The 144,179-nt window shown below is 42.6% G+C and overlaps 9 protein-coding genes and 2 non-coding genes across 13 annotated transcripts in view; 8 read left to right on the forward strand and 3 right to left on the reverse strand.

The window, feature by feature from the left end:
- The first annotated feature begins 22,445 nt into the window (after positions 1-22,445).
- Positions 22,446-64,583, forward strand: LOC129093176 (uncharacterized). Its single transcript, XM_054601094.1, has 11 exons — positions 22,446-22,521; positions 23,080-23,141; positions 53,002-53,066; positions 53,157-53,305; positions 53,396-53,406; positions 62,763-62,827; positions 62,974-63,158; positions 63,528-63,838; positions 64,102-64,163; positions 64,244-64,392; positions 64,495-64,583. The coding sequence occupies exons 1-11, from the start codon at positions 22,446-22,448 to the stop codon at positions 64,581-64,583; spliced, it is 1,224 nt and encodes a 407-aa protein (XP_054457069.1).
- Positions 64,584-67,719: 3,136 nt separating this feature from the next.
- On the forward strand, positions 67,720-71,197 carry LOC129093665 (claudin domain-containing protein 1-like). Its single transcript, XM_054601751.1, has 4 exons — positions 67,720-68,018; positions 69,380-69,487; positions 69,807-69,944; positions 70,963-71,197. Exons 1-4 carry the CDS (start codon positions 67,727-67,729, stop codon positions 71,181-71,183), a joined length of 759 nt encoding a protein of 252 aa, XP_054457726.1. The 5' UTR covers positions 67,720-67,726; the 3' UTR covers positions 71,184-71,197.
- A 1,959-nt stretch (positions 71,198-73,156) lies between these two features.
- On the reverse strand, positions 73,157-76,511 carry LOC129093177 (N-acyl-aromatic-L-amino acid amidohydrolase (carboxylate-forming) B-like). The gene is made up of 8 exons (XM_054601096.1): positions 76,480-76,511; positions 76,070-76,162; positions 75,864-76,015; positions 75,564-75,759; positions 75,314-75,407; positions 75,112-75,219; positions 74,900-75,012; positions 73,157-73,402 (listed from the first exon to the last, which is right to left on the reverse strand). The coding sequence occupies exons 2-8, from the start codon at positions 76,160-76,162 to the stop codon at positions 73,157-73,159; spliced, it is 1,002 nt and encodes a 333-aa protein (XP_054457071.1). The 5' UTR covers positions 76,480-76,511.
- A 1,629-nt stretch (positions 76,512-78,140) lies between these two features.
- LOC129093558 (oxysterol-binding protein 1-like) lies at positions 78,141-89,957 on the reverse strand. Its single transcript, XM_054601607.1, has 17 exons — positions 89,618-89,957; positions 88,479-88,651; positions 87,977-88,185; positions 87,687-87,855; positions 87,145-87,256; positions 86,777-86,960; positions 86,304-86,421; positions 85,930-85,987; positions 85,527-85,691; positions 83,832-84,077; positions 82,945-83,065; positions 82,571-82,674; positions 82,150-82,245; positions 81,498-81,682; positions 80,389-80,624; positions 80,222-80,260; positions 78,141-80,106 (listed from the first exon to the last, which is right to left on the reverse strand). Exons 2-17 carry the CDS (start codon positions 88,613-88,615, stop codon positions 79,964-79,966), a joined length of 2,322 nt encoding a protein of 773 aa, XP_054457582.1. The 5' UTR covers positions 88,616-88,651; positions 89,618-89,957; the 3' UTR covers positions 78,141-79,963.
- Positions 89,958-90,559: 602 nt separating this feature from the next.
- Positions 90,560-90,648, reverse strand: trnar-ucu (transfer RNA arginine (anticodon UCU)). Its single transcript is given in 2 exon segments — positions 90,560-90,595; positions 90,612-90,648. It is a non-coding gene; the product is annotated as a tRNA-Arg (tRNA).
- A 3,525-nt stretch (positions 90,649-94,173) lies between these two features.
- coro1b (coronin, actin binding protein, 1B) lies at positions 94,174-103,951 on the forward strand. The gene is made up of 12 exons (XM_054600952.1): positions 94,174-94,377; positions 94,467-94,599; positions 96,186-96,391; positions 96,661-96,783; positions 97,764-97,893; positions 99,536-99,717; positions 99,865-99,984; positions 100,761-100,865; positions 100,979-101,124; positions 101,699-101,756; positions 101,933-102,271; positions 102,365-103,951. Exons 3-12 carry the CDS (start codon positions 96,188-96,190, stop codon positions 102,485-102,487), a joined length of 1,530 nt encoding a protein of 509 aa, XP_054456927.1. The 5' UTR covers positions 94,174-94,377; positions 94,467-94,599; positions 96,186-96,187; the 3' UTR covers positions 102,488-103,951.
- Positions 103,952-106,178: 2,227 nt separating this feature from the next.
- Positions 106,179-108,955, forward strand: si:ch211-119e14.1 (uncharacterized). Of its 2 annotated transcripts, XM_054601618.1 has the most exons (4): positions 106,179-106,373; positions 106,818-106,928; positions 107,196-107,335; positions 107,810-108,955. In XM_054601618.1, exon 4 carries the CDS (start codon positions 107,812-107,814, stop codon positions 108,430-108,432), a length of 621 nt encoding a protein of 206 aa, XP_054457593.1. In that variant the 5' UTR covers positions 106,179-106,373; positions 106,818-106,928; positions 107,196-107,335; positions 107,810-107,811; the 3' UTR covers positions 108,433-108,955. The 2 variants fall into 2 exon arrangements, with proteins under 2 accessions (XP_054457593.1, XP_054457594.1); XM_054601619.1 differs by lacking the exon at positions 106,818-106,928.
- A 780-nt stretch (positions 108,956-109,735) lies between these two features.
- trnaa-cgc (transfer RNA alanine (anticodon CGC)) lies at positions 109,736-109,807 on the forward strand. Its single transcript has one exon. It is a non-coding gene; the product is annotated as a tRNA-Ala (tRNA).
- Positions 109,808-110,132: 325 nt separating this feature from the next.
- On the forward strand, positions 110,133-121,530 carry dtx4a (deltex 4, E3 ubiquitin ligase a). The gene is given in 11 exon segments (XM_054601388.1): positions 110,133-110,336; positions 110,419-110,633; positions 110,862-111,076; positions 112,756-113,606; positions 113,608-113,930; positions 118,328-118,389; positions 118,691-118,852; positions 118,970-119,031; positions 119,173-119,493; positions 119,603-119,692; positions 119,804-121,530. Coding segments are annotated over 9 exon segments (2,310 nt in total). The 5' UTR covers positions 110,133-110,336; positions 110,419-110,633; positions 110,862-110,868; the 3' UTR covers positions 120,035-121,530.
- A 2,997-nt stretch (positions 121,531-124,527) lies between these two features.
- On the forward strand, positions 124,528-127,517 carry msantd1 (Myb/SANT-like DNA-binding domain containing 1). Its single transcript, XM_054601792.1, has 3 exons — positions 124,528-124,950; positions 125,044-125,340; positions 126,376-127,517. Exons 1-3 carry the CDS (start codon positions 124,697-124,699, stop codon positions 126,665-126,667), a joined length of 843 nt encoding a protein of 280 aa, XP_054457767.1. The 5' UTR covers positions 124,528-124,696; the 3' UTR covers positions 126,668-127,517.
- Positions 127,518-127,942: 425 nt separating this feature from the next.
- Positions 127,943-144,179, forward strand: part of rgs12a (regulator of G protein signaling 12a) — a 34,650-nt gene continuing 18,413 nt past the window's right edge. Inside the window, exons 1-3 of one of the 2 annotated variants that reach the window (XM_054601393.1) lie at positions 127,943-128,066; positions 129,550-131,424; positions 133,500-133,592. In XM_054601393.1, the coding sequence (XP_054457368.1) occupies positions 129,634-131,424; positions 133,500-133,592 (1,884 nt within the window). In that variant the 5' untranslated portion in view covers positions 127,943-128,066; positions 129,550-129,633. Of the gene's footprint in view, positions 128,067-128,396; positions 128,506-129,549; positions 131,425-133,499; positions 133,593-144,179 lie in introns of those variants that run through there. The other variant, XM_054601392.1, reaches the window with a different exon arrangement.

The following is a 144,179-nucleotide window of genomic DNA, read 5'->3' on the forward strand; positions in this document are numbered from 1 at the left end:
ATTTTCATTAGAATTGTTATGGTGAAGTTTTGGAAATAGGAGACAACACTAATCTGGCATGAATCAACATGTAAGTCTAACGATTGTCAACACTGTTTAAGTGACGGGTGATTATGAGGAAATGCAATTCAAAAATCACAAAGGGATTGACTATGAAGCCAAAGACGTCACTGAAACTAAAAGCTATGCAACCTGACATAAACATGAAGCAGAAAACCTGAAGTTGTTGCATACATGTTCATCTTTAACCTCGACTGCAAGTGGAAAATGAATATAAAATAATTATCATGATAAACAAATCACTGGCTGTGTCTCAAAGTTGTAAGGTTAAAATTAAAATACTCAATCCACTTTTGAAACATCTGAATGTTCAAAAAATGGCAGTGTAACTTGGTATCTGCAGGCCTTGAAAAGTCTTAAAGAGCCAGTTGAAGAATACCAGTTGATATTAACCATGTATTAAATATGGGGACTTCTTGCTTGAACATAGATATGTAATGAACTGTCACCTACTAAGAAACATATTAGGAAACAAAGCTTTTTTTTTTTTTTTAAATGTGTCCATATGAACATTATTGTTTTGTACTTTAACTGTATTGTGGCATATATATGTATGTATAATTCATCCAATGAATCTATATTTTTTTGTTTGTTCTCACCGACTGTCATATTTGTGGAACTTCCCTTTACATTTATGAAGGTGGAATGCACCAGCAACTTGTTTCACTGGACAAAGGAGGGAATGTGCCGGGACACTAAGCCAAGAAACTAACAAAGTGACAACTAATATCATTTACCACGGTTTGGTTTTGGTCAATGAGATTCTTATCAACTTGTGTTGCAATGAGTCACGTCATTAGCCCTTCAGTATAAAGGCCTTGTTAGATGTAGACCATCACATAACATGTAAGGTTTGCAATATCACAGGCGTGAAGTGGACTAAATTCATAGACACTGAAATAGTTTTAAACATCGAAAGCAGATAGAAAGGGACATTTAGAACTTCTCATCTCATTTCTTTTTAATTTCGGTGAGTACATTTTTAAGTCAATACATAGATTTCTGTAAATTTTTACACTGTGCATGTGTGAGAAAGAGAGAGAACGAGAGAAGGTATGCATGTTTCTGTTTAATAATTGTATGTTTATATATTTTATGTTTAGTACCAATGCATCTTAATAATAACCTCTGCTCTACTTTTAGGAAATGTTCATGCTTTTCATTGCATTAGACATTATGTGTCTATATATTTAAAATTCCTTCCTTCATTTATGGCACATGCATTTTTCTTCTTTTCTTAGTATTGTAAATAATGCACTGCTTTAGTTACAAACACAAGCTTCCTATAATCAAATTCTGATTGTAGATGTTTAAAAATTGTGTTATATTTTATCCTTTGTATCAAAGAATAAAATCTACATGGTTCAAGGTGAGGATTGTTATGAGGTGGACGAATAATGATTTATCGCTGTTTTTGGATGAAAAATGTAACATTTCCATTTGAATGTTGTTTTAAAAACCTTAAATTACTGCTGTATTAAATACTGAAATTTGAAGGTGGAATACTGAGCGCAACTTAAACAGTAATTATAGTGAAAACTGTTGCAAAATCACTTTCAACATGCTGCCTCTGTGACTAAGTCCCTGTATTGTTCAATTTATAGACATTCAAAAGAAAAAGGATGGATGTCGGACGGATCATATCAATTTTCCTGATTATAATTGGTAAGCTGAGTGATGTTAAGCAGATTGCCTGCACTTCATCAAATGTTTCTTTCACAACACACACATCAGTCTAGTATCAGCTATGAATCAAAATGAGTCATCGTAGGTAGTCTGTGCTTTCTTAATCCTTTTAAATGTTACATTTTATAATAGCTGCAGCACCTACGACTGCAGCAACCTCTACTGCAGCACCTACGACTGCAGCAACCTCTACTGCAGCACCTACAACTGCAGCACCGACTACTGCTGCACCTACAACAGCAGCACCGACTACTGCCGCACCTACAACAGCAGCACCTACAACAGCTGCAGCTACAACTGCTGCAGCTACAACAGCAGCACCTACGACAGCTGCACCTACAACTACCGCACCTACGACAGCTGCACCTACAACTGCTGCACCTACAACTGCGGCACCTACAACAGCAGCACCGACAACTGCTGCACCTACAACAGCACCACCGACTACAGCTGCACCGACTACTGCTGCACCTACGACAGCTGCAGCTACAGCTGCTGCACCAACTACTGCTGCACCGACTACTGCTGCACCGACAACTGCTGCACCTACAACAGCAGCACCGACTACTGCTGCACCTACAACAGCTGCACCTACAACTGCCGCACCTACGACAGCTGCACCTACAACTGCTGCACCTACAACAGCTGCACCTACAACTGCTGCACCTACAACAGCAGCACCGACTACAGCTGCACCGACTACTGCTGCACCTACAACAGTTGCACCTACAACTGCTGCACCTACAACAGCTGCACCGACTACTGCTGCACCTACAACTGCCGCACCTACAACAGCTGCACCTACAACAGCAGCACCGACTACAGCTGCACCGACTACTGCTGCACCTACAACAGTTGCAGCTACAACTGCTGCACCTACAACAGCAGCACCGACTACTGCTGCACCTACAACAGCAGCACCGACTACTGCTGCACCGACTACTGCTGCACCTACAACAGTAGCACCGACTACTGCTGCACCGACTACTGCTGCACCTACAACAGCAGCACCAACTACAGCTGCACCTACAACTGCCGCACCTACAACAGCAGCACCAACTACAGCTGCACCTACAACTGCTGCACCTACAACTGCTGCACCTACAACAGCAGCACCGACTACAGCTGCACCGACTACTGCTGTACCTACAACTGCCGCACCTACCACAGCTGCACCTACAACAGCAGCACCGACTACAGCTGCACCTACAACTGCTGCACCTACAACAGCAGCACCGACTACTGCTGCACCTACAACAGCAGCAGCGACTACAGCTGCACCTACAACAGCAGCACCGACTACAGCTGCACCCACAACTGCCGCACCTACAACAGCAGCGCCTACGACAGCTGCACCTACAACAGCTGCACCTACAACAGCAGCACCGACTACTGTTGCACCGACTACTGCTGCACCTACAACAGCTGCACCAACAACAGCTGCCCCTACAACAGCCACACCAACAACAGCTGCACCAACAACAGCGGCACCTACAACTGTAGCACCTACAACAGCTGCACCTACAACAGCGGCACTTACAACAGCGGCACCTACAACAGCGGGTCCTACAACTGCTGCACCTACAACAGCTGCCCCTACAACAGCTGCACCAACAACAGCTGCCCCAACCACAGCTGCACCTACAACTGCCGCACCTACGACAGCTGCACCTACAACTGCTGCACCTACAACAGCAGCACCGACTACAGCTGCACCTACAACTGCTGCACCTACAATAGCAGCGCCTACGACAGCTGCACCTACAACAACTGCTGCACCTACAACAGCTGCACCGACTATTGCTGCACCTACAACTGCCGCACCTACAACAGCTGCACCTACAACTGCTGCACCTACAACAGCAGCACCGACTACAGCTGCACCGACTACTGCTGCACCTACAACAGTTGCAGCTACAACTGCTGCACCTACAACAGCAGCACCTACAACTGCCGCACCTACGACAGCTGCACCTACAACAGCTGCACTGACTACTGCTACACCTACGACAGCTGCACCTACAACAGCTGCAGCTACAACTGCTGCACCTACAACAGCAGCACCGACTACTGCTGCACCGACTACTGCTGAACCTACAACAGCAGCACCAACTACAGCTGCACCTACAACTGCCGCACCTACAACAGCTGCACCTACAACTGCTGCACCTACAACAGCAGCACCGACTACAGCTGCACCGACTACTGCTGCACCTACAACAGTTGCAGCTACAACTGCTGCACCTACAACAGCAGCACCTACAACTGCCGCACCTACGACAGCTGCACCTACAACAGCTGCACTGACTACTGCTACACCTACGACAGCTGCACCTACAACAGCTGCAGCTACAACTGCTGCACCTACAACAGCAGCACCGACTACTGCTGCACCGACTACTGCTGAACCTACAACAGCAGCACCAACTACAGCTGCACCTACAACTGCCGCACCTACGACAGCAGCACCGACTACAGCTGCACCTACAACAGCAGCAGCGACTACAGCTGCACCTACAACTGCAGCACCTACGACAGCTGCACCTACAACAGCTGCACCGACGACAGCTGCACCTACGACAGCTGCACCTACGACAGCAGCACCTACAACAGCAGCACCGACTACAGCTGTACCTACAACTGCTGCACCTACAACAGCAGCACCGACTACTGCTGCACCTACAACAGCAGCAGCGACTACAGCTGCACCTACAACTGCAGCACCTACGACAGCTGCACCTACAACAGCTGCACCGACTACTGCTGCACCTACGACAGCTGCACCTACGACAGCAGCACCTACAACTGCTGCACCTACAACAGCAGCAGCGACTACAGCTGCACCTACAACTGCCGCACCTACGACAGCTGCACCTACAACTGCTGCACCTACAACAGCAGCACCGACTACAGCTGCACCTACAACTGCCGCACCTACAACAGCAGCGCCTACGACAGCTGCACCTACAACAGCTGCACCTACAACAGCAGCACCGACTACTGCTGCACCGACTACTGCTGCACCTACAACAGCAGCACCAACTACAGCTGCACCTACAACTGCCGCACCTACGACAGCTGCACCTACAACTGCTGCACCTACAACAGCAGCACCGACTACTGCTTCACCTACAACTGCTGCACCTACAACAGCAGCGCCTACGACAGCTGCACCTACAACAACTGCTGCACCTACAACAGCTGCACCGACTACTGCTGCACCTACATCTGCCGCACCTACAACAGCTGCACCTACAACTGCTGCACCTACAACAGCAGCACCGACTACAGCTGCACCGACTACTGCTGCACCTACAACAGTTGCAGCTACAACTCCTGCACCTACAACAGCAGCACCGACTACTGCTGCACCTACAACTGCCGCACCTACAACTGCCGCACCTACAACAGCTGCACCTACAACTGCCACACCTACGACAGCTGCACCTACAACAGCTGCACTGACTACTGCTACACCTACGACAGCTGCACCAACTACAGCTGCACCTACAACTGCCGCACCTACAACAGCAGCACCAACTACAGCTGCACCTACAACTGCTGCACCTACAACAGCAGCACCGACTACAGCTGCACCTACAACTGCTGCACCTACAACAGCAGCACCGACTACTGCTGCACCTACAACAGCAGCAGCGACTACAGCTGCACCTACAACTGCAGCACCGACTACAGCTGCACCCACAACTGCCGCACCTACAACAGCAGCGCCTACGACAGCTGCACCTACAACAGCTGCACCTACAACAGCAGCACCGACTACTGTTGCACCGACTACTGCTGCACCTACAACAGCTGCACCAACAACAGCTGCCTCTACAACAGCCACACCAACAACAGCTGCACCAACAACAGCGGCACCTACAACTGTAGCACCTACAACAGCTGCACCTACAACAGCGGCACTTACAACAGCGGCACCTACAACAGCGGGTCCTACAACTGCTGCACCTACAACAGCTGCCCCTACAACAGCTGCACCAACAACAGCTGCCCCAACCACAGCTGCACCTACAACTGCCGCACCTACGACAGCTGCACCTACAACTCCTGCACCTACAACAGCAGCACCGACTACAGCTGCACCTACAACTGCTGCACCTACAATAGCAGCGCCTACGACAGCTGCACCTACAACAACTGCTGCACCTACAACAGCTGCACCGACTACTGCTGCACCTACAACTGCCGCATCTACAACAGCTGCACCTACAACTGCTGCACCTACAACAGCAGCACCGACTACAGCTGCACCGACTACTGCTGCACCTACAACAGTTGCAGCTACAACTGCTGCACCTACAACAGCAGCACCTACAACTGCCGCACCTACGACAGCTGCACCTACAACAGCTGCACTGACTACTGCTACACCTACGACAGCTGCACCTACAACAGCTGCAGCTACAACTGCTGCACCTACAACAGCAGCACCGACTACTGCTGCACCGACTACTGCTGAACCTACAACAGCAGCACCAACTACAGCTGCACCTACAACTGCCGCACCTACAACAGCTGCACCTACAACTGCTGCACCTACAACAGCAGCACCGACTACAGCTGCACCGACTACTGCTGCACCTACAACAGTTGCAGCTACAACTGCTGCACCTACAACAGCAGCACCTACAACTGCCGCACCTACGACAGCTGCACCTACAACAGCTGCACTGACTACTGCTACACCTACGACAGCTGCACCTACAACAGCTGCAGCTACAACTGCTGCACCTACAACAGCAGCACCGACTACTGCTGCACCGACTACTGCTGAACCTACAACAGCAGCACCAACTACAGCTGCACCTACAACTGCCGCACCTACGACAGCAGCACCGACTACAGCTGCACCTACAACAGCAGCAGCGACTACAGCTGCACCTACAACTGCAGCACCTACGACAGCTGCACCTACAACAGCTGCACCGACTACTGCTGCACCTACGACAGCTGCACCTACGACAGCAGCACCTACAACAGCAGCACCGACTACAGCTGCACCTACAACTGCTGCACCTACAACAGCAGCACCGACTACTGCTGCACCTACAACAGCAGCAGCGACTACAGCTGCACCTACAACTGCTACACCTACAACTGCCGCACCTACAACAGCTGCACCGACTACTGCTGCACCTACGACAGCTGCACCTACGACAGCAGCACCTACAACTGCTGCACCTACAACAGCAGCAGCGACTACAGCTGCACCTACAACTGCCGCACCTACGACAGCTGCACCTACAACTCCTGCACCTACAACAGCAGCACCGACTACAGCTGCACCTACAACTGCCGCACCTACAACAGCAGCGCCTACGACAGCTGCACCTACAACAGCTGCACCTACAACAGCAGCACCGACTACTGCTGCACCGACTACTGCTGCACCTACAACAGCAGCACCAACTACAGCTGCACCGACTACTGCTGCACCTACAACAGTTGCAGCTACAACTCCTGCACCTACAACAGCATCACCGACTACTGTAGCACCTACTACAGCTGCACCTACAACTGCCGCACCTACAACAGCTGCACCTACAACTGCCGCACCTACGACAGCTGCACCTACAACAGCTGCACTGACTACTGCTACACCTACGACAGCTGCACCTACAACAGCTGCAGCTACAACTGCTGCACCTACAACAGCAGCACCGACTACTGCTGCACCGACTACTGCTGAACCTACAACAGCAGCACCAACTACAGCTGCACCTACAACTGCCGCACCTACGACAGCTGCACCTACAACTGCTGCACCTACAACAGCAGCACCGACTACAGCTGCACCTACAACTGCTGCACCTACAACTGCAGCACCTACGACAGCTGCACCTACAACAGCTGCACCGACTACTGCTGCACCTACGACAGCTGCACCTACGACAGCAGCACCTACAACTGCTGCACCTACAACAGCAGCAGCGACTACAGCTGCACCTACAACTGCCGCACCTACGACAGCTGCACCTACAACTGCTGCACCTACAACAGCAGCACCGACTACAGCTGCACCTACAACTGCCGCACCTACAACAGCAGCGCCTACGACAGCTGCACCTACAACAGCAGCACCGACTACTGCTGCACCTACAACAGCAGCAGCGACTACAGCTGCACCTACAACAGCAGCACCGACTACAGCTGCACCTACAACTGCCGCACCTACGACAGCTGCACCTACAACTGCTGCACCTACAACAGCAGCACCGACTACAGCTGCACCTACAACTGCCGCACCTACAACAGCAGCGCCTACGACAGCTGCACCTACAACAGCTGCACCTACAACAGCAGCACCGACTACTGCTGCACCGACTACTGCTGCACCTACAACAGCAGCAGCGACTACAGCTGCACCTACAACTGCCGCACCTACGACAGCTGCACCTACAACTGCTGCACCTACAACAGCAGCACCGACTACAGCTGCACCTACAACTGCTGCACCTACAACAGCAGCGCCCTACGACAGCTGCACCTACAACAACTGCTGCACCTACAACAGCTGCACCGACTACTGCTGCACCTACAACTGCCGCACCTACAACAGCTGCACCTACAACTGCTGCACCTACAACAGCAGCACCGACTACAGCTGCACCGACTACTGCTGCACCTACAACAGTTGCAGCTACAACTCCTGCACCTACAACAGCAGCACCGACTACTGCTGCACCTACAACTGCCGCACCTACAACAGCTGCACCTACAACTGCCGCACCTACGACAGCTGCACCTACAACAGCTGCACTGACTACTGCTACACCTACGACAGCTGCACCTACAACAGCTGCAGCTACAACTGCTGCACCTACAACAGCAGCACCGACTACTGCTGCACCGACTACTGCTGAACCTACAACAGCAGCACCAACTACAGCTGCACCTACAACTCCTGCACCTACAACAGCAGCACCGACTACTGCTGCACCTACAACTGCCGCACCTACAACAGCTGCACCTACAACTGCCGCACCTACGACAGCTGCACCTACAACAGCTGCACTGACTACTGCTACACCTACGACAGCTGCACCTACAACAGCTGCAGCTACAACTGCTGCACCTACAACAGCAGCACCGACTACTGCTGCACCGACTACTGCTGAACCTACAACAGCAGCACCAACTACAGCTGCACCTACAACTGCCGCACCTACGACAGCTGCACCTACAACTGCTGCACCTACAACAGCAGCACCGACTACAGCTGCACCTACAACTGCTGCACCCACAACAGCAGCACCGACTACAGCTGCACCGACTACTACTGCACCTACGACAGCTGCACCTACAACAGCTGCACCGACTACTGCTGCACCTACGACAGCTGCACCTACAACAGCAGCACCGACTACTGCTGCACCGACTACTGCTGCACCTACAACAGCAGCACCAACTACAGCTGCACCTACAACTGCCGCACCTACGACAGCTGCACCTACAACAGCAGCACCGACTACAGCTGCACCTACAACTGCCGCACCTACGACAGCTGCACCTACAACTGCTGCACCTACAACAGCAGCACCGACTACAGCTGCACCTACAACTGCCGCACCTACAACAGCAGCGCCTACGACAGCTGCACCTACAACAGCAGCACCGACTACTGCTGCACCTACAACAGCAGCACCGACTACAGCTGCACCTACAACAGCAGCACCGACTACAGCTGCACCTACAACTGCCGCACCTACGACAGCTGCACCTACAACTGCTGCACCTACAACAGCAGCACCGACTACAGCTGCACCTACAACTGCCGCACCTACAACTGCCGCACCTACAACAGCAGCGCCCTACGACAGCTGCACCTACAACAGCTGCATCTACAACAGCAGCACCGACTACTGCTGCACCGACTACTGCTGCACCTACAACAGCAGCAGCGACTACAGCTGCACCTACAACTGCAGCACCTACGACAGCTGCACCTACAACTGCTGCACCTACAACAGCAGCACCGACTACAGCTGCACCTACAACTGCTGCACCTACAACAGCAGCGCCTACGACAGCTGCACCTACAACAACTGCTGCACCTACAACAGCTGCACCGACTACTGCTGCACCTACAACTGCCGCACCTACAACAGCTGCACCTACAACTGCTGCACCTACAACAGCAGCACCGACTACAGCTGCACCGACTACTGCTGCACCTACAACAGTTGCAGCTACAACTCCTGCACCTACAACAGCAGCACCGACTACTGCTGCACCTACAACTGCCGCACCTACAACAGCTGCACCTACAACTGCCGCACCTACGACAGCTGCACCTACAACAGCTGCACTGACTACAGCTACACCTACGACAGCTGCACCTACAACAGCTGCAGCTACAACTGCTGCACCTACAACAGCAGCACCGACTACTGCTGCACCGACTACTGCTGAACCTACAACAGCAGCACCAACTACAGCTGCACCTACAACTGCCGCACCTACGACAGCTGCACCTACAACTGCTGCACCGACTACAGCTGCACCTACAACTGCTGCACCTACAACAGCAGCACCGACTACTGCTGCACCTACAACAGCAGCAGCGACTACAGCTGCACCGACTACTACTGCACCTACGACAGCTGCACCTACAACAGCTGCAGCGACTACTGCTGCACCTACGACAGCTGCACCTACAACAGCAGCACCGACTACTGCTGCACCGACTACTGCTGCACCTACAACAGCAGCACCAACTACAGCTGCACCTACAACTGCCGCACCTACGACAGCTGCACCTACAACAGCAGCACCGACTACAGCTGCACCTACAACTGCCGCACCTACAACAGCAGCGCCTACGACAGCTGCACCTACTACAGCTGCACCTACAACAGCAGCACCGACTACTGCTGCACCGACTACTGCTGCACCTACAACTGCTGCACCTACAACAACTGCTTCACCTTCAACAGCTGCACCGACTACTGCTGCACCTATAACTGCCGCACCTACAACTGCTGCACCTACAACAGCAGCAGCGACTACAGCTGCACCTACAACTGCCGCACCTACGACAGCTGCACCTACAACAGCTGCACTGACTACTGCTACACCTACGACAGCTGCACCTACAACAGCTGCAGCTACAACTGCTGCACCTACAACAGCAGCACCGACTACTGCTGCACCGCCTACTGCTGCACCTACAACAGCAACACCTACAACAGCAGCACCTACAACAGCAGCACCTACAACTGCTGCACCTAAAACAGCACCACCTACAACTGCTGCACCTACAACAGCAGCACCTACAACTGCTGCACCTACAACAACAGCACCTACAACTGCTGCACCTACTACTGCTGCACCTACAACAGCCGCACCGACTACTGCTGCACCTACAACAGCAGCACCTACAACAGCAGCACCGACTACAGCTGCACCGACTACTGCTGCACCTACAACAGCCGCACCGACTACTGCTGCACCTACAACAGCAGCACCTACAACTGCTGCACCAACAACAGCAGCACCTACAACTGCTGCACCTACAACAAATGTAGCACTCACCACATCAAGAGTGTCTTTCACATCAGTTCGAGACACATTTACACCTGAATTGTCGGATCCTTCATCACCAGCTTTTAGAGGGCGAGCGGCAACGATAAAAAGAGAGGTAAGTCTCACCTATGCAATAAATTCTGCTGGTACAAGTAGTGAATTGTTTTATAGAAGATGTCGAGCCCCCACTCAAATAAATTAAACTTACTTGTCCATTATATCTGAATAATTGATGACAGACACATAAATGGGAACATATTAAGAGAAGAATACTACACCACCAGCTCAGGATGACCTTGAATCGTCTGCTATTTTACAAATCAATCTCAATTGATTGAATTGCCTGATTTTAATCTTGGCAGCGCCAGAAAAAATGTGATCAAGCAACAAAGGGTAGTTGCATTCGGGCTTGAATTCCCAATAAGTCATGATATATAGTATATTTTGGTATAAATGTATTTCTATTAATGATGCTGTTAATAAAAATGTGAAAATATTGTGTTTCAATCAATCTCCTTTGCATAATTGAATATGTCACCATGTAGACTAAGATGCACTATCCAAATGTCAGAAAGGCTTAATAATACCAACATAAGGCAACTTGCTTAAGAACGTATCAGAGAGCTAAATATATCTACAATTTTTGAAAGATTCTCTAAAATTAGAAAGACGTTTAGAAAAAGCTGTTCGCCTACAAGGCTGAAGTTAAAATAACTGCTTAAATACAACTTAATTTCTGTTTTTGCAGCTTGAACCTTTCTACCGAAGTGGATTCCTTCCTCCTTCAGGTCCTTGAACGTGGTGTCATTCAGGTATTGTGTTGAGAGCTACAGTGTTACAATCTAAGAAAAGTGGCCTTAATCTAATATTTCAAACAATGTTTTTTGTTTCTCCTTCTGCAGAAGTGGATCAGTCATCGCCAACATAGACCTTCAATTTGTGAGCACATTGGTTCCTAACGACAATCAGATAGCAAATGTTTTGATCAACGCAGCCCCAACCGTCACTGGCTTCGACATTGAAACCAGCTCCATCAACGCCTTACAACTGCGGCACCTACAACAGCAGCACCGACTACTGCTTCACCTACAACTGCTGCACCTACAACAGCAGCGCTACGACAGCTGCACCTACAACTGCTGCACCGACTACTGCTGCACCTACAACTGCTGCACCTACAACAACTGCTTCACCTACAACAGCAGCACCGACTACTGCTTCACCTACAACTGCTGCACCTACAACAGCAGCGCCTACGACAGCTGCACCTACAACTGCTGCACCTACAACAGCCGCAGCTACGACTTCAACACCTACAACAGCAATAACAACCACTGAATCTCCCCAAACTGTTGTGGCCCTCTCAGCAACCCTTGAAGAACCATTTGTAGAACAATTAAATGATAGAAACAGCCAGCAATTCAAGAATCTTGAGGCAACAGTTGTAGCTGTGGTTAGTACTCACTCTGATTATTTGTCTGTGTATTGCTTTTGCAGTTCTTCATTTCATTTGGAGAATACTGTATTTTTAATTTCTTCATATTTTCTATTTTCTTTATTCCCACAGTGTGATTTGATCTACAGCACCAGATTTGGCTTTCTTTTCATCCGCACATTTATCATTGTGTTCAGGTACCATTGAAATGTCAAGGGTCCTACTCACTTCATTCACAATGTTTAAACTTAATAATGTCACACAAAAAATAATATTACACATATGGATAAGTTTTCAATGTTAATAAAATTTGATAATTATATGTTCTTTTATCATCATGCAGACCAGCTACGGGCCGCAACCGAATGACTAATACTGAAGCAGAGGTCGGGATTGAATTCAATCGAACTGCTTCCGCTGGACCAATCCCACAGTCTGATGATGTTGCAGAAGTCTTAGTAGACGCTGTGTCTAACCCCAACAGTACCTTCAACCTCACTATTGATGCTGCTTCAATCACTGTAGTTAGTAAGTAAACACTAGGTCTCCATTTCACTCCAATGGTTGTTAAGCAGAGACATATACCCAATGTGATTTGTAATGTATCTATCAAAGTCTATGAGTGAGTATATTAATTGTCCATGGATGATTTTCTGATATAACTGACACTACTATCAAAGTTACTATGGATCCTGCTCCTGATCCTTTTTTCACAAATTGCTGGGTTGACAAAGAGCATACACAATCATATTTACCATGAAGTCCACTGGGACATTAGCAGGACTTCTTGAGCTGTGACTTACCAAAAATAAACTCATGTTGTCATTTTTATTTTTGTTTAAAAGAAGGCCCTCTGGCTACCATTATTTATTTTTCATCTTTATTTGTTTTTCACAGAAATGACAACTGCATCTCCCACTTTAAATATTACAACTACTGCAATCTCAACTGCTGCAAGTACAACAATTATCCCTGCCACCAGTGCTGCAACCACAGCTCCCAGTGCTGCAACTACAGCTGCTAGTGCTACAACTACAACTCCTACAACCACCAGATCTACTACCACTGCTGAGACAGTCATAGCAAGGCGTGTGACTTTCAGATCTGTTGGAGAGACATTTACAAGTGACCTGCAGAATCCGTCATCTGCAGCGTTTAAAAACCGAGCCTCATTGACAAAGACGACAGTAAGTTATAGATTGTTTCTCCTTTCATAACGGACAAAAAAAGGGGTGATAACTTTTCAAAGACAAAACTATTTCAATCATCTTTCCATATACAGTTAATAGGACACAGATAAATTATCTGTTAGTCATTGAAAAAAAATGGAATAATGTTACTACTTGCAGTAAGTGCCAAAGAAATACCATAATTAAAAAGACAATGCACAAGTAATAAAAACACAAGCAAATAAAATAATTGTACTTACAAATGATTTGCTTGTATTCCTGCAGCTTGAACCTTTCTACAGGAGAGCATTTCCTTCATTCCGCACCATAACAGTGCTTTTGTTCAGGTAATTTGTTTATGTTATGAAGATAGAATCTTAAGAGCACTGATCATGAATTTATAGGAATAAAACAATATTTTTTGCAGTAATGGATCAATCGTCACACACATGGATGTTGGATTTTCATCCACATCTGTTCCTAATGGCACTGAGATTGGAAATGTTTTGGTCGGAGCAGCTTCAAGCATCACAGCCTTCGACATTGACACCGCCTCCATTTCTGTGGATGGCACACGTAAGCAATATTGAATAATACCTCATAAAATGTTTTGAATATTACAGATTTTTTTGTTCTTTGTTAAAGCAATGTCTTGTTTCCTTTTCTCAACTATTACAGAGGTTTCAAGTGGAGTAAGCCACAAGATCAGTCTCATCACTGCATCCTTCCTGGTGCTGTTGTCATGGCTACTGTCAAGCCCGCAATAGCATCATTGCTGATTACCGTTTTAATAGGCATTATTGCATGACTGCCATCAGTGGTATGAAAAATGACTTCTTGATTCTTTAAGAAGAAGCCTTGTATCAGATTAATTTACTATCAAATTAAATGTTTCATTGACTGCACATATTAATGACAGTTAGGTATGTCTTTCGATCTATACGCGTTTCTGGGTGGGAATGTCAAGGATCCTTGACCGATCAGAATGACATAAACAAGAGTAATAAATCCAACAAAATACCATGAATCCCTGAGATGTCAAAAAGCAATGTGTTCTATGCTTTTTGTTTGTCATGACAAAACGTAAACAAGTAAAAGTAGACAATTAAAATCAGCCACCCTGGAAAGTAAAACCGCCAAAACACGCTTACCATTGTCTGAATGCAGTTTTAGCTCCAGATATCACATTGGACTTTTTGTGAAGTTAGTCTTTTCCGTCTTCTTCTGTCGTCTCAAAATGCACGTCAAATTAATGTTTAGGTTTCACTCCATACCATAGCATTACATACAATTTCAATAATTCCATAAAATTAGTCCTAACCCCATAGCAATATCAGAGAGCATAATTAATTGAAGGAACAACACTGCGGCTCACCATGAGCTGTGTATCCCAGCCCTAAACCAATACATAGGCCGAGAGTTTTATCCTCATGATGGCATATATGTCAAAACATTGCACTGTCAAGTTTCTTATTTATACAAGGTGTATTTATGTATTCAGGCATGGATGTATTCTGTGAGATTTCTTGTTGTTTGTATAATTTTGTCAGAAACTTTACAATGATCAGAATACAAAATCTTTGAAGAATTAAAACTGTCTCTCGTGTCATGTTTTGCAATTTTGGTGGGAAAAGAGAAAGTGTATCAGGGAATGTTTAATGTCTACCAATGAGCTTCAGCTTTTTCTGTGTTAGTGAATCCAGGTTTGTTAAGAAAGAGAACTGGGAGGGGTTCAAAGTTAACTTAGTCTTTGAGATTCTTCTATCTATTCAAACACCACCAAACAGCCCGTGAGACACATTATTATCAAATCACCTTAAAGTAAAAACCAGCAACAATAATTTTTCCTTTTCTGAAATTGCTCTCACAAATAAGAAGCATTTTAATAGTCAGATATGTTGTTAAAGACTTAAGGCAACGACATTTAGATAATCTTTACCATAAATCTTCTTCTTCTGCAGAAAAGCCAATAAATTTGGGAGTTGATCGATTTTGATCATCTTTAAGTCATTTTTAAGGAAGGACGCCACGAACGTTCTGGTTCTGTGCTTAAATTTGAAAATATATTTCTTTACTTTGCCTTATAGTGCCATAAATAAATGTAAAGAGTGATAAGAGACAGATAAGGAAATAAAGGAAATGATCATATGACTGAGCCGCAAAATCGGATAGGATAGAGCCCTCAAGTGTAGGAGCATGTAGTATGGGCCGAGTAAAACCTGGAACGACATCTTATGGTCAGTTTAATAACTGGAGAGTGTAGAATCACAATTCGATTGACTGTTACCACTCTGACATTTGCTGACGAACGGTGTCTGATGCAGCCTCTCATCGAATATCTACATCTCAGAGGTAGCATACATTTTATGAGAAAAAGTAAGGAAATAGCGGCAATAAGCATGCTGTATGAATGAAGGGATCTAAAACTGGTGAAGAGAATGAGTGTGTGTGTTTACTTTGGGATGAGAAGAAACTGGGGAGAATGGGTGTGCGTAGGAGTGCTGAATGTGTGTGAAACTTGGCTGCTGATGTGTTCCAGCTGTGTGCCATAAAATGCATAGGAAGAGAATAGATGTGTTAAAGTTAAAAGAAAGAAAAAAACACATTATGATTGAATAAACATATATATAGGTGGTGATTTGAGAGCGGGACATTTAATAATTTGTAAGGATAGATATGTGGCCCGATGTATTGTATAAAACCATGAGCTTCTTTTGAGAAGACGTAATGAATTGAATAAGGTATGGTATAAAACCATGAGCTTCTTTTTAAAAAAGACGTAATATAATAAATGAGCTGTTAAATGCACAATGAACTTCGTTTAAGAAGGGTAGCGTTTGAAACCCCCCCCCTCACTCGTCTCAAAATCAATCTACTAAAGGCCGGTACAAATTTATCCACAGACTCTGTAGCAAAAACAAAACCTGAATTTTCCATATTTGTATGTGTTTTCAGTCGTAGGTAATATTGATGGTACACATATAAACCTGCTTTCATTTATAAGCCTAAGAGGATACTGACCTGCTCCTATACACATGAAAGAATACATGCTCTAGGCAGTCAGGAGAAATAAATAAATAGAAAACTTGGCAACTGATTGACCAGTTAATGCATTTAATTAATTAATGGCATATGATTGTTTGGTCTAACCTCTGCTGACAATTACAGATGTCCATTTTTGTTATTGTGCGTGGTTTGTTCTGATCTGTGCTGTGGTGGACATTCAATATGGTGTCTGTTTGACGATTTGAGCTGAATATTGGTTAATTGGATAATTGGTTAATTTGTTGATTGGTTAATTGGGTAATTGGGTAATTGGGTTTTTTTTTTTTTTTAAAGGGGGAAGTAATCTAAATAGCCTTGAGTAGTTTTAATTTTAGCAATTACTTCTTAAAGTACAATAACGAAACATAAGGAAGCCGTTATAATGGGGAAAAAGAACACTAAAAATCCAAAAGTAATCACTCCTGTTGATATAGTACAGAAGAATAATCCTTTAATTAGAGGCATCGCAAACATTGCAAAAATATCGGAAAAATGGCACAAACGCTGGCCTGAAATTGACCAACCATGGCCAGTGGAGGGGACTCTTAACCCAGATGTAATTAAAATAATGCTGGTACTTGTATCCACATACAAGGCAGAGCAAAAGAAGGGAAAAAGGGGAGAAAACGCAAGGAGAAGAGGCAAGTGGAGCTTGGCATTCTCCAGTTGTTTGAAAATGAGGGACAGAAACTGATCGAAGCTGCAAACGATAAGAGGGATAAAGATGCAGAAGAAATAAAACAAAATACAGAACAAACAGAAAAACTGATGAAAGACACCAATTCATTGTTCTCACATATGAACCCAGTGAAGGGACCGCCACCTTATGAGGTAGGGACGAAGTCTAAGAAAATCTATCCTCAGATCCCAGTGATCAGTCAGGAGGGTGACTACCGTATCAGAAACGAGGAGGACATAATAATAGAAACAGGACGAGCGGAGTCAACTATAACGATGTATCCAAGATCCAAAAGTAAGAAGAAAGCAAGGTTTGGATCTGGGAAGCAAAGGCGGGACCATGGAAACGAGAGTGACCAAAGCGATCAGGAAGGGAGCAGGGGAGGATATGACCCTGCAGTCAGGCGGATGCTGGCCAGAGCGGAAAGGAAAGGAAATACTATCACTGATGACAGTGAGGATGAAGAGAGCCATGGAGAGGAAGCCCGGAAGAATTTGAGAAAGGTCGAAATAAGCATAGACCGATGCCGCCGTGACCGACAAAAAACTGATAGTCCAGAAGAATTAAGAGAACTAGAGTACCAGCTAGAGGAATTGCGGTTTCGGAAGGAAGAGTTTGAGAATGAAAACTCCAAACAATCGGCCACGACAGATAGAGTGCGCTCTAGAAAACAGTCGAGCTTGACGGGGCCTTTGAGAGCTATGATTAAAAGTACTGGGAATGCTAAGCTACACTGTAATCTGTCCTGGACACACAATGGCCTTTTGGCATTTGAAATGACAAAAAAGAAGTTGCAAGAGGCTCCGGCGCTAGCAATTCCAGACTACTCTAAGAATTTTGTGTTATATGTATCTACTTCTACTGGGGGTAAACATGCATGTGCAGTTCTTTGTCAACCAACGGGTACGGGGACGAGTCCTCAACCCATTTCATATTACTCCACGGCTTATTCAGAAGTGGAGCTAGGGTTACCACTGTGTTACAGAGCTATGGTGGGAGTTTCTCTAATGTACAATAAAGCATCATCTGTAACAATGGGTTATCCAGTGACAATTCTTACACATCATAGTCTCAGAAATCTTTTGAATTATGGTAAGAACAACTTGACTATGTCTAGGCTCAGAGACTATCATAGGCTCTTAGAGCAGGAAGATGTTACCCTAGCAAGGTGTGTTACGGTAAATCCAGCTGAGAATTTGCCAACTCCAGAAGATGGTGAGCCACACGATTGTGTTCAAGAAGCAGAGAAATACTCTAGGCTTAGATCAGATTTACAAGCTCTCCCATTGCATGTGGTGGACCTGGAGTATTGGACTGATGGGTCTTGTTATCGTGTGGGCGATAAATTAAGTGCTGGCTATGCGGTAGTAAAAGCCCAAGGAACTGGATTTGCAGTTGAGAAGGCTGAAGGGATACCACAGCCTGCATCTGCACAACTTGCTGAGCTGGTGGGGCTAACTGAAGCGTGTTTGTTGGCAGAAGGGAAGCGAGTGACGATATATACCGACTCTGCATATGCACATAATGTGTGCCACTTGTTTGGAGCAGTGTGGAAGAACCGAGGGTTTAAGAAAACGGATGGTTCGCCGATACAGCATCACGCCCAGATCATGAAATTGCTGCATGCTATGATGAAGCCTAAAGAAATAGCAATAGCTAAATGTGCGGCACATAAGAGGGATGCATCAAGGGTTTCACAAGGGAATAGAGCGGCTGATGAAGCTGCAAGAGCAGTCACAGGAGCAGATAAATTGGGCAAAGTTCTTCTCGTCACGCATGAAGTGAACTTGGAAGACAAAATTACGCTCAAAGATGTGATTTTAATGCAGGAAGCTGCTCCTGAAATGGACAAACAGTTGTGGCTAGACCGAGGTGCCACCCGAGATTTTACTGGACTTTGGAGAAATCATGAGGGGCTGATACTATCACCTCCAGACCTGTTGGGTCTGATGATTCAGGAGGCGCATGGTTTAGCTCACGTTGCAAGGGGGGAAGTTAAGAGAAAGATTACAAAAGAGTATGGTTTTTGGGCACCATGTTTGCTTGAACAGATTGATTATGTCATAGGCAGGTGCACTATCTGTCTGAAAAACAATGTTCGGAGGGGAGTGACGGTTCCTCCTGGCCACATCCCAACTCCAAGGGGTCCTATGCGTGAACTAGTTGTGGACTATGTTGACATGATAAAACCGATTGAAGGGAAAAGATATATGCTAGTCGTTGTGGACAGATTTTCACGATGGCCTGAGGCTTGTCCAACAAAACGGAAAGATGCTCAATCGGTTGCCAAGTTCTTATGTAGAGAGGTCATAAGCAGGTGGGGACTTCCAGATCGAATATCCTCAGACAATGGGAAAGAGTTTGTGGATAAGACGGTGAAATTGATTTTGCAAAAACTAGGAATTAAACAGCGTCTTGGTGCAGTCTATCATCCGCAAAGTCAAGGGATGTGCGAAAGAATGAATGGTGTTCTGAAAAATCGTATTGTCAAAATATGCCAGCACACGGGGTTAAATTGGATAGCAGCGCTTCCATTGGCGTTAATGGTATGTCGCTCTAGTGAGCTCCGCGATTTACATATGACACCTCATGAGTTGGTTACAGGAAGACTGATGCCAATGCCTTGTCTGCGGACAAGTGGGAAAGGTCCAAGTCTGGCCCTTTTAGAAGATGAAATGCAAACATATGTCACATACATGGTTAATCTACATAAAAGAATATCCACATATGTGTCTGACAGGCAAACTAAGGAGGAGGTGCAGGAGAAGCTCAATGAGCAAAAAAGGATCACAGTGCAACCTGGAGACAAGGTGTTCGTGAAGGTATTTAGACTCAACTGGTATAACGAACGCCGTGAGGGACCATTTGAAGTAGTTCGCAGTACTGGAACCGCGGTCCAGGTTAAAGGGTCTCCCACGTGGTATCATTTATCACATTGTGTCAAAGCGCCAAGTGAAGAGGCGCCACATTCACCGATCCAAGATGTTGAAGGCTCAAGAGAGCCCGAAGAACACACACCAGAGAGGGAGATGCATGAAAATCCCCAGAGTCAGAATTCAGAAGGAGAGATCGTCCAAGTTGTGGACAATGTTGATGTTTCTGTACATATTCCTGATGATGTCAGAAATGACTCGGCAGTTGATGGACAGGAAAGAAGATTTAGAGACATTGTCTTTCAACATGTCCCAGACCCAGCAGGACCTATTTCAGTTGCCTGCAAAGCGCCAGAGATATCAAAGGGCGGTGACTCCGCTGCAGGACAACCCAGGGATCCAGTTAGACAAAGGAGCCCGAGACCAGTTAGGAGAAGAGTCAAACCAAACCGTTACTAGAACCAGGGTTGAAGCAACCTTGGGGGAGTCAGTTCGGCTTCCATGTCAGTGTACAGAAGAAAATAGTGGTAAAGGGAAACTCAGAGTTCAAATTAAAGATGATTGTTCCCTTGTCCTGCGTAACGTTACTCGGGAAGACGAAGGAGAATACATGTGTACTTATGTAGAACCGGAGTTTAAATTTGTTCCATATCAAAATTATTGGATCGAAGGTCGTGTAACTCGTAGAGTGTCACTCCTGATAAGAGACTTGGGGCCTATTGGAGTTTCTACGAATACTAAAGGGGTTCAGAAACAATTTACTACAGTAACTACTCCAAAGGTGATTAGTACACAGATGAAGCTTGTTACGTTAGTTCCAGAAACAACTAAGAATGTTCATACACCTACTCAGGCTACTACTCTAGCTATGACTTCAAAGGGGATGAATGCTACAACAGTGACGACATCTGTGGCATCTACGACATTTGTAAATATAACGCAGACATCTAATATGACATCTTGGACATTTAAGGATGTGATTAATGCAACCCAGAAGCTAATGTCAAAAATAGAGCCTAGCGTGAACAGCAGTAATGACATTGTTGAAGTTAGAGAACAGAGGATAGAAGAGAGGTATGTAGAGTCATCTATGACAGCTCAGAGGACTATTTCAAACGTAGATAATAACTTTGTTGACTCTGATCAGACACCAGAGTACATGATGGATCAATACCATACAGTACGAAAGAGAGACACTAAATGGAAGGCATTTGGGTTTGATCCTTCAGTGTTACAAATCGCAGACCCTTGGGCAGGTAGGAACTTATGGTTCCAGCAAGTAACCCACTCCGTAAGATCGGTTGTGAAAACGGATGGTCCATGTCTGGTGAAAGTCCTATCGCCGAACTCATGGCCTTCGATTTTAGAGACTATACCAGAACCACTAACCACTAGGTGTCAAGATAATGCATTATCATGGCTGTTGTATCACCAGCAGTCAGCAGGAGATGTACTGATGTCTTGGTCAGTGCATCTGTTTTGGCCTAGATTTACTTGTTCTTGGTTGATGGAATTATCATATGTAAATTTACTTGATCAGCATGAAGATATCAGAACAGCGTTCCCTGATATAATGGAGGTGACAGCAGTGGGAGCTACCAGCTGTTTTTGTTCAAATACAACTTATGATGGGCCGGGAACGTTTATGGGGTTATCAGATTGTGATAAATATATGATGGACTTGGGTAAAATGGAACATGGGAATAGTAATGATTCGTATGAAGCATCTTTTCAGGTACCACAACACAAAAAGAAGACAATTTTAAGGGTACATAACCAGATATTGCCGGGGAATGTGACTATAGGGAATTTCAAGGATATTTGGTGGGTCTGTGGTAACAAGGCATACATATTTCTACCATATGGGTGGACAGGATGCTGTTATATGGCACTGTTGAGATTAAGTCTCATGCTCTACCGACTGAGCTAGCCGGGCATCGCACCACAAGATGTCCGCGGAAGACGACCCACAGACCTTCCTAGAGATGTTCGAGGGGACGGCGGCGGCGTGTCGGGTGGCCGGCGGTGGGTGGCGTGGTCCGTGCGCCTGCTCCCCTTGCTGTCAGGGGAGGCCCAAACTGCGGCGCTCGGCCTGCCAGCGTCCTCGCGGGGAAATTTCCAGGACATAAAAAAAGCCGTCCTTGATAGGACGGGTTTCTCCCCGAGGACCACCGTCGCCGGTTCCGGGGCACGAAATGGACACCCACCGACCGTCCTTTCGTGTATGCCCAGAAGCTGAGGGACGCAGCTAACAGGTGGCTACAGCCAGGGGAGTCTGATGGTGAGCAGAAGATGCTGGAGAGGATCGTTAGTGAACAGTTTGCGGAGGGCCTCCCGACTGGGATGTCGGAATGGGTGCGGTGCCACCGACCTGGGGACTTGGGGGCGGCCATTATCCTCGCGGAGGATCACCTCGCCGTCCAACCCCGGGGACAGGGAGCAGAGGGGTGGACATCAGCGCCTGTCCGACCGACTCCTGCTCCTCGCAGGAAGTTCCTCACCTCAGCCTCCCTCCATCGGCCCCCACAAGCTCATGCACTTCAACCTCGCAATAACCCTCCCTCTGTTTCCTCCCATCACCAGGCTCCAGGCGCTGTTCCCAACCCACAGGGGGCCCCTCAGGCGTCAGAGCAGGAGTGTTGGAGGTGTGGGCAGCCCGGTCACTTCCGCAGAGAATGTCCACTGATGGAGGTCGGCCAGGTGATCCGGGTTGCCGGCCCGCCAGCACCCTCCTCCGGTCCGGGGGACATACAGCGTTCCGGTAAGGATTCAAGGGGGTGTACACCAGGCTATGGTGGACTCGGGCTGTACACAGTCCATGGTCCACCAGAACTTGGTTCGGCCCGGGGCGTTGGTAGAGGCAAAGTGGGTGGAGATAAGGTGTGTGCATGGGGATGTTCACAGATATCCTGTTGTGTCAGTCGAAATTAAACACAGGGGCAAAACGCATAGAATTAGGGCTGCGGTTAGCTCCCGCCTTGCACACCCACTGATTTTAGGCACGGATTGGTCTGGGTTCCATACGTTAGTGGGGCAATGTGTGGGTGTGCGATCGCGACCGGCAGGGACATGTGGGATGTGTGCTGTGCTCAGTGGTGATGCGAGGTTGTCCGACGCTGCTGAAGGGGAGGGGGAACCGGTGGTGCCCTCACAAGGGGCCCCGCAGGTTCCCGAAATACACTCCATGGAAGATTTTCCACTGGAGCAGTCTCGTGACAATACTCTACGCTTTGCCTTCGACCAAGTGATACAAATTGATGGTCACATGGTACACCCTGACACACCACCGACATACCCACACTTTTCATTGGTTAGGGATAGACTGTATAGAGTGAGTCGTGACACTCAGACTGGTGAAGATATTACCCAATTGTTGGTGCCGGAAAGCCGTCGAGAAATGGTTTTCCGGGCGGCTCATTATAACCCAATGGCTGGTCACATGGGGTATGACAAAACACTAGACCGGATAATGGCCCGATTCTATTGGCCTGGGATTCGGGGAGTGGTGCGCCGTTGGTGTGCCTCTTGCCCTGAATGCCAACTGGTAAACCTACCGGCCATCCCAAGAGCTCCATTGTGCCCATTGCCACTAATGGAGGTCCCGTTTGAGCGCATTGGCATGGACCTCATCGGGCCATTTCACCGGAGCACTCGAGGATATCGCTTTGTGTTAGTTCTGGTGGACTATGCAACGCGATATCCTGAAGCGGTGCCGCTGCGCACTATCTCTGCAAAGAGTGTTGCGCAGGCACTGTTTCAGGTCATCTCCCGAGTTGGAATCCCGAAAGAGATTCTGACCGACCAGGGCACCTCGTTTATGTCACGCACATTAAGGGAACTATACGGTTTATTGGGCGTCAAGGCAATTCGGACTAGTGTTTACCACCCACAGACCGATGGCCTTGTTGAGCGCCTGAATAAAACCTTGAAGTCCATGATCCGTAAGTTCATACACGATGATGTCGGAAATTGGGATAAGTGGCTTGACCCTCTGTTGTTTGCAGTGCGGGAGGTGCCCCAGGCCTCCACAGGATTTTCTCCCTTTGAGCTGCTGTTTGGCAGAAAACCACGTGGGGTTCTGGACCTAGTTAAGGAAAACTGGGAGGAGGGTCCGAGCCCAAGCAAAAACGAGATTCAATACGTCCTGGACCTGAGAGCAAAACTCCACACACTGGGGCAATGTTCACGGGAGAATTTGCTCAGGGCCCAGGAGCGTCAACAACGCCTGTACAACAGAGGGGCTAGGCTGAGACAATTTGCACCGGGAGATAAAGTACTTGTATTACTTCCCTCTTCCAGCTCCAAACTGCTCGCTAAGTGGCAAGGGCCCTTTGTGGTCACACAGCGAGTGGGCGATGTAGACTATGAGGTTGTGCGTTCTGACAGGGGAGGGGCAACACAAATTTACCACCTCAACCTCCTCAAAGCATGGAGAGAGGCAGAGCCTGTTTCTCTGGTGACTACCGTGAAAGAGAGGGATGAGTTGGGGCCTGAGGTGCCAAATTCCACCAATCCAGCCTCGCTCCGTTGTGAAGACCATCTCACTCAGTCCCAGAGAGCAGATGTGGCTGCGTTGCAGCAGCGCTTTGCTGATGTGTTCTCCCCTCTGCCAGGACGCACCAACCTTATACAACACCATGTTGAAACTCGCCCAGGCGTGACAGTACGATCACGGCCTTATCGGTTGCCTGAACACAAAAGAAAGGTAGTTCAGAAAGAATTGGAAGCTATGCTGGAGATGGGGGTAATAGAAGAGTCCAATAGTGCCTGGTGTAGCCCCATCGTTCTGGTTGTCAAGAAGGATGGGGCTATACGGTTCTGTGTGGACTACCGCAAGGTGAATGACGAGTCACGGTTTGATGCCTATCCAATGCCCCGGGTCGACGAGCTCCTGGACCGGCTCGGCACGGCTCATTTTTTCACGACACTGGATCTGACCAAGGGCTACTGGCAGATTCCCTTATCTCCAGAGTCCAGGGAAAAGACGGCTTTCTCCACTCCGTACGGATTGTACCAATTCGTCACACTTCCTTTCGGGCTGTTCGGTGCCCCAGCCACATTCCAACGTCTCATGGACCGGGTACTGCGTCCACACGCTGCTTATGCTGCCGCCTACATGGATGATGTGATCATCCACAGCAACAGCTGGGCGGAGCACATGCAGCGGGTGTCCGCGGTGCTTGAGTCTATGAGACAGGCTGGGCTCACCGCCAACCCGAAGAAGTGTGCGGTTGGACGGAGGGAGGTACGGTATCTGGGGTACCACTTGGGTGGAGGGCAGGTTCGTCCCCAGGTCGACAAGACAGCAGCGATTGCAGCCTGCCCGAGGCCCAAGACCAAAAAAGAGGTGAGGCGGTTCTTGGGGCTGGCAGGGTATTACCGGCGGTTCATCCCCAACTTCGCCGACCTAACTAGCCCCCTGACTGACCTGACTCGAAAGGGTGCCTCAGATCCGGTCCAGTGGACGGAGCAGTGCCAGCTGGCGCTTGAGAGGGTAAAACAGGCCCTCTGTGGGGAACCTCTTCTCCACACACCTAACTTCTCTCTCCCTTTTATCCTGCAGACTGATGCCTCGAATAGGGGGCTGGGGGCCGTTTTGTCCCAGGAGGTGCAGGGGATCGACCGCCCAGTGCTTTACATCAGCCGGAAGCTGTCTGAGAGGGAGTCTCGCTACAGCACAGTGGAGAAGGAAGGCCTGGCGATCCGGTGGGAGGTCGATGCCCTGCGTTACTACCTCCTGGGACGCCCATTCACCCTCTATTCGGACCATGCCCCTCTACAGTGGCTCCACCGCATGAAGGATGCCAACGCCCGGATCACTCGGTGGTATCTGGCGTTGCAGCCTTTTAAATTCAAAGTGGTCCATAGGCCGGGGGTGCAGATGGCTGTGGCAGACTTCCTTTCCCGCTCACAGGTGGGGGGAGTAGGCTAGGCCGGACAGCTCCCCGGCCTAAGTCGGGCGGTGGAGGTGTGTGGCAGTGGGCGTGGTCTGCAGCGCTCAGCTGCAGGGGAGAGAGGTGTGGGAGTGGTTCATGGGAACAGTGCCGTGGTGAGTTCAATCATGACAGCTGTAATGTGGTGCTAATTAGGCTGAAGCTACTTAAGCAGGAGCAGACGGGAGTTCGGGAGAGGAACAGTCACACACGCAGAACGAGGACTGAGACGGGAGCGTGAAGCCATCAGAGTGGTGGCGTTCCGGGAACGTTGGACCGAGTGCGCCCGAGAAGCCGGGCAGCGAAGCGGAGCGCACGACGGTCCGCATTGTGTGTTGTATTTTGAATGAAATAAATATACCTTGGTTAAACTTACCCACTGAAGCCGTATCTGTGTTGGGGAGAACCTACGGTAGTCGAGAGTCGGCTACAGCCATTATTACACGAAGCTGACACGGACGTGGATGAGGATGACGCGATAAAGATCGAATTGGTGGAGGAATATCCATTATCTCATATGATTATAATCCTATTATTTACCTCTGTTATTGCTTGCGTAGTTTGTAGTGTTGATTTTGTTTTGCTCTTTCGAGACTTTGTTTAGTCTCGAAGGGGGGGTATGGAAACAAATGAACAATATGATTAATGGACAATATGATTTATAATTTCACATTTTTACTTATAGAAGTGTTCTTATTCTGTGTTTGATGTTTTAATTTGTATCTGTTCTGTATGCAAAAGATACTGGTTTTCTTTTCTTTCATTCTAGAACATATTGGGGGAAGACCACTGTGAGGGTGGTGGATTGTCAGGGACTCCGATGGGCTGAATGGATTCAGACACTTCAAACATGAAAATACGAATGGTCTGAAGGACTCTGAACGTGGACTGGCGATACAACATCCAGATTCAAGACGTCATCGACACTACACCTGAGTCAAGGCTGCTGAGAAACTGCAGCGTTATACAGTCTTATGTCTTCTCTTAGATGTTACATTAGTATTATTAAAAATGAATTTTCTTCTTTGTGTATTAAATGCTTGGGAAATGATGGTTTCTAAATATAATGGGACCTCGGATGTTTTCTTTTTCTCGATGTTTAGGGACAGTGGGGTAGGCAGGAAAAGGTCCATAGAAAGGTGCGATGGGTCGACCAGCCTGGCTTTGGACATTGTTTTGTTTTGATTTACTGAGAGTTCCATATGTATTTGCTTAAGTCATTTCCTTACACAAATTGCTAAAATTCCTCATTTCAGTGTTATGGAGTACTGCGTATGGTCGCCTTGGCAGAGGGACCGTGAGGGAATTTTCCTGTCTACATTGTTTAATGGATATTTCAAGAAAGATTAGCTGCCTGACAGGTTTTTCACTCTCACTTTTATACTCCGTACAGTTGCTCTAATGTTAAAAAGGACGGGTTGTTAAGTTTGTCATGATTATACACCTGTATGTCTCTTCTTTTCTTTTTTTCGAGACTTTGTGTAAGTCTCGAAGGGGGGAATATGTGGTATATTTTCAGGTCTTGCACAATACAGCGAAGGCCCCAAGTGTCTTTGTCTTATATGGGAAGCAAATGTGTAGAATGACGGAGCCCCATACATGGTCTTGACTTCAGCCCAAATGTGTAGAATGACGGAGCCCCATACATGGTCTTGACTTCAGCCCAAATGTTGAATAACATGTACCCTATATAAGGAGGTGCGAGAGCCCGAAAGGCAGGGCTTTCAGATTCGACTCGAGACCTCCGGGCGCTCTAGACGTCCGTCATGACATGTGTTGCTTGTTTGTAATAAACTTTATTATACCAGCAAGAACAGTGTCCGCGGAGCATCCTTCCTCATCACTTCAACAGCACTGTCGCATGAAAGATACGACAGTTGCCCCTGCAACTGCAGTACCAACAACAGCTGCACCAACAACAGCTGACATTGAAACCGTATCCATAAGTGTGGAAGCCACAGGTAAGCAAACTAAGTGCTACTTCATCAAAAACTTCAAAGGTTTTACAAATGTTTGTCAAACTAATGGTTTGTTTCACTGCCGCACCATCAACAGCAACCTAGACTGCCGCACCTACAACACCGGCACTACAACAGCTGCTCCTACAACAGCGACACAACTACAACAGCTGCTGCCTACAACTCCCCCACTACTGCAGCACCTACAACTGCATCAAATGGAGTAAGCCACAAGATCAGTCTCATCACCGCATCCTGCCTGGTAGTGTTGTCTTGGCTACTGTCAAGCCAACAATAGCATTAGTGCTGAATTTCCATCAATGGTATGACTTGTCAGTAAATATCTAAGAATCTTGTAGTGGAAGACTTCGGATGAACTTACTATCAAATTAATAATTTGAAATAAGTGGACACTTTAATGACAGAGGATATTTGTCTGTCTAACTAAATATGTTTCTCTGTGGGAATGTCCAGAATCATTGCCGGGACAAATGATAAAGCCAACTTTAAGCACCAGATCCATTTGAATTATTACTATAATAATAATCTTAACAATATAATCGTAAGCCCTGGGATGTCGGAAAATAATTGCACTCTTACTATTAAAATTACTTTTGCTTTTGTGAGCACTGAGCTTTAGCAATATTTAACATAATGACAGTTAATAATGCTGTCTTGTTTTGGCTAATTTGCCAAAACAAGTAAAACTAGCCACACAGGAAAGTAACACCATTAAACCACTGTCTGAATTAAGTTTTTTTTATATATATATATATATATATATATATATATATATATATATATATATATATAATAATGGTATACATATATCTGAAAATCATGCACCGTTAATTTTCTTATTTATACCAAGTGTATTTATGTAATCATGCATAGCTGTGAGTAGAATGGTCTGCAATAATAGACGACCTAGGCTGAAACACCTTTAGCCGCCGATTCCTCCATACCTGCTCCTTTTGAAAAGGGGCCCACGGCAGACCAACCTCTTCCCTCAAACCAACCAAGCATAGCCCGTGTAAGTATGTCAGTACCCCAATTAACGTTAACGGTCTAGCACGGGTCCTCATTTAGCTTCCACCCAGGTTTGCAGGGTAAGTCGGGGTCCTCCTTCACAAGTGTAAAAATATATATATATATATATATATATATATATATATATAAATAAGTGTGATTTAATTTGGGCAAAACAAAACCATAAAAATGCTCAGCAATATAATTATTGATTTTCAACCAATTCATGAAGTTACAATATAGCTTAACTGAGAGCCTACAGCTCCACCTGCCTGTGTTGGCGTAAACAGCTGCTGCTACCAGGAACCTGATATTTTGTTTCACTTTGGTTCCTTGCAGAAGACACTCAAACATGGCAATTTGCCGTGTATTGGTTAATGATAAAATGATAAGATGGTTAAAACGTTGGTAGGTAATATTCAGTGGCACAACTGACTGAGAAACCTTATCACCTGTTGCAAAATCTACACCACTGTTTTGAAGAGTTCTTTTGTTTTGTTTGTAAACTGTATTGATTAAAGTATTGAGCTTTAGAACTTGAAATTATGTTTTTAGATTTAAATTGTAAAGAAAGATTAATTCATTGTGAAAGCATCTTTTTTATATATATTAACAAACGATTTGCCCGAGAGGCTGATTAGTTTGAGAATTTATATATATCCAGTAAAAATGTGTTGGAGAGGGTTAGACTGTAAATTGAATAATCTTGTGATTTCTATGGACTAGAAAAAAGACATTTGTCATCTGCTCTTATATTGTATTTACACACAAATATTCTGGATAGATACTGAGCATTTTAACTACACAACAAGGACGTTTATTTAGTTTAAAAATCAGAACAGAATAAAAAAACATGAAATTTTCTCTGTACAGTTGGTCTTCTTAAATGGAGAAATTACACAAACATAAAGATAAACAGGCTTCTAAAGTGATTTTAAATGTTCATAAGAACTCTTGAATCTCCAATTTTATTTCCTACATTAAAGTTTTGTTAAATGTTGTGAAATATTTGATTTATCTATGTTCCTTTGTAGTCACACAAAATTTCAAATAAATTGAAAGAAAACAAAAACATCGGTGTCTTCAATTTTATGTTTCCAGCGCTTAATGTCAGGACTTTTTCACATATGACGGTAGTATAAAACATCTAGTAGTGACCTGCATCATAGTATATTTAGGTTTCATTTATTTAAAAATTAGAATTGTTATGGTGAAGTTTTGGAAATAGGAGACAACACTAATCTGGCATGAATCAACATGTAAGTCTAACGATTGTCAACACTGTTTAATTGACGGGTGATTATGAGGAAATGCAATTCAAAAACCACAAAGGGATTGACTATGAAGCCAAAGACGTCACTGAAACTAAAAGCTATGCAACCTGACATAAACATGAACCAGACAAACCTGAAGTTGTTGCATACATGTTCATCTTCAACCTCGACTGCCACTGGAAAATGAATATAAAATAATTATCATGATAAACAAATCACTGGCTGTGTCTCAAAGTTGTAAGGTTAAAATTAAAATACTCAATCCACTTTTGAAACATCTGAATGTTCAAAAAATGGCAGTGTAACTTGGTATCTGCAGGCCTTGAAAAGTCTTAAAGAGCCAGTTGAAGAATACCAGTTGATATTAACCATGTATTAAATATGGGGACTTCTTGCTTGAACATAGATATGTAATGAACTGTCACCTACTAAGAAACATATTAGGAAACAAAGCTAAGATGCTTCTTTTTTTTTTTTTTTAAATGTGTCCATATGAACATTATTGTTTTGTACTTTAACTGTATTGTGTCATATATATATAATTCATCCAATGAATCTATATTTATTTGTTTGTTTTTACTGATATATTTTTTTTACTGTCATATTTGAGGAACTTCCTGCTACATTTGAGGTGGAATGCACCAGCAACTTGTTTCACAGGAAAAAAGAAGGGAATGTGCCAGGACACTAAGCCAAGAAACTGACAAAGTGACAACTAATATCATTTACCAGGGTTTGGTTTTGTTCATCAAGAATGTTATTCAACTTAATTATATAGTGTTGCCATGAGTCACGTCATTAACCTTTATTCGCCTTCAGTATAAAGGCCTTGTTAGATGTAGACCGTCACATAACATGTAAGGTTTGCAATATCACAGACGTGAAGTGGACTAAATTCATAGACACTGAAATAGTTTTAAACATCGAAAGCAGATAGAAAGGGACATTTAGAACTTCTCATCTCATTTCTTTTTAATTTCGGTGAGTACATTTTTAAGTCAATACATAGATTTCTGTACAATTTTACACTGTGCATGTGTGAGAAAGAGAGAGAACGAGAGAAGGTATGCATGTTTCTGTTTAATAATTGTATGTTTATATATTTTATGTTTAGTACCAATGCATCTTAATAATAACCTCTGCTCCACTTTTAGGAAATGTTTATGCTTTTCATTGCATTAGACATTATGTGTCGATATATTTAAAACTAAAAATGTTCTTCCTTCATTTATGGCACATGTATTTTGTCTTCTTTTCTTAACATTGTAAATAATGCACTGCTTTAGTTTCAAACAAACTAGCTCCCTATAGTCAAATTCTGTTAAAAAAAAAAAGTGTATAAAACGTATGTTGCATTTCATACTTTGTATCAGAGTATAAAATCTACATGGTTCAAGGTGAGGATTGTTATTAGGAGAACACGTATTGTTTTATAGATGTTTTTGAATGAAAGATTTAACAGTTCCATTTGAATGTTGTGTTAAAAGAAAAAATACTACTATACTAAATACTGTCATGCTATGGTTGATTACTCTGCGCAAATTAAATGGTAATAATTGTTGTGAAAACTGTCGCAAAAATCCCCTTGAACATGCTGCCTCTGTGACTAAGTCCCTGTATTGTTCAATTTATAGAGATTCAAAAGAAAAAGGATGGATGTCGGACGGATCATATCAATTTTCCTGATTATAATTGGTAAGCTGAGTGATGTTAAGCAGATTGCCTGCACTTCATCGAATGTTTCTTTCACAACACACACATCAGTCTAGCATCAGCTATGAATCAAAATGAGTTATCGTAGGTAGTCTGTGCTTTCTTAATCCTTTTGAATGTTATATTTTATAATAGCTGCAGCACCTACGACTGCACAAATCACGACAGCAGCACCAACAACTGCTGCACCGACTACTGCTGCACCTACAACTGCAGCACCTACAACTGCTGCACCTACAACAGCAGCACCTACAACAGCAGCGCCTACCACAGCTGCACCTACAACAGCAGCGCCGACTACAGCTGCACCTACTACTGCTGCACCTACAACAGCCGCACCGACTACTGCTGCACCTACAACAGCAGCACCTACAACTGCTGCACCTACAACTGCGGCACCTACAACAGCAGCGCCTACCACAGCTGCACCTACAACAGCAGCGCCGACTACAGCTGCACCGACTACTGCTGCACCTACAACAGCAGCACCTACAACTGCTGCACCTACAACTGCCGCACCTACAACTGCTGCACCGACTACTGCTGCACCAACAACAGCAGCACCTACAACTGCTGCACCTACAACTGCCGCACCTACAACTGCTGCACCTACAACTGCCGCACCTACAACTGCTGCACCGACTACTGCTGCACCAACAACAGCAGCACCTACAACTGCTGCACCTACAACTGCCGCACCTACAACTGCTGCACCTACAACTGCCGCACCTACAACTGCTGCACCTACAACTGCTGCACCTACAACTGCTGCACCAACAACAGCCGCCCCAACAACAGCCGCACCGACTACTGCTGCACCTACAACAGCACCACCTACAACTGCTGCACCAACAACAGCAACACCTACAACTGCTGCACCTACAACAAATGTAGCACTCACCACATCAAGAGTGTCTTTCACATCAGTTCGAGACACATTTACACCTGAATTGTCGGATCCTTCATCACCAGCTTTTAGAGGGCGAGCGGCAACGATAAAAAGAGAGGTAAGTCTCACCTATGCAATAAATTCTGCTGGTACAAGTAGTGAATTGTTTTATAAAAGATGTCGAGCCCCCACTCAAATAAATTAAACTTACTTGTCCATTATATCTGAATAATTGATGACAGACACATAAATGGGAACACATTAAGAGAAGAATACTACACCACCAGCTCAGGATGACCTTGAATCGTCTGCTATTTTACAAATCAATCTCAATTGATTGAATTGCCTGATTTTAATCTTGGCAGTGCCAGAAAAAATGTGATCAAGCAACAAAGGGTAGTTGCATTCGGGCTTGAATTCCCCAATAAGTCATGATATATAGTATATTTTGGTATAAATGTATTTCTATTAATGATGCTGTTAATAAAAATGTGAAAATATTGTGTTTCAATCAATCTCCTTTGCATAATTGAATATGTCACCATGTAGACTAAGATGCACTATCCAAATTTGAGTTTTCATTGAAGCAGTGTCAGAAATGCTTAATAATACCAACATAAGGCAACTTGCTTAATAACGGATCAGAGAGCTAAATATATCTACAATTTTTGAAAGATTCTCTAAAATTAGAAAGACGTTTAGAAAAAGCTGTTCGCCTACAAGGCTGAAGTTAAAATAACTGCTTAAATACAACTTAATTTCTGTTTTTGCAGCTTGAACCTTTCTACCAAAGTGGATTCCCTTCCTCCTTCAGGTCCTTGAATGTGGTGTCATTCAGGTATTGTGTTGAGAGCGACAGTGTTACAATTTAAGAAAAGTGGCCTTAATCTAATATTTCAAACAATGTTTTTTGTTTCACCTTTTGCAGAAGTGGATCAGTCATCACCAACATGGACCTTCAATTTGTGAGCACATTGGCTCCTAACAACAGTCAGATAGCAAATGTTTTGATCAACGCAGCCCCAAACGTCACTGGCTTCGACATTGAAACCAGCTCCATCAACGTGAATGGCACATGTAAGCTATGTTGAGCGCAAATTGATCAAACATTCCAAAAGTTGTACAACTGTTTTTTAAATGAATGTTTTGTTTTTATTTAATTTACAGCTTCCAGTGGAGTAAGCCACAAGATCAGTCTCGTCACCGCATCCTGTCTCGTACTGTTGTCTTGGCTACTGTCAAGCCAACAATAGCATCAGTGCTGATTTTTTTGGATGAATTTCCAACAATACATGAATGCCATCACTGGTATGAAAAATGACTTTGTTGTCAGTAAAAATCCAAGATGATTGTCTTGTACCTGCAGCTTAAGACTTACTACCAAAGTCCCATTTAATCATTGCAAGAAAAATAAGCCCACAATATGACATGAATCTGTTGGATGGCAGAAAATAATTGCGCTTTTAATTCACAAATGAATCTTGCTTCAGTTAGCATTGTCCTCTAGCAATATTTAACTTAATAATAATTAACTTAATGACAGTTACTAATGCTGTCTTGCTTAGTCTTGTGCTACACAAGTCAAATCTGCCGCACTATAAAGTATAACTGAGAAATTATTCTCAACATTTTCTGTTACAGTTGGGAACATGAGATAAAGGTAGCACATTGTAAAGTGAACAAATGTCTGGAATTAAATGAGATACCCATCCAAGTCCCAACACTGATCCAATACATAGTTTTATCATCCCTGTATAAATTATATATGTGTTTGCATAAATATGCACTGCAAACAAAGTGAATTTATGTAATCATGTAAAGCTTTCTTTTAGTTTGGACAATTTCTGTCAGAAACATTACAATGATCGGAACAGTCTTTGAAGAATGTAAATGTTCTCTGTTTAAAAAAAATTTGATTTGTGCGTGGGTAAATAGAAAGACTATCAGGGCATGTTCATGTCAGGAACTTCAATTAAAGCACAAGTGAGATTTGCATACAATCAGCCCTGCCGTGAAATGTTCTTTGATTAAGTTCCACAGTAGCTTCTTACAATCAGCCGGTCTTAGAAGTTGTTGTGTCAGTGAATCAGGTTTGTCCAGGAAGAGAGAACTGGGAGTGGTGCATAGTTTACATTATGGGATTATTGTATCTATTCAAACACTGCCAGGCAGCCTGAGAGATATATTGTCCTTAAATCGCATCTAGCTCAAAGTAACCAACAGCTTTGAAACAACCACCCATGGTCAGAGTAAATCTTCCATTATGTCTCTCACGAAAAAAAAGGATTTTAGCGTGTTTTTCGTGAAACTATGATTAATTCTATGTCCCAGCAGTGAAATTGTGGAATTATTTTAAAATGTGTCATATTATGCTTGATAAATATATAGACAGTGTTGTTACAAATCTTGTCATAAAAAGTAATTACTAAATAATGCATTTTATGTACCCAAAATCCGCTTTTGTTCATGTCCCACTACTTCTTCTCAATGTTGATATATGTAAAATGAGATGATTCAATGACAATTTCAAATAAAATTGTTGTAAATAATGATGAATTCACACCATATTAAAAAAAATTTGTTTTGATAATGACATTTATATGATTTCTTTCATCTAAATGCACCTTTCTCACCTTTCTGAGTCCTTAGCGTGACACTGAACGAATCCCATATTAAACTTTTTTTTCAAAGTCAAACAGATGTAGTTTCTATAGAAACAGAGGGTAGTAAGTGAGTACATGAATGACCATATTGGGCCAGCCGCACTTGAGGTGGTTCTCAAACCCAAGTTTGCAAAGAACGGACTTGTGTTCTTAGGGAAGAATTGACTTCCAAGGTCACGACCACACAGAACACTGTTGACAGTGGAGACGATGTGATCTTTCTGGTATTGCCCAATACCCCTTGCCTGGCTCCACACCTTTAAATTCACCCGCATCATCGAGCAAAACCCCAAACCTCGACTTGAAATGAATTGACAATTCTGTCTGATATCAGGCAAGAATACCCCGGCACAGAGCCAAAAAATACAAAAACAAAAACATCGGTGTGTTCAATTTTATGTTTCCAGCGCTTAATATCAGGACTTTTTCACATATGACGGTAGTATAAAATGTCTAATAGTGACCTACATCGTAGTTTCTTTAGGTTTCATTTATTTTCATTAGAATTGTTATGGTGAAGTTTTGGAAATAGAAGACAACACTAATCTGGCATGAATCAACATGTAAGTCTAACGATTGTCAACGCTGTTTAATTGACGGGTGATTATGAGGAAATGCACCTTTCTCACCTTTGTGAGTCCTTAGTGTGACACTGAACGAATCCCATATTAAACTTTTTTTTTTTTTTTTTTTTTTTTTTTTTTAACACTTTATTTTTGTTGCTTTTTCCATCATAGGTAGATCACATACATACAAAAGGGTAGGAAAAGCAAACAAAACAAAAACAAAAGGGCTCCGGATTGCTCTGTTCCTTCAAAAGTATAAGTCTTGAGATATATTCAGGGTTTTTTATCCTGTCTTATCGTTGAGATGTAAACATTGTCCATTTCTCCCAGTTCTCGTGACATCGCTCCTCTTGGGATCTTATCCTGTGAGTTAACAGTTCCATATCATATATTTCCTTCACAATTAACAGCCAACCATCTTGTGATGGTGGTTCTTCCTTGTACCATCTCTTCGTGATAGCCTTCTTACAAGCTGCTAACAAGATTTTCAGCAGATACCTGTCTTCTCTTAGCACAATATCTCCAGTCATATTACCAAAGTAAAGCAGCATACATGACTTAGGTATATCATATCCCAGAATTTTGACAGTAACCATATGGACATTTCCCCAAAACTGTACAATTTTAGGACATAACCAAAATACATGAGAATGATCTACATTTACTGGCCCACATTTCCTCCAACATGGTTGAGCAATAGACAGATATTTGCTCTTGATTTGGGGGGTGATAAAGAATCTAATGACATTCTTCCAACAATGTTCTCTCCAAGTTCGCGAGGATGTTGAGGACTGTTGTGTCCTACAAATATAGAGCCATTCATCTGTTGTAATATTCACATCAAGTTCTTTTTCCCATTTCAGTTTTCCAATCTGTAATGTTTCATATTTGACTCTCGGCCTTTGGCCATTCCATATAAACCTTGATATAGTTTTATCCCAGGCTCTAAATTGTTTCTCAGGTATCTCGATTGGTAGTGACTGAAAGAAATAAAGGAGTCTTGGAAGGATGGTCATTTTTATAGTGTCTATTCGTGAACTGAGATCGAGTGGAAGAATAGCCCACCTCTCCATATCACTCCTAATGTCCTGATCCACTTTGATATAGTTAGCTCTATATAGATTATCAATACCTTTTGTTATTTTAACCCCAAGATATGTCATAGTTTTGGAATTCCAATTTAAGTTAAGTGTTTGTCGTAGGGTTTGGGATGGTTTGTAATTCAGTGTTAAAATCTCTGTTTTCGACAAATTTAATTTATACCCAGAGTAAGAGCCGAACATTTCAAGTAGGTTGATTAATATGGGGAGGCATGTGTCTGGGTCTTCTAAATAACAAATTACGTCATCGGCAAAAAGCCCAATGATGTGTTCTTCATTCCTGACTTTTATCCCTTTAAGGTCCTTATTCTGCCTAATTGCTTGTGCCAAAGGCTCTATAAATATTGCAAATAAAGTCGGTGAAAGACAACATCCCTGCCTGGTAGATCGTTCTAATACTATACTATCAGTCAGACTCCCATTTATTTTTATCCTTGCTGTTGGGTTTTGATAAAGTGTTCTAATACATTGAATCGCTTTTTCATTTAGTCCAAATTTCTCAAGTACCTGATACAGAAATGACCAGTTTACACTGTCAAATGCCTTTTCTGCATCAAGACTTATCAGGGCTGCACTGATATTTTTGCTGTTGATATGTTCAATTATATGTAGGGTTCTCCTTATGTTATCTTGGGTTTGACGTCCCTTGATAAAGCCGGTCTGGTCTTCCTCTATAATGTCATTCATAAAGTGTTCATACCTTTTTGCAATAATCGAGGTATATAGTTTATAATCTATGTTAAGTATTGATATGGGTCTGTAGCCAGAGCAGATATCACTGTTTTTTCCTTTAGGAATCACTGTTATTACAGCTTCCTTCCAGGATGGTGGGAGTTTACCATGGTCAAGCGTATAGTTAAATGACGACTCAAGTAGTGGTACAAGTTGTTCACTGAACGTTTTGTACCACTCCGCTGGTAGACCATCACTGCCAAGGGATTTGTTTGTTTTCAGTCTACCCATGGCTTTCTCTATTTCTAGTTTTGTGATGGGTGAAGTCAGAAGGTCATTCTGCTCTTTCCCAATTGCTGGTAGGTCGAGCGTCTCTAGAAAGGCTCTAATCTGATCAGCATCAGCGGATGGAGGTTGACTATACAAATTTTGATAATAGTTCCTGAAGATGGTTTCAATCTCTTTCGGTTCAGAGGATACCTGATTTGTGACAGTATCCCTTATCTTATGAATGGTCCTATCTGCCTGTTGTTTTTGCAGTCTTTTTGCCAGTAATTTATTTGCTTTGGGTCCCACTTCATAGTAGGATTTTTTAAGAAATCTTGTTTTCTTTTCTATGTCAGAGGTTAATAGTTTATCTATATTGTCTCTAATTTCTTTAATTTTTGGTAGCAATGTCGAGTCTCGAGTATATTTGTGTTGTTTTTCAATTTCCAGTAATTTTTCCTTTTCCTTCCTGTATGCTGCTTCTTTAGATTTCTTGATAGATGCCGTCTTCGCAATGAGTTTCCCTCTCATAACTGCTTTAAGAGCATCCCACAAGATTACAGCATTAACCTCTCCGTTGTCGTTTTCTTTTTGATATGTTATAATCTCTTTTTTGATCTCCTCAACAACAGATTTACTATTTAGTAATCCAACATTTAACCTCCATAACGTCTTTTTCTCGTGTGGTTTTAGTTTGACTTTAAGATAAACTGCACAGTGGTCCGACACGTCTGCTGCTTCGATTTTACACTCCATAACTCTGTATATGTCCTTTTTATTCATAAAAAAAATAGTCAATTCTGGCATAACTTTTATTAGGTGCTGAGTAGTGTGTATAGTCCCTTTTAGAGGGATGAAACTCCCTCCAAATATCAACTATCCCAAATTCTTTAAATAAGGTCTTGATCATTTTTGTGACATGGTTGGTATTTTTCCTATTGTTTGTTGTGTCTAGACTACTATTCATGACAATATTAAAGTCACCTCCACATATTAGTACTCCCTCCATTTCAAGGATATTGTCCAGTAGAGTTTTAAAGAAGGGCTTTTCACTGTTGGGTGGGGCATAAACATTGACCAATGTTACTTCTTCGTTTTCCAGTTTTCCTTTCACAATAATATATCTACCTTCTTTATCACTGATTTCTTTAATACATTCGAATTTCACCGAGTTAGAGAGTAGTATAGCCACACCTCTTCTAAAACCCTGGTGGAATGAACTATAAAATGTATTTGCATAGCCAAACTTCTTAAGCTTCTCATGTTCCTGCCTAGACAAATGTGTCTCCTGTAGATATATAATCTGTACCTTGTCCTTCCTTAATTTTGTCATTATTTTCCGTCGTTTAACAGGGTTGTTTAAACCGTTCACATTCAACGACAGTATCTGAATATTATTCTCTATCATTTGTGTTTATGAAGCCGAGTTGCAATCCGTACCCAAACAAGAGAAAGGAACATGAACCATGGAAAAACAATCGAACACAGAACAGTGTGACTTCAGAGAGAAAGGATGCTACTTGCCATTCCTTATGTTCCCTGTTGGTGGGAGGAGGGTAAAGTGCCTCTTTGCTAAAGGGGCCCTCCCTAGTAGTGAGAAAATACCTACAAACTGGTATTCCACCTGTACTAGAAATGTCCAACATTTAGCGCATACATAAAGTGCTCCCTCCATCGGTGTGTTCAATTTTATGTTTCCAGCGCTTAATGTCAGGACTTTTTCACATATGACGGTAGTATAAAACGTCTAGTAGTGACCTGCATCATAGTATATTCGACTGCCAGTATAAAAAGAATATAAAATAATTATCATGAAAAACAAATCACTGGCTGTGTCTCAAAGTTGTAAGGTTAAAATTAAAATATTCAATCCACTTTTGAAACATCTGTATGTTAAAAAAAAAAGGCAGTGTAACTTGGCATCTGCAGGCCTTGAAAAGTCTTAAAGAGCCAGTTGAAGAATACCAGTTGATATTAAGCATGTATTAAATATGGGGACTTCTTGCTTGAACATAGATATGTAATGGACTGGAATGAATACCTATGTTGAATACACTTCCTGTAAGTCGCTTTGGATAAAAGCGTCTGCTAAATGACTGTAATGTAATGTAATGTAATGGACTGTCACCTACTAAGAAACATATTAGGAAATAAAGCTAAGATGCTTCTTTTTTTTTTTTTTTAAATGCGTCCATATGAACATTTTTATTTTGTACTTTAACTGTATTGTGTCATATATATATATAATTCATCCAATGAATCTATATTTATTTGTTTGTTTTTACTGTTTTACTGTCATATTTGTGGAACGTCCCGTTACATTTATGGAGGTGGAATGCACCAGCAACTTGTTTCACAGGACAAAAAAAGGGAATGTGCCGGGACACTAAGCCAAGAAACTGTCAAAGCGACAACTAATATAATTACCAGGGTTTGGTTTTGTTCATCGAGAATGTTATTCAACTTATCTGAATAATGTTGCAATGAGTGACGTCATTAGCCCTTCAATATAAAGGCCTTGTTAGATGTAGACCGTCACATAACATGTAAGGTTTGCAATATCACAGACGTGAAGTGGACTAAATTCATAGACACTGAAATAGTTTTAAACATCGAAAGCAGATAGAAAGGGACATTTAGAACTTCTCATCTCATTTCTTTTTAATTTCGGTGAGTCCATTTTTAAGTCAATACATAGATTTCTGTACAATTTTACACTGCGTGTGTGAGAAAGAGAGAGAACGAGAGAAGGTATGCATGTTTCTGTTTAATAATTGTATGTTTATATATTTTATGTTTAGTACCAATGCATCTTAATAACCTCTGCTCTACTTTTAGGAAATGTTTATGCTTTTCATTGCATTAGACATTATGTGTCTATATATTTAAAACTAAAAATGTTCTTCCTTCATTTATGGCACATGTATTTTGTCTTCTTTTCTTAACATTGTAAATAATGCACTGCTTTAGTTTCAAACAAACTAGCTCCCTATAGTCAAATTCTGTTAAAAAAAAAACGTGTATAAAACGTTGCATTTCATACTTTGTATCACAGTATAAAATCTACATGGTTCAAGGTGAGGATTGTTATTAGGAGAACACGTATTGTTTTATAGATGTTTTTGAATGAAAGATTTAACAGTTCCATTTGAATGTTGTGTTAAAAGAAAAAATACTACTATACTAAATACTGTCATGCTATGGTTGATTACTCTGCGCAAATTAAATGGTAATAATTGTTGTGAAAACTGTCGCAAAAATCCCCTTGAACATGCTGCCTCTGTGACTAAGTCCCTGTATTGTTCAATTTATAGAGATTCAAAAGAAAAAGGATGGATGTCGGACGGATCATATCAATTTTCCTGATTATATTTGGTAAGCTGAGTGATGTTAAGCAGATTGCCTGCACTTCATCGAATGTTTCTTTCACAACACACACATCAGTCTAGCATCAGCTATGAATCAAAATGAGTCATCGTAGGTAGTCTGTGCTTTCTTAATCCTTTTAAATGTTATATTTTATAATAGCTGCAGCACCTACGACTGCACAAACCACGACAGCAGCACCAACAACTGCAGCACCGACTACTGCTGCACCTACAACAGCAGCACCTACAACTGCCGCACCTACAACTGCTGCACCTACAACAGCAGCACCTACAACAGCAGCACCGACTACAGCAGCACCTACAACTGATGCACCGACTACTGCTGCACCTACAACAGCAGCACCTACAACTGCTGCTCCTACAACTGAGGCACCTACAACAGCAGCGCCTACCACAGCTGCACCTACAACAGCAGCACCGACTACAGCCGCACAGACTACAACTGCACCTACGACAGCTGCCCCTACAACAGCTGCACCGACTACTGCTGCACCTACAACAGCCGCACCTACAACAGCAGCGCCTACCACAGCTGCACCTACAACAGCAGCACCGACTACAGCCGCACCTACAACAGCAGCACCGACTACTGCCGCACCTACAACAGCAGCACCGACTACAGCTGCACCGACTACAGCTGCACTGACTACTGCTGCACCTACGACAGCAGCACCTACAACGGCTGCACCGACTACTGCTGCACCTACAACAGCCGCACCGACTACTGCTGCACCTACAACAGCAGCACCTACAACAGCTGCACCGACTACTGCTGCACCTACAACAGCAGCACCGACTACAGCTGCACCGACTACTGCTGCACCTACAACAGCCGCACCGACTACTGCTGCACCTACAACAGCAGCACCTACAACTGCTGCACCTACAACAGCAGCACCTACAACTGCTGCACCTACAACAGCAACACCTACAACAGCAGCACCTACAACAGCAGCACCTACAACAGCAGCACCGACAACACAGCCGCACCTACAACAGCAGCACCGACTACAGCTGCACCGACAACAGCCGCACCGACTACTGCTGCACCTACAACAGCAGCACCTACAACTACTGCACCTACAACTGCTGCACCTACAACAGCAGCGCCTACCACAGCTGCACCTACAACAGCAGCACCGACTACAGCCGCACCGACTACTTCTGCACCTACAACAGCAGCACCGACTACAGCTGCACCGACTACTGCTGCACCTACAACAGCCGCACCGACTACAACTGCACCTACGACAGCTGCCCCTACAACAGCTGCACCGACTACTGCTGCACCTACAACAGCAGCGCCTACCACAGCTGCACCTACAACAGCAGCACCGACTACAGCCGCACCGACTACAACTGCACCTACGACAGCTGCCCCTACAACAGCTGCACCGACTACTGCTGCACCTACAACAGCTGCACCTACAACAGCAGCGCCTACCACAGCTGCACCTACAACAGCAGCACCGACTACAGCCGCACCTACAACAGCAGCACCGACTACTGCCGCACCTACAACAGCAGCACCGACTACAGCTGCACCGACTACAGCTGCACTGACTACTGCTGCACCTACGACAGCAGCACCTACAACGGCTGCACCGACTACTGCTGCACCTACAACAGCCGCACCGACTACTGCTGCACCTACAACAGCAGCACCTACAACAGCTGCACCGACTACTGCTGCACCTACAACAGCCGCACCTACAACAGCAGCGCCTACCACAGCTGCACCTACAACAGCAGCACCGACTACAGCCGCACCTACAACAGCAGCACCGACTACTGCCGCACCTACAACAGCAGCACCGACTACAGCTGCATCGACTACAGCTGCACTGACTACTGCTGCACCTACGACAGCAGCACCGACTACAGCCGCACCGACTACTTCTGCACCTACAACAGCAGCACCGACTACAGCTGCACCGACTACTGCTGCACCTACAACAGCCGCACCGACTACTGCTGCACCTACAACAGCAGCACCTACAACTGCTGCACCTACAACAGCAGCACCTACAACTGCTGCACCTACAACAGCAACACCTACAACAGCAGCACCTACAACAGCAGCACCGACTACAGCCGCACCTACAACAGCAGCACCGACTACAGCTGCACCGACTACAGCTGCACCTACAACAGCCGCACCGACTACTGCTGCACCTACAACAGCAGCACCTACAACTACTGCACCTACAACTGCTGCACCTACAACAGCAGCGCCTACCACAGCTGCACCTACAACAGCAGCACCGACTACAGCCGCACCGACTACTTCTGCACCTACAACAGCAGCACCGACTACAGCTGCACCGACTACTGCTGCACCTACAACAGCCGCACCGACTACTGCTGCACCTACAACAGCAACACCTACAAAAGCAGCACCTACAACAGCAGCACCTACAACAGCAGCACCTACAACAGCAGCACCGACTACAGCCGCACCTACAACAGCAGCACCGACTACAGCTGCACCGACTACAGCTGCACTAACTACTGCTGCACCTACGACAGCAGCACCTACAACAGCCGCACCGACTACAACTGCACCTACGACAGCTGCCCCTACAACAGCCGCACCTACAACAGCAACACCTACAACAGAAGCGCCTACGACAGCCGCACCGACTACTGCAGCACCTACAACAGCAGCACCAACAACAGCCGCACCTACGACAGCTGCCCCTCCAACAGCTACACCAACAACAGCAGCACCTACAACAGCGGCACCTACAACTGCTGCACCTACAACAGCCGCACCGACTACTTCTGCACCTACAACAGCAGCAACTACAACAGAAGCGCCTACGACAGCCGTGCCTACAACAGCTGCACCTACGACAGCAGCACCTACAACAGCCGCACCGACAACAGCCGCACCTACGACAGCTGCCCCTACAACAGCTACACCAACAACAGCCGCACCTACGACAGCTGCCCCTACAACAGCTACACCAACAACAGCAGCACCTACAACAGCAGCACCAACTACAGCTGCACCGACAACTGCTGCACCAACAACAGCAGCACCTACAACTGCTGCACCTACAACTGCTGCACCTACAACAGCAACACCTACAACAGCAGCACCTACAACTGATGCACCGACTACTGCTGCACCTACAACAGCAGCACCTACAACTGCTGCTCCTACAACTGAGGCACCTACAACAGCAGCGCCTACCACAGCTGCACCTACAACAGCAGCACCTACAACTGCTGCACCGACTACTGCTGCACCTACAACAGCAGCACCGACTACTGCAGCACCTACAACAGCAGCACCTACAACTGCTGCACCTACAACTGTTGCACCTACAACAGCAGCGCCTTCCACAGCTGCACCTACAACAGCTGCACCAACTACAGCCGCACCTACAACAGCTGCACCAACTACAGCCGCACCTACAACAGCAGCTCCGACTACTGCTGCACCTACAACAGCAACACCTACAACAGCAGCACCTACAACAGCAGCACCGACTACTGCTGCACCTACAACAGCCGCACCTGCGACTGCTGCACTTACAACTGCTGCACTTACAACTGCAGCACCTACAACTGCTGCACCTACAACAGCAACACCTACAACAGCAGCACCTACAACAGCGGCACCTACAACTGCTGCACCTACAACAGCCGCACCGACTACTTCTGCACCTACAACAGCAGCACCTACGGCTGCACCTACAACAGCAGCACCTACAACAGAAGCGCCTACGACAGCCGTGCCTACAACAGCTGCACCAACTACTGCTGCACCTACAACAGCAACACCTACAACAGCAACACCTACAACAGCAGCGCCTACCACAGCAGCACCAACTACAGATGCACCTACAACAGCAGCACCGACTACAGCCGCACTGACTACTGCTGCACCTACAACAGCAGCACCGACTACTGCTGCACCTACAACAGCAGCTCCTACAACTGCTGCACCTACAACTGTTGCACCTACAACAGCAGCGCCTACTACAGCTGCACCTACAACAGCAGCACCGACTACAGCCGCACCTACAACAGCAGCACCGACTACAGCTGCACCGACTACAGCTGCACTAACTACTGCTGCACCTACGACAGCAGCACCTACAACAGCCGCACCGACTACAACTGCACCTACGACAGCTGCCCCTACAACAGCCGCACCTACAACTGCAGCACCTACAACAGCAGCACCGACAACAGCCGCACCTACGACAGCAGCCCCTACAACAGCTACACCAACAACAGCAGCACCTACAACAGCAGCACCAACTACAGCTGCACCGACAACTGCTGCACCAACAACTGCTGCACCTACAACTGCTGCACCTACAACTGCAGCACCTACAACTGATGCACCGACTACTGCTGCACCTACAACTGCATCAAATGGAGTAAGCCACAAGATCAGTCTCATCACCGCATCCTGCCTGGTGGTGTTGTCTTGGCTACTGTCAAGCCAACAATAGCATTAGTGCTGAATTTCCATCAATGGTATGACTTGTCAGTAAATATCTAAGAATCTTGTAGTGGAAGACTTCGGATGAACTTACTATCAAATTAATAATTTAATAATATATATATATAAAGATAATGGTATACATATATCTGAAAATCATGCACCGTTAATTTTCTTATTTATACCAAGTGTAGAATGGTCTGCAATAATAGACGACCTAGGCTGAAACACCTTTAGCCGCCGATTCCTCCATACCTGCTCCTTTTGAAAAGGGGCCCACGGCAGACCAACCTGTTCCCTCAAACCAACCAAGCATAGCCCGTGTAAGTATGTCAGTACCCCAATTAACGTTAACGGTCTAGCACGGGTCCTCATTTAGCTTCCACCCAGGTTTGCAGGGTAAGTCGGGGTCCTCCTTCACAAGTGTAAAATATATATATATATATATATATATATATAATAATATATATATATATAAATAAGTGTAATTTAATTTGGGCAAAACAAAACCATAAAAATGCTCAGCAATATTATTATTGATTTTTTTCAACCAATTCATGAAGTTACAATATAGCTTAACTGAGAGCCTACAGCTCCACCTGCCTGTGTTGGCGTAAACAGCTGCTGCTACCAGGAACCTGATATTTTGTTTCACTTTGGTTCCTTGCAGAAGACACTCAAACATGGCAATTTGCCGTGTATTGGTTAATGATAAAATGATAAGATGGTTAAAACGTTGGTAGGTAATATTCAGTGGCACAACTGACTGAGAAACCTTATCACCTGTTGCAAAATCTACACCACTGTTTTGAAGAGTTCTTTTGTTTTGTTTGTAAACTGTATTGATTAAAGTATTGAGCTTTAGAACTTGAAATTATGTTTTTAGATTTAAATTGTAAAGAAAGATTAATTCATTGTGAAAGCATCTTTTTTATATATATTAACAAACGATTTGCCCGAGAGGCTGATTAGTTTGAGAATTTATATATATCCAGTAAAAATGTGTTGGAGAGGGTTAGACTGTAAATTGAATAATCTTGTGATTTCTATGGACTAGAAAAAAGACATTTGTCATCTGCTCTTATATTGTATTTACACACAAATATTCTGGATAGATACTGAGCATTTTAACTACACAACAAGGACGTTTATTTAGTTTAAAAATCAGAACAGAATAAAAAAACATGAAATTTTCTCTGTACAGTTGGTCTTCTGAAATGGAGAAATTACACAAACATAAAGATAAACAGGCTTCTAAAGTGATTTTAAATGTTCATAAGAACTCTTGAATCTCCAATTTTATTTCCTACATTAAAGTTTTGTTAAATGTTGTGAAATATTTGATTTATCTATGTTCCTTTGTAGTCACACAAAATTTCAAATAAATTGAAAGAAAACAAAAACATCAGTGTCTTCAATTTTATGTTTCCAGCGCTTAATGTCAGGACTTTTTCACATATGACGGTAGTATAAAACGTCTAGTAGTGACCTGCATCATAGTATATTTAGGTTTCATTTATTTTCATTAGAATTGTTATGGTTAAGTTTTGGAAATAGGAGACAACACTAATCTGGCATGAATCAACATGTAAGTCTAACGATTGTCAACACTGTTTAATTGACAGGTGATTATGAGGAAATGCAATTCAAAAATCACAAAGGGATTGACTATGAAGCCAAAGACGTCACTGAAACTAAAAGCTATGCAGTAGACATAAAAGATGCTTTTTTTTTTTTTTTAAATGCGTCCATATGAACATTATTATTTTGTACTTTAACTGTATTGTGTCATATATATATAATTCATCCAATGAATCTATATTTATTTGTTTGTTTTTACTGATATATTTTTTTTACTGTCATATTTGAGGAACTTCCCGTTACATTTGAGGTGGAATGCACCAGCAACTTGTTTCACAGGAAAAAAGAAGGGAATGTGCCAGGACACTAAGCCAAGAAACTGACAAAGTGACTAATATCATTTACCAGGGTTTGGTTTTGTTCATTGAGAATGTTATTCAACTTAATTCGATAGTGTTGCCATGAGTCACGTCATTAACCTTTATTCGCCTTCAGTATAAAGGCCTTGTTAGATGTAGACCATCACATAACGTGTAAGGTTTGCAATATCACAGGCGTGAAGTGGACTAAATTCATAGACACTGAAATAGTTTTAAACATCGAAAGCAGATAGAAAGGGAAATTTAGAACTTCTCATCTCATTTCTTTTTAATTTCGGTGAGTACATTTTTAAGTCAATACATAGATTTCTGTAAATTTTTACACTGTGCGTGTGTGAGAAAGAGAGAGAACGAGAGAAGGTATGCATGTTTCTGTTTAATAATTGTATGTTTATATATTTTATGTTTAGTACCAATGCATCTTAATAATAACCTCTGCTCTACTTTTAGGAAATGTTTATGCTTTTCATTGCATTAGACATTATGTGTCTATATATTTAAAATTCCTTCCTTCATTTATGGCACATGCATTTTGTCTTCTTTTCTTAACATTGTAAATAATGCACTGCTTTGGTTTCAAACAAACTAGCTCCCTATAGTCAAATTCTGTTAAAAAAAAAAAGTGTATAAAACGTTGCATTTCATACTTTGTATCAGAGTATAAAATCTACATGGTTCAAGGTGAGGATTGTTATTAGGAGAACACGTATTGTTTTATAGATGTTTTTGAATGAAAGATTTAACAGTTCCATTTGAATGTTGTGTTAAAAGAAAAAATACTACTATACTAAATACTGTCATGCTATGGTTGATTACTCTGCGCAAATTAAATGGTAATAATTGTTGTGAAAACTGTCGCAAAAATCCCCTTGAACATGCTGCCTCTGTGACTAAGTCCCTGTATTGTTCAATTTGTAGAGATTCAAAAGAAAGAGGATGGATGTCGGACGGATCATATCAATTTTCCTGATTATATTTGGTAAGCTGAGTGATGTTAAGCAGATTGCCTGCACTTCATCGAATGTTTCTTTCACAACACACACATCAGTCTAGTATCAGCTATGAATCAAAATGAGTCATCGTAGGTAGTCTGTGCTTTCTTAATCCTTTTGAATGTTATATTTTATAATAGCTGCAGCACCTACGACTGCACAAATCACGACAGCAGCACCAACAACTGCTGCACCTACAGAACCACCACCTACAACTGCTGCACCTACAGAACCACCACCTACAACTGCTGCACCTACAGAACCACCACCTACAACTGCTGCACCTACAGAACCACCACCTACAACAGCAGCACCTACAACAGCAGCACCTACTACTGCTGCACCTACAACTGCAGCACCTACAACTGCTGCACCTACAACAGCAGCACCTACAACAGCAGCGCCGACTACAGCTGCACCGACTACTGCTGCACCTACAACTGCAGCACCTACAACTGCTGCACCTACAACAGCAGCACCGACTACTGCTGCACCTACAACAGCCGCACCTACAACTGCTGCACCTACAACAGCAGCACCGATTACACCTGCACCGACTACTGCTGCACCTACAACAGCAGTGCCTACGACAGCTGCACCTACAACTGCTGCACCTACAACAGCTGCACCGACTACTGCTGCACCTACAACAGCAGCACCTACAACTGCTGCACCTACAACTACAGCACCGACTACTGCTGCACCTACAACAGCCGCACCTACAACTGCTGCACCTACAACAGCAGCACCGACTACTGCTGCACCGACTACTGCTGCACCTACAACAGCAGCGCCTACGACAGCTGCACCTACAACTGCTGCACCTACAACAACTGCACCGACTACTGCTGCACCTACAACAGCAGCACCTACAACTGCTGCACCTACAACGGCCGCACCGACTACAGCTGCACCGACTACTGCTGCACCTACAACAGCCGCACCTACGACTGCTGCACCTACAACTGCTGCACCTACAACTGCAGCACCTACAACTGCTGCACCTACAACAGCAACACCTACAACAGCAGCACCTACAACAGCGGCACCTACAACTGCTGCACCTACAACAGCCGCACCGACTACTTCTGCACCTACAACAGCAGCACCTACTACTGCTGCACCTACTACTGCTGCACCTACAACAGCCGCACCGACTACTGCTGCACCTACAACAGCAGCACCTACAACTGCTGCACCTACAACTGCTGCACCTACAACAGCAGCGCCTACCACAGCTGCACCTACAACAGCAGCACCGACTACTGCTGCACCTACAACAGCAACACCTACAACTGCTGCACCTACAACAGCAGCACCGACTACACCTGCACCAACTACTGCTGCACCTACAACAGCAGCGCCTACGACAGCTGCACCTACAACTGCTGCACCTACAACAACAACACCGACACTGCTGCACCTACAACAGCAGCACCTACAACTGCTGCACCTACAACGCCGCACCGACTACAGCTGCACCGACTACTGCTGCACCTACAACAGCCGCACCTACAACTGCTGCACCTACAACAGCAACACCTACAACTGCAGCACCTACAACAGCAGCACCTAACTACAGATGCACCTACAACAGCAGCACCTACAACAGCAACACCTACAACTGCTGCACCTACAACAGCAGCACCTACAACTGCTGCACCTACAACAGCAGCACCTACAACTGTTGCACCTACAACAGCAGCACCTACGACAGCTGCACCTACAACAGCAGCACCAACAACAGCAACACCTACAACAGCAGCACCCACAACAGCAGCACCTACAACAGCAGCTCCGACTAGCTGCACCTACAACCTAACAGCCGTGCCTACAACAGCTGCACCAACTACTGCTGCACCTACAACAGCAGCACCGACTACTGCTGCACCTACAACAGCAGCACCTACAACAGCAGCACCTACAACTGTTGCACCTACAACAGCAGCGCCTACCACAGCTGCACCTACAACAGCAGCACCAACTACTGCCGCACCTACAACAGCAGCACCTACCACAGCTGCACCTACAACAGCAGCACCAACTACAGCCGCACCTATAACAGCAGCACTGACGACTGCCGCACCTACAACAGCAGCTCCGACTACTGCTGCACCTACAACAGCCGCACCTACAACTGCTGCACCTACAACAGCAGCTCCGACTAACTGCACCCTACCTACAACAGCAGCACCTACAACTGCTGCACCTACAACTGTTGCACCTACAACAGCAGCGCCTACCACAGCTGCACCTACAACAGCAGCAACGACTACAGCCGCACCGACTACTGCTGCACCTACAACAGCAGCACCTACAACTGCTGCACCTACAACATCAGCACCTACAACTGCTGCACCTACTACTGCTGCACCTACAACAACAGCACCTACAACTGCTGCACCTACTACTGCTGCACCTACTACTGCTGCACCTACAACAGCCGCACCGACTACTGCTGCACCTACAACAGCAGCACCTACAACTGCTGCACCTACAACTGCTGCACCTACAACAGCAGCGCCTACCACAGCTGCACCTACAACAGCAGCACCGACTACAGCTGCACCTACAACAGCCGCACCGACTACTGCTGCACCTACAACAGCAGCACCTACAACTGCTGCACCAACAACAGCAGCACCTACAACTGCTGCACCTACAACAGCAGCACCTACAACTGATGCACCGACTACTGCTGCACCTACAACAGCAGCACCTACAACAGCAGCACCGACTACAGCTGCACCTACAACAGCAGCACCTACAACTGCTGCACCTACAACAGCAGCACCTACGACTGCTGCACCTACAACTGCTGCACCTACAACAGCAACACCTACAACTGCTGCACCTACAACAACTGTAGCACTCACCACATCAAGAGTGTCTTTCACATCAGTTCGAGACACATTTACACCTGAATTGTCGGATCCTTCATCACCAGCTTTTAGAGGGCGAGCGGCAACGATAAAAAGAGAGGTAAGTCTCACCTATGCAATAAATTCTGCTGGTACAAGTAGTGAATTGTTTTATAAAAGATGTCGAGCTCCCACTCAAATAAATTAAACTTACTTGTCCATTATATCTGAATAATTGATGACAGACACATAAATGGGAACATATTAAGAGAAGAATACTACACCACCAGCTCAGGATGACCTTGAATCGTCTGCTATTTTACAAATCAATCTCAATTGATTGAATTGCCTGATTTTAATCTTGGCAGCGCCAGAAAAAATGTGATCAAGCAACAAAGGGTAGTTGCATTCGGGCTTGAATTCCCCAATAAGTCATGATATATAGTATATTTTGGTATAAATGTATTTCTATTAATGATGCTGTTAATAAAAATGTGAAAATATTGTGTTTCAATCAATATCCTTTGCATAATTGAATATGTCACCATGTAGACTAAGATGCACTATCCAAATTTGAGTTTTCATTGAAGCAGTGTCAGAAAGGCTTAATAATACCAACATAAGGCAACTTGCTTAATAACGTATCAGAGAGCTAAATATATCTACAATTTTTGAAAGATTCTCTAAAATTAGAAAGACGTTTAGAAAAAGCTGTTCGCCTACAAGGCTGAAGTTAAAATAACTGCTTAAATACAACTTAATTTCTGTTTTTGCAGCTTGAACCTTTCTACCGAAGTCGATTCCCTTCCTCCTTCAGGTCCTTGAACGTGGTGTCATTCAGGTATTGTGTTGAGAGCTACAGTGTTACAATCTAAGAAAAGTGGCCTTAATCTAATATTTCAAACAATGTTTTTTGTTTCACCTTTTGCAGAAGTGGATCAGTCATCGCCAACATGGACCTTCAATTTGTGAGCACATTGGCTCCTAACAACAGTCAGATAGCAAATGTTTTGATCAACGCAGCCCCAAACGTCACTGGCTTCGACATTGAAACCAGCTCCATCAACGTGAATGGCACAGGTAAGCTATGTTGAGCGCAAATTGATCAAACATTCCAAAAGTTGTACAACTGTTTTTTAAATGAATGTTTTGTTTTTATTTAATTTACAGCTTCCAGTGGAGTAAGCCACAAGATCAGTCTCGTCACCGCATCCTGTCTCGTACTGTTGTCTTGGCTACTGTCAAGCCAACAATAGCATCAGTGCTGATTTTTTTTGATGAATTTCCAACAATACATGAATGCCATCACTGGTATGAAAAATGACTTTGTTGTCAGTAAAAATCCAAGATGATTGTCTTGTACAGCTTAAGACTTACTACCAAAGTCCCATTTAATCATCACAAGAAAAATAAGATCACAATATGACATGAATCTGTTGGATGGCAGAAAATAATTGCGCTTTTAATTCACAAATGAATCTTGCTTCAGTTAGCATTGTCCTCTAGCAATATTTAACTTAATAATAATTAACTTAATGACAGTTACTAATGCTGTCTTGCTTAGTCTTGTGCTACACAAGTAAAATCTGCCGCACTATAAAGTATAACTGAGAAATTATTCTCAACATTTTCTGTTACAGTTGGGAACATGAGATAAAGGTAGCACATTGTAAAGTGAACAAATGTCTGGAATTAAATGAGATACCCATCCAAGTCCCAACACTGATCCAATACATAGTTTTATCATCCCTGTATAAATTATATATGTGTTTGCATAAATATGCACTGCAAATAAAGTGAATTTATGTAATCATGTAAAGCTTTCTTTTAGTTTGGACAATTTCTGTCAGAAACATTACAATGATCGGAACAGTCTTTGAAGAATGTAAATGTTCTCTGTTTTAAAAAAAAAAAATTGATTTGTGCGTGGGTAAATAGAAAGACTATCAGGGCATGTTCATGTCAGGAACTTCAATTAAAGCACAAGTGAGATTTGCATACAATCAGCCCTGCCGTGAAATGTTCTTTGATTAAGTTCCACAGTAGCTTCTTACAATCAGCCGGTCTTAGAAGTTGTTGTGTCAGTGAATCAGGTTTGTCCAGGAAGAGAGAACTGGGAGTGGTGCATAGTTTACATTATGGGATTATTGTATCTATTCAAACACTGCCAGGCAGCCTGAGAGATATATTGTCCTTAAATCGCATCTAGCTCAAAGTAACCAACAGCTTTAAAACAACCACCCATGGTCAGAGTAAATCTTCCATTATGTCTCTCACGAAAAAAAGGATTTTAGCGTGTTTTTCGTGAAACTATGATTAATTCTATGTCCCAGCAGTGAAATTGTGGAATTATTTTAAAATGTGTCATATTATGCTTGATAAATATATAGACAGTGTTGTTACAAATCTTGTCATAAAAAGTAATTACTAAATAATGCATTTTATGTACCCAAAATCCGCTTTTGTTCATGTCCCACTACTTCTTCTCAATGTTGATATATGTAAAATGAGATGATTCAATGACAATTTCAAATAAAATTGTTGTAAATAATGATGAATTCACACCATATTAAATTTTTTTTGTTTTGATAATGTCATTTATATGATTTCTTTCATCTAAATGCACCTTTCTCACCTTTCTGAGTCCTTAGCGTGACACTGAACGAATCCCATATTAAACTTTGTTTTCAAAGTCAAACAGATGTAGTTTCTATAGAAACAGAGGGTAGTAAGTGAGTACATGAATGACCATATTGGGCCAGCCGCACTTGAGGCGGTTCTCAAACCCAAGTTTGCAAAGAACGGACTTGTGTTCTTAGGGAAGAATTGACTTCCAAGGTCACGACCACACAGAACACTGTTGACAGTGGAGACGATGTGATCTTTCTGGTATTGCCCAATACCCCTTGCCTGGCTCCACACCTTTAAATTCACCCGCATCATCGAGCAAAACCCCAAACCTCGACTTGAAATGAATTGACAATTCTGTCTGATATCAGGCAAGAATACCCCCGGCACAGAGCCAAAAAATACATCACAAAATGTTATTAATATTATTTTGTTAATAAATGACTGAAATGACTTTGTACATGGTTATTTATCGTTTTGTTTCTTAAATACACACCTAAAAGAAGTAGGCATGACACATTTGATGGCTGTCTACAAATAAATAAATAAAAAGTCCTGGTTCTGGATCTTCCCTGCCTCCCTTCCTTCCAGCACGCCCTGCAATACAGCCAGCCCCTCCAGCAGCATAATGTAGGTGTTGGCTCCCAGAGCAGCAAGGCAAAGATCTCCTCTGTACCACTGCTTTTACAGAAATAGCCCATCTTCTCACTGATGGTCTCGTTTAGGCTTCTTTGAGACTGTTTCGTAAACAGTTAGAAGTTCCTAACAGTCATTTTAAAGCTACCACATTAATACCGTAAAAACAGAATAATGAAGTTACCGAAATTAAGGTGCGTAGTAAAAGATTGGAAGCATTTCGATTGACTCTCAACAGCTCTCAACACAGCGACGCCTCAGCCGGTAGCTCGCCTAGGTATCAGCGCTAAAAGTACAAACTACGGTAAACCAGCTGAAAGAGCTAACATTGTTTACCCGAAGGGGGAACCGTTTTTTTCGAAATATATATATAGATATGTAAAAATCGTGTGTGGAGCTTTAGAGTGGATATTTTTTTTAAAAACATAGATAAAAATGATTATACAGGATTATATAGTTTAGTTAAATGTTGTGAAATATTTGATTTATCTATGTCACCCAATATTTTAAATAAATTGAAAGAAAACAAAAACATCAGTGTCTTCAATTTTATGTTTCCAGCGCTTAATGTCAGGACTTATTCACATATGACGGTAGTATAAAATGTCTAATAGTGACCTACATCGTAGTTTCTTTAGGTTTCATTTATTTTCATTAGAATTGTTATGGTTAAGTTTTGGAAATAGGAGACAACACTAATCTGGCATGAATCAACATGTAAGTCTAACGATTGTCAACACTGTTTAATTGACGGGTGATTATGAGGAAATGCAATTCAAAAACCACAAAGGGATTGACTATGAAGCCAAAGATGTCACTGAAACTAAAAGCTATGCAACCTGACATAAACATGAACCAGACAAACCTGAAGTTGTTGCATACATGTTCAGCTTTTTTTTTATATGTGTCCATATGAACATTATTGTTTTGTACTTTAACTGTATTGTGGCATATATATGTATGTATAATTCATCCAATGAATCTATATTCTTTTGTTTGTTCTCACCGACTGTCATATTTGTAGAACTTCCCTTTACATTTATGGAGGTGGAATGCACCAGCAACTTGTTTCACTGGACAAAGGAGGGAATGTGCCAGGACACTAAGCCAAGAAACTGACAAAGTGACAACTGATATCATTTACCACGGTTTGGTTTTGGTCAATGAAATTCTTTTCAACTTATCTGAATAGTGTTGCAATGAGTGACGTCATTAGCCCTTCAGTATAAAGGCCTTGTTAGATGTAGACCATCACATAACATGTAAGGTTTGCAATATCACAGGCGTGAAGTGGACTAAATTCATAGACACTGAAATAGTTTTAAACATCGAAAGCAGATAGAAAGGGAAATTTAGAACTTCTCATCTCATTTCTTTTTAATTTCGGTGAGTACATTTTTAAGTCAATACATAGATTTCTGTACAATTTTACACTGTGCGTGTGTGAGAAAGAGAGAGAACGAGAGAAGGTATGCATGTTTCTGTTTAATAATTGTATGTTTATATATTTTATGTTTAGTACCAATGCATCTTAATAATAACCTCTGCTCTACTTTTAGGAAATGTTCATGCTTTTCATTGCATTAGACATTATGTGTCTATATATTTAAAATTCCTTCCTTCATTTATGACAAATGCATTTCTCTTCTTTTCTTAGTATTGTAAATAATGCACTGCTTTAGTTACAAACACAAGCTTCCTATAATCAAATTCTGATTGTAGATGTTTAAAAATTGTGTTATATTTTATCCTTTGTATCAAAGAATAAAATCTACATGGTTCAAGGTGAGGATTGTTATGAGGTGGACGAATAATGATTTATCGCTGTTTTTGGATGAAAAATGTAACATTTCCATTTGAATGTTGTTTTAAAAAACTTAAATTACTGCTGTATTAAATACTGAAATTTGAAGGTGGAATACTGAGCGCAACTTAAACAGTAATTATAGTGAAAACTGTTGCAAAATCACTTTCAACATGCTGCCTCTGTGACTAAGTCCCTGTATTGTTCAATTTATAGACATTCAAAAGAAAAAGGATGGATGTCGGACGGATCATATCAATTTTCCTGATTATAATTGGTAAGCTGAGTGATGTTAAGCAGATTGCCTGCACTTCATCGAATGTTTCTTTCACAACACACAAATCAGTCTAGCATCAGCTATGAATAAAAATGAGTTATCGTAGGTAGTCTGTGCTTTCTTAATCCTTTTGAATGTTATATTTTATAATAGCTGCAGCACCTACGACTGCACAAATCACGACAGCAGCACCAACAACTGCAGCACCGACTACTGCTGCACCTACAACTGCAGCACCGACTACTGCTGCACCTACAACAGCAGCACCGCTACTGCTGCACCTACAACAGCAGCACCTACAACAGCTGCAGCTACAACTGCTGCAGCTACAACAGCAGCACCTACGACAGCTGCACCTACAACTGCTGCACCTACAACTGCGGCACCTACAACAGCAGCACCGACAACTGCTGCACCGACTACTGCTGCACCTACAACAGCTGCACCTACAACTGCTGCACCTACAACAGCTGCACCTACAACAGCTGCACTACAACTGCTGCACCTACAACAGCAGCACCGCACTGCTGCTACAACAGCTGCACCTACAACAGCAGCACCGACTACAGCTGCACCGACAACTGCTGCACCTACAACAGTTGCACCTACAACTGCTGCACCTACAACAGCTGCACCGACTACTGCTGCACCTACAACTGCCGCACCTACAACAGCTGCACCTACAACAGCAGCACCGACTACAGCTGCACCGACTACTGCTGCACCTACAACAGCAGCACCGACTACTGCTGCACCTACAACAGCAGCACCGACTACTGCTGCACCGACTACTGCTGCACCTACAACAGCAGCACCAACTACAGCTGCACCTACAACTGCCGCACCTACAACAGCAGCACCAACTACAGCTGCACCTACAACTGCTGCACCTACAACAGCAGCGCCTACGACAGCTGCACCTACAACTGCTGCACCTACAACAGCAGCACCAACTACAGCTGCACCTACAACTGCTGCACCTACAACAGCAGCGCCTACGACAGCTGCACCTACAACTGCTGCACCTACAACAGCAGCAGCGACTACAGCTGCACCTACAACTGCTGCACCGACTACTGCTGCACTGACTACTGCTGCACCTACAACAGCAGCACCAACTACAGCTGCACCTACAACTGCCGCACCTACGACAGCTGCACCTACAACTCCTGCACCTACAACAGCAGCGCCTACGACAGCTGCACCGACTACTGCTGCACCGACTACTGCTGCACCTACAACAGCAGCACCAACTACAGCTGCACCTACAACTGCCGCACCTACGACAGCTGCACCTACAACTGCTGCACCTACAACAGCAGCGCCTACGACAGCTGCACCGACTACTGCTGCACCTACAACTGCCACACCTACAACAGCTGCACCGACTACTGCTGCACCTACAACTGCCGCACCTACAACAGCTGCACCTACAACAGCAGCACCGACTACAGCTGCACCGACTACTGCTGCACCTACAACAGTTGCAGCTACAACTGCTGCACCTACAACTGCTGCACCTACAACAGCAGCACCGACTACAGCTGCACCTACAACAGCAGCACCGACTACAGCTGCACCTACAACTGCCGCACCTACGACAGCTGCACCTACAACTGCTGCACCTACAACAGCAGCACCGACTACAGCTGCACCTACAACTGCCGCACCTACAACAGCTGCACCTACAACAGCTGCACCGACTACTGCTGCACCTACAACTGCAGCACCGACTACAGCTGCACCGACTACTACTGCACCTACGACAGCTGCACCTACAACAGCTGCACCGACTACTGCTGCACCTACGACAGCTGCACCTACAACAGCTGCACCTACAACAGCAGCACCGACTACTGCTGCACCGACTACTGCTGCACCTACAACAGCAGCACCAACTACAGCTGCACCTACAACTGCCGCACCTACGACAGCTGCACCTACAACTGCTGCACCTACAACAGCAGCACCGACTACAGCTGCACCTACAACTGCTGCACCTACAACAGCAGCACCTACGACAGCTGCACCTACAACAACTGCTGCACCTACAACTGCTGCACCTACAACAGCAGCACCGACTACAGCTGCACCGACTACTGCTGCACCTACAACAGTTGCAGCTACAACTGCTGCACCTACAACAGCAGCACCGACTACTGCTGCACCTACAACTGCTGCACCTACAACAGCTGCACCTACAACTGCCGCACCTACAACAGCTGCACCTACAACTGCTGCACCTACAACAGCAGCACCGACTACAGCTGCACCGACTACTGCTGCACCTACAACAGTTGCAGCTACAACTGCTACACCTACAACAGCAGCAGCGACTACAGCTGCACCTACAACTGCCGCACCTACGACAGCTGCACCTACAACTGCTGCACCTACAACAGCAGCACCGACTACAGCTGCACCTACAACTGCCGCACCTACAACAGCAGCGCCTACGACAGCTGCACCTACAACAGCTGCACCTACAACAGCAGCACCTACAACTGCTGCACCTACAACTGCTGCACCTACAACAGCTGCACCGACTACTGCTGCACCTACAACTGCTGCACCTACAACTGCTGCACCTACAACAGCTGCACCGACTACTGCTGCACCTACAACTGCCGCACCTACAACAGCTGCACCTACAACTGCTGCACCTACAACAGCAGCACCGACTACAGCTGCACCGACTACTGCTGCACCTACAACAGTTGCAGCTACAACTGCTGCACCTACAACTGCTGCACCTACAACAGCTGCACCGACCACTGCTGCACCTACAACTGCCGCACCTACAACAGCTGCACCTACAACTGCTGCACCTACAACAGCAGCACCGACTACAGCTGCACCGACTACTGCTGCACCTACAACAGTTGCACCTACAACAGCAGCACCGACTACAGCTGCACCTACAACTGCCGCACCTACAACAGCAGCACCGACTACTGCTGCACCTACAACAGCAGCAGCGACTACAGCTGCACCTACAACTGCAGCACCTACGACAGCTGCACCTACAACAGCTGCACCGACTACTGCTGCACCTACGACAGCTGCACCTACGACAGCTGCACCTACAACTGCTGCACCTACAACAGCAGCAGCGACTACAGCTGCACCTACAACTGCTGCACCTACAACTGCTGCACCTACAACAGCAGCACCAACTACTGCTGCACCTACAACAGCAGCAGCGACTACAGCTGCACCTACAACTGCAGCACCTACGACAGCTGCACCTACAACAGCTGCACCAACTACTGCTGCACCTACGACAGCTGCACCTACGACAGCTGCACCTACAACTGCTGCACCTACAACAGCAGCACCGACTACAGCTGCACCTACAACTGCCGCACCTACAACAGCAGCGCCTACGACAGCTGCACCTACAACAGCTGCACCTACAACAGCTGCACCGACTACTGCTGCACCTACAACTGCCGCACCTACAACAGCTGCACCTACAACTGCTGCACCTACAACAGCAGCACCGACTACTACTGCACCTACGACAGCTGCACCTACAACAGCTGCACCGACTACTGCTGCACCTACGACAGCTGCACCTACAACTGCTGCACCTACAACAGCTGCACCGACCACTGCTGCACCTACAACTGCCGCACCTACAACAGCTGCACCTACAACTGCTGCACCTACAACAGCAGCACCGACTACAGCTGCACCGACTACTGCTGCACCTACAACAGTTGCACCTACAACAGCAGCACCGACTACAGCTGCACCTACAACTGCCGCACCTACAACAGCAGCACCGACTACTGCTGCACCTACAACAGCAGCAGCGACTACAGCTGCACCTACAACTGCAGCACCTACGACAGCTGCACCTACAACAGCTGCACCGACTACTGCTGCACCTACGACAGCTGCACCTACGACAGCTGCACCTACAACTGCTGCACCTACAACAGCAGCAGCGACTACAGCTGCACCTACAACTGCTGCACCTACAACTGCTGCACCTACAACAGCAGCACCAACTACTGCTGCACCTACAACAGCAGCAGCGACTACAGCTGCACCTACAACTGCAGCACCTACGACAGCTGCACCTACAACAGCTGCACCGACTACTGCTGCACCTACGACAGCTGCACCTACGACAGCTGCACCTACAACTGCTGCACCTACAACAGCAGCACCGACTACAGCTGCACCTACAACTGCCGCACCTACAACAGCAGCGCCTACGACAGCTGCACCTACAACAGCTGCACCTACAACAGCTGCACCGACTACTGCTGCACCTACAACTGCCGCACCTACAACAGCTGCACCTACAACTGCTGCACCTACAACAGCAGCACCGACTACTACTGCACCTACGACAGCTGCACCTACAACAGCTGCACCGACTACTGCTGCACCTACGACAGCTGCACCTACAACAGCTGCACCTACAACAGCAGCACCGACTACTGCTGCACCGACTACTGCTGCACCTACAACAGCAGCACCAACTACAGCTGCACCTACAACTGCCGCACCTACGACAGCTGCACCTACAACAGCAGCACCGACTACTGCTGCACCTACGACAGCTGCACCTACAACAGCTGCACCTACAACAGCAGCACCGACTACTGCTGCACCTACAACAGCAGCACCAACTACAGCTGCACCTACAACTGCCGCACCTACGACAGCTGCACCTAGCTGCACCTACAACAGCAGCACCGACTACTGCTGCACCTACGACAGCTGCACCTACAACAGCTGCACCTACAACAGCAGCACCGACTACTGCTGCACCTACAACAGCAGCACCAACTACAGCTGCACCTACAACTGCCGCACCTACGACAGCTGCACCTACAACAGCAGCACCGACTACTGCTGCACCGACTACTGCTGCACCTACAACTGCTGCACCTACAACAGCCGCAGCTACGACTTCAACACCTACAACAGCAATAACAACCACTGAATCTCCCCAAACTGTTGTGGCCCTCTCAGCAACCCTTGAAGAACCATTTGTAGAACAATTAAATGATAGAAACAGCCAGCAATTCAAGAATCTTGAGGCAACAGTTGTAGCTGTGGTTAGTACTCACTCTGATTATTTGTCTGTGTATTACTTTTGCAGTTCTTCATTTAATTTGGAGAATACTGTATTTTTAATTTCTTCATATTTTATATTTTCTTTATTCCCACAGTGTGATTTGATCTACAGCACCAGATTTGGCTTTCTTTTCATCCGCACCTTTATCATTGTGTTCAGGTACCATTGAAATGTCAAGGGTCCTACTCACTTCATTCACAATGTTTAAACTTAATAATGTCACACAAAAAATAATATTACACATATGGATAAGTTTTTAATGTTAATAAAATTTGATAATTATATGTTCTTTTATCATCATGCAGACCAGCTACGGGCCGCAACCGAATGACTAATACTGAAGCAGAGGTCGGGATTGAATTCAATCGAACTGCTTCCGCTGGACCAATCCCACAGTCTGATGCTGTTGCAGCAGTCTTAGTAGACGCTGTGTCTAACCCCAACAGTACCTTCAACCTCACTATTGATGCTGCTTCAATCACTGTAGTTAGTAAGTAAACACTAGGTCTCCATTTCACTCCAATGGTTGTTAAGCAGAGACATATACCCAATGTGATTTGTAATGTATCTATCAAAGTCTATGAGTGAGTATATTAATTGTCCATGGATGATTTTCTGATATAACTGACACTACTATCAAAGTTACTATGGATCCTGCTCCTGATCCTTTTATCACAAATTGCTGGGTTGACAAAGAGCATACACAATCATAATTACCATGAAGTCCACTGGGACATTAGCAGGACTTCTTGAGCTGTGACTTACCAAAAATAAACTCATGTTGTCATTTTTATTTTTGTTTAAAAGAAGGCCCTCTGGCTACCATTATTTATTTTTCATCTTTATTTGTTTTTCACAGAAACGACAACTGCATCTCCCACTTTAAATATTACAACTACTGCAATCTCAACTGCTGCAAGTACAACAATTATTCCTGCCACCAGTGCTGCAACCACAGCTCCCAGTGCTGCAACCACAGCTCCCAGTGCTGCAACTACAGCTGCTAGTGCTACAACTACAACTCCTACAACCACCACATCTACTACCACTGCTGAGACAGTCATAGCAAGGCGTGTGACTTTCAGATCTGTTGGAGAGACATTTACAAGTGACCTGCAGAATCCGTCATCTGCAGCGTTTAAAAACCGAGCCTCATTGACAAAGACGACAGTAAGTTATAGATTGTTTCTCATTTCATAACGGACAAAAAAAAGGGGTGATAACTTTTCAAAGACAAAACTATTTCAATCATCTTTCCATATACAGTTAATAGAAAAAAATGGAATAATGTTACTACTTGCAGTAAGTGCCAAAGAAATACCATAATTAAAGACAATGCAATTCAAGCAATTTAATTTAAGACAATGCACAAGTAATAAAAACACAAGCAAATAAAATAATTGTACTTACAAATTTTGCTTGTATTCCTGCAGCTTGAACCTTTCTACAGGAGAGCATTTCCTTCATTCCGCACCATAACAGTGCTTTTGTTCAGGTAATTTGTTTATGTTATGAAGATAGAATCTTAAGAGCACTGATCATGAATTTATAGGAATAAAACAATATTTTTTGCAGTAATGGATCAATCGTCACACACATGGATGTTGGATTTTCATCCACATCTGTTCCTAATGGCACTGAGACTGGAAATGTTTTGGTCGGAGCAGCTTCAAGCATCACAGCCTTCGACATTGACACCGCCTCCATTTCTGTGGATGGCACACGTAAGCAATATTGAATAATACCTCATAAAATGTTTTGAATATTACAGATTTTTTGGTTCTTTGTTAAAGCAATGTCTTGTTTCCTTTTCTCAACTATTACAGAGGTTTCAAGTGGAGTAAGCCACAAGATCAGTCTCATCACTGCATCCTTCCTGGTGCTGTTGTCATGGCTACTGTCAAGCCCGCAATAGCATCATTGCTGATTACCGTTTTAATAGGCATTATTGCATGACTGCCATCAGTGGTATGAAAAATGACTTCTTGATTCTTTAAGAAGAAGCCTTGTATCAGATTAATTTACTATCAAATTAAATGTTTCATTGACTGCACATATTAATGACAGTTAGGTATGTCTTTCGATCTATACGCGTTTCTGGGTGGGAATGTCAAGGATCCTTGACCGATCAGAATGACATAAACAAGAGTAATAAATCCAACAAAATACCATGAATCCCTGAGATGTCAAAAAGCAATGTGTTCTATGCTTTTTGTTTGTCATGACAAAACGTAAACAAGTAAAAGTAGACAATTAAAATCAGCCACCCTGGAAAGTAAAACCGCCAAAACACGCTTACCATTGTCTGAATGCAGTTTTAGCTCCAGATATCACATTGGACTTTTTGTGAAGTTAGTCTTTTCCGTCTTCTTCTGTCGTCTCAAAATGCACGTCAAATTAATGTTTAGGTTTCACTCCATACCATAGCATTACATACAATTTCAATAATTCCATAAAATTAGTCCTAACCCCATAGCAATATCAGAGAGCATAATTAATTGAAGGAACAACACTGCGGCTCACCATGAGCTGTGTATCCCAGCCCTAAACCAATACATAGGCCGAGAGTTTTATCCTCATGATGGCATATATGTCAAAACATTGCACTGTCAAGTTTCTTATTTATACAAGGTGTATTTATGTATTCAGGCATGGATGTATTCTGTGAGATTTCTTGTTGTTTGTATAATTTTGTCAGAAACTTTACAATGATCAGAATACAAAATCTTTGAAGAATTAAAACTGTCTCTCGTGTCATGTTTTGCAATTTTGGTGGGAAAAGAGAAAGTGTATCAGGGAATGTTTAATGTCTACCAATGAGCTTCAGCTTTTTCTGTGTTAGTGAATCCAGGTTTGTTAAGAAAGAGAACTGGGAGGGGTTCAAAGTTAACTTAGTCTTTGAGATTCTTCTATCTATTCAAACACCACCAAACAGCCCGTGAGACACATTATTATTAAATCACCTTAAAGTAAACACCAGCAACAATAATTCTTCCTTTTCTGCAATAGTCAGATATGTTGTTAAAGACTTAAGGCAACCACATTTAGATAATCTTTACCATAAATCTTCTTAGAAACTTGCCATTCACTTATTATTTCCAAAATTCTCCATTTTAAATTTGGCAAAGAAGCCACTTCTATTATCTTAGAGGCAACGCCTAAACACACTTTATAGGAGCAAAGAATGTTGCAGCGGTCAATAAAGAAGAAATGAAGGTGCAGATGACTTTGTAATTGTAAACTTTCAAACCAAAAAAGACCTTTTCGTAAGACAACAAAGTCCATGGGCTAGAATTGTAGTGTACAACAAATCAAGTCCTTACAATCTTGACTGATATTTTTGAACAGGGACTACATCTGCCCAAGAAACAGTAACCACAGGCCTATACTCAACTGCACCAGTTCCTTCTACCCTCAAAACAGCCTTAAAACTATTCAAAACGCATATCCATACGCAATATCTAAGTCTGATAACACTAGCTAATGGTTATGCCAACCAAGGAAGGCTGTAGCTGAGACTATGGAGTTTTAGCAAACTGGTGGAATTCTACAGTCAAATATATCACGCATGGGATGATGATTTAAGTATTTTTCTTTCATTAAATACAATTTATTGACATATTTTTGAAACAGCATCTAGAGCTTTGTGTTGGAAATGCTATTTTTCCGAAATACAATTCATTATTTGAATCCATAAAATATGAACAATCCAAATAATGTTTAGTATTTGGAGACCATGGAATTCTAAAATCCTGGCTTTAGCCCTTTTTATAGTGTATTGAACAAGGGTGCTTTATTGCTTATGAATTCAGCTTTTTATCATTGAGATGACGAAATTAACGTTTCTTTACAAAATGATGTCTTGCTTTCTGTGGTCACCTTCAATCTAGGTTAGATTGTTTGTCCAAGGCTCTGGAATGAATATTGAAATGACTTTATTTATATTAAAATGCAGAAAATCCCAATTAATTTGGGAGTTGATCGATTTTGATTATCTTTAAGTCATTAAGGTCTCAGGAAGGAGGCCACGAACGTTCTGGTTCTGTGCTTAAATTTGAAAATATATATTTTTTTTTTTTTTTTTTTAGGTATTATTATTTACTTGTGATTTGTTTTTTATTTGTTTTATATGTGAATATTTGTATTTGTCTGTCTATTTGTTGAAAAATTTGAAAAGCCAATAAATATATTTCTAAAAAAAAAAAAAAAAAAAAAAAAAAAAAAAATTTGAAAATATATTTCTTTACTTTGCCTTATAGTGCCAGCTTTTTGGTTACTTTGTTTAAAACTTTTGTCTGGTTAAATAAAGCATCTTAAGTAGTCACAATTTGCTCTAGGAGCTTGTGATGGGCCTTTTTAACACATTTTTTTTTTCCATTTTCGAGATTAAAAATAATCATTAGATCTAGTTGCAGCCTTATGAATTAGTTCATTAATAATAATGCCTTTGAAGACCTTATCAAGTTTTATTATGATAATGCTACTGGGTTGCTCATCTCGATCTCTTGTTTCACTGCTCTCTCTGTAACATTTACAGAAAAAAAAAAAAAAAAAAAATGAAAAGAGGAAAAAAAGCTTTCCTGACTGAGAAAAAGGTTTTTTTTTTACTGCTCATCAGCGGCACCGGAAGAGGAAAACGCAGGGATTAGAGTAGCATCTCTATCATCCCGGCTGCTGCACACTGCCGTCCAAAACAAACCCCATGCAATTAGCATTTCCATGCTGGAATAACGACCTATAATACAGCCGCTTTACTGGGAGTACTGGGATACTGGGTTGTTGTTGTTGTGACCACCATCTGTGGATGTGGGACATGGGGACAGATGGAGCATCCGAGCCGGCCTGCAGGGACACCGACTATTAGGACAACACTGGAGATGAGTACTGCTCAATAAAACACCCAAAAAAAAGGTGTTTTTTTTTTTCTTTCTTTATTTTTGCTGACTGGACGATGCCAGAGTGATTGGATGCGAGTGTTTGACAGAAAAGCAATCCAGGTTGACCAAATAGATGCGTCGACCTTAATCCCTTTAGGATTTGTCTCTGGCTCAGTGAACAATGGTCGACAACCGCTACGCCACAGCTCTGGTCATCGCCTGTGTGCTGAGCATACTGGCCACCGTGTATCTGTCGGTGGCTGTGGGGACGCAGCACTGGTACCAGTACAGCAGTCCCACCGTGCGAGGGGAGGCCAACGTGTCCGAGCTGCACACCATGTATGAGGAGTTCATGGACGGGGAGTTTGATGAGAAAACATACAGCGACACGTTATTCCGCCTGAACGGGACCGTGGGCCTGTGGTGGAGGTGTGTGCTGGTTCCTGCCAACCAGCACTGGAACAAAGAGACAGGTATGCCAGCCGACCTAACCTGCTTCATCACACTTGTACATCTTATCCAAAAGATGAGTCAAGAGCTCAGTTGTCTTCAGGTCAGGGCATAGTTGCTGTCATAACTGTGAGCCACACCTTGTCTCAGGTACATGTCACCAGGTGTGGCTCATTCTCCGGATGAATTGTATGTGCCACTCCATGCCTCTCATGTATCATTATAATTATAATCATTACATAACAAGTGGCATTATTATAGTAAGAAAACAAACCAAAATATACCCGTCTTCTTTGGAAAAAATATTGGGGGTCCTCTGAGGTAAAATAGTTTATTGGAGGTGGTAAGCCACCCCAGATCCTGTCAGATCTGTCTCATTACATTACATTACATTACATTACATTACAGTCATTTAGCAGACGCTTTTATCCAAAGCGACTTACAGGAAGTGTATTCAACATAGGTATTCAAGAGAACTACTAGTCACCAGAAGTCATAAGTGCATCTCCTTTCTTAAACAAGCATCTTAAAGCATAAGCCAGAGCAAAAGTATAGTGCAGAGGCAAGTTACTACGAAAACAATAATTGCAACAGACTAATCCGAATATAGTAAGTGCTACAAACTACTGCGAATAGGATAAGTGCAGTAAACAAATACAAATTCAATAAGTGCAGCGAACTGATACAAATACAGTAAGTGCAACAACTAATACGAGTGCAATAAGTGCTACGAGGAAGGCTCAGGGTAGTACTTCTCATGATCAAGGCAGAGTTATCAACGGGTCAAAGCAGACAACTGCCCCGAAAGCCTCAGGTTTACTCCATATCACTCCTGTCTACACAATCTGGTCGACTGCAGAATTTTGGGGAAATTTGCACCACCGGCGTACAAGATCAACAATGAACAGTCCTCTGTTTTGTGGCCCTGGTCTGCAAATCATACAGAACATAGAAATGATCTGTTATCATCACAATCAGAATAAGCTTTTTTGGCCATGAATGCGTATACATGGAAGGATTTTGATTCCGGTTTTGTCGTTGATCTGAACCTACATACACAGAAAAAGAGCTATAAACAAAAAACAAGTACAAAAAAGTAAAACAAAGGTATCAGAAAGCAATGAAATAATTAGTAATTTGTCATCTTGTGTCCTTAAATAGTTAATGCATGGGAGTTTCTTCTTATCCAAGCTAAATGTGAATTACTTAATTATTAACAAGTTATTTTCAATATAAAACCATTCCTGCGTCTCTGTAAATTGGCTTTATTTTTCTGCTGCAGTATGTCAACAAAAGTTAGAAAATACACAATAGTATTAATGTATATGTGACTCGAAGTATATTGTAAATGCTCAGTCACAGCACTGTCAATAAACTCTTTCAGATTCCAAGATGATGTTGGAGTGTCGAAGCTTCACTCCGTCTCAGCAGTTCACTCCCAAGTACAAAGAGCCGGGCAACCACAACAGTGGAGAGGACATGCTGCGCACCTGTAAGTTCAGTCACAACGCCCTTATTAATACTTCCTAAAACTTTATTACAATCATCATATACGTACAGGTACATGGATGAAAATTTGACCACATCGACCGCATTTCACCCATACTAAGAATTTAGGAACAGTGGGTTTAATAATATAAAAAAAACTAGACCAAGCCTCTTCTCTGCATAGTGCATTAATTATGACCAATATGTGATGTTGAACAATACATTTCTCCCAATAAGGGCTGGTTCCTCTGCCGTACATAAGGTGAATAAATGAAGACATAAGAGACTCATTCCTTTCTGTGTCTGTGTGCATGTCTGTATAGATTTGTGGAGGAGCCAGTTTCTGCTGCCACTGGTTTCCTTGAGTCTGGTGGTGTTGGCAGGCCTGACTGGTTTCTGTGCCTGCCTCTGCAGAAGCCTCACCCCCACACTTGGCATTGGAGTTCTTCACCTGCTGGCTGGTAAGACAGGTTTAGCCGCAGAAAACCCTGTACAAGTAACTTGCAGACTGCTTCTTATTAATCACCCAAATGGTTAATTAGTTTTATTGTTACAGTTATTTGTGCTGGAACTGATTTCCAAGGAATTGGTCTTGAAGTTCTAGTTACAGGGACTCCTGTTTGAGTCCAAGTATCCTTAAAGTAATATTGGCTACAAAAAAAGCCTTTTGAGAATTTAACACATCCAAAACAGAATTAATTTAGTTTTATTCTAAATGATACATTCAGGCATTAACATACAGCAAATCAAAACTGAAGGATGCAGGTAATTTCCCTTAATTAGTTTGAACACACCTGCTAAAAGAGCAAACACGGTTTATTCCTAAAGGGTTTTTTTTTTTAGGATAAAGAGGAAACAAGACTACGGGCCAATGCCATTTCTTATTTTCACCCCTCCCTTTTCAACTTGCCCCTCTGGACAGTTACAGAGTTACAAGGGGTAGTGGTTGGAATCTTCTGGGCTCCGTAATGTCAAATTCCATAACTAGACAATAAAGTTGTGTGCACAGACTAGACAGTATGTTGCAATTGACATGTTTACCTGGTGCATCTGCAGCAAGGGTGCTCTGGACACACCCTGAGTTTGTTTGTCTGGCGCCGCAGCAAGAGAAAAAACCTGATACACATCCACAAGATTATTATGACTGTATGATTGTTCTGTGATTACAAAAAGAATTGCATCCCTTTTTTTAACTTAAGTGGCATCTATTTATTCATGGCCATTAGTGTTGATGTTTATAATTTGTTTACTCAATGATTTGTTTTCTGTTTTTTAAACATTTTGACAGATTTTGTAGGCTTTGGCAGGAAAGATCAGTTTTTTCACCATTTTGTGTTTTGTTTTGTCGCCCTAACATGCTCTTATAAATTGTTTTTTTGGGGCAGATGCTTTAATAATATGCTTTTATTAATAATAAGAGTTTTTTTGTTTTATTGCAAAAAAACTAAAAAGAATAAACCCTGATTTTGTGCCCTGCAGGCCTCTGTACCTTAGCCACAGTGTGCTGCTACCTGGCTGGGATGGACCTGCTCCACAGGGTGTCCATGCTGCCTGATAAGGTGGACGGCTCTCTGGGCTGGTCCCTCTACTTGGCCCTCATTTCCTCGCCACTCCACATGATGGCCGCTGCGCTGCTAGTGTGGGCGGCACGCAGTCACAGTCAGAACTACTACCGCATGAGCGCCTACCGGGTGGCTTAGACTAAAGTAAATGTACGCCCTCCTCTGTCACCAAGGTGCATCTTAATATGATCTCAGAGCAACGTGATGTGGGTTAATCTGTACGTTTTGCCCTCTGATGGATTAAGTGCATGTAGTAATGACCCCTATCTGCTGCATTAAAAGATTAGATTTGTATCTCTCTACGGGTAACAGAATTGGTTTGAAAAAGGTCAACTAGAAAGATGTGTATAGTGCAACATATGTTTGCTGAAGAGTAACTTAACACCAAGCTGGAAAGAATTAGCTGTGTCCCAGTTTCATAACATAGGTTATGAATATGTAGTGCGTTCATATGGAGAAGTGAAAGAAATGAAATGGTGAATACATTACTCACCAAAGGAATTGCTGACATTTAGGAGTGCAGCAACATCGCTTAAAAGACAAGTTGGACGGGCCGAGAAACATGAGAAGTATAATTTGAAAGTAAATTCTCAGTTTATCCAAATTTATTTGAAAGAAACTTAAGGCAACTAATTATAATATAACTGAAACTGGTTCAACGTTTACCCCTAAGAATGTGGTTGACTATTGTCCTACGATGTTATGCATGAAGCAAAAGTACAAGATATTGTCTATTCTCTCGGAAGACAACATTTTAAATATTTTAAGACACAACTCTTGAATTAGCACAACAATTAATTATATCAATGTTTTCCCTGCTATGTATGACATGTCTAAATGGTTGCTGCGAAAATGGCCTATAATATACAGTAGTGCATAATATGTACTAGAAATTGTTCTGGTACTGAATTGGGAGATCACATTCGTTTCACAGATCCTTCCTTGTTGACCTTTTCAACTCCATTGCACCTCTGTACAAACCCGAGATCCACAGGCGGGTGTTGTGACATTTCCCCTTTGTTGCACTTGTAAAAGTACCTGGCAGCAAGGGTGCTCTGGACACACCCTGAGTTTGTTTCTCGCAGCAAGAGAAAAAACCTGATAGACATCCACAAGATTATTGTGACTGGTTCGCTAATGTGACTGGAGACGATGGCTATTGTGTGTATATATTGTTCTGTGATTACAAAAAGAATTGCATCCCTTTTTTTAACTTAAGTGGCATCTATTTATTCATGGCCATTAGTGTTGATGTTTATAATTTGTTTACTTTGTTTTCTGTTTTTTAAACATTTTGACAGATTTTGTAGGCTTTGGCAGGAAAGATCAGTTCTTTCACCATTTTGTGTTTTGTTTTGTCGCCCTAACATGCTCTTATAAATTGGTTTTCCTTTGTGAATTCAGTTGTTTGTGGTTATGTATTTAATTTATATTTGTTTGTTTATTTTGCATTCATTTGTTACCACCATTTAAATTCAACAGGATTTAACGGAGACAGCGTTTCCCTGTTAGGCATTATGAATGTAATTTAAAGGCCATATTGTGATAAACTATTTGCACTTAAATTATTTTTTAAAACATATCCTGAATATTGCTGTAATGGTCGGGTGTGAATTTCTATTTTTTTTGTGTCCCAAAAATTGTCCCAAGTGTCCAAAAAATAAACTAATTTTAGAAAAAAAATCCTACCCTAAAAACTATAGTATATGTTTGAAGATATATATAAATAAAAAATAAATAAAATGAAAGAATATCTGCGATATGAAATATGTGTCTGATGGATTTCATGATAAATCAGATTGTATTTTGCAGACTCAACCCTTTAATTCAACAAATGGTTCCATCCCTGAATCCACTGTAGCGTAAATATAACATCCAATGTCCGTGTATGACTGTGCTTTTGTGAATCCACAGTGACTGTGTTGTTCACTCTCCCGTTGTGAGCTGAAACGCTTAATAATTGTACACTTAAATATCATGTGCGAGTGTCACCGAGCGTACACCTGCGTGTTCCAATCAACTGCTGTTGTTTCAATAAAAAGCTTTTTTTGTAAAATTTATTTCACGGTTACATCAGTCTCATCATGTCGGCTGTGTTTTAAAGTCCATCCTCACTCCTCTTCCTCTGACGCAAATCCCTTCACGTTAGCCAGTTGTTCCTGCTCTGTCTGCACCCGGATTGCTGGAATCATCACACGCCTTTTCCTCGCCAGGGACAGAGCAATGCCCTTCTCGTAATAAGCGCATTCATTGATGAAGAAAGGGTAAAGGGGCTCCTTTCCTTTGTACCTCAGAGTTTCACCCGAGAAAGTCTGGAACAGTGGGTCTTCTGGGTGGAGCAAGCAGAAGTCTCGGTCCTGTGTGGAGGGACAGCCAATTAGGTTGATTGCTTACTAGCAAAACCTGTGAGATTTAACATTTGCAAAGCAATCTTAAAGCAGCTGGGCAGCAAACAATGGTCCTAACAAGCTGTTTACTTTAGTTGTTGGAGCAGTGGTCACAGAAACTGCCAAATGATTAAAAGATCATTTTTAGTTTCAAACATTTTTTTAGAAAGTTGCTAGAGTTAGATGAAAAGTCAGATAAATATTGGGAGCCACTATCATATCTGGATGCTAAATGTGAAGCCGGTGTGCAAGTAATCAGCCCATTTGAATCCATAGTTGGCTAGTAATGGCCCCAATGGTCCTTCATGATTGTGTGTCCTGATAAGAAAATCATGAAACTGCCGTGACACTTCAAATGTCACTGACTCACAGGATTCCTGCAGAACACCACGTACGTAAATACTGACCATCCCTAAAAATTATCACAGATCTCGATCAGTCCTTATGTTTCATTTTCAAAAGAAACCACGATGTAAAGTTCACAGAGCTGGTTATTAATGGAAAGGCTGCCTTTAGTGACAAAGCATTATCATGAGGCACTATCATACTTTGAACTGAACCCATTCCGGTTTTCTTACTGATAACATCAAATACCAGCTGCATTGTGATCAACACATCACTATCACTGCCATTTTTTCATTTTTCTTTCTGTCAACATTTATAGTTTCACTATTACACTTTTTTTATTTAACTTGATATATTCGATGCATAGCAATATCAGTACAGGACAACGTATAAACTGTACAATTAACCCAAATTGAACACAATAACTGCAGGAAGTTTATGTAAAACAAACCAATTTGGTTTACCTTTGATTATGGCAATAGTGATGAATTTACCTGTTATTTTTAGGAACTTTTTATACAATTCTCTGTATTATGGTGGGTTTTTTTGTATTCTTTTTTTTTTTTTTTACAATCATGTATATTTTTATATTTTTGCAATAAGCTGTCTTACACCCCTTAAAACCAAGGCCTCCCGACCCCCAGGTTGGAAACCAGAGGACTAAAAGTAATTACAATTACAATTAGTTCTATCACCCTTTAAGGAAATGAATCAGGAAATTACAGACTTTTAAAATAAAGTGTGATGAGTCATTTCTGATAAATGTACTGGCAATTCTCATTTCATGTCAATTGTCAGCTGATAATTACAGTTTACTTGTTGGTATGTAAACCATGTTGTCGACGTCATACGCTTACACAAAGACGCCCCACCCTGTGTCACGATAAATGTTAACAACAAGGTGGTATTTTCTTTGTAGAATCTGCAGCTGCCACCACCCACACACACAACTGATTATTTAAAAAAGGCTTTGCTTCTTTTTTGATAATTTGTTTAGCTGTCATGTAATGTTAGGTAGTTTATATGCATTAAATGTTGACATAATAAAGCTAGCATTTAAATCTGACAAAGGGCAATGCCTATCAGTAAAGCTTGGAGCTACAAATAGGTTTCACACTGCACCTGGAGCTGAGGATGAATGGCTGCTGTGATGTTGTGAGTCTCTCTGTCTCTTGGGTAGTCGATGTGTTTAATCATGGTGAACACATCCACGTATTCTCCTTCAAAAATGGTACCTGAAAATAAAAGAAGGGTTTAAAACAAGACCAAAAAGAGGCTTTAAGATGCACAAAGTTGATAAGCTTTTTTTAGCAGGAAAAATAGTCAAATTGTACCTGAGTTGAAGAAACAAACCCAATCGAGCATGTACTGCACGCCAGCTTTCATGGCCGTATAGATGTTTGACCTCACTACACCGTGGGGCTGGGGGCCGATTTCCATGGCTGCAGAAATTTTATATGACAAATATAACAGATTATCCAGCATGCGATTGCTTTGGATTAGTTGCGTTATTGTAAATATATTAAAAAAACTCACCAAAGCCATGCTTCCCCACTGAATCAAGGGAATATGATTCTTTGCTGGAGACTTCAAAATGAATGTACCTCATTGGTATATCTGGCATCTTCCTCTGAAAATGACAAGTCACTCTTAACTTTTTCTTTCTGGCATTACCGATCTAAGTTCATTGTTCAAAATTTAAGTGTACCCAAATCTGTAAAGTTCCTCAAACATGCAGGGTGAATTGATTTCCCCTTTAGTGTGTGGGAACAGTTTGAGGCCTTGCCTGCAGGTGTCTGAATATGTGCATGCAGATCCAGTCGCAGTCGGAGTACGCGATGAAGCACAGGCCCATGTTGGCAGTGGTGTTGTGGAGGTCGCAAACCAGATCTACCGCCCCAGAACTCCCTTTGGGACCCAGGAAGGCGTTCAGTTCTCGGGATCTGATGATCTCGTAGGGGTCATCGCCTGATCTGGGACCACTGGGAGACAGAAAAAACAATCTGATCATCATCATCATCATCATCATCGTCGTCATCGTCCCAACAGCGACCACGTGTGGCATCACCTCTCCCCCCCGCCTTACTTGAGGGTGGCGTGAGTGAAGCAGCGGTTGAGGTCAGTGTCGACGTATCTGCGGCACTGCTGCACGGCTCGCGGGTTCGACAGCACCATCATCACTGACAGAGGATCTTCCTCCTCCTCCTCCTCCTCCTCCTCCTTCTCCTTCTCCTCCATCTCCTCCTTCTTCTTCTCCATCACTTCCTTCTTCACCTTCAGCAGCTCTCTCACCAAGTACACCCCGGACAGCTCGTTGCCATGGGTACCGCCGCACACAGCAACCCGGGTCAACCTTGGCAAACACACCAGCTCGTCCACCTCCATCTGAGTGAATTAAAGGATTAATGCAACAAGAAGTTTATTTTGAAGTCCTCCACTATTACTTTATATTTTGCATCTAGTTTTGAGCGACACATGCACAGATTAATCTGAATTTTCTCTGCTCGTAAACTACTTGTATCTCTTTTTATTCTGACTGAATAAAATATATATATCAAATGATATAAAATTACACATGTATTTTTTCATTTCCCTGGTTTCACGCAGTGGGAGGTATCACTTACTCCAGTGTTGATGTGACTGTGCACATTCAAGACAGCAACTGCATTACAATGAAGAGATATTGATTTTTGAAACCTTACCTCGCTGTTCGGGCTTTGCTAGAAACTCTAAAGGGGCAGTTCCGGCTTTACAGTACTCTCACAGCAGCACTGAGATTAAAAGTCTATTTCAAGTCCGGTAACTCAAGGTAAAACAGGGTGAACCGTCAGCTCCACATTCACAAATAAGAGGTGAGATGAATGACGAGGATTCGTACTGTACATCTTACCCAGTCTACCCTGTCCCGACCCTCTCTCTACCCTCTCCCACCCTCTCCCAGGCTTTCATGCAGTTTCACTGATTCAGCATTCCCATCCCTCCCTGTGAACAGGCTGCAGCTGCCTGTTATGCAAACTCTCACCGTCTCTCTACCCCCTCTTGTCCACTGTAGTTTCACTGTACTATGCTCTATGGTCCGCAGGGTGTTTCCTGGGTGTGATGTGATGCATCGGTTGCTTCCCTATTGGTCCAAACAGCTGTAACAACACACACCCCCCTCTAACCCCCCCCAATTCTCTCTGCCCCAATGTATAGGATGGTAGGTTCCAGAATCTGGCTTTCAGAGAAATTTGGCTAAAAATAAATCTGCTGGCATGACACAGCAGGTGAGGCGCCTGTGATGTTTACGGGGAAAAATAAACAGCGGCTGATTTAAAGACATGGATTTGATCCTAGACTTTAAATACAAGGAGGTTGGAAGCTGAAGAAACACTTGGAATAGAAGGTTTAATCTAGTTTTCACACCCATTTTTCAGAATGAAAATATTTGAATTTTTTCTTGACAATTTTAAAGGCCTTATTTCTGTATTCAGTGAGTTTTATTGACTCACATTTCATTCATCTTTTTGTATTTGATTATGTTGTCTAATTGTTTGCTGCTACCAATACTCTTTTTTAAAGGCCAGTACCATCATCAATGCGTGGTAAATGCATTAGTTCTAATCTTCCAACACTCAAAGAGCTTCACACTACATTCAACATTCACCCATTCACACACACATTCATACACTGATTCTAGAGGCTGCAGAGCAATTTGGTGGTTCAGTATCTTGCTAAAGGGCACTTCAATATGCCGACTGGAGGAGCTATCGATCTTCAGATCAGATATTCTTTCTTTTTTTTTACTTTAACATATAACATTTTTGATAAACCAATCCATGGAGCCACTAAGCTAGTGTGGCTCATAAAAGTAAACTTGCTCTCAAGTGGACAAAATGTTGAACGGCAAAACTGTGTTGTGGCCTCAAACATATCCAACCCGACATGTCTTTGATGAAACTTCTTGATGGTTACGATCAACATTAACGCCAATACCGATATAACAACAATAAGCTATTATCGGTCAATAAACTGGCCAGGCCCTAGATTCTTCCGTCCGGATTTATGTATTTTCAAATGCAGCTGTTTTAAAGCTCCATATTTCCCGTCATTGTCTTTTATATTCCTATGTTTGGAAAGCACTCTGATTTTTATTTGAACCATGATTTTACAATCAACTATTTTAATAAATGCTGACAATTTCATGGTATATTTTGCAATTTAACCAGAAGGTAAAACGTATCTGGGATTTTTACAGAAGCATTTTGTTTGCTTAAAATCCAATTTTCTTAGCTATAATAATTCAGTATATATTGATTTGAGACAAACTATTGCACATACACTTTACAAATGGAACTGGAAAACAACATTTCTCATTGGGTTTCATTATTTTTTTTATTGACAAGTTTTGTCCCATCTTAAACTCCTGCTGAACATGAGCACAGAAACTCCCAAAAGAATTGATCTGGCAAGTCGTTAATTTTGTTGAATTAATAATTCATGGAAATGTTGGAGCAAATTACATTAAAGAACAGTATGAAAATGTGTTTTTGTTTGACATCACAGCATTTGTTTATTACATTATCTTTTTCCGTGTTAATACAAAATACCGAACAATGTAATATCTCCCCTCACAGTAAGTATAGAAACTCCCTTTTTTTCTGAAAATGAAGACAGTCCTTTTTCCAATTACAGGAGTGGAACCAAAAATACAAGAAAAAAAAAAAAAAAAAAACTACCTTACAGTTGTCAATACTAAATGAATTTCTATACATTTATAAAATCATAGTTATTTGCAATGATTTTAAATTCTTTGTTTCTTTATTCTTCATTTTTAAGTACACTTACAAACAAAATTATGAAATTCACACACACCCACTCACACACACACCTCAATAAACACACACATTATATCCCATGTTTTTGGTGTCAAAATGTACTTGCATATGTATGAACTCTTCAGCAGATACACAAAGGGTTTTTTTCACCACTGCATTTACTTTTAATTGTTTTCTTTGCCTATTTGTCTGTGTTCCTCTCAACACAAAAATCACACCACATTTCTGCTAAACGGAAAGAACATTATTCTAATGTTGTGAAAAGGGGTAATTTGAATAAATGTTATTAAATAAAACTGCACTTATGTGAGATTTTCTCAGCACTGGGACAAGCGTTTTGCCATGTTGCAGCTCTGTAGCCTTTTCCCTACTTCTTCAAAGTTTTCATTTTTGAAAAAGAAACCTCTCCACATTTCAGCATCATATCCAATCAGGTGTGATTCAAATACAAACGAGAGCAGGTTTCTCTTTTCTAAGGCAAAGACAACGGGTCATGTTAGCCACATCAAACGTTTCTCCATCATCATTTTCATCAGGCCTTTGTGATGGAAAACAAAATAAATCTATTCCACCTACTAAACATGAGTGTGGAGGTTCAATCGGTATCTCAGACAATCATTTCTTCGTTCACTGTGTACTGCACAGTGGCAGTGTTGTAAAGTGATGAAAGAGCAGATATGCAGTCATACACACAAGCACACTAGAACCTTCACTTCATTACATTAAGACACTAAATCAGAAAGATAAACAAGAAATCCTCGCTAACGTCTTGAAGGCCACCAGTCGACATTTTTAATGAAATTATTTGAATCATATCTATACATAAATGTATATATTAACCAGTTGTTGTTTTTTTTTTTAGAGTGATTACCAAAGCACACAATGCTGTGGATGACAACAGGAACACTATATTATCTCACAGGGTGTTATCAGCACAAAACCTCTTCTGCTCCTGATCTGAGAGACTCGAGCAGAGAGACTAAAAAGAAGGATCTACTAATGATTTGGAAGCACTGCGGGTTTCATTTCCTCCCCCTCAGCCTGACCCGAGTCGAAGCAGCACAAACATTATTTTTTTTTTGTTCCTGTCCTCTCAGATGTGTGACGCCAACAAAGGGGGTGTAGGTGCTAAGACTCAAGGAGTCAAAATGGGATGAAAGGGGGGCCGGAGCAAAGAAATCTGTGCTCTTCTGCTGGATCAGACAGCAGTGACCGTCCTGGAGATCTCTTAGAACAGAGAGCCACTGGAGGGAGTCAATTGTCCAAGTGTTTGGGGGGGGGGACGACAAGCTGGTCTTTGCGTTAGCTGTCCGCCAGGCTGCTTCGATGGATCAGTCTCTTCGGGGGCACTTCGCAGTCAATGCCGGGGTCAAAATATGTCCGGACAGCCCTCCCAGGTGCCGTGGTCCTTGGCTTCCCAATAGCCTCCCTTATAGATATGGATTTGCTCACCTGTGATCTGGTCCTCGCAGCGCTCGAACCAAAGTGCCTGGTAGTTATCATGAGGCGCGCCTGAAAGACGGAAAAATGATGTTAACAAAAAAAAGACAAAACAAAATCTAGATAGAGGATTCAAGCAGAAATTTAAAAAAAAGGCATGAGGAGGTGGCAATAAAGTAGTACTTGCTTTTTAAGGACGGATCAGTAAGAGAGTCCTCATCGACAGCTTTTGGAAGAGAAAAGGGGATCATAGAATGTTTTTACCCCATGCATGGTAGAGGATACAGATAACACACACACACAAACACAAACACACACACACACACACACACACACACACACACACACACAAACCTTCTTCTGATTGGCTGGAGGTGCGTTGGCTGGCAGCTTCCCTCTCTCTCTCCCGCCTGACGCTGCGCTGCTTCTCCTCCAGCCGCTGCTTCTCCGAGTTGGCCTCGTCCCAGCGGCCGTCCTCCATCAGGCGCTGGTCGGGCCGTCGCCGGCTGTCGGTGGGCGCCACGCCCTCCTCCATCTCGTTTAGGGTCAGCGCCAAGCCAGTGAAGTAGTACATTGTCTCTGCTGCCTCACTGTTGGAGAGCAAAGTTGAAGAACAGCACTAAGAGTCAAATTATTGATTATTGCCTCCTGCTTCTTCTGTTGAATATTCGGTTTTATAAAACAAACAAAGTATTTAGCATGAGGTCAAAACTTTTACCTCTTCATAATCTGTTGATAATGTTAGTTCATTATGTTCAAAACTAAAATTCCCAACAGATCTTACACCTTCAAATGTTTTAAATGTATGGGATGGGCTTTAAAAATAACGTTTATTGTTAATATTATGAAAGGTAATGGTAAATTCATTCTTGTGAAAAACAAAGAACTAATAAACACACAAAAACAATGAGAATGGATCAAGTGGAAATGTGGAGACACGCCTTAGTCATTACTGAGTGTACACGGATGGCATGGTGACGCAAAGCTAATAAACGCAGGGTTGGGAATTGTTCAGCTTTAATCAACTATAAGGGCAGGGTTTCCCACAGTTTTATTGTGGAGCTGAGTCACTCTGAAATATAAACATTTGCTAAAATTATAAATAATAGCAGGGTTTTGTGAAATAAAACATTAAATATCAAAGAAAAAATGACAAGGTGCTGTTTTGAACAGCAAATGCCATATATTGAATTAATAATGGTGCCTATTGTTTGGGTCACTATATACTAACTATTTTTAAAACAGGGAAAACCAGAATGTATTTAGATCATTTCTTGCACTAAATTAATTGTGTGTCAGATATTTGGCGTGTTAATCGTAATAGAAACCAAAATATTATATTTTTGAATAATAAAAAAAAGGAGTATGTGATTACATTTTGCCAGATCAGAGATGTCCTTTGAGTGTTTTTCAGTCTGTCATATTATTTAGAGCATAATGTTATTCACACTGGTAGAACTTACGGTAGAGGGTTCCTCCTCCACACCTCTCTGGCTTTGAGGGTTTGATAGACGGTCTTCTGTTTGCCCTCTGTGCCATTCTCCCCTCTGCTGCTCTGCATCACCCGGGAAAACTCCATCTTCTCATCCCACGTGCCGGACAGCACGTAGTGGGCCTTGCCGTCCTTGTCCATCACCACACCTGTCACCTGAAGAGAGAGAGAGAGAGAGAGAGAGAGGGGGTGAACAGGGGAGTGAAGCATCATGGGTCATTTAAGTTAAAGAGGCTGGTCACAGGGTGGAGGGCATGGAAGGGTTACTCTAGTTTGGTTATATCTTACTCTATGTTTGGTAGTAAGCAATATGACAATGTGTTTAACACAATACTATGTTTGTTTAGAAATGAACTAACGGAGCCCCTTCAGTCTGGCAGGCAGTGCCCAATGTTCTGCCAAGACGAAGCCAGCAACATGAAGGAGATGAAATTTAAGAAGAGGTGGGAGCTGGAAAAGGTGCATGTTGTGTTTGTTTAACAGACAGTTCATGTGTGTTTAGAGTGACGAAACAAGACCGTGTATTGCAAGCTCAAGTTGGAGGTTTTAAGCAGGGGGGGGTAGGAGGAAGGGAAAGGGCTATGTCAGCCACACATCACACACTGTCGCTGCCTTTTTCTCACCTTCCTGGCAACGTCTCTGGAGAAGTAGCTGTAAGGAGCAAACTTCAAGTGGCAGCGGTCTCCGGTGGTGTGGTTCACCACGTCTATCTCTCCTGACTGGCAGAGGGAATATTTTTTTAAAAAAGGAAATAATCGCTGACACTGTGCAGAAATTTTCTATCTAGTAAAAGCTTAAACTTTAAATAAGTCAGGCACCGTTTTCAAAGGATTTTATTTTTTGTCTGTCACCTACACAAACAACATGTGTAGTGCAATGCAAGGTGGTACGCTATTAAGGCTGAACAGACCGGGGCGGTATCAACAACAGGATGTAGAAGAAATAAATAAAGAGAATGCTGTGCAATTTTTCCAGTGTATAAAAACACATAATGTGTCACGATGTGTAAATGTGTCTTCTGACTTTTGATTCTGTCGGCCTCACCTGATCGATCCATAGTTTCCCTACAATGATGTTGTGCACGGTGGTGGTAACTTTCTTCCATGTGTAGTGATTGTTGCCCTTTTCAAAGATGGCGTGAATTGTGCCTGCGAGCAAAGAGAAAATGCAGACAGCGAAAATGTATAAATAAACAATGATCACGTAAGAAAAGCAACCTTCAATCTTTCATTGAACAAAAGGTGTGACGGCACAATTCCTCTGGCTCTATAAACTGATCTCTTACAGGAAAACTGGCTAATTTGTGCATTCCAAACGTGTATGGGAATAAACGCATCGATGGAGTCACACCCTACACCTACATCATGATCAGACCGCAAGGCATGCTACATATCTTTTTGAACGACACGGTCTCTTACCTAAGGGCATAATGGAGAGGTATTTGCCCCTGAACTTGCTGGCAACAGTGATTTCCTGCCTCAGGGTCCAGCCTCGATCAGATATCACATGATGTGCTGCTGCAGGTGGGTGGTGACTCACCTGACAAAAGAGGTGAAGACGTGGGTACAATTTGTTCTAAATATAGAATTACACTTCACTCTTCACAATGGAACTTCCGCCTAGAAATAGTGTAGAGTATTAGTCGCATTTGGACATCTTATCAGTTGAGATTCCACTGTTTTCGCTTTGTCTGTAGATGTTTAACAAAAAATACAGATCGAGTGATCAAGCCGCTCTAAAAACAGCCTTCTCCACAGCTGCATGATCACCGGATTAGTGTTATTAGACTGGATACATTTTCCTGGTCTTCAGAAATAGAAAACCTTTCTGCAAATGTTCAAACAATAAGCCCTCCGATCTGTGTCCTGCAGTCCCCTCCACAAATGATTTCCTGTTTCTGCCTTTTTTTTACCCCACCTTGTGCTTTGGTATAAAAGAAAGTTTGGACTTCCATGCTAGAGTACACCTCAAATGAAATATTATCACAAAAATATACCTTTAGCAGCTTCTTGTATCTTTACATCAACACCACAATAAATTGTAATGCAGGTTTCGAGGTTAAATTGCTCCAACGAAAATATATATATATTTTTTTTTTGGTTTGTTTAACCACCACTGCTCTGACCGTCAATTGTTTGATTTGTCTAGACACATGATTGATTCTTCTCTGTAACATGTATTCCCGTAAAAGGAAAGATGTATTCGTATCATGCTGAGTCATGGCATTTGTTTTTCAAGCGTTACTTCCTTCCTCGCTGACAATCATTCTTAATTCAGTTTAACTTCCTTGGTGGCAGTGCCTCACCTGCTCGCAGAGGGAGCGGTAGCCGCTCTCTCTCCGGCGGTCTAGCTCGTACGTCTCTCCCAGCAGAGGGTTGAAGGGCTTGCCCGTGCGGTACACGGTGGTCGAGTAGGAGGACACGGAGAAGGCGGCCACGTAGCACATCTGCTCCAGCGAACTCTGGCACTTGGAGGCCTTGTCCAGCAGCTCGTGGTACTCGAGGTCCTCCGACAACCGCTGCAGCATGGAAATGGGCTCGTTGAAGTTCACCTAGAAAACAGTAAGGCATGGATGTTAGCATTCCATGTCATTCCAAGTGCCCACATTTAGTCTGAATTGATTGAAAAGTCCTACAATCATTGCCATCTAAGCAACAACAGGCTAACTTACACACTTAAATACAGGGCATTCACTTATTCCATATAATATATTACATTACATTACAGTCATTTAGCAGACGCTTTTCTCCAAAGCGACTTACAGTCAGTAGTATATTACATATCATTCACCCATTCACACACTGATGACAGGCTACCATGCAAGGTGCCACCATCAGACTCTAACTAACATTCATGCAACATCCAGTCCACACCGATGGCAAGCCTTCAGGAGCAACTTGGGGTTAAGTGACTGCCGAAGCCGGGTATCGAACCACCGACCCTCTGATTGGAGAACTACCTTGCTCTCCACTACGCCACAGCCGTGGAGTATAATTCATATATATTATACTATAGCCCTACCAATACTGGACTCTTAAGGCTGATACATATATTGACAACTGTTTTCTTTTTTTTAATGTGATAACTAAATATAGGCCAATTCAAAAACATAACACTTACTATAAACAAAGTATCTTTAAAAGGATCCCTTTTTGTGAATCAATATACATACTGAGCGGTCTTAAAATATTCATAAGAATGTACTGTTTGAATAGTGAGTTTATTGTCTTATTTTATTATGACTATTGTGTTATGTTAGGTTGAGTTTGGCCAGTGTCGTGACAAGACAAGATCAGGGGAGGAATGTTTGTGACGAGGACGGTTTTTGGCTGATGCGTAATAACAGAGGTAAAAAGAAAAGGCAATGAGACTCCAACTAATGATAAGTAGTAATAATGATGAAAAAAGCACTTATTTGTAAGTCGCTTTGGATAAAAGCGTCTGCTAAATGACTGTAATGTAATGTAATATGAGGCTTGTGCCACAAATAAAAATTGTTATTATCAATGATCTTTTTTTCCATTTCTGCTATGCTGACTGAAAGGTGCGGTCGGAGGAGCAAACGCACGATAGAGCAGATTGTCATGGAAATTGACAAACTGCAGCTAAATAAAGAGACCTATATAAAGATCACAGATATAAATCTCCACTAAGTCTCTGAATAAATAAACAAACACAACTTCTTAATAATTCAATCTGAAATCATGCAATCTGTCAACAGAGCTATTTTTACAACAAATAGCTCTTACAGGGCTTCACAGCGTTTGATTGAACCCACGTCACGGTGGCTGGCTGGTGCCAAAAGTCTATGATGTACTGATATGAACATCATGTCGTATTTAAACTTGTGAGTGTGAATGTATTCTTCGGAACCATACAAAGGAATGAAAAGAGGAGCCAATGGGGCGGAACTGCCCTGAGGCCTTCGCTGCCAAGGTTAACAAACAAACTTCCAGTAAGTCACATTTGATGTGGAGAAACCTGTTAAGAGAACACTCACAGGCATTGGGATCTTGGACAGCTCTTTGCCAATACAGTTCTTCATGATACTCCACAGGTTGAGGGAGTAGTTGGGTTTGTCTGAAATGCGCGTCCGCCTCTTCTTCAGCGGTACCAACTCCTGCGAGGGAGATTCCTGGTTCATCGCTAAAGGCTCCTCATTGAGCTAAAAGACAGAAGGTTCTGTCAATAAACAGCACAACAGCATATTCCTGGAAATAATAAAGCTTTCAAAACAGATTTACAGTTGTTAAACATGTTTCTGATCTCATTTAATATGACTGCAGCACAATAACAACTTTAATATTAAGATATCTACCACTCTGATGCAGCTTTGCAATTTACATAAAATGGTAATAAGTGGTGGTTAAAGTCATCATCCAAGAGGCCAGAATGAAACCTACCGATTGATCATCAGGACACATTTCACTGTTGAAACCGCTGATATTACTGCTTGACCTTCTGTAAAGAGGTTTCAAAAGCAAAGAGAAAAGATTGTGGTTATATTACTGGCAGTTTGTCTTACAAGGAAATGGAGCATAAAACTAGTCCAACTGCTACTCCGCTCAATTAAATCAACTATTTCACAACTAAGGGAGCAGTGAAGACAACCACCCATGTGACTTTAGCACATCTCATATTGGCAAGTCATACAAGAAACTCGGGTGACTAAAAAAGAAAAAAATCTAATTCGGGGAATACAATAATTAAAAAGTGTTTCCTTGTGTGACGGCAATTGCAGTAAACATGTATGTAGGGCGGATGACTGCGCACTTACTTGTGGAAGTGGGGGTCCGCAGGTACAGTGATAAACTCAGGAGCTTCCTCCATGGCGTCAAAGAACTCGTTGTCGTCATCATCGTCGCTGGCCTCACCTTTTCCCGGCCCGGCAGAACCTTGACAAAAAAAGAAATCTTATTCAGTGGTTTCTTATCTGGAGACTGAAAACCTATTTAGTTATGATTTTTTTTTATTAAACTTTAACCTTTCCAGGACAAGCATTTTGCCTATTGCTGACAACAATTATCAAGCAAACTGCTATGGAAGCCATGACAATTTGGAACTTCAATGTACAAAAAGGTGTATTCAAGAGCGACAAGTGGTTTTAGGCATTCAGCAGATCTGGACATCTATAGAGACCTACAAAAATATATAATCAGTCAAATAAAGATAAAGGAGTAAAAAGGGCTGGAGTTCCCAAAGTGCAAGGAAAGAAGAGGAGGGTGGAGAAGTGACCCCGTCATGTCTTACCTTTATTGTCTGCAGTAGCATTAGCCTGTGAAGCCCCTCTGAACGCTCTCTCCAGGTGGTTGTGCTGCTTGGCCAGTTGCTCTAAAGTCTCCTCCAGCCTGACCCGCTGGTCCCGTTCTGCTTGAAGGGCTTTCTGCCACCGCTTGCTGTGAGCCTGAGCGAGGGCAAGAAAGTCTCGGCACGCCTGAGTGGCAAAAAACATCAAACAGGGTCAAACTATAAACCATTGAAACCCAATTTATATAAGATTTTTTTGACCAGATTATTCGGCCTGCACAGAGGACAGATTTCATGAGGTGCATATATTCTCATTTACACATTATACATGGACAAGAAAAGGATAAACTGAGCAAGGCGGTGACACCTACATTAATCATGGCATTGGAGGTGATGCGGAACAGCGTGGCCCTCTCTGTCACCTGACGGATCTTATCCCCGGCCTCTCCAGCCAGACGCAAACTGTCCAGTTCTGATAAAGACCTGCAATAAATATCAAAATGTACAACGTGAATAAGCAGATGGGACAATATATAATCAAATCATCCTGTAAAAGGCCATCAGCCTCAGATTCAATGGGTTTATTTTTATAACTCATGCTTGTTTTGTCTGTCAAATGCAATGTTTTTTTTGTTTTTTTTTTACATTCTCTTTTATAAATAGTGCAGCAACCTCACCTTAACACAGCATGTGAATTTTAAAGCAACAGTGATATGATATTCTGGACATACTTCAAAGAAGGTTTTCATGTCAAACATTAGTATGCGTATGTTTTAGATCTATGTGTTTTGGATCCTCTATTTTGTATTTTGAGATAAAAGAGGCATTAGAAACTTTGGATTGAGGAAGCAAGAGTGAGGCAGAGAGAGAGAGAGAGAGAGAGAGAGAGAGCAATAGTCTGTTAAAGCCTGACCTCTGGAGGGCAGAGCCATGCTTTGAAATTAGATCGTTGCAGGTGCTGAGATCCTCCACCTTGCTTCCTAGTGTTCTGAGAGCAGACTGAACCTCTGAATTCTGAGACCCGCCACCTTGTCCAGGTGCTGCCGGCGGGGAAGATGGGGAAAAGTCATCCCCCGAGTCATCTGTTTATGATCAAAGCAAAAGGAAAGCAAAAAAACACATTAGGATTAAAAAGGCTTTCACAAGAACACTGAACCTTTTTTTTTTTTTTTTTTTTTTTGTCTGCCTGTGTGCATGTTTTACCGGACTCAGCCTGCATCCGTGCCGCCTTGGCTTTGGCCAGTTCCAGCGCAGTGATCCAGCGCTGACGCTCCACTTCACAGCTGGCCTTCAGGTGATAGGTCTGTGCCCCTCCGTTGGAGATGACAAAGTTGCATGCGTCGTCCACAGTGATAGTTGCCGTGGCCAAGTTGATTGTACCTCGACACGTGTGGCCCATCTCTGCCTGGGTCCTAACAATCAGAGGTGTTTGATTTTACATTTTGTGGAAAAATTTAATAAAAACAGAAAAAAACAGAATATGTACCGTTTGTGTTCGGTCAGTACAATATCAAAACTAAGCTTCAATCAGACAAAGAAATTCAACAGAGGTAGGAAAGACAAATTGATAAGTTGAGGTTGATTGTCCCCTGCTTAATCAACAGCTAGTTAATTAATCAGTAGTTTGGCAGATCAAGGTTGAGAAATTACTCATGACATGATCATGGCTATCCTCCAATTTGATGAGTATTGCAGTAGAGCCTACCTGTAGTATGACAATAGCCCATTGCTCAGGACAAACCACCTCCGCTGATAACCCTTGATGTAATTTGTCCACTTGAACACCCATCCTTTGTATGTGTCGCCAGCAGGAGTGGGAGTGGGGCTCTTGGGCTCCGACATCACAGCCCCCAAAACCAGGAGACAGATTTTACGAACCTTGAAGGGAAATTGAAAATTAAAAAAAACGTATTTTAAACAACAGGCCTAGTGTTCTCATGTAGGGATGACATTATTAAACAATAAGCAGGCTGTCACAAAATTAACCAGCGACTATTTTGTGAATTGATTCATCGTTCAACTTATTCCAGGCAAACAAAGCCACAAATTCGCTGCTCCAAGCTTCCTAACTGAGCATATTTTTGCTTGTTTTCTTGGCGATAATAAAATGAATATCTTTGAATTTCCGATCTGTGTGTCAGACCAGGCAAGGTGTTTTCATGCCATCTTGGACTTTGTGAAATTGCAATAAGCTGATTAATTCACAATGAAGACATCTGTTACAGTCTTACATTAATACTAAATCAACTCAGCATTTCATTTTACAGTAATAGGACTATAACACTGCTGATTGATATTGATCTTTCAGTGTGGGTTGACTGGTAAAAGATTAACCATGGAATCAATACAGATCCACTGCTGGCATGTTTTACTAAGAAAACTTGTTTAAACCGGAATTAGATGGGCATAAAAGAGGGACTGATTTGTGATTAAAACCCCTTAGTGTTATTCTGTCTTCTTAATTGCCTGTGACCTAGTTAAATATCATAATTGACACAGTAGCCAATAGTGTAAAACATGTGGTGATAATGATATAGTCAGGGAAATGTGAAAGTTGTGCAATCAAGAAAAGATCACAGGTGATTTAAAAAAAACATAAATTGACAAAACTCCAAAACATATTGATGGGTATGACACAAGAGGCTAACCCACGTTAGCTCCAGGGAGGCCAGTGTGGGAGAGTCACGGTGACAACAGCTCACAAAGTAAAAGAAACACCAATTTTGTCGTGTTTTCTCCAAGTTAACCAGCTGACGTGTTTATTTACAACATGGGTAAAAAGCTAAGACACGCCGCCAGACCATGGTTTACTCACTAGCTGGCTTTCAAAAGCTAAATGTTTACCTTGACGTGTCCGAAATGTGAGATCAGGCACCCAGACACCCGGAGAAGTCACAGCTAACTTTGACACCCATACGACACTGTGCCTAGCTAGCTGGAGAGGCTAACTAGCTTAGCTGACCAGCACAGGAACAAGCTAATGGTGAAAACAATTAAACCGAAGACGTCGACGACACCAGCGTGGTGATTGTGAAATAAACGGGACACCGACGAGTTTCATCAGTATCTCTCAAAAAAAATGTGTGTGGTGTTTATTCTCCAGCTGCGTACGCGAATAGGACTCTAAAGCTAGCTGGCTACATCTAACTAGCCTAACGTTAGCTCGTTGGTTACACCCGGTGCAACACACATTGGGTCCCGACTGGAAACAACTAGGCCACTTTGGTTTCCGGTTGGCCAGACGTAACCGGCTTTTTGCCCTTCAAAGTAATAGTTCATTTTTGTTGGGTATTATTGCTGCAAGTCGTAAAGTTCGTTGCAGTCAAATGTCATCGAAATTTACATTCTGTATCATATTCAAATCCATGTTTTGTCGTTTTGTACATGAGAAAATATCAATAAATTGACATAATTGCTCCTGTAGTGCTTTTAATTTTTTTTATCACGACACGGTGTTTTGTTTTGAAGGATGGAACGGAAACGAGCTTGATTGAATCTTTGGTTTTCACTAATAACATGTTTTCACAATTACATTAAGACACATCAGAACTACTGTACAATGTTTGGAGCGCATTCCTGACAGACAGTAAAGTATATTATTATTATTATTATTGAGAGTAACTTCACTGTCATGTCAACCATTGTTGCAGACTGACTTAGCTACCTTTCACTGCAAATTAAACTAATTTACTTTACACAGACTGAACTTTGATCTTTGTGTGTATGTTCATTTTACTCAAATATGAAACTAAAATATCAAAATTCAGCCACACGAAAAAAAAAATGCGACTCCGGTGGGACTCGAACCCACAACCTTTGAATGCCTTCGCTTTCTACCTAGAAGTCCAATGCGCTATCCATTGCGCCACGGAGCCACCTGTTGAACAGATCTTGCGAAATCATATTTGAAACTTCACATATAAATATGAATATGGCTTATCAGGTATGAATGTTTTTGTAGTTTTACCTTTGGTGAAGACAGACATTCGCTTCATAACACAACATTTGGGAACAAAAATGGTTTGTGAATGTTAAACACTGGGTGGCGCTAAAGCTCCATTCACCAAATGTTCAAGAAGTGTAAAAGGATGCCACAATAAAAAGCTAGAAACAGGTTACTCTGCTCATAGTGACAATAAGGATAGCTAATTAAGAATAATGAAAATGTAATCAGTATTTAAAAGTGAATTGATAAAGGTGAGTGCACACTGGACTCTGTCCTTGAACAGAGTCCACCACTGATTTTGCTCCTGCTGCCTATTTCACCTTTTTAACATATACAAAATAAAATGTATATGAGTAAATCTAGAAATATCTTTCCAAATTATTCTTAAACGCATTCAACACACTTTAGGCTTAAACTTAAGCATTCAACACTCACAGGATCATGCAACATGCAGTATGGTTAACAATCTTACACCCTATTTTATCCTTGAAAGTCTGCTGAAGCTTGAATCAAAATGTTTCTTCTGCATATCGAGAGTTGACCAATTGACGGCTTCAAGTTCACCTTTTGCTGGAAGGTAAGTTACTGCCTATGTTAGCCTTATGTAGAATCTGCATTTGTATTTGTTCATATTTATCTTCAATTATCTATTTTCCACTTCCAAAAGTTATCATTATTCTTGCACTGATTTAATATTCAAGTACTTGTAATCACCTTACATTCCCAATACCTACACTGCACACAAGTAATGCATATGTAATAATTATCAAATAATATCATGTCACACTGACATTGGTCATTCTGCAGCCTATTAAGTACTTATTTGCTACTAATACTTTTGTACTTTTTTTGATTGTAGTGCTGCATTTTTTCACAGTGTGGAATTGCTACTTTTACTAAAGTAAACCACTGGTCCCAGGTGGGACATAAATTGTGTTTAATACTTAGAATATACTTGTCATAGCACATATCACTCCCTTACAATGCTTTGCTTTTGACTCATAGTGATTCTGGGATGTATATCAATATAATACACTGTGCAATTATAGTTATAATAGTTTTTCTGTCTGTACATATAATATTTCAGTTATTGTGGATTCTTTACTGTTTTTTATTGCTTATTTATGATACTTGTTTTTTATTTTATCTTGTTTTTCTTTTACTATGTCTCTTGTTTGCACTATAACCTATGCTGCTGTAATCCTGTAAATTTCCCCGCTGCTGGACTAATAAAGGATTATTTTATTTTATCTTATTTTATGTAATCCGACATTTTGAGCCTGTTTGAAAAATATACACAGACAGGGCATAATATACAATTAATAATACAAGGTGATGTAACTGATACTAGTGTATTATACGCAGCTGTCTTAAGTAATGTGTAACCAAATGATTTGTCATTTGAATCTTTCACAGCTGTGTTATTTACATCTGTTTCTCTGTTTTCTTTATATTTTCATTTTTAAATCTAGATGAAACCTCACTTCAGGAGACGTCTTAACCTTCCAGACACAATTGATGCAACAAAGCTGAAGGATACCAACAAAGGAAAGGCGTGGATGGGTCCTATGTCCCCAGAGGGAGTGCAGGACAAGGCCAAAAAAGCTTTAATTCAGCACCATGGAGATCCATCAAACAGAAAACACCTGCTGAGTTTCTTTGAAATTCCGCTTTGGTGTGTTTCGTGGGCCGACGTTTAGGTGGGTGGCTGAATATACCCTGGGATATGCTGCTTACCCTAACCCTAACCAAACAGGAGGCAGCAAAGACTCCCAAGACCATTCCCAGAAGGTGTTTCCGGGAGTATATTGAGCTCTTTTCTGTGTTAAACTTGTAATGCATTCGTCTATCTAACATATCAAGAAAAGCCTGAAATACACTCTTCAATCGTGCAACAAATCCCACTCGTTCCTGTTCTAAATCGTTATGATCATCTAAAAAATATGTATGTCAGCAACTAAAATGACATAGAAAAGTACTTTAACTCCAGTAAAATTATAAATACTACACTTTAAAAATACTGTATTACACGTGAAAGTCTTGTATTCAATAGTATTGGCTTTTTATCTTAAGTACAAAAAGCAAAAGTACTCATTCTGCCCATGTCAGTACAATATTCCACATATGCATTGATGTGTAAGCATCACTTTACTCTTGCGGCTGGTAAAGGTAGAGCCCTTATTTTTTTACTGTATGTACTTCTAGTTAGCTGGTCAATTTCACCAAGGGGATCAATACAATTTTATCTTTAACATGTTATAAAATAATTGTTGATTAATGGGATAAATTAGATAAATGTTGGTGTACTTTGAGTGGTCAGAAGACTAGAAAAATACTATATGATTTAAATTAAAACTGTTAACAGCAGACACTAACACATCTTTATTATTATTATATTCCAGACAATAAATACACATATTATTATTATATTCCTTTATTGATCCCCATGGGGGAAATTCAAGTGTTGCAGCAGCTCAACTACACAGACACAGACAATAAATACACATATTATACAACTACACAGACAATAAATACACATACTATACAACTACACAGACAATAAATACACATACTATACAACTACACAGACAATAAATACACATACTATACAACTACACAGACAGACACATACTATACAACTACACAGACAATAAATACACATACTATACAACTACACAGACAATAAATACACATACTATACAACTACACAGACAATAAATACATACATACAACTACACAGACAATAAATACACATACTATACAACTACACAGACAATAAATACACATACTATACAACTACACAGACAATAAATACACATACTATACAACTACACACACAGACAATAAATACAATAAATACACATACTATACAACTACACAGACAATAAAACTACACATACTATACAACTACACAGACAATAAATACACATACTATACAACTACACAGACAATAAATACACATACTATACAACTACACAGACAATAAATACACATACTATACAACTACACAATAAATACACATACTATACAACTACACAGACAATAAATACACATACTATACAACTACACAGACAATAAATACACATACTATACAACTACACAGACAATAAATACACATATACAACTACACAGACAATAAATACTATACAACTACACAGACAATAAATACAGACAATAAATACACATACTATACAACTACAGACAATACACAGACAATAAATACACATACTATACAACTACACAGACAATAAATACACATACTATACAACTACTATACAACTACACAGACAATAAATACACATACTATACAACTACACAGACAATAAATACACATACTACACAACAAAATAAAGATATGACTGTTACTTTTGTTGTAAATGAAACCAGCTAATATTCCAACATCCTATTTCTAAGGCTGGTCTGGCATATCCGCGCACTTCCGGTCTGGCGGACCGGAACCCGGATGTGGACGGACGGTGTCCCTCTCGACTCCCGCGTGTCTTTGATACGTCCTGCCCGTAAGCGGAAGTGTCTGGGATTCCGCTCTGCTCCTCCAAAAATTGGGAGACGTCTGCATTGAGTCGAACCCAGACCGACACCACCCTCCATCTAGCGTCGCTGTGCATCCTCTATATCATCACAGGACATGCACCGTCAGGTTAGGCATGTACTACACCTGCCATGCTGTGTGTGTGTGTGTGGGGGGTTGTTTTCTTGTTTATTTCTAATGGACGTGTTTCGTTTTAGGTCTGCGCAATCAACGTGAACACAGTGGAGGATTAAGTTACTGCTGCTGGCGGGGGATTATTGTATTGGCCTCCTCCTGTCACACCCGAGCCTTCTGTGATCCTTTTGCCAATTAGGAGAGGTCGAAAGCCAGGTATGCAATCCTCAATAATAATAATAATAATCTTTTTTTATGTTTTATTCCTCCCCCCCTTAACATGTCTCAGTCTGGGTTTAACAATGCATTGCTGCACACCCCTATTTGCTCGCATTGTGTGCAGGCAACAATAGAAACGGTGTAAAAAATGGTGTAAAAAATACTATAATAATGGATTTTATTTTATTTATATAGCACACTTTAAAATACAAAGAAATCTCAAGGTGCTGCACAGGGTAGAACAATCACAATAATCAAATATAATAATAATAAAACACTAAAAACAAAAAATAAAATAAAAATTTAATTTAATCATAATGAAATCTAAGAATATCTATTAAAACCGAACAACCACCCAAACACAAGCAATCCAAATTATCAAGACCCTATGTGACACTATGTGGGTATTCTTCTTTTAAAAGGGTATTAAACCCACCTATGTGCAATAGCAGAACATTATTTATTGGCCTAACACAGATCACAGTACACCGATGTGAGTGTTACAGTTTTGGGGAGCTCTACTATACAAAAGCTGCATTTTATCCTCACAAAGCTACTGGAGGAGGAGGAGGAGGAGGAGGAATGGAGACTGTATACCTGTTAAAACACAATTTGCTTTGACAACTGCGAAGCATTAGGTAGATGGCATATAGAGTTACTGGCTCCCCTGCCTCAGCAGCTCTGGCTGCCCAGCCCCCTTCCCCCCTCACTGCCACAGCATGTTTTGGTTTCAGGCGGATCATGCCCTTTTGTCCAGTGAAGCTATGCAGGACAGACTCCCAGTATGAAAGAATTTGCCTCTGCTGTTTTGACAACCGCTTTTCTTCCCCTCTCTCTCTAGCTGACATCCTAAAGATGTTGGGGGGTTTACTGAATAGCTTGTAAAATAACTGAATGTTCAATGGTTTTAATTAGCTGGCAGAAAGCCGCATCGGAGTTCATTTGTTCTACTTTCTAGCAATGGAAAAGACTAAAGCCGTCATTGCTCATGTGTATGGTTGGGTATGTTTTTATTTCCATGTCAAACATTTGCCCCATCTCACATGGGATTACAAAACACAGCTATTTATTAACCACCAAAAGTAAAACATTAATTCATCCAGTTAGACGTTAACAAAACTTAAAGAAAAACATAAGTTTTGGTATTATATAAGTACTGCAATATACTTTGAACTAACGCATGTAAAGGTTATGTTACATGTATTCAGGATAGCAGGAGTAAGAAAAGTAATGCTTCAAGCCAAGTTTAGTTAAAAAGCTTGTGGGTTTTACTTTGGCACAGGTTGTTCTGTTCCCAGAGCAAAGGTTGGCATGATAAAAATGCTTGTTTTGTTCAGCCAACAGTGTAAAGAAGATATAGTCCATTAGATTTAAATCCAAGATTTACAATCATGTTTATCAAAGAAAACCAGCATTTTCACACTTGAGTAGGACGGGAGAATATCTTTAAAGCATTTTTTGCTTGATAATTGATTAAACAATTCATTAAAAATCAATCATTTTGGAGATTAATTAAAAGTTGCTATTATAGAGAGTACCACTTTGCTATATTGTTAACTCGTGTTTTTGTTCCTTCTTCACAGACATGTCTTTCCGGCGCGGTGTGGTCAGGCAGAGCAAGTTTCGCCACGTCTTTGCCCAGGCGTGGAAAGCCGAGCACTGCATCGACGATGTCAGAGTGTCCCGCGTGACGTGGGACACTGCCCTCTGTGCGGTCAACCCCAAATTCATCGCTGTTATCATCGAAGCCGGCGGAGGAGGGTCCTTCCTCGTTGTTCCGATCAGCAAGGTCCAACACCCCCTCTGCGTTTCACTCAGCATCCAATAAACAGCGGATCAATACATTTTTAAAGCTGCTATCTTGTTTCCTATCTTCCGCTCTGCTACTAAAAGCGATATGTCAGCAATTCTTTTTTTCCTCGCTCCATGTCTGACTAATGCACACGCAGCGCTTTTACAGTTCGATAGTGGACAGAGGTTTAACTTCTGTCCTGTGTTAAAGCTTCTCTTGCTAGCCGTCACAGTGCCGTGATCTTAACTTTTTGTTTTCTCCCACAGAGCGGCAGAATCGATCAGGCGTCGCCCACGGTGTGCGGCCATGCAGCACCGGTGCTGGACATCCAGTGGTCTCCTCATGACGACAACATCATTGCAAGTGCCTCAGAGGACTGCACAGTAAAGGTGGGTTAGCGCTCGGTCAAGCTTGTGTGCTTGTGGGTTTGTGGCCCTTAAGTTATTGGTGTGTCACATAAGATGTAGGTTACCCTGACCACAGTTGTGTAAACTGCGGTCTCTAATGCCTGCTGTTGAATATTTGAATAACAATAATATTACTTCCTCTTCAGTTAAAATAAGCAGCATATTGTTGTTGCTGTTTTAAAGAGCTGCTTGTGTTTTAACAGCCCACGATGTAAACGCTGTTTCGAAGCCATTTTTCATTCTGATAATAATAAGATTCTGAAAAGACTGCAGAGGCTTAGTGTGCAATCCAGAGAACCTTAAAGGAATAGTTTTTTTTCATTTTGGGAAATACAAGTATTTCCTCTTCCTTGCCAAGAGTTGTATAAGAAGATTGATATCACTCTCAGGAAATATGAAGCTTTAGCTACGAGAATTTCAGCTTAGCTTTGAACACACAGTGAAAGCAGGGGGAAACAGCTCGCTTGTTTATGTCAAAGCCCCTCTAAATATCACTAATTAACACAGGACATCTTGTTTGTTTATTATATACAAAATCTGAATTTGTGGTTTTACGAGGGGTTATGTGCCGGACTAGTCATATTAACTGTTTCCCTTTGGTACTATTCTTTATACTAGGCTAAGCTAATGTCTCGTAGCTGTAGCTTCATATTGAACAGACAAGAAAGAGAGTACTTCTCAAAATGTTGTACTATTCCAGAACAAGGAAACACTTCTGTTAAAAGCCTCTATTTAGTAGAGTGTGATGGTTAATATGCCTACTAGTTACAACTCGTAGTCTCTTCATCTGAGCAGAAATTAAGAATAAATATTTCTCATTGCTCTGCCTGAAGAGCGTTTCCATTTCTGTGACCAAAAACCTATTAAATGTCACTGCATTGCATAAAACAACAGCAGCTCTCATGCACCTGAATGGGTCACATTCACAAATGCATGTCTGCTTTGCCTGGTTGGTTTTAAAGGTGTGGCAGATCCCAGACGGGGGCCTGACGAGCCCAATGACTGAGGCCATTGTGATCCTTGAGGGACACAGTAAACGAGTGGGAATCCTGGCCTGGCACCCAACCGCTTTCAATATCCTCCTGACTGCAGGTAACGTCACTTATTACATTCTGACGCCCCTTAATTGGTTGCAAAAAAACAACTTGTAGTCTCTGTTACTGCTGAAGTAAGACTTGATCAAACTGACTGCAACAAGACCGGTGTGGTTTAAATGTTTTACATAATTTACATAAAGAAGAGAGGGGGTGTGCTGGCATACCGTGTCTAACAAGCTTTATGTCTCAAATGTAAATCGACTTTGCCATTTTACACATTTACATGTTCCCTTGTCAACAAATACTGACAATAACTATGACAAACGTGGCTGCCAACATTACGTAGGTTATGTGATCCATGTGCTCAACATTATCCAGAGAGAACAGAGACAGGATTCGAACGAAGGGTAAAGAAAAAGGTTTTATTTCTCTGTAGGGTCCTTATAATCACAATTTGAACCTATCGGTGACAAAACAAGCACTTTTAGGGGACGTACATTAAACTATTGCCTGGAAGGAATACTTTTCAGCCCGTTTCGTTGCTGCCGGCTGCAGTGCTCTCCTTCAATACTGGACCAATTTCTTAGATTTTTGCCCTCATCGTGTGTGTCTTATACAGCAAAAACATTGGGATAAAGGGTCCAGATATAAAAAATACATAAGTTACCCATTAACCATGTCATGTGTTATGCTACTTCAGCACACTTTGTGAACAAATATTACTGGCAACAGAGATGGGAAAATTGCAGATGAACATTTAATATCCAGGAATTCACATTCAGTATTCCTGTTACAATTTGGTCACAATTAAGCACATTGGACATTCAAGGTCCAGCCATATTCTAGGTTTCCACCTAGACTCTTATTCTGATTGGTGCTCATAAGTACATGCCATCATCCTTTTCCAACTGAGCTCTGTCAAAACAGTAACACAGTGAGAACGAAATCCCCCAAAATAACCTAATCTGGTCAAATGTATATAGGTTTTCAGGGCCTTTTTAAAATACATGACTCATCCTTACAGTAAAATAAAAAATGTTTGCCCCTCTGTAAGATCTTTGTCTTCAGGCTTCAAATGTTGTGTGTCCCACTCCACCTGTAGAGTTCCACCCTTCTGTCTCCTCAGTCTGCTGTCTCTGAAATCAATCGGACCACTATTACACTACAGTCATTTAGCAGACGCTTTTATCCAAAGCGACTTACAGTCAGTAGTATATTACATATCATTCACCCATTCACACACTGATGACAGGCTACCATCAAGGTGCCACCATCAGACTCTAACTAACATTCATGCAACATCCAGTCCACACCGATGGCAAGCCTTCAGGAGCAACTTGGGGTTAAGTGTCTTGCCCAAGGACACATCGACTGCCGAAGCCGGGTATCGAACCACCGACCTTCTGATTGGAGAACTACCTTGCTCTCCACTACGCCATAGCCGCCCCCCCCCACTATCATTACCATAACTACAATCCTCACAAACCTACATTAGCTTCCTGTTGTTTTCAGAATTGCATCTTGCATTTCAATTTCATATCCTCCTCTTGGTATTCAAAGCCCTTTAATGGCATTGCTCCACAGACATCAGATATCTCAGCAGATCTCTCAGATCACAAGGCACCAATCTCCTTAATGTATTTTCCTGCATTTATGCATCTAAAGAACTGATGGATGATGTGTCTTCCTCTTTCTAGGCTGCGATAATGTGATTTGTGTGTGGAACGTGGGCACGGGGGAGCTTGTGTACCAGCTGAATGATGCCCACCCGGACCTTATTTACAGTGTCGGCTGGAACAAGGACGGCAGTGCTATCTGTACTGTCTGCAAGGACAAGGCTCTGCGTGTCATCGACCCGCGACGGGGCACCGTCCTCAAGGTTATTTCACATTTCTTGCCATGCGGGCAGATGCATACAGAAGAAGTTGTGCTTCACTATAGTGTGCATGTAGATGCTGGGTGTTTTTTGTTTTTTTTAATTGCGTTGTCATGTTGCTTCCACATTAGTCTGTTATTGTTCTCCCAGGTGAAAGAGAAAGTCCATGATGGCACCAGGCCAATGAGAGCTGTGTTCCTCTCAGATGGGAAGATCCTCACCACAGGCTTCAGCCGAATGAGTGAGAGACAGATGGCATTGTGGGATACGGTAAATCATATTGAATGCTTCTTCAGGGGACAATTGTTCAATGCCAACTTTCAGAGTCAAAGTAGGAAGTAGTTCACAATTTATTTAGTAAGATGAAAAGTAAGTGTGTGGAGGTTGAGGTGGTGGATGCGCATGTAGTCAATTGATCCGAATTTATCTATATTAACATGAGGCTTAATCTGTGGGAGCTAGTCAAAACGAGCAGATATCCTACAAAGTCTTTTTAGTACAAAATTACACAGATGAACGAATAATTACAGAAAGCAAAATGTCTTCAAATGGGCAACTGACTGTTGTTTTTCTACGACAAACATGTTTAGTAAGCTATCCCATTCTAGGTTTTACTTCTCCAACATTTAACATACAATAACTGTAGGTTACTTGATTCATATGCTATAACTACTGTCAATCCATAATCTAAAGCACAACGTTTTTGGCATGTACAGAAACTTTGTCTCCGCTAACCTGTCGAGTTGCAGTTTACGCCCATTTCTGTCCAAAATGTCATCACTTAATCTTTTAATCCTATTAGACGTTTGTGTAAATTGCCAAAACATAAAGCCATGGGCCACGCTGTCGGCTGTCGGCCGGCAAGGATGCATGAAAATGCTGGCATTGAATGTTGAAATGTTAAACTATCACCCTGAACAAAATCAGGAGTATTGCAGGATTTTCCCATATCAATGTTTTGTGTGAATGTTCATATTGTATGAATGCAGACACGAGTTGTATACAAAATAAATGTTTTGTGCTTTTCTTTTCTTTTTTTTTTACAGAAGGATCTCTCTGAGCCAATGGCAGTACAGGAGATGGATACTAGTAATGGGGTCCTTTTACCCTTTTATGACCCTGATACAAACATGGTCTACCTGTGTGGAAAGGTAGGACCTCAGGATTGTGTTGAGAACACAGAGTTACTAAAATGGTAATATTAGTATCAATTCTCATTTATTATTTTGGCTCAGTTTAAATCGGATCATCTGCTGTCTTTCAGGGGGACTGCACCATCCGGTATTTTGAAGTGACAGACGAATCCCCGTATGTTCACTTCCTCAGCTTGTACAGCAGCAAGGAGCCACAGAGAGGTGCAGGCTTTCTTAGTAAAAGAGGTGTCGATGTCAACAAGTGTGAAATTGCCAGGTAAATATGTTTGGTCATGTTTTCCTTCATATTGAGATATTTAAAATGGCTGGCGATAAATTGTATATTTTCCTTATTTTCAACTAAGACAATAAATTGATCCTTCTAAGTATTGCCTGTGTAGCCAGAGCCTCGTGTAGCTCAGGCATCTATTATTACAACTACAACTGTAGATATAAATAAATAAATGAACCACACCTTTGTGTGGTTTTCCTTCATTACCATGAACATACTTGCAACCACACCAAATGTGTATTAATCCGCGGCTGAAAATAATCCCCAACAAATTCACTATTTACTCCTCTTTGAGTAATGTTTACTTAAAAACTACAGTGTCCAGCTTTTACAGGAAGTTACTGAGACTTAAAAAGAAACTATGTATTGGATTTCGTGTATATGTTCTGTAGGAACTATTGGGCTTGGGGCCTAGTGCCACAGTTAATTAGTAATAAAGCATTTAAATTCATGTTTTTATTGGGGGGTTTTTCATGGGGTTTGTTAACATACAGAAAAATGTCGGAAGGGTCTAAGCGTAATCCTTTAATGAGATTACTAATGTCCTGGTCTTCTGTAGGTTCTACAAACTGCATGAAAGGAAAGTGGAACCCATTTCTATGACTGTTCCACGAAAGGTAAGCCATGCACTGCCTCTTTAAAGGAGTAAAACCAAATGAAAATAACCAATTTGTATTACTTATTATATAAAAAAGGAATTGAAAGTAGCATTTGCATGCTCAGGAAGTTAGTCCATAACTGTATAATAAATGTACGTATACAAAACTTTTCTGTTTCCATCTCGCCCCTCCAGTCAGATCTGTTTCAGGGAGACCTTTACCCGGACACAGCTGGCTCAGAGCCGGCCCTCCTGGCTGATGAATGGATCGCCGGGCAGGATGCACCGCCCCTGTTGGTCTCTCTGAGCGGTGGGTACTCAGCTCCTCCATCCAAGCACAGAGACACCCTCAGAAGCAAACCCAAGCTTGTCTCGCAGGACTCTGGGACTGGGGCTGCACCGCCTTCAGCGGGCAATGCACCAGCTCCCACATCTACATCTAGCTCTGCCGCCAAGGAGACGGAAGAAGAGGTGCAACAGCCACGAGTAGCCACAAGGGAGACAGATGGAATTACAGAGAGGCCGAAAAGAGAGGTGAATTGACAGAATAAGACACAATTGACCGACACCAACAATTTTAAGTGCTCCAAGTTGTTTTCTGACTTGTTCCTTCTTACCTTCTTTCAGGACGAATTGTTGAACGAGCTGTTAGCAGAAATGAAGGCCCTGCGTGCCGTCGTCCTCGCTCAGAGCCAGAGAATAGAGTTACTGGAGAGGCAGCTGGCTCGAATTGAGGACGGCGATGTGTGAGCAAGGCAGAGAGCAACTACATTCGGAGGGCATACTTTCTAAATCCACAGACCGTAGCCTTACTAGAGTCAACAGTACCTTAAGCTGTGTGAGATGAAGAATGTAGTGCAGGTTAGTGACTGTGGACCACAGGGGCTTAAAACCAGGTCAACTATTGTGACGAAAACGAGACCACTCATTTTTTCTGTGACTGTTTTCCACACTGTGGTTGAGAACGGGGTGTCATCTACGTAGAGTGACAGTGAGAGAATATTTTGTTTCCATATGAAGGAGTATTGTAGCAGCTATTTGGTGGTACATATAGTGCAGCTTTGAGCTTTGCAACACCCCCACACTAATATTGAAGGGCTTTGAAGGTGTTAAAATTCCACAAATGCCTCAAGTAAATGCACAAAGTAGTGATAAAATAATGTCTTAAAATAATGAAGTTTGACATACTATAGCAAAGCAAATGAGTACCTCCAGTATGATTTTCTTTCTCTAAAGCACTCACAAATATAATCATTAGGGCTATTTAATCAAGTAGTTAAAGCTGCTAAACTGTGATGTCATATCATGCCCCCAATTGTTATTCATTGTGTGTGTTAAGCTTTGTTTTACTGCTTCATTATAGGACGCCATGTGTAAGGTTAACCGTAGGACAAAATATTGTGGTACACTAATCCTGACCTTGACAGTGAGAGTTATGTAACTGATAGCTGATGAGAGTTTAGCCGAGTAGTTATGTGTATCGTGATTCTGTGTCGTCTTTGCAGTCAATGAAAAGGTAGCACTTGTGATTTCTTTTTTTTTTTTTTTACATCATGTTATCAAGCACGAGCTGCGGCTTTACGAAGGTTTCTGTAACGTCCCAAGGCATGGTATTTGTCTACATAACCATTAAGAGATATAAATACACAGAAATACTTGCCTCTGTCCTTCTTTTGACACACGTAGAAAGACTGCAGTATATTGTGTACCTAAAGTACCACGATTTTGAGTTTAGTCGTCAGTTGTCTTCGAGCTGTAAGCTAAAATGAGAGTTGTTCAGTGGACACAACCTAAGTTGTGCTTTATACAATTAATACAAATATAACCTAACACAAGTAACAGTACAGACTTCCTAAAACACTCTAGATTTATTCAGATCAGCAGTTCAAAGAGGAGGAAGTTACTGTGAAATGAAAAGCATATTCTATTGGTGTTAAAAGATTGAAAGATTTTTTTTAAATTTCTTTTAATTTACTTTGGTTTTGTGTTGTTTTTTTGGTTGCCATTTTAGAGACATTTTTCTGTTAAGTCTCCGTCAGTCGATGATCGTGTAACAATGGTACATTCCACATCAAGCTTATCCCTTTATTGCTTACTTTATATTTCTTTATGCACTGACCTCACAACACTAACTGTAAAACCAGTAGCAGATTAAATGAGACTACGTTGTGAAAACTTAATAAACATTCATTCCTCCTTTGTATTAAAAAGATTGCTCTGATCATGATTACATATTTGTGATATTTACTCGGTCAACTTATGTTTGAATAGTCTACATGTTGATTGTGTTATCTGTGTTTAATATGTTTTATATTGGCTTTTTTCCGCCATCGTCTGAATTTATCATAATTAATTATTCTTAAAGGGGCTGTATTTACCATTCTGAACATTATTATATCAGCAAATGACTATTTGCTATGTAATGATATAGTGGAGTAATGTCTACCTGAGCCGAAAATGAAGTCACTCCCTTTCAGTGTGTCGTTATCAGATTTCTCCTTGACTTGTTGAGATAGCCAGGCGGCAGCACGTGCTTCTGGTGCATGTGTGGTGCACCAGTGGTTATCTCACAAGCCTCTGCACTGCTCTGCACTACTTTCATATGGCTACTACAGCTGATAGTGTCAGCACCGTTAGCTGAGAGCCTCCTGCCTGCCGCCGCCACGCTGAGAGATGATGGGATGCAATCGAAAAGTTCCCGATTCGGATTCACGGATCTCATAAAATCAATCTGGGTCCACAAGTGGTTCAGAATCTGTTTAAACAAGTTTTATGTTGGCTCCGATTTAAAATCTTGATACATCTATGGAAAATGTGTTATTTACATTTTCTTGCATCATCTAATCTTCCATGCACAGGCATAGTAGGCTGTTGTTTAATAAGACAGAACACATCCACGTGGCACACGAGTAAAATATCAAAATAAAAATTGCAAATGCTACTCTAGGAAGAGGTTGACCGTTTAGGAAAAAACACTTCGACGTTAGCTGGGCTTTGTTCAAAAAAGTGACAATTTTCTTTTTAACGGATGCCATGTGCTGGACTATTCCTTGAAGCGTGGAGCCTTTGGACGGAGCCAGGCAAGCTGTTTCTCCCTAACTCCAGTCTCTATGTTAAGCTAAGCTAACTGCTTCAGCTCCATATTAACTGTACAGACAAGAGAGGGGCATGAACAGCAGTACAGCATAAACTTAATCATGTTCCACAAGTTGCCAATTCAGTTGACTGGGGGAAAAAGACATTGAGATCCCACCGACGACAGCCGGTGCCGTGCTCGCCTGACACTACAGCTGGTGCTGCAGTGTCAGAGGGAAGTGAAAGTTTCTGAAATGGTATAGTAGCAAAACAGTCATCAATAGTTGGAACTCATCTCAACAAAAACTGAGCAACGAACGAAGAAGGACAAAAGAAGGCCACGTGGGTACTACATTATATAACTAACAATCACTCTATCCAGCCAAAAAACTGCAGTAAAGATTTTGTTTTACTTATTTAACTGTATAAACTCCCAATTAACATTTTGTTAACCTAGGAATTACACTAAAAACGGACCATTTAACAATCCTTTTTTAAATTTATTTTGAGACTGTGTTATTATATATAATTCTCATATAATTCAAAACAAAATTAAGATCTTAAAGCATTTTTAACACAATTTAACACAATTTCTCCATCTGTAAACGTAGATGTTCTCATGATTGCACATTGATCTCTCACTGGGTGATATGGTGTAAAATGACAGTACAGATTTGATTAGACTGCTGTTGTTGGGTGTCGAGGCTTTGGCTGCCTGGCCACCGGAGTGAAAACAGGATGTGGTCGACTTGTTTCGATTAAAGAAGATGTGCTCTTCGTGTTCTAAGACTCGAATTTGTAGTGTATATTAAAAAACCTTCATATTATTGTGTAAATCAAAAGATTTATCTTGATCATGGTTTAGTTTTGGGGTTCTCTTGGGCTCATTTAACACCGTTAGACCCCTCTTTTCCAGTGCAAAGTCAAAAATACATAAATTCTACTTTAAAAACTAAGTTCAATTTTGATGCTATGATTTGTTTAAAGCATGACATGTTCACCTCAGCTGCCCTTTGTTGAGTTGTTATCAATAACCAGCTTGTTCTTGTACAAGGTTGAAATGTTACATAGGAAATAATATACTGTATCATGTATACACTTCCTGTGGGGAATTCTAGTCAACAAAGTAGTAGGGAGTAGGGAAATGTTTTAAATTACACTTGATAAATGCTACATAATATAATCTGCACATGTGCTGCAAACTGAAAGTCAACTTTGCTGAGAGTAAATACAAATGTCTTCCTCTTTTCATAAATAATTGCACATTTTCTTATTTGTGCTTTCCACCACACCCTTCTAAGATTCTGTCTTGAATCTGTGTCCTCAACCACTTCAGCCTCCTCCTACCTCAAAGGGGTGCAGCAAGCTCTCTTTACCACATTTCATGCATCAGCCCCTCTCTCTTTTTTTTTTTATCACTGTCTCCTCCTAACACACACACACACACACACACACACACACACACGCTGTCACACAAAAAGTACAACGAATTACACCAGCCAGTCTCATAGCAGCGTTCGGGTTCCGACACCTCAAACTTTATCTTCTGCTCAAAACTTGGGTAAGTGCTTCACAGTTTATTTCCAACGTTTTAAAAAATATTTTGCACGCCACCGTTACTTGTTTTTTGCTGCACACATTTTTGTCTATTCTTAATTAATCATAAAATGAACACCTCATGTTTCGTCTGCTCTATTTAATTACAGCTCTATGTATTAATATTTCTGAGTTTAGATATTTGAATCTTTAACTTATTGTGCATGATGTTTTTAAAGGTTGTATAATTACAGTATTGCAGTTATTAATTTACAAATGATCCCCATGCATTTCAGCTTTAATTTCATATTAAGTAAATGTACTTATTTCACATCCGTATTAAACATTTTTCATTAAATTTGACATTACAATACTCTGTCTGATCTCTAGGAGTCGGCTTAACCATGACTTAAAAAGTTTCCTCCCATGGCAGGCTGACTGATGCTGTTCAAATATCATTTTCTGACAGGAAACCAACAACGCTGCGAGCGGTCTGCTTACTTCCTGTCAGCCTAGTCAACACAGCCGGTTTACAGTCATAAAGATAAAGGCAATACAGACTTCCTGTCACATCTCCAATGTACGTTTCTATATTGCAATTATGAACCTTTAGTTATGTGCACAAATGGTAACTCTCTCATTATAATTGTGTCTGGATTAGATGTCAGTATTTAATTATTTTTTTTCAAATTGAGCAGCTTCTGCAGCTTTTTAAAGCAGTATTATTGGCATTTCCTGGTGAGTTTAACCTCATATGCCACCGCAATTGAACTGAATGGGTAATCTTTTATGTGATGGTTTAGCTGGAAGCACCATTATTTAGTTTTTTTAATTTAATTTTTTCTAGATCCTTAATATAAATCAACCGATGGATCTCCTTCTGATGAAAACTTCACACCTGCTTTAAAGTACAAAAGTTTGACTTCAAAATTCAGCCTGGAACTGTGACTCCAAACCAGTGGGATTGTTCTACTCTACTATAAGGAGGTAAAGTACATTTCTAAATCTAATCTGCCTTAGTTTTGTTGGATCTACAGCTTGAATGAGAGGACTTTTAATGCTCCTGGAAAATAATTAGCAGTGGAGTGAGACCGGACTCAAACAGTCCACATAATGACGAGAACCTGTTTTTATATTACCTCCAGTGAAATTTTGATAGCTTCATGGAAAAACTTAAAATTTACATTTGCTGGCATCATCCACTCTTCCATGCACAGAAGGCATAGTAGGCGCTATTGTTTTATATGACAGCACACACGTGGCACACAAGTAAAATATGCTAACTTGCTGCTTCAGCTACATATTAACTGTACAGCAACTGAGTGGCTTGAAATAAGTGCATTTCCCAAAATGTCAAACTATTTTTTTGAGAGACAGTGCCACTTAGTACAAAAATATTCAAAGGAATGAATGAATCCAAATGTGTGACCTTGGTAACCCCTCTCTCTCTCTTCCCTTCAGACATGACTGACTCCAAGCCCACCGATAATTATTCCACTACGACTGTCATTATCCTTTTATGCTGTCTACTATGCCTAATTGTACTGCTGTTCTTCTTGTACAAGATGTTGAACAAGGAGGCCAATGGGAAATATACCGTGCAGCGCATGGTTTATAAGGAAGGAGGGGTCAGGGACCGGGTCAGAGGGGCAGCCTTGGCTCTGGGGACTCGCCTCGGAGTCCAGCTGTGGCCTCCAAGTGATAATGATGAGGAAATGAGGGAAGTCCAAGATGAGGAGAGACAGGTGGAGGAGGGTGGTAGCCAGTGGAATGACAGCAAGGGGGATGACCAGGAGGAGAAGGAGGGGGAGGAGGAGGAACAGTGTGGTAGGGCCAAAGGAGAAGGAAGTGAAACCCACGACTACTCAAGTTTGGAGAGTTCGGACGCCGAGGAGGAAGACAGACTAACGGATCAGGTGGAGAGTGTGGGAGAGACGGAGGAGAAAGTGGGAGATGGGGAAGGTGAAGGTGAAGCAAGTGGAGGTACTGGGTTGTTGATAGATCTAAAGCAGTTCTCTGGAAGTGCCATCTGGTCTGCGGAAGAGGGAGGTGAGGGCATAGTCAGCGATGTGACTGTACTGTGAGAACATAATTAAAAAAAACTGAAATACAAGAGAGGCTTTCGATTTAGTAGCCTACTGAGGTCATGAGTCCAAGTCTCCTAATTAAATGTTAACATATATTGTCTTTAAATTTGATTTCCCAACATGATGGTCAAACTACTGTTGCACACTGCCAAATAAAAAAAAAACTTTGCATCAGCCTCTAAGTAGAGTAAAATACTGGAATCACCCTATAAAGCACCCCTAGATACAAGAAGACATTGTCCTCAATAGTAGCTATGGCTTTTTTCTTAATGTCACTTCCTGTTGAGGCATGAGGATAAAAAAGGTGACTGATGAATGGAGATTTTTGTAAATATGCGAGTACAACGGATTGCATTTGAATGTGTGTGTAAAGGTTTACTAGTACAACTGGTCAAATCAAACTTTGTATTATTGTGTCAGCCTATTGCATGCTGTTTATGGTGGGCTCATGTGTTTTTATTACTGTACATTTTGATTTCTAATTGACATGAAAATTAAAAAACAGAAAAACAAAAATGGATTTCACCGTGTTTGTATTGTTATTGATATCATATCTAGAGCTGATAAGTTAATTAATTGATTGAGCGATACACAGAAGTTTTTGATAATATTTGGATTGTGATTTGATGTGATAAACTGAGCAGGTAATTGGCAGGATTTTGTAGAGTTGTGTGGAGTCAAACTTCCCATCAAGTGACAATAACAACATAGATCAGAATGTTGAATGTACTGCTATATATTAGTTTACGCTCTATACATCTTTGCTGTTGAATTATTTAATGATGATACCATGAAATGAAAATAGAACAAGGACACTTTAAACTCAAAACTTTGTAGCACTTACTATATTCGGATTAGTCTGTTGCAATTATTGTTTTCGTAGTAATTTGCCTCTGCACTATACTTTTGCTCTGGTTTATGCTTTAAGATGCTTGTTTAAGAAAGGAGATGCACTTATGACTTCTGGTGACTAGTAGTTCTCTTGAATACCTATGTTGAATACACTTCCTGTAAGTCGCTTTGGATAAAAGCGTCTGCTAAATGACTGTAATGTAATGTAATGTAATATAATGTAATATAATGTAATGTAATGTAAAACCATTGTCATAAATGTAAATATTTGACTTACTTCCCTGTACAATTTACGTTTTTCAAGGCAGTTTATGGACGTTTTTGTTAGCAAAATGCTATACTTTTCATTCTGAGACATTGTAAAGTGTGACAAAATCCATAAAAGAGTTTTATTTTCATATTAATACATATTAATTAAATGATAATTCCACGCGTTGCCTGGATCAGTGGGGATGTAGCTCAGTGGTAGAGCGCGTGCTTCGCATGTATGAGGTCCCGGGTTCAATCCCCGGCATCTCCATGTTTTTTTTACGACTTCATTCTCTGCTACAGGACGACAATACGGTTCACTGTATGATAAAAACTTGCGTTGGAGCTGTTACATTAGTTCTAACAACTACGAAAACATTTATACTTGACAATGTGCGTGTGAGATGTGACTCGCTGCTGATTGGACGGACGGAGCAGCGTCTCGAATCTGATTGGACGGACGGAGCCCCGTCTCGAATCTGATTGGACGTTGGAGATCTTCGAGGAGCGTGAGGTGTGGGAGTGTTCACGCACGCTGGGTGTCAAACATTTATTTTATTTACAGGCCAAATTATCTTCAGTGGTTAGGAGAAAGCCACTCAATAGACTTCATGGATTGAACCAATAGGTATGTCAGAGTCAAAGTAAACATAACTGCTGCAGTGACATCTTATTTAAGCAATTATGTAACCTGGATTTTACCTCAAGACTGAAGAGACTCACAGTGACAGATGGACCATTAAGATAATAAAGCAGCCAATCTGTTCTGTGACTGGAGACACTGGAGCTGATCTAACCTGGTAAATATATATATATATACACATATATATATATAATTATATGTTTTAGAAATAGTAAAAAGCCATTCTGTCACTACTTCAGGAGTGCCGCACCACTGCCAGCATCCAAGTTGCATTTCTCTCCTCTCACCCTAACTTGATTGTGCCGGAGAAATGATTTCAGTAGACGTCACTCATCTGCATAGGGAGTAAAATGCAACCATCCTGCATCCTCCTGAAACTCACTGTACACAGCCAGCCGAGTGATTACAAAGGGACCTACTAATTGCTGCATAGCCGAAACTACAAACATGGAAGGTACAGTTTGCATGTAAAAAAAAATAATATATATATTTTTTTTATATATATATTGACAGATAGGAAACACATCTGGCTTGCTAAAAAAAAAAAAAAAAAAACTCTCCAAGATGGATGCAGAGCCTCTGTGCGCAGGGATGCAGGTTGTCTTTAAAACGCCCAATCACCCTCCAGCTTTCTGCTTTACATTTATGCCTTTTTTATTGTTTTTTCTCCCCACCCTTGCAGGAGTAGGATGTTACTAGCATCCGCCGTGGTGGTATGGGAATGGCTGAACGAGCACGGACGCTGGCGGCCCTACAGCCCGGCTGTCTGTCACCACATCGAGGCAGTCATCCGGAGCGACCCGCGGTGTGGTAGCGTCGTCCTCGGCCAGGTGGACTCTCGCCTCTCTCCCTACATCATCGATCTGCATTCCATGCACCAGTTCCGACAAGACACAGGTGAGACATGGGAGGAGGGGGAGACACTGGGAGACACTGGGAGACACTGGGAGGAGGTTTGGTGATGGTGTAGCCGGGCCTGAGGTGGAGAGGCCTATTTTTTTATTATTATTATTATTATTATTATTGCTCATATGGGTCTACTTTATCTTATGGTGATTCTGCTCCAGTGGTTGATGTTTTTATGTCAAAGTGGCTTTTTATTTCTGCAGCAACAGACTATCCCATTATTTATTTTTTAATTCAAAAATCAAGTCTCCCTATTGGTTACCCTTTTTTTTTTTTTTTTTTTTCTGTATTATGTCACATATCACTTAAAGGTGAGGGAGAGATGCTGTCTGTGATTCTCAGAGGGTGTCGGTGGTGAAGTGAGTCATACTGGTTGGGCATCTTGTGTGTTTGCAACCGGCACTTAGGCCACAGTAGCAGCTGAAGTGTCCAGTCATAGCCACGGGCACACATTTCCTTTTTTTTTTTTTTTTTTGTTACTCTCATCAGCACCACCATCTTTTATAGAAGAATATGTGCATAAAAAAAAAAAAAAAAAATCATCCTTCATAAGTCAAAGCTTCACAAAAGAGAGGCAGGCAGAGCAGTGAGACAAAGCAGGGAGTTGTCAGTTGTCAGGCGTCTTACTTTGGCAGAGAACCCAACGTTTCCTCTCTCTCTCTCTCTCTCTTTTTCTAAACATTGGCTGACAAAAGCCTTTGTGAAGTTTGTTTTTTCCAAAAAATCCAGCAGAAGCTGAACTGGTGGAGGCAGGCAACGTGCCCCAGTCTAAATAGGAGACAGGGAGGAGGAGGGGGGGAGGGAGAAGGGTGGGGAAGAATTTCAGGAGTCTGAGGTCATTGATAAAATGGGGTCGATGGGAGCGGATCTCATGAATGAACTCCCTTGTTGTCTTGTTCAATTTTCTACGCATACTGTGCCACATAAACTGAATGTTACAAATGCAAATTAGGAATTGTTTCTACATGATTTTTTTTCTCATATATGAGAATTATTATTGTTTTTTTGTTTTTTTTAGAGGGGCATCAGAGATATTTTGCTAAATATGTTTAATCCTACATGTGTTTCAAATGCTTAGTTGCAAGTACACTACCGGAAACTGTAAAATATAGATGTAAAGGTTTCACTTCCCACTTGTGGATTCAAGCTCACTTATTTGCGTTCTGAAGACACAGGATTGGATGTGTGGCGGTCTTTACAGTATGGAGACTCTGTAGAGTGTCCCTGGACACCCTGGGAAAGCAAACACAGCCAGCTTTTGGGAAGAAATCAAGGCTGCCAGCCAATCAGAATTCGGAACACCGTGTGCCGTTACCAGGGGCAACCTGTTTGCCCAAATTCTTTGCAAGCAAACACAGACATGTAGAATTTGTTAGGGTTGCAATCTACTCGTCTCCAGGAAAATAGTATCACAGTCACCTTCTGTTGCAACTGCATCTCATCCTCAAGCGTCATGCTAGTAGCTCAGGTCAAAGGAGAAAAATGACTTTATAGTTACAATATAAGTCTTGAACATGTTGAAATGTTCATTAAATCTGTCCAAAGTGCTATTTACAGAAATACTCCAAATGCAATATGACTGTATTGCTAACAGCTGTTGCACCTTGTCAAAATGTAAACAATGTGCATTATTCTGTTCCGTCGTTCTGACCTCCTGATCCCTGCCTCAGGTACCCTCAGACCGGTACGACGTAGCTTCTACGACCCCACCTCAGCGCCGGGCCAGGGCTGGTTGTGGGAGTGGGAGAACGACGCTGGCAGCTGGACGGCGTACGACACCGAGGTGGGCATCGCCATCCAGGCAGCGCGCGATCGCCAGCAGCCCTGGCTGGACCTGGCGCCGCTGGGCTTCTGCTACCTCATTGACTTCGAGAGCATGACCCAAATCAACGGGCAGACGCAGCGCTGCCGACGCATCCAGCGCCGCTCGGACCTGGCCTACCCGCTGGTGTCGGGGCCACTGCCCAAATCCCACCACGCCTGGGGCCCCATGTCCATGCCCAGCCATGGAGGACTGCTTGGTGTTGATGTGTCTGGGGTCGGGATGGGGATAAGGATGAGCAACAGTGGGACTGGAAACGGGAGCGCGTACCCCAGCGGGGCGCTCCCTGCCTCTGCCATCACCTCCTTGGGACAGCCCTGCGCTTGTCAGCAGTGTATGTTGGTGCTGAGCGTCAAAGCGGGCGCCATGTCTGCTCACACTCTGGGTCGGAGACCGCCACAGACCAAGCCGCCTAGTCCCAAAATCAGCAGCTACCCCGTCCCAGGGGGGTCGTACTCGCTGACCCTCCCTCGACCTCCCTCCCTGTCTCGGTCCTATTCCCCCCACAGGACGTCCATAGTCGGGGCGACAGGTGGCTTCAGTGTGGGCGGTATGGGCGGTGCAGGAGGTTATGTGGGTGGTAGTGGTGTTGGCGGGGCCAGCCTCGGCTACGGCGGAGGTTTCCCACACTCTCTCTCCCTCCTCGGCTCGGCCACCGCCGCCCTCTCCATCTCCTCCACCCGACCCCCTCCTCCACCGCTCCCCCTCCCCCCCACCGCCTCCCCCTCCGCACTCTGCCACCCTCTCATCTGCTGCCACCTCTCCGCCCCACCCCTCCACCTCGTCCTCCCTCTCGGCCTCCTGCTCCGGCCCTCCGGCGTCCGCTCCGGGCCCGCCTCTCATCTCCACGGCGGCCTCCACCTGCACGCCGTCGCCTTCGGCCCGCGTCCTGGGTCCAGTGTCTTCATCCGGTGCCGCTGCCTGCGCCGCCCCCCTGCCGCCCCGGTCCAGCCTAGCGGGGCTGAGCCGACCTGCACTGCAGCGTATAGCCATGGCTCAGTCACGTGCCCTTATTGCCTCTGGGTGAGTACACAACCACTGTAGGAGTACATCAGTTAGCTCAGAATATTCTTGTACAGTCAAAAAGGTCCTATCATCCAAGAAAAGGGAAGGGAACCTCTGGAAACAAAGTTTATGGATTTCCAATGGCGCCTTTAGAGCCTGTTTTACATTCCATCAGAAGAATTCAAAATTGTTACTTACAGTAGTACCTCTTTTCATTTCATTATCATTTTATTCATTCAGTCTAGTCCCAACATTAAAATCTATCACCACACAACTGAATAGTGGATCAAATGACGATATGTGATGGAAAAACAGTTAGTGACAAACTGGTGAGCATTTTAAACATATTAACCGACAAAACAAATCAGAAATAAAAGACGGAAAAATAGCAAAATAATTGATATTATAAAAAAGTATATAAGCAGTGTGTCGGTTTGAATGCCAGCTGGTTTTAATGGGAACCTATTGTTTCATGTCTGACGTGACATTCCAACGACATCCTCACAGACTCTACATCTCTTATCAATAATCTGTATATGAAGCTCAACGAGACCAACCGAACAAGAAATGTGAGTCCGTTCAGACAGGACTCTCTACTTTGTTTGAAGCCCTCATTACAAAGTGTCTGACATCAGCGCTCATTAGCATTCATGAGCCTTTAATCTTTGTGACAAAGTCCGTCAAGTATTCGGGCGCGTTCATTTCAATGGAAAAACAATGAAGAGCATTCATACTGAACACGCCGAGCTCTCAAAATCGTCCACATTCCAGACATTAGTCATGCAACCGCTTAATGCTGGCTTTACAAACAGACACACGCACACTCATACACACGGATATAAAGTTCACAGTTTGTTTATTGTGTTCATGCAAACAATTTGCGGCTCAGGGCCTCAAGAAATCAGAAAAGCTTGGAACCGTTTTGTGGTTTCATGTGTGTGTAAGTACCGGGGTTGGTAACCGTAGCAACCAGTATGGACCAGGGACTTTTCACTTTTCATTAAGCAGGTTTACAGAGATATCTGGATAACTTTGCTGTTTAAAACCTCACATTTGAAACATGGGCTGAATTTAAAAAAGGACACGCTGTGGGTTTCACTTAGCAAACCACATCTGGAACAAATGTGGAACATCTGGGATGTCCCAATCGATATGGAATGCTTGTTATTTCCATCAGTGGTGGTCTTGTGCAAGAGACTTTTTGCCTGGGTACAATATACAAAATGATGCATTAATAAACAAACTACAGATCGCATTGAGACACAAGTCAACACAAACAAGCAACAAAATGAGGAAGTGAGATACAGATTACAGATAGATAATGACAATAATATTAAAAGTTTAAACTTTATTATGATTACAAGTGTAGTTGATAAAGAAATATATTTTTAGAAAATTGAACTTTTTTTGTTTTGTTATGGCATTGCAAGAGCTTGTCGGAAGGTTTAGTCACAGTGACGAGAGTGGCCTTTGGTCCACACACCTGTTGTGATGCTTTCTCCTTTCACTCCACTGGGTTTGATTTCTGCAAGCGTGTCAACATCAAAAAACCTACACTGCTGTGTGTGTGTGTGTGTGTGTGTGTGTGTGTGTGTGTGTGTGTGTGTGTGTGTGTGTGTGCGTGTGTGTGTGTTGGTGCATGATGGTGGCTTGTGTTCCCATCATCCAGCGGTCCAGATGGAGGTGGCTCTAATGCCACTAGATTAGCCGGGATTAAAGAAACGTAACCAATTGACACTCCTCTTGTTTGCCATCCTTTCCCTGCTTTTCCTTCACCTTCCTTTTAATTTGTTTTATCACATGACACTCCAACGTCAGTCACCAGCTCTAGTTCGACCCAATCAGCCAGCACGTCTCTGTGACTTTGTGAATCACGTACAGCACACATAGGAAGCTAACGCTACGACCATGACACTTACACGTACAGTGTAAACAGATCATCACGTACTCTACAGTTCAGTAACTCATCAATAATAGGGACACATCTTCCAGGACACTGTGCATACATGTGTTGTTGCTGTCTGTGTCTTCAACCTTAAACTATATATTTCAACCTACAAGCCCTTATTACTGTATCATTACGCCACAATATGAATTTTAACCATTTGCAGTCATTTCTACATATGTTAAAATTTAACAATCTTCAAAAAAAATTGTAAAGATCATTGTTACGTCACCCACATTCAGCTTAAAAAAATATTGGGTTCATTTTTTAATTTCATCATTCCAATTAAAAGTTTAACTTAGAGACATCATCTATGGTAAAATAAAAATATATATATAAAAGGAGTACATTGTGCTTGATAAAGCATGAAAAAGACAGATGTGTGACGTAAAAATACAAAAACCAAACCAAAGCAGTGATATACATAGTTAAATGAACTGTAATTAAATACAAATTACACAAAGATTACTGGGGAAAAGTATTTTTGAAACGTGGTGCCGTTTTTTAATATTTGTTGATGAATAGTATTCCCATTGCACAAATCAAGAGGAGAGACTAAATGGCAAAAATAGTAAAAAGAAACAGTAAGACAAAAAAAAATTGAAAAAAAGAAACTCTGCACTCATAAAAGATGTGACAACAAATTAATAAATAAAGGCTAGAGGGTGGGCTGTCTTTGTGAGAAAAAAAAATAATTCATATAATAAATATCTCCGCTAGGTAGTCGAGGAGCAAAGGCCCCCAAACACCAAAATCGTTGTTGTTTACATTAATCAATAGGGACTATAGGATGTAAACAATACAGTAACAGTAAAATAGATTACAGTGAGTTCAGAGGGCAACATTAATGGATTGCTTTGATTGATGTAACACAACAGAGTATTTAATTGATCCTGCTCAAATCTTAGGTTAGGATTCGATGACGGCAGGTGTAATATCCATGCAACGTGGCAGTTTGTTAGATCATCAACGAGTCGTATGTGCTCGTGTCTGTCGGTCTTATGGCCGCCTGGCAGTGGGATACGGTCACTGACAGGTAATCCCTCCTGTGACGGATCTCTGGCCGAGAGTTTGGTCAACAGGTGGATTAGCCCTATAAAAGGAGGAAGGAGAACCTGACAGCCGAGCACAAACAGAGAAAGAGAGAGACAGGGAGGGACGAGTACCAGAGGGAGTCAAACACAACGACGAGTAGAAGTTATTGCTGGAATATCTTGAGTTGGTCTTTGGTGCTTTCTAGCACCGTCAGAAATGACTATTATCAGAATTGGCGCACCGTAAGTACACACCTCCTGACTGGATAGTGATAGTGGATGTTATCATTCATTTCATACCTGTGTTTTGCTTGTTAATGAGCAGCGATACAGTACAGCAGTGGTTAAAGATGGTTTGACATTTGATTAAAAACATGCCTGTTCAGAACGGGCGGAATGCTCGCAGCTTTCTGGAGCACCGCTCATACGAACTACTTCACAGCCAACACTGTGCTTTCTTGGGTCCTCAGCAAGGCTACTTATGCATTTATTAGTAATATACATCATTATTCATTAAAATATCCAGCCTCATATTAGAATTTAAAGCTCTATTTTGAACCGACATGAGGTAAATTCAAGTGCATTTGTGCTGATAGTGCGTCTTTCACTCTTGAAGTAAAATTTTGAATGCAGTACTTTTACTGTTCGTATTAATATTTTTACTATTAATAGCTAATAGTTTTACTTCTGAAAGAAAGTTATTTAAGTACTGTAGATAAAAACTGTTTATATCACACTTTAATACGTTTTGATATGTTTTCATGCCAGAAATGAACTGTTTAGATTCTCAATACTTGGTCAGTTGAACCATATAACGCCTGTGTGGAAATTTACTGCCATCCTTTTTTCAGATATCTCAGAGCAGCTAAGTGGTGCCTTGAAATCGTCCATCGCTTTGCATATTTGAGTGAACCCATATTGTTTATAAGGGGTTCTTTATTGTTGCAGGAACATTTATTTGTTAAGCAGATATAAAGAGTACAATCTGTGCTCTTTTGAAAATTCAAAAATGATTCTCCTTTCTAGTTTCTGGATAAAATTAAAGCTGCTTTAACTAGTTTGACCTCCCGATTTTAAGTGGAAAGTGACTTCATATTATCTTGAAAAATAGTACCACGTACCAGGTGTCCATAATGCCGCCGTACACACCATCCTAATCTTAACACCTAACAAAGCCGGAAGTCCTACCTGGTAATTAAAGGACAGCAAGTCAAGTCGTGATGAGCAACATGTGTTTGTTTCTCCGCATGACTCGACAGAAGCTCCTTAGCCCGCTGACATTGGGTGAACTGGAAGCTAGCATATGCTCCGTGTCACTCCACCTGTCTACATGTGACTCATCTGATGCCTTGAGTCTAGGCGGAGGTGGCTAGGCCAGTTGCAAGTCTGCTTTTAGCATCTGTAGATTTTAATATGTTTGTTTTCCTGTTTTTCAGAGTGCCAACTGTTCCAGTGAAGAACCTGAATGGATCAAGTCCTGTTCACCCAGCGCTGGCAGGTAAAGGAATTGATAGAACCAAACATTTTCCTCATTATATTTAACTTTATAAAAATAGGTTTGCTTTCAAAACTTTAAAGATGCATCTTCCTTGATCCTGCTCTATAAATAAACTTTTACTTGACACTGATTTACTTCCCCACGGACACCACAGTCAATGACATATAGCCCCGAATTTAAAAGTAAATCAACTCACCAGACCTCACAGGCGTGGTTAATATATAAATCCCTGGATAAAGGGCTCATCACTGACAGACTTTACCCCAAATACTAACATTCCCCCTCTTGTGGCTGAATCCAGGCATTACAGGCATCCTGATGAGCGCAGCAGGACTTCCTGTCTGCCTGACCCGCCCTCCCAAGCTAGTGCTTCATCCTCCGCCCGTCAGCAAGAGTGACATCAAGCCCGTCCCCGGTCTGGGCCACTGCTGTCGCAAAACCACAAAGAAACAGGCCCGTAAAGGTGGGTGTGACGATAAAGTCTGCTCTTTCTTTGGCTTTTTCACCCGTATGCAGTCACGCCTATCATGTGCATTCTGCTCATAAACAGATCAACTTATTTTTTGTTTCCGTCTCGTAGGAAAGACCCCTGAGGAGGTGGTGAAGAGGTACCTTCAGAAAGTCCGCAATCCCCCAGAGGAGGTGAGTTCTTTGTTTCATTCATTTGAAAACACCTTTTTTAATAGGCTAAACCTTAAAAAGCAAACATGAGGAAAACACATGTTGGAAACTGTCTGCATCAGATTGGGCAAGTCATAAATCATATTTGTCTTCCCATCTCAGGACTGCACCATCTGCATGGAGGCCCTGGCCGGTCCGTCGGGCTACAAAGGCCCCGGCGTGGGCGGCATCTCCCGGGCCGAGTTGGTCGGCCGCCTCGCGCAGTGCGGCCACCAGTACCACCTCCAATGCCTCGTCGCCATGTACAACAATGGCAACAAGGACGGCAGCCTGCAGTGTCCCACCTGCAAGACCATCTACGGTGTCAAGACGGGCAACCAGCCCCCGGGCAAGATGGAGTACCACGTCATCCCCCACTCGCTACCCGGCCACCCGGACTGCAAAACCATCCGGATCATTTATAACATCCCTCCTGGCATCCAGGTAAAGTCTCACCCATGCTTCCATTACACAAGCTTTAAAATGAGGACTACAGGAAGTGTTTTTTAGATGTTGCTTGGATGATGTGATAAACTTTACTCCTGCTGTTTAGGGACCAGAGCACCCGAATCCAGGCAAACCCTTCACTGCCCGCGGGTTCCCCAGACACTGCTACCTCCCTGACAGCGAGAAGGGACGCAAGGTAAAGGAAAAACTCTTCTCTAAAGTCTAACTTCCTGTTTGGGTTCAAGTTAATGTGACTGGATTCTGATATAAAGCGTCATCTTTTCTTTCTTCATCTCTTTTCGTCCAGGTTCTGAGGCTTCTTCTGGTAGCATGGGACCGCCGGCTCATTTTCTCCGTGGGTACATCCAGCACCACCGGCGAGTCCGACACAGTCATCTGGAACGAGGTTCACCACAAGACAGAGTTCGGCTCCAACCTGACGGGCCACGGCTACCCCGACCCGGGCCACCTGGACAACGTCCTGGAGGAGCTCAAGGCTCAGGGCATCACCGAGGAGGAGTGCCTGCCCAGAGACTGAACAAACGCACTCAATACGCTGTAGACACGAGAATAAACGCGATCCTGGAAAGAGATCCACAGCTGGACAGACTAATTATTTTCAAAATCTGCTGAAAAAAGATTAACAGAGAGAACTTTTACCAACAGAGATGGACAATGACTTAAAAATAAATAAAAATAAACTCTTTACAGGAGCGCTACAGAAATTGTTTCAGCAGAATTTGCTGGGAATACAATTTCTCTCATGACTGCATGAGTCAGTTTCGATACATGGGAAAACTTTTTTTTCCTCCCAATGCAGTAACAGTGTCAAGATGGAAAGATGTTATTCAGTGAGACATTTGAGACCACTGTGCACATACAAGTCAGTGTTAGAATAAAAAAACAGAAAACAACAACAACTGTCATTTATACTGTGAGACTTCATTTCAAGAATGTAACTAAGTGAATTTTGCTGAATTGATAAAGTGTTTACCACTACTACTACTACTGCTGCTGCTATGTGGAACTGAAAAGGAGGTTAAACTAAGAAGGAGTGAAGGTCAGTAAGTTGTTTCAAGTGTTAAGTCCACAAGCAGAAGAAATGTGTCATTGCAGATAAATATTTCAAATGTATAACTGGATATCTGAGCATGAATATTTGCTGACCTCTAGTGGTACTTTTCCAGAACTACATTCCTTTTTAGGTTTGATTTATATTTTATTGTATCGTTGTATATTATGAATACTTGATATATGATATTGTTTCCATTCTATCATGTTTTTTTTATATATTTTAATTAGACATTTTGTTTTATATGGTGTGTTTCCTTTGCATTGTTTTCAGGTGTGGGGTGAAGTTAAGATAAGCTGCTGGTGTACCAGAGTTTGCCTGACACTTTATATGCCATATACCAGCCCCCCTTTTCTTTAACAAAAAATCCTTTTCAGTATTTTGTATTAGATTAGTCCACAAACTGACATTCCTTAATTGTTATGCCCCTCAGAGCATGGGTGCATTTAATAGCTTTCTATGTCTTCTTGTATCTGCGTTAATGTTAAGAACTGATAGAGGAAAGGCTACTATGGATTACACCATACCCCCCCCAGGAGGAGTAAATTCCCCAAAAGCCAGGATTGGACCTCCTGCCTGAGCTCAGACTTGCACAGAGCTTTCTACTTAGTATCAAAAATGAACCGGACAGCTTGTATCTACTGTATTATTGTGTAGGACACACACACACCAGCCTCAAATGCTCAAATCACACTACGAAATGTGCTCATCAGTTGTTTTTTCGTCATATGTAGTTTTTTTGCCATGAGCCGGTGCAGAAGACTATCTCTTGTTGTGGATCCAGCTTTGGCCAAAGTGGTCCAGTTAGTTTGCATTCGGTCCGTTGTGGACCGGTTTATTATGAGGTACAATAGATGAGATGTACAACGGTATGTGTTGACATACTAATGTAGGCCAACATTAAAAGCATTTATACTTTATGATACTTACTGTATGCACTGTACTGTATGTATGTGTTTTATGTGCACAAATTTGCATTAAACGTTTTTCTAAGGTTCAAAGAGATAACGGAACTTTACTATGGTTAACTCCTTCATTTTATAGGTTAGGTCTATTATGTAATGTGTATTGAAGTCCATATATGTACCAGCTTTAATTACTTTACATTTTTGCTGTAGAACTTTTAGAGCTTTAATATAGCATCAAACAACAATTTGTAAGATAAAGATATAATGGAACAATGTCTACCTTAGCAGAGAATTAAGACACTTGTCCTTTGTGTTTGTTGTATTGCACTGCACTCATATGTTAACTACAGCAGGGCCACAGCTGGTAACACCACCATGACCAACAGCATCATTATGGAAGCATAAAGCCCCCCCCCCTCCCCCAGGTAAGACTGTTAGCACTGTCGCCATTGTTTGCACTGTTGCTGCTGTTGACTCTGTTAGCAGCGAGCCACGCGTTCAGCCCCCGCCATGTTGAGAGCTGTGTGAAGTCAATAGATATGTTCTGTACTTCAAATGTAACACCTTTAAAGCACGATATTGTAACTTTAAATAAACAGCAGACGCTGTGGCAAACTGTAAATGCAAATGAATGCTAAATGTTAAAGCTTTGTGTGGCGGTAGAGTGGAGAATTTGTTGGCTAACATAAGCTAACATTAGCAACATATGCTACTAGTCATACCAGACCAAATAATACTAAAGCAGCAATAAAAACCAGCGTGTTGAATCGAGCAAGGCTGCATTTTATTTGTTAATGAATTCAACTTTTGATTTGTAGGAAGACAAATATGTTATTTCTTCCCTCAGAAGTTTTCCGAACCCATGAACGTTACGCCACATCTCTCCGTGGCAACATAAAACGCTAGCTGCTGATTTTTAGGATTAAAAGGTATGTTTGATTAATACTAATTGGTATCAACATTTTTGAAGAAAATGCCAGAATGTTTTGGCCAGAGACTGTCATGATTATTGCACTGCAGTTTAATGTAAAATAAACTGTAAAACCACCTGTGATTTTATTTAAACCTTTGTCTAAATCTAGCTAGAAAGATTAAACGTGTTTCCCTGCAGAAACTACTATTGCAGTACAAAATACACGCAACTTGCATTTACTGTACAGTATAGTGAAGTGGGACTATCAAATGTGCTATGTTACACTGGATTTATTTGAATTTACAATCCTGCAGCACCACACTGAAATAATCTATTTAAAGTGATTAAAACTACTTTTTTTATGTTTTGCATTTACTTGCAAACTGTCCTGTGTTATAGATAGAGCAGTTACTAGACATTTTCTGCCATAATGAGCAATATGAAATTAGAAATCTGTGAAAGGCTCCTGGAAAATAGATCCTGTCTTGTCATATAGTTAGGGTTTATTGATGTGGGTACATTACTTCAAGACAAGAGCGGTGCATGTCCAGTTTATCTGTAGATTAGTCTGGCTCCTGGATTAGTAGTCCGGATTACTCCCACTTTAACGAATTAAAAAATATACGGAGATAATTAAACACAATTATAGTGGACCCCAGCAAGAGGATTTGGTCATTATATTGAAACGAACAAGGGATAGTGACTATTTACATTGTCCTGTGAAAAAAAACGTACCCTGCTTTATTCTGAGCGAAAACTGTCAAGGCAACAATCACAACCCTGCAAAAAGAAAGTTTTACGATCAGGGAGTCATAAACGATAAATATAAAGAAGACTAGTTCACCTTTTGAGACACCAGCACTTTTTTACTGAACACTGGAGGCATCAGAGGAAAATCACACAAAAAACCTTTCACATAAACTTTCATTTGCCCTTCCATTTCTGTAACCGCAGAGATTAACGTTTGTCTTAAGTGACAGATGTGATGGATTGGGCAAAGATGCCAATTTGTAGTTTGAAAAAAATGCACTGGCCGCCTGTCAGGTTACTGAGGAGCAGATGGGTCAAATGTCTAATCTGGCCAGAACTGAGTTAAGCCGCGCTGACAGCAACTAGTGGCACTAATAAAGATGAAGTGAGGGTTTGGCTTGTGAGTTTACGGCTTTACCATTTCTGCATCATTTGGGTGGAAAAAGTAAATATGAAGAGACAAAGAAAGAGGCAAAAAATGCTACAGGAAGGGAGAGGTTTGAGGTTGGTGCTGTGTGGCTTTAATGCAGAAATACTCTTGAAAGAAAAACAGGAACAAAGAGGGAGGAAGAGACAAGGGGAAATACATGCAAATATTATGGTAGATTAGGGCGCTTGAGATGGGGGTAGACGGAGATCCGCCCCCTTGCTGAGATGTAAATGGGGGAGGGGTCTCCAACTGGTCAGAGAAACCCTTCCTGCAGGGGTCCATTGTCTTCGACCAACGACTGTGAATAGAAAGCTGATTACAGATTACAGAGCAGTCAGCATTTTGTATTCCGTTGCCTACGGTTGATCACCACATGTTGCCATTTTGGTCTGATATGCCCCCCCCCCACTTTTATTTCAACCTAATGTGTTTCACAGTCTTTCAGTGAGCTGTTTTTGCTTGCCTTTTAGGGCTAAATCACAGACTGGAGGTGTTTTCCTCTCTTCCACATTGTGCCAGATAAAACAAAACCTCTGCCGTCCGTCTCAAAATGACTTGTCTATTATTAAAAGCTTTTAAATGGAGCAGTGTGTTGGCCGACGACCAAATCCAGTGCCTTGTTGCCAGGGAAACACATACCCTGAGCTCTCCTTTTTTTCTTTTTTCTCTCGTCCCCAGAGGCTCATATTTCAAAACTGTCAACGGTCTCACAGGCTCACACTGCTGCCTTTCAGCTAAAAGCTTTTTGTACTGCCAGTGCAGCAGAGCAGAGAGGGAAAAGGAAAGCGGGTGGGAGTGGTTAGAGGAGAGGGAGGGAAAATGAAGTGCACTGCCTCCCTTGCTGTTGCCAAGGCAACTTGATGTCACGGTGACATCACGCACCACTAAAAGCTTTTAACCGGATTCCTCTCCCGCCGTAGGCCCCATTTTGAGTCCTCTTTCAGCTAGGCTAGGGGGAAGGGCACAGGCAGGACGGTGTGTGCGCCTGTTTGCGTGTATCACTCCCTCACTGCAGATTCAACACAGCTCTTAGCACAGTAAAAAGACTTTCAAATCCAACCACTCAAGATCCTGTTTCTGCCAACACAGCCAGCACAGGCCAAGAGACAACCATTTCAACAAAAAAAATGGCATCAGAGGACGGTTTCAGCTACCTAATGGCAGGTCACAATGAGAAACACAGGCGGGCCCCGAACTGGACCGACGGCGAAATGAAAGCCCTCTTGTACGTGTGGGAGGACCACCACCACGAACTCAAAATGAGCAAGAGGAACGCCAAGGTTTACGAGAAGATGTCCCAGAGGTTTTACCAGCTGACCGGGGAGCAGCGCTTCAAAGAGGAGATCAAGATGAAAATCACCAACATGTCGTTTCAGTACAGGTGAGTGCACCAGATCCAAATGCCCAAGCAGAGGTATGACAACAGAACTCACAGCTGTTACGTGACTTTGAACTTCTATTTTTGATCCAACAGGCGACTGAAAACCGTGGTTGGCGAAAGCGGGGAGACGCCGGACTGGCCGTATTTCAAGCCCATTGAGAAGATCCTCTCCAAGCCGCTGGAGAACGGGCGGGTGAACCCTTTGGAGTTCCAGGCCTCTTCTGCGGGTCCCTCCACTTCCTCCCAGTCTACAGACAACCTGGTGCCCCAGTCGGAGGAGGGGGTGATGGGATTCCTGCCAGAGTACACAGGCTCCTCAGACGAGATGGAGATAAAACAAGAGCTGGACTCTTCGAGCTCTGACAGTGAGACACACACGCAGGGCTCCAGGTAACAGGAACTAGTGATCTATATATATATATATATTTGGAGCAGAGAAAAACCGAAAGCAACACTTAAACAAAATGGCAAAAAACTCAAAATTAGCTTTCAGCGATATTTTGTCGTCTTCCTGAGGTGATGGAGAAGTCAGAGAGGGAAAGAGATGTATATGACATTATCATCTGAGATAATATCATATAATATAATGCATTGATAAGATACTTTCACAAGACAACAATGTGATTCACCATATAACCACCTGTTATCACATGACTGTGTTAAAAAAATAGCTAAAACCATCTCAATGGCATCGTAATAACTCTGTCTGCTGAGGAAGGCCGAATGAGTTTGCTGAAAGCTTCAGAAAATAAGCAGTACTTTTTCTGAAATTGCTGATTTTAAGACTGAAGGTCAAGACTGAACTTGCAAACTCACAAGTAAACATGTTATTATGCAAAACTTCTGGGGCTGCACCACAGAGAGCGGAGCAACGTCACTACAGCAAAAATGGAAGTTGAGAAAAAGCTCCTTAAAGATTTATTTTTAGTCTTCATATTTTACATCAAACAAAAAGTTTTCTCCCAGGCTAGCGGGATTTATCTTCAGCTGGCTTTAACTGGATTTGCCTCTCTTGTATTAACTTCATATTTAACACACTGTTTTCTTTGAATTTACAAATATATGACATAACAAGGGGGAAAGGGGTGAACATAAGTTACATGACTTTAGCCAAGTCTAACTTAGAATGATAATATTAAGCTAGCTTGAGCTTTTGGCTATCTAGTGCTTGTTAACTGTTTGGTTTGGGGTTTAGCAATGTTTTAGTAGCTGATAACCATGTTAAAACATTTACTTTGGGCCTGGTTATAACAACATTTTGACTTATTTACTGTTACTGCATTCTGGCTATACATCTATGATCATTTAATTAGTTTATTCTGTATTTTTTTATTACTTTAAATTGATTTTGTCACTTAAGTTCTACGGTTTCTGGCTCACTACAAGACACTGTCTGCTCTAAAGGTTCCATTCTCTGTCCTCCAGCTCTCACCGTACTTCAGCCAGGAAAAAACATGGCAACAAGCACCTGTCCATGAAGAGAAAGAAACTGCGGTTGATGCAGGCCATGTTACAGCAACAAAGGAAGTCGAGCCGGGCCATTGAGGAGACGTGCAGGGAGGTCCGTCGGGCCATGCACCAACAGAACCTCCTGCAGGTCCAGTGTCTGCAGCTGCAGGAACGTATGATGAACCTTCTTGAGAAGATGATCCAGCCTCCCTCCGCCACGTCAGCATCGTGGGGTCAGAGCGGAGTCAAAGATCCAGTGAAGCCGTGACGTGTCGGGGTTATGGTTGTCTGGGAGAGATCATGGTCTTGCCTCACTTATAGCCTTGTTGAAGCAAGAATAAAGTCTATTTATTTTGGATTTCAGTTCAACTCGGAACATTTTTTCAGGTTTATCATGTTGCACATGTCAAACTGTAGCTCTTATCAGTGCAGAGACGTACAAAGATAAACTATTAAGATTTTTGAAAGTGTCATCAGCCTGAATATCATTGATGGAATGGCCCATGTTAATAACCATAGTGACATATGCTGGCATTTAAGCATCTAGTGTATGTAAGGCCTCAATGTGGGCTTTTATTGTAGGGAAGCTGTATCGGATCTGCTGTCGTGATAATAGTCAAGTACCCTATTAATATCTCTGTGGAGACAAAAGCTTGGCAGAAAAACAGACTTATCTTGTCACTTTATCACTGTGCCGCGATAATTGGGCTACAAGTTGGAAAGGTTTGATGCCAAAACAAGACAATTTGTAGCATTATGAACCCGAAGTTGAGGCAATGATGTAGGGATTGGAAATGTTGTCATCAAATGGCAACATAACCGACTGCAGCCCACAGACATTTCTCTTTAGTGAATCTTATTTAGCTGCAATAAATAAAAATCTGACAATTTTTGAGTCAACTGACTCATTTTTCTATTCATATCCAGCAAATTCAGATTGTGCGTCACTGTGAGTGTCTCTCTTCCTGCACAATAATTGGACTGACTAAGGACAAATATTGTGCAGTTAAATCTTGGACGGTATTGTGCTTTTAGGATTAGATAAAGGCCCAGGCCAAATGGAGACGGAAAACAGAAAAACGTTTTATTTTTTTTATTTTAATACTAGAATATGCAAAGATGTCCTGTTTGTATTTGCATTTCTGCTAAATAAAACAACACACAGTGTACCATTATTTATTGTCCTTCATTTTTACTACAGAGTCATTGACCTGCAAAATGCAAAGACGGCATGACCCGATAGAGCCAAAATGTTAAGGTCTTTGCTTTTCAGCCTATTTTAAGAGGATTTGGAGAAACTGGGGATTAAGTTAGTTCCATCACACACTACACCAACTCCATGGAAGTCACTGCTTCATGAAAAGGAAAATGCAATACTGTTTGTTCAAAAAAACAATATCGCTTCCTGTGATTGTGCTGTTAACAAAAAAAAAACTATACATAGAAAAATAAACCATGCTTCATGATTAACAGCATCAGGCCATTTATCAGAAATCACATTGTGACTCCTGCATGTGTGTAATGAAACCATGTGACAGTGCAGCCGTTGCAGCCCTTTGACCAGAGAGCTTTTGTTTACAGAACTCTGCCGTAAAGTGCTGCTGTGGAGGAGACAGGGCCACACACATGCACAGTGATTGAGAGATACCACCAGAAAAATCATATAGGTAAGACTTATAATGTGTGTTTTATGATTACATTGACAACTTATTAACATTGAATGCATGTGTGTTTTTTTTAATTTAATTTTTCCAGAGCTTGCACTTAGTTTAAATCCCACTATTTGCATATTTAAGTGGCGTTGTTTAATTAAAAAAAAAAAAAAAAAAAATGCTTTTAAATGAGATTAATTTGCAAAATAAAGCCCGTCAACGGTTATCACTGTCAGCCAATAGCGTCACGCCAATCGTTTGAATATTGAACATGACAGACGCGCTGATTGGCCAGAATGGAAGGTCACATGTTCCGGAGACGTTACGCTGTCATGGTTACGATGAAAGACGCTTTGTGATCGTTCCGCGGTGAGCGAATGGAGGCTCCTGTCTTTGCCGCATGGAATACTGACTCTACCTGTAAAGAAAAACACGTGTTTAGCAGCGTTAAAAGGTAATTTAAAAAAAGTTACGCAGCCTCATTGTTGTGAAAGTTTCGTATTTTTTTTTACTAATATGTTTTGTTAAAAAAATTTTTTTTACTAGTGACATAAAATAAATAAAACGAGGCCTCGTCGAGTGAAACATGTTTAACTTGTGTTGGAGCGTTTAAAAACAATGGCTGACCGAAACCAAAGGGTCTGCTTCTCCTTTCAGAGTGGAGAAGAGCCAGCTGGCACTCTGTTTTTAGGGGGGGGCTCTCTGGGCCTTATCTCTGACAGATAATTGCTTAAATAAGATTGATATATTAAAAAAAAAAGAAGAGCTAGAGCAACATCATGTCCTTAATTTGTGTGTAATTGCAAATTGTAAGCTCTGCTCCCAGCAGACCACATGACAATAAAAACACTGTGCAATAATAGTTAATATAGTTGTTTTTTTTCTGTCTGTAAATATTATATTTCAGTTATTGTGTTTTTCTACTTTTTTATTTTTATTTTTACTTGTTTTTTATTTTTTATTTTTATTTTTATCTTGTCTTTCTTTACTATGTCTCTTGTGTGCACTTTAACTCTATGCTGCTGTAAGCCTGCAAATTTCCCCGCTGCGGGACTAATAAAGGATTATCTTATCTTATCTAATTCTGATTTTACCCATTTTTCTTTCTCAACAAGAAGTATTATTCAAGTATAACATTTAAACTTAACATAGTTATTATACTGTGTAATGCAGAGCTGAAACAATTAGCCGGTTAATCTATTAGGCCTATGTGATGATGATGTATTAATAGTTAAATACTCTGAAATGGCTGTGAACTAAATCATTTTCACAATTTTGACAAGACTTAACCTCAATTCGTTCCCAAGGAATTTGGCAGATTAAGAGATAATGAGGATGTGTGTTGTAGCCCTGTGTCTCTATTGAAAGCTGATGAGCAGCTTAATTATTGTCTGATCCTGTGTGATAATACTGTTCTTTTATTTTTTTGTACAATTTCATGCACGGCAAACAAACTCTTCAAAATGTTCTTCCTGATTTTCCACACTTTGTTTCGTAGGATGACAACAACACAATAGTGTTGGCAACCTGCAAGTGCTTCAGTTCCCGCACGCTGGATCTCACAGCACCACCTACAACAAAGATGAGGATACAGGGACAGCCTGAGGGCGCGAGGAGGCGTCTGGATTTGAATGCGGTCAGTGAGCTGAGGGGTGTGGAGGTCATCCGTGGTCGGGCAGGATATGGCTTTACTATTTCGGGTCAGAGGCCGTGTCTGTTGAGCGGCATCCTGGAGGGAAGCCCTGCTGACCTGGTGGGACTCAAACAGGGGGATCACATAATGGCCATCAATGGAAACGACGTGTCCACTGCTTTGCATGAGACTGTGGTGCAGCTGATTGGCAGCTGCAAAGGACCCTTGCAGCTGGTGGTGCATGCTCCAAGCCGAATCATGGGGAACCCCATTCTTAATGATGCAAAATTTGGGATTGGCCCGAAAAATGGTATTTTCCAAAAGGCGGGTGTTCTCCGCACTATCTCCCATGATTCGAGCAATTCCTCCTTCAACTCTAGTCATGCTAGCAGCCCCAAACAGAGGCCGGTGTCCGAGCCCGATATGTCGGAGTGGTCCCAGTGGTGTGGACAACAGTGGAACTCTTTAGCTGAGCAGCAAAAGGAGGAAACCTTCAGAGCGGGGGACACGGACTATGTGTTTACAGACCCAGAGGAAGCTAATCCAGACTGGAGTATGTTGAACATGACCTTGGTGGTGGGCTACCTGAGCTCCACAGAGCTGATTTTAAACACCACGGGATCCGAGGAGGACTGTTTAAATGCCATCCGGGAGCGAATACGATTGTTGGGAACAGAGCAGAATACCCACACTCTGGTGATGATGAAGATCATGTTTGACTGCATCCGACTTTGCGACGACGCGGGAGCTGTTTTGGCAGCGTTGCCTGCTGAGAACCTGGTTTTAGGGGCCGTTTGTGCTGAGGACCCACGTTTTTTATGCCTGGTCACTACAGCACATATAATCAACGGCCGTGTACCGGAGGATGGTCCTCTGCGGGCCTCCTGCCATGTTTTCTTCATCGACCCAGAGCTGGGAAATCACCAGGACCATCTAGGCATTGCCGGACGCTTTGGTTTTGACTGCACTCCAGATCCAGATGCCTCGGGCTGCCTGGAATTCCCTCAGACTCCACCAGATGTTCTCCACTTTGTCACGGTGCTGTACAGTGACATGGGGGAGGCTGTGGAGAGGCTTAGATCGAAACTGGACATGGAGACTAAGCAGCAAGCCAAGGAGATTGGGAGCACGGGCAAACAAGGCAGCGCCAGCAGCAATGGGGACAGTGGAATTGGAAATGCGTCACCCCCTGAGGAGAGAACAGATAGGGATTTCCCTTCTGCCATCCAAAACCACCCTGGAGCCCACCTCCCCAGCTGTCCATGGGATTATCCTCGGGCTGAAGACCTCACCCCAATAAACCTCTCCAAGAAAGGCCAAAAACGGAACAGTGCCAGCACACATTCCCTTTCAGAATCACTACCCGGCCCTGATTCTCTTCATAGCTTTTATGGAGGTCCTCCACCCAGGCTCGAGTTCCAGTTCAAGCCCCCACCACCTCCCCTGCCCTTGGGTACAAAAGCCAACGTCTCTGGGGACCCTCTCAGAGGTAGCCAAAGGTGGTTCTCAAAGCCAAAGTGGTCTAAAGCCCTAAGCGGTGATCGTGAGCCTCAGGTGACCAGCAACTGGTCCTCCAGCCTCGGCCTCAGCACCGGCACAAATAACCTGCCCCCTCCCATGAACCAGATCCCCTCAGACCGGTACTCAGCTGAGGTCATGATGCTCCCTCCCAGACAGGAATGGACCGCAAAGTTTCTTGAACAGAGGGAGAAACAGCGGAAAGATGGCAGTACCAAAAATGTAAGTAAGACACTTTTTTTACATTTGAAAACCAAAGTCTGCATTTTTTTGGTCTTTTAGTTTATTTTTAAAAGCCTGAAGAGGGAAAAAATATCCAATTGTTCACCAGAACAACAGCAAAGATTAGAGAAGTCCGAAAAGAGCAACATTGTTTTTAGCATCAACTTTATCTGGTTCCTGTCCTAGTTAACATATTGTGTACACAAAGCTGCCTAGGTTATGATCTAAATAAATTGCTTTAGTGACATTAACCTGTCAGTCAATGCCAGTTTTACTTCTTTATAACCACTATTTTTGCTGCAGTTTGAATATGTGAAAAATAACAAATTCATTAATGCTTTGGTTATAAAGAAGGTGCAACATTTTACTCATGGCTATTTACCCTTAATCAAAACTTTATTTGTGTGTAAGTTTTCTACATAGTATAAAATTTGGAATACTGCTGAGTCTTGTTTTTTGCTCACATAAACTGTAACCTTGCAGATATTGTTCTTTAAGCCACGTGTTAATGAGAAATCCTTCCACAGTGACATTTTTTTTAGAGTTCCATTGTAAGCGCAGTCATACCAAGACATCTGTTTCTGTACTTCATTCATGTTTAACACAGCGACACAGGAAGTATTAAATGGTCAGACGGAGTTGACTTTCCAGACACTACGGGGGTGTTAGAAGGCCTGTTTTTGTTGGCACCTACAATGAAATACAATACCGCTCGAGTGTGAATTAAACTCAAGAAAGCACCTGTTTTTAAGTCAATGATGTCATTGCCATAAACATGCAGAGAGGGATTTTTTTTAGTTTTGTTATGTCCTTTCTGCCCACAAGATGGCCCTGTGTATCCATATAGTTCCGGAAATGAAGCTCCCCAAGGAAATCCATGATTTGCATGCAGTATCTCAGAGTTTATTTAACTCTCTCAGCCTAGGGGATAAATGCAATTACATGACATGTATGCAAAGATGCCAGTCGCTAAAAAAAAAGAAATCTAAATTCAGGTCATTTTAGGTTATGTCCAGGTAACCTACAGTGATCTCTCTTAGTTTTAATACTCCACTCTTTCTATTCCGTGATCTATTTATTCCAGTTTCTTTTAAATTCCTCTTCTGTGTTACTCAACTTGCAGGTGATCATTTCCATGTCTTTAATCTCTATAGTTAGTTTCCAGGTGTTGACAGATGGTGGTTTAACGTCTAGGCAACTCCGTTACATTTCTTTTGATGTGGCTATGCGTATTATCGTCTACAGATAATTATCTCGCTCCCGTTCTGTTTCTGAGTTCAAAATATATAGATTTTGAACTTCAATTTACACTGTTAATTGTTGTTTTAAGCCTCATTCAGGCAAAGTATTTTGCTGTGTTTATAAATCCGAAGCAGATTGTGTCCTGCGTTAGATCAGAAAGGAGACAATCTTCCACAGGAAGCCGGGCAAATTACAGGGTAGAGCCCATGTCATGCAGCGGTAATTATCTGCAATTCTTAAACTCTCCTTCAAACATTAGACTCCGCCTCTCCAATCATAAGAACAGTCCTGGATGGTGAAACTGCTTCATCTTTTCTAAAGTGATCATAGGCAGAAAACTATGATTGTTCTGTCTGATCTCTTATTGTAGTTTTCGACAGACTGTGAAATTATTGCTGTAACGGTTTTCCCGAGCATGTCAGCTCTTTCTGGTAATCATTTTTTTTTGCACTTCACTTCAATTAAAAAGTGCACAATTTGCATTTCTTCAGAGTCAATCATTACACGTTTGTTTTAAACGTTTTTAAGAAATGTAAATAGATGAAAATAATACAGTACACCAGTATTAATGTACGTAGTGTATATATTCAGCATATTTTAAAATAATTCCTCTATTTGAAATGAAAAACTTTTATTACATTTTAGTTTATTTAACTTTTTGAAGATGCCTTTTTAAAGGAGTTTCCAGACCATACTGACAATACAATCAAACTTTTGACTGACAAACAGTCCATTCAGTCGATGAATTACAAGGCTAAGGGAGTTGAATAAACTGTCTATATTACTGTCCTTTGTGTCTTTGCTCACATCTATTACTCCTTTTATTCCCATAGGGCTCCAGGTTTTGGGGTATGGGTGTTACCCGTGCCTCTAAACGCCGCTCTGTCAAACGTATGAGCATGGCCCGATCACTGGATGACCTTGAGGTAAGAAACATGTTTTATTTCTTTTTCATTTTCATTTATTTTCCTGTATATCCTGTAAATGAATCATAGTAAGTTTTACTTACTATGATTCATTTTGCCATTGTTTATCTCACACAAAAGTTGTTTCAAACTGAAAAAACCATCAGCGGATGTCAGTGGTCTGCTACATTAATACGTACATTCAGTTGAACCGACTCTCTCTCCCCCCCTTTTCATTCCGCTCCACTCTCAGCTCCTTTTTCAACCTTTCATTTCCGTTGCCTTGAACTCTGCGTTCGCTGCTAAACTTGTGGCACGGGCCGGCTCACAAAGTGGTCTTTGTGTGGACCAGAGGCGTGGTCCTGTTTGTTTGGCCTCGCTAATGAGCACTGCTGCGCGACTGAATATCGTGCTCACATTTTCTCATATTAATATCGCTGAGGAACTCTCTCGCAGTGCGTGCATTACTCATGCACACTGATTCATATTCACAAAAATACACGCACACTGGGCCATCCTACCTTTTTATATTGCTCTGAAGGCACACACAACACACAAACTAAATACTGTATTGTATATAGCAGTCACTGACACACCCTCGGACCACACATTGTACTCATAGAAGCTCTCCTGACCCAGCACACTAAACAGCACTGTTGGTGAAAAGCTCCAGGTTCAGAGCAGGTCCACCCCGGTTGTGCAGCCACAGGATTAGAGACGGCTATAAAAGGTTAAGACAGCTGCATAGTAAAACTTTTCTGCTTTCATTGTTGATTTACGTAATGTTTATCCCCTCTGATCCTTACTGTATGTTCAACTTCAAGAAACTTTTTTTGCGTTACTTTCTTTTCTGACTAATTCAAGGCAGTGTTTTTTGTGAAACCACAAGCTCAAAAAGTTGTTATTTTTGTTTGTTTCTGTGCTTCAAGTCTGCAAATGTGCAAAGTTCCCCTCTCCATGTTTTTGTGTTGGTTCTGTCATGTGTTTCGTTTTATTTAGTTGCTATGGTCATGGCTTCCCAGCAGTTGCAAATTGGGTTGCATCTAAGAGCATAATTACTTCTGAGTTCACAAATATCACGAACAACCGATGTAGCTGTTTTCCAAGCAAAAGCTTAAAAACATTTTTTTAAACTGAGTAGCGTCAGCCTGCTATAATCACATTTCTCCTTTACACTTCTAAAGTGGAACTATTTCCCACTTAACAAAATAACTTTGGCTGGACAGAAAGCAGGATGCTTTCACACTTGTAGTGTTTTGTGGAGTTCTTTGTTACATAATGTGTTGTGCACAATATAAAACCTGGACTTCACACACATACTGCTATGACACCAACGGGGAGAAAAGAGAGTCTATTATGTTTCTCTGGTTTCAAGTCATGTTAAAGAACCTTCATGCCCTTCAGACATGCAAGCATTATGGGTAATATGACATTAAAAAGCTCTGACATGTTGGCTGTTTGAATGAATGGCAAAAAGACAGAGTTTGACTAATGGTATTTGTTTGGCTACTTAAGACATCTTTTGATGACAAACAGAAGAATGTTAATGTTTAATTGTCTGCTGCAAGGAAAACGCCATTTTTTTAAAACCTGAATAGGAATCCGTCTCCATTGTAACAGTTGAACACATTCACTGCTGTGCAAACAGAGTTTTCTGCTGTTTGTTTTGCACCGAGCCATATCGACTGCAGTTGTTGGAGTGAAAAGAGGTAGACATTTTAATTTCCCCACAAGACAAACAGCTTTGATAAAAGTCCCTGCAATTTAAATCTCAAAGAATAGTAACCAACATATGTCCCCATCTGGCCATTTGTCTGTTGAAAGTGCGAACTAATGGACGCTATGTAACAATATAATGACAACAGTATTTCCCAAATTCCCAGATTTCTGTTCTGTGCTGCAATGTCAGCAGACAAACAGGCAGATGCTATACTGATCTGTTTCGCTAATATCTTGAGATGATATCACTATTCTTCCTGTGAGATAACATCCAAGAAATCACAGAATCTGTTCTTGTGATGCTCTAACTCAATAGGTACTCAGACTGCATCTAATCATCAAGACCAGTCGTTTTACCCCATGCTGTTTTAAATCATGGTTGGCCCAAACATTCCAGGTAATAACACCATGGGGGATGTTGTTTTACGATTGTCAAAAGCAATTCGATCCTCACCTAGAACTTGCCCCTGGATTCTTGTTTCAAGGGCCGAGCTTCACCCTGGGTTCATGGTCGGAGATCTGATGGTGCACTTCTAAGAGCCCCTGCCACAGCAAACCAAAACCAATCCAATGGCATTACCAATGTTGTCCTTATAAAGGCTTACACATGCAGAAGTTGTTGATTTTACGAACTTCTCTCTCTAGAGCCTTTGCATCAGACAGCTAAGCGTTTGACCTTCAATGACTCCTTGCTTCTACATATTCAGTGTGCGACTACGAACTCGAGGGGTCTGAAGTAGTTCCTGGTCTCTCTAACTTGTATATCGATGTGAAGGATTTTCTGAGGGACTGTTCTCACGGCAAGTGTATCAAAAATACGTGATAAGCGCTCAGGCAGCCCATGCATCTGGACTCACAAGGACACCGTGAGACTGTTTTGGAGATCCACATCAGACCCCTGCGGCTAACCCCCTGTATGTGGCCTCGCCGCACGTTGTGGACGAGCCCAGGACAGTTTGGACGCGTCGTGCGTCACAGAGGCTAGCACAGGAATGAGCAAATGCTTGTTATTTTTTCTTCACATCACAACGGCTCTGACACGATTTTCAATGTGTGTCTTTTTGGTTCAGTAGAGGAGGGGGGGGAACCACCGTACAATTCTGTGCTGATTGGTTGTCCTATGTTGTGATGCAGGTTGTTTTGATGCACGCTGAGCTTTTGGTTGCCAGATCCTCGTTATGTCGGGGCATGTCGAAGAATGTGCTGCTTTGTACCTCCTGGTCTTATTTTCGCTTGTCAGAGACCGACTGCAAATGCCCCTATGACCCAACACGCCACTCCGCTACTACGAGCCCGTTTCTTACTCATCACAGACTCCTTGTTTCCAGCTCCAAACAGATGCTTTGCACTCGCAACACTCTGCAGAGGTGACACAATTAGCAGGCCGCCGTGGCTGCGCTCACACTGACTCTGTCTTCTGAGGTGTTGCTGCACGTGAACACATCTGTTAACGTGAGTTAGTCAAAGCACGTTGTTTTATTCCGGCGTACTCTGGGTGCCTGCTGGGAAATTTGGGGCACCACTTTTACTCCACGAGTGTGAAGTTTCTCCTCTCCTTTTAGGTGTTGAGAAACATTAGCAGCTCTTGTTTGCCCGCCTGCGGGTAATGGATCTGTCTCGTGGGCGTAGCAGAAACCAAGAGAAGGCATGAAGACACAGAGAGGGAAAGAGGAGGAATTTACAGCAAAGAGAGAGAGGTGGGGAGAGAGAGGGAGGGAGGGAGGCGAGAGAGAGAGAGGTAGGGAGCCGGCAGCAGAGGAAGAGAGAGGGAGCTTTTGAACTCCCAGTAGCTGTCAGGATTTTCTCGGCTCTCCCGCACGCTTTCTCCTCCCCCGTTGAGCTCCGTCTCCCTGCACTGCAAACACCGACCAGCACTCGCACCGCGGAGCCCCAGCGGATGGACCCGTTTACCCACAGCGGGCGTGTGGAGCAGCGCTGAGGACGGATCCAGACGCACGCACACGGCGCCATACATGGAGCAAACTTTGAGACTCAGCTCTGTAAGTCTCTCTCTCTTTCTGTCTTCACTTCTCCTCTGTCTGCTGGTGCCATCCTCATCCTCCCCGCCGCCGTTACTTTCTCCGTCTTTGGGCTCTTTGTGGCTCCTGTTGTAGCCTTTTTTTTTTTTTTTTTTTAAACGGCATACAGTGGTTAGCTTGTGTGGTCCGTCAGAAGGAATGTTTTTGACCAGTGCCAGCTGAACTCTCATGCGCTGCACGACACACACTGCGCTGCTCTATACAGCGGTAATGTGGTCCAGCGTCTATATCAGGATGCGCGCTGACTTTAAATTAGACGCTGCACTAAAAAAAGGGTTTTGTGAAGTGGCCAAAGATTATCCTTAGAAACTGCACATCAAGTGGTCGCTCATGGGCCGCGGAAGGAAGTGTGCTCTGTTGCGTGAGTGACCCGTTTTGCTATCACTTGGTGGCATTAGGGAGAAGCTGGATTCAGTGCGAGGTGAGCGGAGATCAGAGGTTGCTGTGGTCAGATGGAGCTAAATTCCCAGCTAAACGCTCTCTCTCTCTCTCTCTCTCTCTCTCTCTCTCTCTCTCTCTCTCTCTCTCTCTCTCGCATTGTATTTCGAGTTGACCGTAAAATCGCAGTTTTGTTTGAACTTGAAATAGTTGCCTGTGGTTTTGCCTTGCCTTTGCCCCTGTGCAGGCACGTCCCCGCTCTGATTCACCAGCATTCTTATTAACTCGTATCAAAAAGATGTTTTGTCTTTTGGTGCATGACTAGTGCATGATCTGTGTTGCTCAAACAAAATAGGTTTTAACGAAGCAACCAACCTAGATTCCTAATAAGTTGAATCATGATTATTATAGTAGCCGCTAAATCTAGATGCCATACTTCATTTTTATTGCATTTTTCTCTCTGTTCTTGATGCGGGTAATTTGTGAAGATGAGCAGGAATAGTGTGTTCCTGGGGATAAGCTGTAGAGAGGCAGCAGAACACGACGCACTTCGATCTGGATGACATCACATGGCCGGCTCTGGAGTGTGGGTGGACAGTTGCGCTCACGAAAATGTGTCCTCGGGCTAGCGTTCTAGACTGCAAACACCAAACTCTTTTTTCCTTCTCTTCCCCTCTTCTGCAGCAAGAGGTTTTTTATTTGCAATTACGTCTCCCTCTTATCCCGAAGACTGGAAAAACTGTATATTAACACAACAACACTTGAATAGAAGTTATTTTACCGTCCAGCTGCTCGGGAGTATGCACATGCAACAGCCAATAACCGGATGACCAGATGTGGCTGTGGTTGCTGAGTTTGCAGTTCGACCGAACTTTGACCACGGAAAATAACCGCCGCCTTGCCATCTCTGGACGGAGACGCACTGCAGCTCCACTCTTGGCTGTTGTTACACCAACGCTATGACATCATCTATCGACATTCAGGATTAAGACGTATTTTTTTAATTTTTTTTAGTTAACCACACAGATTTTCAACATCCCGTGCTGATTGGCTATAGGAAAGAGTGTCTGAACCAGGACGGATGAATGTGAAACACAACTTCTGGAGGTGATTCATTCCCCCGCACACTGTTTACCTTCCTCAATTGTACTATTATTACATTTCTCTGCTTCACTGAAGGTGAATCTACTGCCAAGGGTGTGGAGGTTGCTCAACAAGGAACGGCTTCAGAAGTGCCAAAGTCTTGTATCACCTCCCCAGTAACAGTTTAGACATGTCTGGGAAACAGTGGGCTGCTCGTCTTTACTTCACACCTGTAGCTCAGGTGACGCCAGGGCGCCTTTTGCTTATGAGACATTGAGCAAGACGGCTTGTCTCGTTTCAACCGGAGAGGATTGCGGGGAGGCTCAGAAAGTGAATCTAGTTGGTATCCGTTTGACCTTGTGTTGGCGCGAGTTGCCGCAGAACCAGGCCAAAGCCTTATCTACTTCGCACGGTGGAAGTCATAAACATGGATTGTTGGGGCGGCCAAGCTACTCTCCCTGTGATACAGCGAGGGATCGGCTTGGCACTCTATTTTGGAAGTCCAAACAGTAAACGTTCCCTCGTGAACAATTTCTATAGCGTGTTCATCCTGTGGGCAACATCAAGAAATCTGATATATCTGTTTATGTAGCTTGGTTATCGCATGACCTCATTGCATGCTTTATGTGGAGTAAACTGCTACACATTGTTCATGTGTTGACCTTCACCCTGTGTCATGGTATTTCTAAAGGCAGTAGATTAAAAAGATTGCCTTCAGATGCAAATGATGCAGTGCTATATGAGTGTCGTATAATGAAATGTTTGTTTAAGCAAAAGGTGACCAGCACAGGAAAGGAGAAGATGCTGTATACATTGTGTGTAAAGAAAAGTTTCAATTGACAACTTTGTGCATGTTTTGCCACTGTGAGCACTAACATGCACTTCACCATGTCACCATGCCAAATACACATAGAGAGAAAAGGCCATCATGTAGTGCTCAGCCTAAAAGGGATGAACTCCTTTCCAGACTCACTCAACCAGCTCAGGTTCCCTGCATGACCAAAAGGATTAACAGAGGGGTGTAAGGTCAGTGAGACTTACGCAGGAAGGAAACAACTATGGCCGTCCTTTGTCATTGGAAACATATAGCCTTGTGTACTTCCGTGAAGCAGATATTCATTTAAATCAGCACGTAAATCAGCAAATGTACCCAAGCGGACAGATTTTCCAAAACACCCTGCACTAACAAGGCTTTCGTGTAAGTTACTTTAGTGTAAAAAAAACCTCACAGGGCTAATTACTAGTGTCGGGTTTCAGGATGGAAAGTCCATTTTTTTGGGATGTTTTTTATGGAATAGAAAAGAGAGCAGTAATAGGGTGTGGTGGTATCTTATGTGGTTTACCCACCTCAAGCCCTCCAGGCTCATGTGAGCGAAGCCCTTTTTTCTCTGTGATAATACATTGAGATGGGAGGGGTCGTGGTCACTGGTTCAAGTTTCCCCTCTCTGAAGTTTTTCTATTTTTGTTTAGCCGTGCCTTGGGAATTAAAATGTCTTTTATTTACTAGCATTTCCTCCGACCTAGCCCTCCTTTTTAAGCTACTCCAACAATAACATCATGTCTCAATGCATGCTTTTTAAGGGTTTCACAGTTCAAGCTACAGGTAGTGACACCGCTTACGTAAGCTGTGCAGGTTCAGGCAGAGTTTACAGGAACAGAATTTACATTAAATTGGGGAAGACAAAGATATCGGTTTCAAGCGTTGCGTTCCTGCGCCCTGAGACAAGTAGGGCAGCGGAGGGAAGAAGGTAAACATCTCCATCCAGAGGAATGCTAGTACTCCCTGTCAGCAACAAGTGGTGAACACACACGGCAGTACTGCACAAATCATAGTAATGCCACTTTAATCCAGACAGGAGCAGAGCCGTACCCATCTGCCATGGCTGACCGGTTAAAGTGGGGGAACAGGCAGTAGATTACCTCTGATGAGGGGGGATTAAGAGATGAAACGCATTGTGGCGATGGCCTCTGTTTGCATGCAAATCACTCGTTTTTTAAGACATTGAGAGCCACCCATTTGTTAGCTGAGGGGATTACACTTAAAAGTCTGGACCGTTTAATGGCTCGGGGACGAGGGCCAGAGATGTATCCACCGAGAATCATTAAAAGGTTTGACTGAAGATCTATGTTTATGTATTTGATTAATAGAAACCTTTCTTATACTAGATTTTAAATAGAATAAATAATATTAAATAAATAAACTTGGACTAAGAAGTTGAGTCACAATTTAAGCGTTGCTTCCCATTCACGTCAGGTCCTGGAATGTGGTCACATCTGTTTGCATGGACCGCACGACAACTTTTTACATCTGAATTTGGACACTGTGGAACATTTTTTCAAGGATTTAATGTAAATTCAACCACATCAACTTTTGTCAACAACTGAAAATATGCTACAGTGCTAATCAGCAAAATTCTGAATTATAATTTTGACGGACTGTATGTTTGGCAATAACATCATTACACTTTGTCCAAAACTAAAAGCCAGAATGCCCAAATCACACGCCTCCAGCTGTGAAGTTATTTTCCCAGAATATGTGACACTAAATTAGATCATAAACTTAAGTGAACTTGAATTGCACCATAATTTATAAGGCTCTCATGTCAAAAATAGGATGACACATTTGGTCACATAAATATGTTGTTGTCTGCAGGGACTCAATATCACGGCCTTTAATCTATGGACATAATACAGATAGGAAATCTAAAGGGACGCTAATTATGGTTTGTGTTGTTTACCATTCCTGGCCGCCGAGTATCACATAAGCATGCCGACCTCATCAGGTCTTTGCTAATGTGATAAAGTGTCTGACAGATTTAATGTGACAAACAAGATGTCCCACCGTTAAAACACTGGATCCTCCTCAACCTCCTAAAATCAAACACCCGGTTTTCCGACTACACTATCTTCCCTCGGATGAACTGTCGGGGGTTGCTTCATAATTCTCTGAATCCGTCTCTCTCCCACAACGCTCCTTGCTTGGCTGGGAATGAAATGTCTCCTCCGTCTTATCAGTCGCCGCACCCTCGCCCCTCTCTGCCTCAAAAAGGAAGTTGCCTCCAATGCAACGCTCTCCCTTGATGTTATTGTCGGGGAATAGTTTGTCGTCTGCCGCAGATAGCAGGCCGAGATTATTTTCCGTCTGCGCCGAAGATTGCCCGCTGGAGGACTTGACATTCAATTAGCAAGGTCTTGTGACAAGCGGCGCTCGTCGTCGCTGTGAAGTTTTTTTTACAAATTGATTTAAATTCGAGTGGAGAGCTCAGAGCTCACGTGGAACAGTTTTACTTTGTGGCAGAAAGAAAACTTCAGTTAGCAGAAGAAGAAGAATGCTTTTCCTGGAGGCATATTTGGTTTGAAGAGTTCCAACATGCTTTGCTCTTGTGAATGTGCAGATGTAGATGGGCTCACCTGGCTGCAGTGTACACTCCCCCCCCCTCAGGGAGGTCAAAGGTCAAACGTGTAGGGCTGAGGTGGACTGTTTTACCTAGTGTGTTTTAAAGCATACGGAGGCCTTTTCCCATCACGCCTATCAACACAACCATGCACATATGTCAAACATCCAATTTCTAAAGTGATAAGCCAATGGGAAAATCCAATTAAACAGGATAAATCTACCATGAAGACCTCGCTGTTAATAAACACCGTATCGCATCCATTATTTACGGCGGAATTAAGATGAAAGAATGCAAGCTCATGTGCCAATGAGCCTCCAATGCTTTAAGAACAATAGTGCGTCCAACAAAACAGTCGGCATGCTGATTGTAGAGATTCGTGGAGGCGCAGCGGAGGCCAGGAGCGACGCCAGAATGACTTATTTTGCTGGTTCATTGGATAAATTGCTCGCAGAAAAAAAAACACCAATTGAGATGATTGAAGCAGGGCGAGTAGGAACGGCCCGGCTAATGAAGCTCAGAGTTCAACTCGTGGGCGACCAAACTTTTATTTTGATTGAGCAAAATTCATCTGGTTTCCATTAAAAACTGACTGGGTATTTCTTCTTCCTCTCCAGTAAGGAGAGAGTGGCCCAAACTGGAAACAAAAGAGGGGGAAGGCCACTGTGGGTTTTTTTGACGTGTGTGTGTGCGCATGTGTGTGCGTGTGTGTGTGTTTTGTGAGGGGGAAGAAAAGGGGGAGGTTAATTCATCTGATTCCTTCATGCCACTGTGGCAGAGACTGAATGTATTGTCGGGCGCGTTGCCATGGCAACAGCTGCGGAGTAAGGAAATCTATCTTTCCTTCTTCTCACCCCCCCCTTCTCCTCCTCCTCCTCTTCTTCTTCTTCTTCTCTCTTTTTCTGTCCAGTATCTTGTGAGAGTTCTTCCTCTCCCTCCCTCCCTCCCTCTGCTCCTCTCTCTCTGACTTGTACAGACATGGTTTTACAGAGTTTTGGGTGGGGAATGTTCAGGTATGCGATCGCACACACACACACACACATAATCTGTCTGTGTGCTGCGGGTGTAGCAGACTGGGGAACAATGAGTCTCAAAAAGAGACTTTCCTTCAAGCGGACTTGGAACTTCAACACTGTAAGTAAACTGTGGTTTGCCCGGCGAGCCTCCTCTTCCTCCTCTGCATGAAGCCGGGAGACTCCTTTTGTTCAGTCAGCTGCTTTTCTCATTAATCTCCCTCGTCGTTGCTCGTCTCTCCCTACCACTCAGAACAGCTGTTTGAAGCGGTGGGGGACTCGTGGTTGTTTGTTTGCGGGATGCTAAGAATCCGCCTTGACTTGTGTAAAAGTTTAGAAGATTTTTTAAATCCGACTGTGGGGAAGTGTTGAGCGGGGTAGATCTCAACCCAGTTTTTGAGGAAAGGAACATGCCTAAACAAGCCCAAAAGATGATAAAAAAAGATCAGTTATAAACTCTGTGAGAGGTGCTAATGGGCGACATTAACATTTGTGTAAATGTGGCCGATACTTTAACTGATTTGATTTGCTTTTCGTCGCGGTGGCTCACTTCAGAGATCACACATAAAATCTGTTTTGGTGGGATCATGTACGTTCCTTCAGCATGTGGTGTCTCGGGATGCCAGACTGTATGGCGAGGGGGACTGTACCACACTAAAGCCGGGAGAGTATTTTCCAACCGGAGAGCCAAATCTTTCTCAGTTTCAGAGCCAGGGTACTCTCTGTGACTTGAATTGTGCTTTTTTTTTGTCCATTTGGTTGATAACAACTTAAAGTGGACAGCTTTTCGGAAGGATTCCAGCTGTGAAATGGGATCGCTGCAATTCAGCTGCATATGAAAAGGATCAAAGCGGGTCTGGAGCACCCGCAGAGCCACCCATGGTGGACCGGCTCGTCGCCAGAGGTGTCAACAGAGGAAGGGGAGTGTGTGGACATGAGGTGACGGTGTGTGCCTCGTTGAAGGGGACTCGTGGGCAAGGA

The sequence above is a fragment of the Anoplopoma fimbria genome, chromosome 7 (genome assembly GCF_027596085.1).
Source record: "Anoplopoma fimbria isolate UVic2021 breed Golden Eagle Sablefish chromosome 7, Afim_UVic_2022, whole genome shotgun sequence".
Taxonomy (NCBI): Eukaryota; Metazoa; Chordata; class Actinopteri; order Perciformes; family Anoplopomatidae; genus Anoplopoma; species Anoplopoma fimbria.

Excerpts from the sequence above, each read along its gene's own strand:
- LOC129093176 (XM_054601094.1), top strand. The coding sequence starts at position 22,446 with ATGTCCGCGGAAGACGACCCACAGACCTTCCTAGAGATGTTCGAGGGG. Across the intron at positions 53,067-53,156 it reads TTGAACGTGGTGTCATTCAG|AAGTGGATCAGTCATCGCCA; the intron begins GTATTGTGTTGA and ends CACCTTTTGCAG. Across the intron at positions 63,839-64,101 it reads CCTCATTGACAAAGACGACA|CTTGAACCTTTCTACAGGAG; the intron begins GTAAGTTATAGA and ends GTATTCCTGCAG.
- LOC129093665 (XM_054601751.1), top strand. The coding sequence starts at position 67,727 with ATGGTCGACAACCGCTACGCCACAGCTCTGGTCATCGCCTGTGTGCTG. Across the intron at positions 69,488-69,806 it reads AGAGGACATGCTGCGCACCT|ATTTGTGGAGGAGCCAGTTT; the intron begins GTAAGTTCAGTC and ends ATGTCTGTATAG. Across the intron at positions 69,945-70,962 it reads AGTTCTTCACCTGCTGGCTG|GCCTCTGTACCTTAGCCACA; the intron begins GTAAGACAGGTT and ends TGTGCCCTGCAG.
- LOC129093177 (XM_054601096.1), bottom strand. The coding sequence starts at position 76,162 with ATGGAGGTGGACGAGCTGGTGTGTTTGCCAAGGTTGACCCGGGTTGCT. Across the intron at positions 75,760-75,863 it reads TTCACTCACGCCACCCTCAA|TGGTCCCAGATCAGGCGATG; the intron begins GTAAGGCGGGGG and ends TCTGTCTCCCAG. Across the intron at positions 75,408-75,563 it reads ACATATTCAGACACCTGCAG|AGGAAGATGCCAGATATACC; the intron begins GCAAGGCCTCAA and ends TGTCATTTTCAG.
- LOC129093558 (XM_054601607.1), bottom strand. The coding sequence starts at position 88,615 with ATGTCGGAGCCCAAGAGCCCCACTCCCACTCCTGCTGGCGACACATAC. Across the intron at positions 85,988-86,303 it reads GCGGACCCCCACTTCCACAA|AAGGTCAAGCAGTAATATCA; the intron begins GTAAGTGCGCAG and ends ACCTCTTTACAG. Across the intron at positions 83,066-83,831 it reads ACCGCTCCCTCTGCGAGCAG|GTGAGTCACCACCCACCTGC; the intron begins GTGAGGCACTGC and ends CTCTTTTGTCAG.
- coro1b (XM_054600952.1), top strand. The coding sequence starts at position 96,188 with ATGTCTTTCCGGCGCGGTGTGGTCAGGCAGAGCAAGTTTCGCCACGTC. Across the intron at positions 99,985-100,760 it reads AGATGGCATTGTGGGATACG|AAGGATCTCTCTGAGCCAAT; the intron begins GTAAATCATATT and ends TTTTTTTTACAG. Across the intron at positions 101,125-101,698 it reads AACAAGTGTGAAATTGCCAG|GTTCTACAAACTGCATGAAA; the intron begins GTAAATATGTTT and ends GGTCTTCTGTAG.
- si:ch211-119e14.1 (XM_054601618.1), top strand. The coding sequence starts at position 107,812 with ATGACTGACTCCAAGCCCACCGATAATTATTCCACTACGACTGTCATT.
- msantd1 (XM_054601792.1), top strand. The coding sequence starts at position 124,697 with ATGGCATCAGAGGACGGTTTCAGCTACCTAATGGCAGGTCACAATGAG. Across the intron at positions 124,951-125,043 it reads AACATGTCGTTTCAGTACAG|GCGACTGAAAACCGTGGTTG; the intron begins GTGAGTGCACCA and ends TTGATCCAACAG. Across the intron at positions 125,341-126,375 it reads ACACACACGCAGGGCTCCAG|CTCTCACCGTACTTCAGCCA; the intron begins GTAACAGGAACT and ends TCTGTCCTCCAG.